The 121,896-nt window shown below is 43.0% G+C and overlaps 3 protein-coding genes, 1 long non-coding RNA gene, 1 other non-coding gene and 2 pseudogenes across 18 annotated transcripts; 4 read left to right on the top strand and 3 right to left on the bottom strand.

The window, feature by feature from the left end:
* The first annotated feature begins 27,865 nt into the window (after positions 1-27,865).
* On the top strand, positions 27,866-27,938 carry Trnar-ccu. The gene has a single exon. It is a non-coding gene; the product is annotated as a tRNA-Arg (tRNA).
* A 489-nt stretch (positions 27,939-28,427) lies between these two features.
* Fmc1 (formation of mitochondrial complex V assembly factor 1 homolog) lies at positions 28,428-33,420 on the top strand. Its single transcript, XM_048340319.1, has 2 exons — positions 28,428-28,658; positions 33,123-33,420. Exons 1-2 carry the CDS (start codon positions 28,521-28,523, stop codon positions 33,324-33,326), a joined length of 342 nt encoding a protein of 113 aa, XP_048196276.1. The 5' UTR covers positions 28,428-28,520; the 3' UTR covers positions 33,327-33,420.
* Positions 33,421-36,211: 2,791 nt separating this feature from the next.
* On the top strand, positions 36,212-36,819 carry LOC125347204 (annotated as a pseudogene).
* Positions 36,820-40,217: 3,398 nt separating this feature from the next.
* Luc7l2 (LUC7 like 2, pre-mRNA splicing factor) lies at positions 40,218-103,631 on the top strand. 14 transcript variants are annotated; one of them, XM_048340304.1, is made up of 12 exons: positions 40,370-40,772; positions 43,722-43,805; positions 59,072-59,142; positions 60,714-60,808; positions 73,879-73,977; positions 79,425-79,535; positions 84,020-84,163; positions 87,543-87,719; positions 90,329-90,420; positions 94,582-94,611; positions 97,841-98,032; positions 102,352-103,631. In XM_048340304.1, the coding sequence occupies exons 2-12, from the start codon at positions 43,768-43,770 to the stop codon at positions 102,527-102,529; spliced, it is 1,227 nt and encodes a 408-aa protein (XP_048196261.1). In that variant the 5' UTR covers positions 40,370-40,772; positions 43,722-43,767; the 3' UTR covers positions 102,530-103,631. The 14 variants fall into 14 exon arrangements, with proteins under 14 accessions (XP_048196263.1, XP_048196271.1, XP_048196261.1 ...); XM_048340315.1 differs by lacking the exon at positions 102,352-103,631 and adding an exon at positions 99,485-102,072; XM_048340307.1 differs by having other exon boundaries at positions 40,707-40,772; positions 43,722-45,729.
* LOC125347205 lies at positions 65,002-65,414 on the bottom strand (annotated as a pseudogene).
* LOC125347206 lies at positions 85,569-85,964 on the bottom strand. The gene is made up of 2 exons (XR_007210129.1): positions 85,869-85,964; positions 85,569-85,637 (listed from the first exon to the last, which is right to left on the bottom strand). It is a non-coding gene; the product is annotated as an uncharacterized LOC125347206 (long non-coding RNA).
* A 6,979-nt stretch (positions 103,632-110,610) lies between the features above and the next one.
* Positions 110,611-121,524, bottom strand: Klrg2 (killer cell lectin like receptor G2). The gene is made up of 5 exons (XM_048340303.1): positions 120,650-121,524; positions 115,263-115,364; positions 114,981-115,126; positions 111,049-111,149; positions 110,611-110,755 (listed from the first exon to the last, which is right to left on the bottom strand). The coding sequence occupies exons 1-5, from the start codon at positions 121,434-121,436 to the stop codon at positions 110,635-110,637; spliced, it is 1,257 nt and encodes a 418-aa protein (XP_048196260.1). The 5' UTR covers positions 121,437-121,524; the 3' UTR covers positions 110,611-110,634.
* Positions 121,525-121,896: the final 372 nt, after the last annotated feature.

Consider the following 121,896-nt stretch of genomic DNA (forward strand, 5'->3'; position numbering starts at 1 on the left):
CAGATAATTACATTTGGTTCTGTCTGATTTTAATGATTGTGTAGATTTCTTCCATTTGCTAAACAACGTAACTTTTAGTGTCTAAGATTCTTCTGGGGTTTTTTTTTTTCTTGTGTGTGTGGTAAACAAATAGATGTGATAGGTAAGAAAGATTGAGTTGATCTAGTCCTCAAAAATAGTTCACGTATATCTATCTACTAAGTGCCCCTTTTAAATCAAAATGTAGTTGAGGAGACTGGTGACTAAGAGGAGAAAGCAGAGGCTCCAGTAGACAAGCTGTATAGCCTGTGTCGAGTAGTAAGTGTTAATTCCTGAATTTCCTATGTCTAGGGGGAGTATCATTTAACCTTCGTGCCTCACATTACCCATGAGACAATTGGGTAAGCTAGTATTCACCTACCTCCCAAGGATATCAGAGACTATTTCAAAAATATTTTGAGTTTTTCAAAAATGTCCTATGTAACTGAAAATAGTATTATCCTCTTCCTGCAGAAGCTACAAAATGTTTTCCTTGCAGTGACTTATAAAGATCACCCGACAGTTTTTGTGTTAAAAAAAAAAGTCAGTGGAATTTTTAATTAGATGCATAAATATTTAAAAATACAATATTTGCAGTGGAATAAGAAGACTCGTTTCAGATTAACAAAGCAAAGGGGAATGACACTGAGTTTGCTGATTGTTAGGGTCTTTAAAGCTTTCGCTGGTGATATTACTTCTGTGATGCTTTTGAAGGTTATAGCGCTAACCAAGTTTGGATGATTGGTTTTTGGATTTGAGAAATGATCCTGAAAGTTTTATCTGTCTCTCTCTTCCCTCTTCTCAATTTAATTTCCTTATGTTACTTGTTCGGTGATGGATCGCTAAGTTTTAACTTTCTAAAAACGAAAGGTCTCATTCTTGTAAGCCGCATGTTATTCTTGTAACTACACTTACCCAGCTTGCCGCTGAAGGGCCAGGCGCTGCTCTGCCCTATGGCCAGCTGAGAACAGGAGCTTCCTTTTTCATGCTTCTTTGGCCCATAGAAGAGGTAGAGCCATCAGCCTCTCGAGTTGAGGGAAAGAAGAATTTACTTCCTCCCTGGGGCAGGTGTAGGCTGGTGAGGTAGAAGGAAACATGATTTCTCTGTCAGGAGGAAATGGCCATTTCATCCTACTCTCCCTCCCTGCATAAATCAACAGCAACTCATGGGATTTTTCTTGTGTCATTTAAAACAATAACAGGGAAAAGGGTGCATTTTTAGTTAGGGCTAGATGTTGGACAGGAAGAGAGAGATGGACAGAGTTAGAGTTTAGATGACATTCAGTCATGAAAGAGAATTCAGGGAGTTAAACAAGGATTTTTTTTTTTTTAACTCACATGAGTTAGAAAGCACCAGGCCCAAATAGTCAAGGCATCTGAGTTAACTCCACAATAGGCTAAGACCCAGTTAGTCTCCACTAATATGATGGCTTGGTTTTTTTAAATCTTTTGATTTTTTTATTTTAGTAGTTTTTTTCAGGTAAGGCCTAAGTAGCCTCTAAATATCAACTATGCAGTAAACATACTCTTTTTATTTTCCACACTTACCTATCCTTAAAATAACAAAATGTCTAGATTTCTACCCAAAGAAATAGGACAGAAGAGTTTTATTAAGTATGTGTCTGCCCCTCTGGAGTAGAGTAACAGAAGCATAGACTGTTTGCTGCATTCATCTAACCTAAAATGTGAACTTGGTGTTCAAAAGCCAGCTAGAGACCCTTTCACTGGTGCAGAACTGTAGTTAGTGTTGTGGACTGTGTGAGTGGTTAGGATAAGATCATCCTAGTGCTGTAGAACTTTGCGGTTTGATGACAATGTCCAGGTATCTAGAACTGAACAAGTGGTCAGACGCTTACTTAAAGTAGCTTTGGATCTTGATGTTGAGTCCTTCATTCTTCTCTCCAGTGAGCTCACACTTAACCCTGTCGTTAACTGGGTGCTCTCCAGGTGCAGTGTAAGTTGTATGTTAGGACATACTGTCTTACTGGCTCACTCCCTTGGGCCTCATCCAATGTTCTATCCATCCCAGTCACTGGTGGAGCCTGCAATGCAGGGGCCTGTCTACACCTCAGCACCTCTGAAGACACTGGCAGTTTAGGGAGAAGGCCTCTGAAGAACTTCAGTTACATATTCCTCCTATACTCTCAGAGTACCATTTGCTTCAGAGTAGCTATTTGTGATCTTTATTTCATTTCCTCATATTGTAATAGTTCAACTTCTCAGTCTTTCCTATGGATTGGATTTCCATTTCATAATGAATTAATTTTATTTACTTTTTTTTTTTTTTTTTGCTAGTTCTGGGACTTGAACTCTGGGCCTGGGTGCTGTCCCTGAGCTTCTTTTTGCTCAAGGCTAGCAATCTACCACTTGAACCACAGCACCACTTCTGGCTTTTTCTGAGTAGTTTATTGGCGATGAATCTCACAGACTTTCCTGTCCGGGCTAACTTTGAACTGCAATCCTCAGATCTCAGCCTCCTGAGTAGCTAGGATTATGGGTGTGAGCTATTGGCACCCAGCTCATAGTGAATTAATACTTAAAGATTGGACACTTCTTCAAATTGTTACGCAGACAGGTGAAGAATGTTTGCTTTCTGAAATCTCAGTAGTGTCATTAAGGTTGTGTAGGTATGGGATTTGGAGTCATCAGTGGTGGTCTTTGGTGACCGGAAGTCTTTCCTCTCTTCCTTGGTATTAAAGAATAGATTTTGTGGGCTGAGGGTTATAGCCCCGTGGTAGAGCACTTGCTTGTGGAAAGCCCAGAGTTCCAGACCTAGTCCTACAATAAATAAGTCAATAAATTAACATCATTTCTAATTTCTATGTGATACAGTAGCAGTATAGTTCATGGCTTTCTCCTGACATTTTTCAAGGTTATCTGGAAGGGTTACAGACCTTGGTTAGGGGCACTTACATGTCATAATAGTCTGCCTTCTTGTTTTCATACTTAAACCAGAACAAATATACTTGGAAAGTCAAGCAGACCATTGAATCCTTAGTGCCAGCTGATGTCCCCTTCTACATTATTTGCTCCATTGTTGCTGTGAGCAATATAATTCTATATTGTCCCAAGAATGGCTTTTGGATATTTGATCATCGACTACTAATGTCAATCTAACTGAAATACATACGGAGTGACTTGCCCAAGATAACTTGGAAACGCTTCTGTTTTTGAAGCCGGCAAGCTCTGCCTGTCCTCAGCACCTTGAGGATTGTGCAGCCGCGGGGCCGGTGGCTTCGCCGTGGCCTCTGTGGGGCGGACTGTGCAGAGGGCTCTCGTCTTGGCCACCTCGTGCTGTCATCCTCAGCCACGAGCCCGCCGGCTGCCTTGGCTTCTCTCCGCTGGTGGCAGGGTGCTGTGCTCTCTGTCCAAAAAGTGCATTTCCCAATTTTGAAAATTACCAAGGATTCCCCCCACTGTTGACTAGCCACATTAAAACGCAAAGGAATTCTTCTCAGTTAACAAAGACATTCCCAGTTGATGTAGCTAGTAGGAAAATTGCTCAGCTTCTGTTTTTTTTTAGTCTTGGCCGTGCCTACATAATGAATTATCTATACTTTTAGACACCTTCTGGTTAGCAGAGGACCTTCCACCAGTAGAAGTGGCTCCTACCTACCTGCTGGGCTACGGCCAGCCTTCACATAAAAGGTTCAAGCTCTTCACTGTCCTTGCATTGACAGTCTTTAAGAAATGACCTTATTTTAGAAGTATCAAAACCCCCAAATTGTCTTTCAAAGAGGGGACACAAATCTGAAGCTGCCCACTGTGTTTCACTTGCCAAGCGCTGTCAAACTTAGTTATGAAGGGGAAAACAGATCACTGGCTGATGGCAATTTTGTACCCTCAATAATGAATGGAAGTCTAATAAGGTAGCCACGTAGTAAGTGTTTTCTCTCTTTAGTTACGAGCAAGGTTTGTGATGATAAAGATGACTATGGAACTGCAGACCTAGTTGCTATAACTGATTGGAAGTCGTGAGTCTGATTCTGAGTCTGAGTAATAAGCACATGTTTCCAGCCCGTACAGAATGAGTTTGGATAAGGGAAAGACTTTTGTTTGGTAGCAAACTAGAAGGAAAAACAACTTGTTTATACAGTAAGTGTCTCCCCTGAGGGGGCGTCCTCCTCCTCCAGCTTCCCCCCACTCCCATAGAGGTCGCTCAGTCTAAAGGAGGGCGCCCCAAGAGCTGATAGCCCCCGGGTGGAAGGTGGGGTTCCTGGCTTGCATCTGCTCGCAGGGAAGTACGTTTCCGCTTACTTGAAGGGATATACTGTATTTCAAATAAGTATGTGACTTAATAGTTGGGGATTTTTTTTTTCCTCCTTTAAAAACTGGACCTGAACACAAGCTTTGAGTCGCTATTTGTAATAATCTCAGGACCTGAAAGATTGTAGCATTTAGTGTGTCTTAAAAATTATGTACTGTACCAGCCATGGATTTTTGTAAATATACCTGTCTCCCTTTTTTGTATTATTTTAGTAAAAAATAAATAAATAAATTTAAATAAAAGGGGGTGGTGATGACACGTGAATGGGTGTGGGCGTGTATGTGCGTGTGTTTGTATAAGGCTCTTTTGAGATGATCTGGTGCTTGTTTAAGTTCTGGCTCCGCTGGGAGCAGGAATATGGACAGACTGCTGCTAGCGAGCCTGCACTGAGGGGACTGTGAAGCTCACCGGGGCCGGCGGGCGGGCCGGCAGCCTGCCTTTGCACTCAGTCCTCGTGCCCTTTCACTTTATCCGTGAGGCATTCCAGGCTTTGTGCATCTCTGGTTTTTACAACACTCCTATTACTCTTTTCTAAGAAAAAAAAGGGGGGGGGGCAGGTACATTTTTTTAACAACAATAACAAAATGCACACATTTCATACAGAAAACTGAGAAATTGTGGATGTATAAGAGCATAAACATTCCTAAATATGGATCTGTAAGTTTAGTAAATCAACCCCTGGATATACTCCTTCAGTGCAGGCATTTTTCTTTTATTGTACTTTGCAACAGCCTTGCTCATATTCCAGGTGTAGCTAGAAAACCCGTTTTAAAGCAAGAGCCTTATTTGATTCGGTGTAAACGTTTCCTGTCTATCCTTTGTGACAGGGCCTTTTACATAAGTGTTTTTTTTTTCTTTTTGTATGTGTTACGTGTTTGTTGTATTGAATAAAGAGAAGTGTACATATTATTCTTGTGTCTGTTGCCTTATTTGGCTGGCTTGGCTTGAACACTGCCCTCTGTCGGCCGTGTTTCCTACCTGTTTTCTGCACTGCACTGTGCACGGACACGGTGGGGGGGGGGAGGGCGCTCACAAAGTGCACAGCCCCCACTTACTGTACTCACAGGCTTTGCAATCAAGTGAAGATAGCCCAGTGTGGCGGCAGATGACAGGCTTTGCAATCAAGTGAAGATAGCCCAGTGTGGCGGCAGATGTCTACATGTAATCTCACTGCTTGGAAGGTGGAGGCAGGAAGATCACAAGGTGTAGGCCAATCTGCACTACATAGTGACACCCTATCTTCAAAGAAAAAAAAAAGTCTTAAGATGTTTACAAAGGTGTGTGGTTCATTGCCACCAGACACTGGGGTTCAGAGCAAGGGAGAAGTGGCACTGGGGTGCTCTGGGAAGGTTTGGTGAGTTGGTCCTCTGCGGAGGTCGGCTTTTGCAGTCAGGAAGAAGAAGGAAGTAGATGGGTCTGCAGTACAGGTACATTTTGGAATGGGGGAAGAAGGCAGATCCCGGGAGTCCTTCAGGCCAACTCCCAAGCTTCTAGCTGTAGCTAACAGGAGGTGTGTGTGTGAGATGCGCTGAGGTCAGAGCTTGAAATGGAGTTGTGAGAATTACCCACAAAACAATCATCTTTTAAAGCCTTGGGTAGTGTTGTTTTGGATTTATTTTTTAAGCTTTGTAAAAGTCTAGGGAAAATATTATTAAAAGAATTTTCAGGGGCTGGGGATATGGCCTAGTGGCAAGAGTGCCTGCCTCGGATACACGAGGCCCTAGGTTCCATTTCCCAGCACCACATATACAGAAAATGGCCAGAAGTGGCGCTGTGGCTCAAGTGGCAGAGTGCTAGCCTTGAGCAAAAAGAAGCCAGGGACAGTGCTCAGGCCCAGAGTCCAAGCCCCAGGACTGGCCAAAAAAAAAAAAAAAAAAGAATTTTCACCAGGCACTCGTGGCTCACGCCTGTAATCCTAGCTATTCAGGAGGCTGAGATTTGAAGATTGCTGTTCAAAGCCAGCCCAGGCAGGAAAGTCCATGAGACTTATCTCCAATTAGAAAACCAGAAGTGGAGCTGTGGCTTAATGTGGTAGAGGGCTAGCCTTGAGCAAAAGAGCTCAGGGACAGCACCCAGGCCCTGAGTTCGAACCTCACAACCAACAGGAAAAAACAACTGTTCAACCTTAGGAATACAGAGAGCATGAAAAGAGAAAGGAGTAAGAAGCAATTTGTCAGAAACAGAACAGAGTGCCATTTGTCCATCTGCAGAAAGGAATGAACACCACACAATCAGAAGAGTGCTTTCTTATTTTTGCTTTAAAGGCATTTCCATTGTCTTCTCATGAAGATGGAATAGCGTGAGAATTTCAGGAAGGCATGAAGGGAGGAGGGTAGGAGGCACAGTACTTGGCGCATGCTTTTAAGGACGGTTTGCATGTGAGGTGAAATATATTAGAAGAACATTATACTAGCTGGTTATTGCCTTGAAGGTGCTTTTTGGCATCCTCTCACCCTCCCCCACCAAAAGAAAAACAACCGGTGAGCTATTGTGTTTGTCTTTATAAATGGGGACTATTAACCTTAAAGGTGCCATTGTTAAGGCTTTTCTTTTTTATACAATGACTTTCTCTATGGCCTTTTATACTTGTGTACAATGTCCTCATATATTTCACCCCATCCCCTCTGGTCCCTCCTCCCACTGGTATACCAAGTATTTCCCCTTCTAGGTCATGACTTCTTGTTTCTAGGACTGGATTCTGCATAGGAGAACAACCATGCAATGTTTGTCCTTTTTTAGTTATTAGGAAGGTGATATACAGAGAGATTACAGTTAAATAAGTCAGGTAAGCAGTACGTTTTCTTGACAATGTCACCCCTTCCCTCACTTTCTCCCAGTTTTTCCCTCTCATCATCCCCACCCACACGTTGGAGTTTTTTGTTTCTTTTGTTTTGTTTTTGCTAGTCCTGGGGCTTGAACTCAGAGCCAGGACAATGTCCCTGAGCTTCTTTTGTTTCATGGCTAGTGCTCTACCACTTGAGCCATAGTGCCATTTCTGGATTTTTCTGTGTATGTGATACTGAGGAATCGAACCCAGGGCTTCATGCATGCTAGCAAGCACTCTACCACTAAGCCACATTCTCAGCCCTTACAGTTCATTTTCAACATAGTATCCAGTGAGTACCACTGCTGCATTTGTTCACCATTTTCCCCTCCATTTCTGTGCCTCCCCTTACACTCCCAAAGAGTGTTTGTCTTTTGGTGGTGGTAGTGGTGGTGGTTGTGGAGTTTGAACTCAGGGCCTGGGTGTTGTCCCTGAGCTTGTTTGCTCAAGGCTAGCCCTCTACCACTTTGAGCCACAGAGCCATAGTGCTCTTCTGGTGGTTAATTGGAGATAAGAGCCTCACAGACTTTCCTGCCTGGACTAGATTTGAACTGAGAGCCTCAGATCTCAGCATCCTGAGTTGCTAGGATTACAAGTATGAGTTTTGTTTTGGTTTTTGACTCAGCCTCCTGAGTAGGATTACAGGCACGAGCCACCACCTTACTATATACCATATTTTTTCCATTTCTTTAGTTGATGGGCACTCGGGCTGGTTCCATAACTTGGCATTTGTGAATGGTGCTGCAGTGATATGGATGTTGAATGCTGACTTTATTCCTTTGGGTATATGTCCAGTGTAGTATAGAAGGATCATTTGCTACTTCTGCTTTTCATTTCTTGAGGAATTTCCATCCTGATTTCCAATGTTGCACTAATGCACATTCCCACCAACAGCGTATACGAGTTCCTTTTACACCACCATCCTCATCACCATTGACGTAAAAAAAAAAATCCCATTACTGAAGCAACACATAGCAATGAATAAACGTGTTAGCTTTACACTAACTTTATTATCAAGCTATACATAAGAAACTAAGAAAAGTCTGTTTCTTAAAAAAAGATGAGGCCTATGGAAGAAAAGGTTTCATGGTGAGAATGCAGTTTTAAGAAACCAAATAGATGAGACCAATTCTGTACGATTGAGTGATTCAAATGAAGGCCAGATTTCCAGAAAGTAGTATTGTTCTGGGGAGCACAGGGACATACAGAAACAGGAAGCAGGTTTTTACTTAGACTGAAAACAGTCCTAAACCAGAACTTTGTCATAGCTCAAGAACTGGAGATGATTGGAAGCCAAACTTAACCACCTGATGACAAAGATATACTGGTTTTACAAAGTTATTTTAAGGGGAAAATGGACTTCTAAAAAAGGTTTGTGTACTAGGATGTTCATCACAGTGCTGCTTGTTTATATTAAAAGGTGGGAACAATCTAATGTGATGGGATTGATTGCATAAATAAATGCTATTAAAAATAATCAAGATGTCCATGTATTAAGTGAAAGAGCATACCTCTGCCCAGCACTCAAGATCCTGAGGCAGTAGGAGGGTTGCAAGTAGCCTGAACTAGTGCCCATTTCAAAAATAAGTAAAAGGGAAAGAGCAGGTGTGTGTGTGTGTGTGGTGTGTGTGTGGTGTGTACACGTACATGTGCACGCACATACACACACATACATAGATGCATAGGTGAGCTGGGCACTGGTGGCTCACACCTGCAATCCTAGCTACTCAGGATACTGAGATCTGAGGATTGCAGTTTTTGTTTGTTGGTTTGTTTTGCCAATCCTGGGGTTCGGACTCAGGGCCTGAGCACTGTCCCTGGCTTCTTTTTGCTCAAGGCTAGCACTCTGCCACTTGAGCCACAGCGCCACTTCTGGCCATTTTCTATACATGTGGTACTGGGGAATTGAACCCAGGGCTTCATGTATACAAGGCAAGCACTCTTGCCACTAGGCCATATCCCCAGCCCTGAGGATTGCAGTTTGAAGCTATCCTGGGCAGGAAAGTCTGTGAGACTTATCTCCAGTGAAACTACTCCAAAAAAAAGCAAGAAGTGATGCAGTGGCCCAAGTGGTAGAGCACTGGCCTTGAGCAAAAAGAACCTTAAGATGCCAGGTCTGTAACACTGTCATTCCCAGAAAACATTTTTTTTTTCTTTGCCAGTCCTGGGGCTTGAATTCCTGGGCACTGTCTCTTAGCTTCTTTTACTAACACTCCACCACTTGAGCCACAGCACCACTTCTGGCTTTTTCTGTGTATGTGGTACTGAGGAATCGAACCCAGGGCTTCAAGCATGTGAGGTAAACACTCTACCACTAAGCCACATTCCCAGCCTCACACTTTTAAAAATTAAAAACAAAAATAATTTGTGACTTGAAGCAAAAAACAAACAAAAACAGAAGAAGCTTAAGAACAGTGCCCAAGCCCTGAGTTCAAGCCTTAGGACCAGCAAAATATAAATAATTAAGATGCGGGGCTGGGGATATAGCCTAGTGGCAAGAGTGCCTGCCTCGGATACACGAGGCCCTAGGTTCGATTCCCCAGCACCACATATACAGAAAACGGCCAGAAGCGGCGCTGTGGCTCAAGTGGCAGAGTGCTAGCCTTGAGCGGGAAGAAGCCAGGGACAGTGCTCAGGCCCTGAGTCCAAGGCCCAGGACTGGCCAAAAAAAAAAAATAAAAAAAAAAAATAATTAAGATGCATAGATGAACATACACCCCCAAATAGAGAGTAGTAATGTGAATGTTTTGTTTTCTATTAAATGCATTTTCAATAAATAACCTAAGTTTTGGCAAGGAGAATTGTTTGTTTTGCTTCGAGAAACAAATACTTAGACTTGGTTATAAAGAGGGAGAAGGGAAGTCAAAAAAGATCACTCCTGTTGCACCAATAGGGAAACAGAAAATTTATTTCTTCCACCCAGACTCTACTTGGTCTCAATATTGTAGTTGGCTTAGAGTAGATTGCTTGAATAAACAAGTCTTTGAAGAGCTTATTCTTGAACTTCGTGGAAAATTAAAAACAAATTCAAAGTACATACATATGTAATGGGCATAAAGCAAATCTCATTTCTCCCCTTAATAGTGTTTTCTTTTCCCAAAGCAGTTGATGCCACAGTCTCTCTAGTTATAGGCAGCCTTTTGGATCTGAGTGCTGAACTTCAACTTCAAATACATACTCAGCATTCTCTCAAGGTCTGCCTTGTTCTTTTTAACAGTTGTTAAGAAGTCCACAGTTGTGGCTTATCTTATTTTTGGTACTTAGATTGCCACGTAAAACCATAGTATCTTTTAAAATATATATGTATATATATACATATATATACATATATATGTAGACTGCATGTACAGCAACTAGACAGTCAAAAGCTCATTTTTGGCATGGACAATAAATGATCTAATATGACCGATTTGAAAGTTAGTGTCTGAAATCTGTGACATTGCTTGTGGTACATACAAACGTTTGAGAGAATCAATCTTTTGTTTAAAAGAATGTTGAAAGATGAAGTAGAAGCAGAAGAGCAGACTGTGGTGCCCTGAGGATTGAGTTCCATTGCAAGTGAGGTCTCGTGCTTTGCAAAGGACAATGGCAGCCTCTTCTTGTGCAGGTATATAACTGATTTGTCATGAGTGTACCTTGGCGTGGCCTGTTTCTTTCCGTCTCTCAGTGTGTTTACCTCCTCAATGTTCCTGTGTGTGTTCCTCTTCATCATTTCCCCACTATCTTTCTAGTTGGGGGCAAGACTAGGATTACAGGCATGAGCCACCAGTGCCCAGTCTGTGAACTATTTCTTAGCTACTTTGCCTCTTTTTTTTTTGTTTTTTTTTTCCTGTGTGCCAGCCCTGGGGCTTGAACTCAGGGCCTGGGCGCTGTCTCTGAGCTTCTTTTTTGTTCAAGGCTAGCAATCTACAACATGAGCCACAGCTCCATTTCTGGATGTTTGGTGGTTAATTGGAGATATGCCTGGGCGGCTTCAAACCGCAGTCCTCAGATCTCTGCCTCCTGAGTTGCTAGGATTACAGGCGTGAACCGCTAGTGCCTAGCCTCTCTTTTGCTTCTTATTCAAGTGCGTTTTCTGGCTGTTCATTAAATACTCTTATTCGTTTTAGATGTGTCAGTTACTGCAGTGTTAATTGTTTTAACCTTGTACTGTCCTTTGTAGACCAGAAATCTTTGCTTTTTGTAGTAGTCACGTTTATCTATTTTTGTCTTATGTTTGGGTTTCTCAAATATTTCCCTGCCCTCTAAGTCCCATATTTCTTGATTTTCTTTATTTCTCCCCCTACCCCCTGCCCCAGTCCTGGGGCTTGAACTCAGGACCTTGGCCCTGTCCCTGGCTTCTTTTTGCTCAAGGCTAGCACTCTACCACTTGAGCCACAGCGCCACTTCCAGCTTTTTCTGTTTATGTGGTGCTGAAGAATCAAACCCAGGGCTTCATGCATGCAAGGCAAGCACTCTACCGCTAAGACACATTCCCAGCCCTTGATTTTCTTCTATTAGCTGTATAGTTTGGTGGTGGTGGTGGTAGTGGTGGTGGTCGTGGTCGTTGTGGGGCTTGAACTCAGGACCTGGGCACTGTCCCTGAGCTTTTGTGCTCAGAGCTCTACCACTTTGAGCCTCAGCTCCCCTTCCAATTTTTGCATGGTTAATTGGAGATAAGAGTCTCATGGACTTTTTTGCCCTGGCTGGCTTCAAACTACAATCCTCAAATCTCAGCCTTCGGAGTATCAAAAAGTACAGATGTGAGCCATTAGTGCCCAGCTACTTTTGGACTTTTTTATTTACAATCTGCCATTCATCTTGGTATTTTTCCTACATAGTAAAGTATACACTTTGCTTAATTTATGAAGGCAGTTTCTCCAACACCATGTAGTAAAAACCTGCTTCTCTCCCATTAGTTTATGGTATGCTTCTTGTATATCTTTGTCTGTTGTCAGTGCAGAGTTGTGAACTCAGAGCTTTGCTCTTACTAGGCCGGCATTCTTCTCACTTGAGCTACACACACACACACACACACACACACACACACACACACACACACACACACAGCCCCACCCATTATGGCAAGATCTTATACATGGAAGGGTCTGTCTCTGAGCTCTGTTCTTTTCTGTTGTCTTTTCCTTCACCAGGATCACACTGTTTGTCATTGCTGTTGGCTTCTATCTAGCGCGCCCTCACCTCTACTAGAGACTCGCTGTCTGCGCGTTTGTGTTCACTCAGCGAATTACAGCTTCTCCTTCGCATATCAATTTTGGAAAACCCATTTCAAGTTCCATCAACAATTCCAGCTGGAATCTTGATTAGTATCGAATATCATTTGTAGAGTTCCGTAAGAATTATAGAAGCCGGGTCCAGAGGCTCACGCCTGTCATCCTAGCTACTCAGGAGGCTGAGCTCTGAGGATCGAGGTTTGAAGCCAGCCAGGGCAGAGACGTCGCTGTGAGACTCTTATCTCCAAGAATCTACTCAGAAAAAGCCAGAAGTGGTGCCGTGGTTCAAGTGGTAAAGCACTAGCCTTGAGTTCAAAGAGGCTCAGGGACAGCACCCAAGCCCTGAGTTCAAGCCCTAGGAGTGGCAAAAAAAAAAAAAAAAAAAAAGAATAAAATCTTTCTCTGTGTGTGCCAGTACTGGGGCTTGAAGTCAGGGCAAAGCTTTTTTTGTTTTTTTTGGCCAGTCCTGGGGCTTGGACTCAGGGCCTGAGCCTTTTTTTTTTTTTTTTTTAATAATTATTTATTGTGGAAAAGCTTTTTTGCTCAAGGCTGGTAGTCTGTCACATGAGCCACAGCTTCACTTCCAGCTTTTTGCTTGTGAACTGGAGCTGAGTCCCACAGACTTGCTTGCCTGGGCAAGTTTCAAACCTCAGTCCTCAGATTCTAGCCTCCTGAGTAGCTAAGATTACAAGCAGAGCCATTGGCAACTGGCTAGCATCTTTATTGAGCTCTTTACTTGTGGTATTTTTCTTTTTTTATTCAGGTTTAATTTTGTCTTTCATTAATGTTTTAAATTTTCCTTTGTGAAAGTTTTATAAATATGTGATTTCCAGATAGTCTGTAGTAATTGCTTTTGTGAAACTATCTTTTTTTTTTTTTTTGCCAGTCCTGGGCCTTGAACTCAGGGCCTGAGCACTGTCCCTGGCTTCTTTTTGCTCAAGGCTAGCACTCTGCCACTTGAGCCACAGCGCCACTTTGGCTTTTTCTGTTTATGTGGTGTTGAGGAATCAAACCCAGGGCTTCATGTTTACGAGGCAAGCACTCTTGCCACTAGGCCATATTCCCAGCCCCTGTGAAACTATCTTAATTTTTATTTTCTAGTTTGTGATTGTTGGTTTTAAAGAATACCAATAGCCAGGTATGGTGGCCTATACCTGTAACTCCAGCCTTCAGAGGCTGAGGCAGGATCAGCTCTAGGACAGCCTGGACTATATATATAGCAGGATTTTGTCTCAAAAAGAAAATATATAGATATAGTATTTGAGAATAAAAGAGATAAAATTTTCAGTCAGGTGCCAGTGTCCCTAGCTACTCAGAAGGCTGAGATCTGAGGATTGTGGTTCAAAGCCAGCCCAGGCAGTAAAGTCCAAGACTCTTATCTCCAATAAACTACTCAGAAAAAGCCTTAGCTCTTGCTGTTATGTTTGGTGGATTGGTGGGCGGGTTGGTGGATGAGTGGGTGTGTGGTTGGTTGGTGCGTTGATGGGTGGGTTGGTTTTTGAGTGGGTGAGTTGTTGAGTAGATGGGTTTGTTAGCTAGGTGACTTGGTTGATTGGTTGTTTGGTTGGTGGGCTGGTTAGTTGGTTGATGTTTTTGACACTGGTCCTTGATTGCTCATTTTTGTAGCTCAGGCTTTTTGCCTCAGCCTCCCTAGTACTGAGATTACAGGTGTGTAATACCACACCTGACTGGCCATTGATTCTTTTTTTTTTTCTTTGCTCAAGGCTAGCACTCTGCCACTTGAGCCACAGCACCACTTGTGGCCGTTTATGTGGTGCGGGGGAGTTGAACCCAGGGCTTCATGTATAGGAGACAAGCACTCTTGCCACTAGGCCATATCTCCAGCCCCTGGCCATTGATTCTTAAAACTTGATTTTTATGTGTAGTACCTTTGTTAAATTTTCCTATTCTAATAATTCCTATGATTATTTTTATTAGCTTTTCAATAAACATATCAACCTCCAAATGACTGGGTTTGGTTTTTTTTTTTGACAGTTTTCTTTCTCCATCAAATTCTTTTACTTTTTGGGTCTGACATTACCTTGTTAGACTCGTCTTTTAATACTGTGTTAAGTAGTAAGGGTTGTGAAAGTGATATTTTGTGTGTGGTGCTAGGGTTTAAAATCGGCCTTGTGATTGTCAGGCAGGTACGCTACCCCTTGAGCTACAACTTCAACCTTTGTTTTTTTTTTTTTTTTGCCAGTCCTGGGCCTTGGACTCAGGGCCTGAGCACTGTCCCTTGCTTCTTTTTGCTCAAGGCTGGCACTCTGCCACTTGAGCCACAGCGCCACTTGTGGTCGTTTTCTATATATGTGGTGCTGGGGAATTGAACCCAGGGCTTCATGTGTACGAGGCAAGTGCTCTTGCCACTAGGCCATATCCCCAGCCCTTCAACCTTTGTTTTAATTTGTTTTGTTTTGTTTTTGTTGCCAGTCCTGGGGCTTAGACTCAGGGCATGAGCACTGTCCCTGGCTTCTTTTTGCTCAAGGCTAGCACTCTGCCACTTTAGCCACAGTGCCACTTCTGGCCGTTTTCTATATATGTGGTGCTGAGGAATCAAACCCAGGGCTTCATGTATACGAGGCGAGCACTCTACCACTAGGCCATATTCCCAGCCCCACCCTCAACCTTTGTTTTAATGGGGTTTTGTGTGTGTGGCAGTACTGGCCTGAACTCAGGGCCTTGGGTTCTTGCTTGGCTTATTCACTCAAGGTGGTGCTGTCACTTAAACCACACCTCCATTTACAGCTTTTTGGTGGACAATTGGGCATCACAGTCTCACCGACTTTTCTGCTCTAGCTGACTTTGAACCTCAATCCTTAGATCTCAGTCTGCTCAGTAGCTATAACTGACAGTCCCTGACTTTGTCTCCAGTGTTTTTGTTAGAAAGACTAACATTCTAATTTGTTTCCTTTTGTCTTTGATGTTGTTAAGTTTTGCTATGATGTATTCATATTCAGGCTTGTCCTTATCTCCTATTTTGGTGTGCGATGAAAAGTTTTGTTTTGTTTTGTTTTTATATTCTGGTTCTGGAGCTTGAAGTCTGGGCCTAAGCACTGTCTCTTAGCTTTTTCACTCAAGGCCACAGCTCCACTACCAGCTTTTTTGGTTAATTGAAGAAATGTCTTACGGACTTTTCTGCCTGGGCTGGATTTGAACCAGGATCCTCAGATTTTCGCTTCCTGAGTAGCAGTAGCTAGGATTATAGGCATGAGCCACCACACCTGACTCTACCATCCTTTCTTTCTTTCTTTTCTTTTTTTGGCCAATAATGAGGCTTGAACTCAGGATCTACGGGCTTTCCCTGAACTCTTTCACTCAAGATTAGTGCTCTGTAACTTTGATCCACAGCACCACTTCTGGTTTTCTCATGGCTGATTGGAGTCTCATGGACTTTCCTTCCTGGGCTGGCTTTGAGCTGTGATCCTCAGATCTCAGCCTGCTGAGTAGCTACAGTTACAGCCACTAGCACCCATCTACTGCCATTCATGTTTTAGGTATAGTGTGTGTGTGTGTGTGTGTGTGTGTGTGTGTGTGTGTGCTGGGTCCTGAGACTTGAACTCAGGGCCTGGGCACTGTCCCTGACCAAGCTTTTTATGCTCAAGGTTAGTGCACTACCACTTTGAGCCACAGTGCCATTTGCAGTGTTTTGGTGGTTCATTGGAGACAAGAGTCTCATGGACTTTTCTGACTGGGCAGGCTTTGAACCACAACCCTCAGATCTCTGCCTCCTGAGTATTTAGGATTACAGGTGTGAGCCACCAATGCCTGTGGGTATATGTTAACTGTACCAAGGAGTTTCACCATGGTATTTCACACTTGCAGATACTTTAATCAGAATACGTTTTTACATTTTGGGGGGGGATCAGTTTTGGGGCTTGAACTCAGGGCCAAGGCTCTGGCCCTGAGCCTCTCTGTGCTCAAGGCTCTCTCTCTACCACTTGAGCCACAGAACCACTTCTGGTTTTTTTGGATGGTTAATTGGAGATAAGAGTCTCATGGAGACTTTGCTGCCGGGGCTGGCTTTGAACTGTGATCCTCAGATCTCAGCCTTGTGAGTAGCTAGGATTACAGGCGTGAGCCACCAGTACCTGGGTGGCTTTTCAGGTTTCAATGATTTTCTTTTTGTCCATTTTCTCGCTTTGCAAAGACTCACGTTAGACAAACATTAATACAGTGTCTCTACTGCCCACATGGCTTCAATATCCTGTCATATTTTTCTACCTCTGTATTATTCCTAGTACCCTCTGAGGCAGCCCTAGGTTCATCCAGATCACAACTCATTTTTTTTGCTACATGACCATTCTTTTTTTTTTTTTTTTTGGCCAGTCCTGGGCCTTGGACTCAGGGCCTGAGCACTGTCCCTGGCTTCCTTTTTGCTCAAGGCTAGCACTCTGCCACTTGAGCCACAGCGCCACTTCTGGCCATTTTCTGTATATGTGGTGCTGGGGAATCGAACCCAGGGCCTCATGTATACGAGGCAAGCTCTCTCGCCACTAGGCCATATCCCCAGCCCCTACATGACCATTCTTGTTCTCCTTTATCTGTTGGGTTTGGGTAGCTATCACTGCCTCATGGCCAGCATGTAGAACTGTCTGTTCTTTGTTTCTATTCTCTTACCCATCTAAGGACCTTTATTTGCTTATTTTAGACTTGTAATCTGTCTTGTTCCATTTTGGTTTGTAGTACAGTTTGTTCAGTTTGTTCTTGTATTGTGATTGTACTCTTAAAATATCTGGTCGTTTTGACCTGCACTTGTTTGCACTTGACCTTGTTTGCATTTTGACCTGCACTTGGCTGTATCGCTTTCTTAGCTGCAGGCATCTCCTAAGAGGTGAGCCCAAGGTCCAGGCTCGCTGCACTTGAGCAAGTGGACTGGAAGCTTCAAAGCGCCAGCCCCGAAGCTCAGACGTCGCGTCAAACTTGGGGTGTGATTCTGGCTTATTCTTTTCTGCTCACTTGAGTACAGTAATGTGTTTGTTTATGGTTGGTGATTTATATTATATATCCTTGCTCCTTGAAACAGTAGCTGTGAGCATCCTTGAGACTTGGATTTGTGTGTGCATGTGTGTCTGCACGCGCACACACACGCGCATACACTAGCACTGGGGTTTGAACTCAGAGCTTCACACTGAACTTGGTTTTTCACTCAAGGGTGGCTCTCTACCATTTGAACCACACCTCTGGCCTTTTGCTGGTTAATTGGAGATAAGAGTCTCAGAAGCTTTTCTTCCCAGGCTGGCTTCAAACCATGATCCTCTGGTCTCAGCCTCTTGAGAAGCTAGGTTTGCAGGTGTGAGCCACTGGAGTCCAGCTGAGGCTTACGTTTAAAGAATATCCAATCTGCTGCTTCCAGTCTCCTAGGGACATGACCAACCCAAGATGTTTCAAACTGGAGCTGGAGCTCATGATGTGGGAACCATGAGAAAGAATCGGAGCCATAAATACAAGTAGTTAAGGCTGGGAGTTAAGAACTCCTGTAGGATGGTCTCTAGTCTGCCACTCACCTGAAGCTGAGATTGAAGAAAAACCTTTGAGGATCAGGGATAGTTGGTGGTTGTTTTTTCTCGTGGTGGTGGTGATGGTGGGTGGTGGTGGTGGTGGTGGTGGGTGGTGGTATGAGTGTGTGTGTGTGTGTGTGTGTGTGTGTGATATTGAGTTTTGAACTCAAGACCACATGCTCGTTTCTTTTCTCCAGCAATGAGGTCACACTGGTGGGTGCGGAGAGGGGGGCAGCACTATGAAAAACTCTACAGTCTGCCCTCCCACCCTGCTAGCCAGGGTTCCCCTTCGTGACTGCCTGAGGCAACATTACAATGCAGACTTGGGGCCCTGCCCCTCGCTCCTCCGTGACCTCTGGTGATCTGGCTCCTTTTCCTTTTGTGTCAGCTCAGTCATGCTTTACAATAGTGCTTTTTGTGTGTTTCGTAAGTTTTCACCAACACTTGAAGGTATTCTGTGTTGACAGAGATGTCTCACTACCCTAATTGTCTAAAACCAGCATCTTCTATGTTTTATTAAAATCGCAAAATAATGATATTAGTATGAGAACATAATAAGTGAATAATGTTCATGTTTCACTGTCTTCATACAGCCCCATCCATAAGGCAAACTCGTGTCACCTGTGGCCCATCTGCGATTCTAATACAAGGACAGGTGTTGGGTCTGTTCCGTGAAGAGAGATTAACCGAGGAAACCTCACTCAAATGGGACTCTTAAAACAGTAGGTACTGCTGAGTTCTAAAGGGAAGTGGAGCCGGCTCCACTGTGCGCCCGAAGGCAATGAGATCATGCAACCTGCTTGTCTGGGCTGAAGCATCCGTCCCCAGCTTCTTCCCGGCTGCACTCGAGATGGAAGAGGAGTTCTTTGGAAACAGTTGTTCCTAGGCTGGAAATTTCCCTTCTTCTCTCCAGGCAGTGGGGGGACGGGTGTCCCTCTTCACCTCACACCAAACAAGGCATCCCTCCAGAGAGTCACTGCATCCTGTGGAGTTGGAAGGACTTGGGTCTGGTATCTGATGCACCCCATAGCAGTCTACAGATGACCTGGGTACAAGCTCCTTGAGAAGACAAGCAAGATGGCGGCCTGCCCTATGGGGTCTGCTCTCCCAGAGTCCCTACAGGCCTGATTGATTCTCAACAAGGGGAGGCCAATTTGGCCATTGTAAGAAAAAAAAAATCCTTGAGGCCCTGGGTTCAATTCCCAGCACTGCAAAAGATAAAAGAAAGGATCCAGCCAAAAGATATGGTCAGAGATGTGACGGAGGGAGAAAGACAACTAGGAACAAAGGACTGAGGCAGAATTGTACTCACAGACGGAGCAGCTGGCCTTGGGGAATGACAGAGGAGAGATACTCTAGTGATGGATAAGGTCTTGAAAAGCCGTGAGGAAGCTGAAGAGAAATGAAGCACTGTGGAATCTGCCGCTCCCATTTGATGCTCACCCAGCACCTCTGTCAATCAAAGGAGGCCTGGCCTCCGCCTCCTTAGCGAGGACACAGCTGACAAGGAGGAGAAGGATGTGAGAGATGACCTTGACGTGACCCTTCTGCCTCAGACCTCCCAGCTGGAGGAAAGGAGAAATTTTTAATATGTGACATTTCAATATGAGACTGGATGAGACTTGAAGAAATTGGGGGCGGGGGGGGGGGTGGGTATTTCTTAAAGTAATGATTTTTTAAAAAAATGATAAAACTCTTAACCTGTATGTTACCAAAAGAGACTGGAAAGCCAGACATTTCATTAAGGCCTAGGAAAGAATGCATCATTTATGCGGATTTGTAGAACTTAAGAAGGTGCTGTTTAGCTTTGTGCTTGTGAAGGCTGTAATGAAGAACCTTGACCCAGGCTGGGAATGTGGCTTAGTGGTAGTAGTGCCTGCCTAGCATACACGAAGCCCTGGGTTTGATTCCTCAGTACCACATAAACGGGGAAAAAAACACAAAAAATCAGAAGTGAGTGCTAGCCTTGAGCAAAAGAAGCTCAGGGACAATGCACGGGCCCAGATTTCAAGCCCCATCACCAAAAATAAATAAATAAATAAATAAATAAATAAAAAATAAAGAGTTGTCAAAGGTAAAATTAATCTCTTAAGCAACAAGCCTTGTTCATTTGCCAGCTCCTTTGATGCCAGGAAGCTCTTGGGAGCGCCTGCTATGTGATTTTGGGGCACCAGCATTCATTCCTCCATCCTTACCAGCTAGGCTCCACAGAACAAGGATGAGACCCATAGAAACTACATTTCCCAAACGCCTTTGCCTTCAAGGTCCTCAATGTGGTTTCTTCCTGTGTCCTCAGGAAAGTGGCATAGGTAGGAGGAAAAGCTGTATAATTGTTTCTCCAGCAGTGCTTAGCGCCTCCACGCGATCCATCCACCCTACCTCAGAGCACAGAGATCAAATATGGGGGATTCCTGCATTTTTCTTTTCCGGGTGCCGGCAATGCTCTGAATGGCTTCATGGCTGCAGACCTCCCTTAATGTTAACCCCGACTCCAGTCTGTGCAGCTCGAAGACAGCACCTTGGGCATCCTTGCTTCCTGGGTCTGAGTTGGTTTCTAGTTTTCTTACTGAACCTTGACTGACGAAGCCTTTAGCTAATACGTGGGGGAAGTGGGGGTGGGGAATGAAAATTCTTAATGGGTCTCTTTAAGTGATTTTTCTTTTAAGCTCAAAGTGAGACACCAACTGCCATTTTAAAAGAAACTTAAGCTACTAAGAGAGAAATTTGAAAATGGATGTTTAGTGATTTTTTTTTGCCCCCATTGATGTGCTAAACAAGGAATTTTCAAAATAATGAAATGTTGACTTACAGTTTTCAATAAAATAAACAATACTGTTTCTTTGCTGAAAGAAATTGGGACTTTTTACTGTTCATAAATAAAAATATTTTCAAAATATTTTACTCAAAAAAATCTTTCATTTCTATTTTAGCATGCTTTGTAATGTACATACTACATTCAGTAGTACATGTACATAATTGAAAAATTATCCCCAGGCCTGTGAGCAGGGACAAGATTCTTATCCCAGTTACACAGTGAACACAGTTTGCAAATTTCTGTTTAGAACGTACATACGGGGTTGGGGGCGTATCTCAGTTGTTAGAGTGCCAGCCAATGAACAAAGCACCAGGTACTAAGTTTGAGTGTCAGGCTTTCAACACAAACAATAGAATGGACATGTATGAGCAGGCAGCCTAACTACTAATGGAAGAGGGGATGTGTGTGTGTCTATTCCCACCTCTATTCCATCTGGGTTTATCCACACCCTTTCCCACCCCTTGCTGCCCCAGATCTCCTGTGTGGATCCAGGTAGTCAGTTACTGCTGTAGTTGTCAGAGTAGAGATGGGACCAAGAGCTGGGAATGTGGATTAGTGGTAGAGTGCTTGCCTTGCATGCATGAAGCCCTGGGTTTGATTCCTCAGCACCACATACACAGAAAAAGCTGGAAGTGGCTCTGCGGCTCAAGTGGAGAGTGCTAGCCTTGAGCACAGAGAGGCTCAGGGACAGTGCCTAGGCCCTGAGCTCAAGCCCCAGGACTTCCATACTGCTAGTAGAACAGTACAAATGTGACCTCACAGTGATCGTTGATGGCTGATGGGGTTGCCACTAAAAAATGGGGCCTTGTCCCCGCCCCCATAGCTATAGATGCCAGATGTCAATCATTTGGCTCTGCTCAAATGTTAACTTACCAGAGGCACGCGCGCGCGCGCGTGTGTGTGTGTGTGTGTGTGTGTGTGTGTTGTTGAGGGATTGACAATTAACTGCCACCTTATTCCCCCAGGTCAAGCAAAGCACCAAGTGCATGCTCACCTGCTGGAGTGCAGACAGGTTGTTCCCGCTTCATCTTAGCTGAAAGTTGCCTCACTCCATTCTGGGCCTGGCCAAGGGCACCTGCCTTTGGCCCCCAAGAGACCATAGCCCATTTTTTATTTTCTCCTTCCTAGTTAAGACCCATATAAGCCTGACCCCCAAATCCACCTTCTGACACAACCTCCATTCCCACAGGAAGGTGGTTGTGCCTGCTGAGGTACCTAGCCTGCAGAGACTGAGTCCTGCATTTTCCTTTCTCTTCCATTTGTCCATATGGTGCTGAAACCCGGGAGAGGAAAAGTGCCAGGTGTAACTGAATCCCTTCTGAAAAGGGGCCACCCACCTCCTGGCCGCCTCTCATTGAGCCTTTTGCTACCCTTCTCTTTCCAAGGCTGCTCAGTTACTTAAGTGGTACTTACCAGCCTTGAGTTCAAATCCCAATACTGCCTCCCAAATCAAATGTCATCAGTAAAGACGTTCCTGAGCACCTAAGGAAGGAATGGGCCTAGTCCCCAGCCCTGGTTTTCCTTTCCCCATTGCATAACTCACCATTTGACCTCTCTTTGTCCTACTTGTTTATCTGCCCGCTGTCTACCCCTCTAGATGGAGGCTCCACGAGACACTTTTACCTAGGCCATTTCCCTAGCATCTGGAAGAGGGCTTGACTTACTAGCATAGTGAAATATGGATACTGGGTCTAATGGTGCCATCTTGGCCTCTTGGTGGATGATGGGAGCTTTTCATGTCCCCACCCTACCCCAGGTGATAGGTACCTGAATTCCTAGAAGCAGATGGGCAGGGACTTGGACCATAGGTTCTCAGACCTGCCGGACCTGTACCATGAACGCATGAGTCTGAACTCTTGAGCTCCCTGTGACCCTGCCCCCGACCATGATCCTATTTAGGTCCCTACTGGCTCAGCTGCCATTTTTGCACCATGCCTCGTGTCTCCTGTCTCTCCACAGGTCACCATGGCAACTCTCCATTATAGTTGATATGGTTTGTTGAGATTGTTTTCTGCTCTTTAATCTCCTATCCCTGTGGCTCAGTTTCCCAACAGTATTAAGTGCAGTCACTGGCTTTCTGTTAATAAAGACTCTCAATTTGACTTCTCAAAATGTGGCTTCTGTGTATCTCAGGACTGAATTCCTGTATAACAAGAGCAAGTGCTCAGTACAATTCACTGAATGGTAAAAGTACTTGCTTTCCCTGAAGCCAAGACCTGGGCATGACCGACGCCAGGGCAGCTCCAAGCATTCATCCAAGATGGAGGTTCTCGAGTGAGGACTGTTTCAACACCAGCAGGAGTGGACAAGGCAGCTCTAGCAGTGTTCAGGAGCAGTCGCTTCTGAGCAGGTGTGCAGTGCCTGCCAGTGTCACTACATCAGCATTGTGCATACAGAGCCAATGGCAGACGATGAGTGAAGTTCTTAGCTGTGGAACTACCAAACCTGGTATCTTCTAGCCTTGTCAGAAAATTCTAAAGTCGGATACCAGTAGCTCACACCTGTAATCTGAGTCAGATCAGAGGACCACAGTGTGAATCCAGCCCAGATAGAAAAGTCTATGAGACTCCATATCCAATTAAACAGAAATGCTGGATTGAAGGCACGGCTCAAGTGGCAGAGCATCAGAAAGGTCTGAAGAGCAAAAGAAAGATCTGAAGGGTATGCAGCCTCTTTTAAATAAAAATCTTTTTTTTTCTTGTATTGAAAGTGTTTTAAATACTTTTAATGGGCTTTAGGGTTAGCTAGCCTGGGTCAAATACTAACTTTGCCTTTGACCAGTTAGTAATATTGGCTATATCATGTTGCTGTTCTGAACTTGTTCCCATACTTCTCCGTGAGTAAAAACAGAGTATTACTGAAGCAGATTTCTTCTGCTGTTTTCAGTGGGCAGAGCCCACTCACATCACAGCCTTTCTGGCTCCAAAGCCCGCAGGGATGGCTAGAGTTGCAGCTCAGTAGCTGGGGATGCCTGCTAGTGTTGAAGCTTCATGGTGTTGGTGTTGCCTTCTCTGGTTCCTGCCTCAGGAATTTGGCAAATTAAGTCTGCAGACAGTGAAGGATAAGTGGGAAAAAATTTAGGAAGAAAAATATCTCAGCTAAAGACTGCTACTTTATCTGTCCCTGTGGGGTAATTTTTTTGTACCCTGGGTTATGTTATTATAATCATGTGTTTGGAAGGTGACATTTTTACTAGTCAGTTCCTGCAATACCCTGATGTGTGTGTGTGTGTGTGTGTGTGGGGGGGGGGGGTCTGTGGCTTGAACTCTGGGCCTGAGTGCTGTCCCTAAGCTTCTTTTGCTCAAGGCTAGCTCTCTTGAGCCAGAGTGGTTGAGAAAAGGGGTCTTGCCTTAAGAGATATTTCTGAATAGCTTGGATCTTGCAAAAGAGGAACCAGGATATCCATAATATCACTTCAACCACAGTGGTCCCATTGCTCATTTGTCTTGAGACAGCAGTTATTGAACTTGGGCATATATATATATATATATATATATATATATATATATATATATATATAGAGAGAGAGAGAGAGAGAGAGAGAGAGAGAGAGAGAGAGAGAGAGAGAGAGAGAGAGAGCGCGCCAGTCCTGGGGCTTGAACTCAGGACTTGAGCACTGTCCCTGGTTTCCTTTTGCTCAAGGTTAGCACCCTGCCACTTGAGCCACAGTGCCACTTTCAGCTTTTTCTGTTTGTGTGATGCTGAGGAATCGAAACCAGGGCTTCATGCATGCCAGGCAAGTGCTCTACCGCTAAGCCATATTCTCAGCCCCTTAAACATTTTTTAAAGTGTTAAATTTATTTTCATTGTTGGAAACAAACCTCCAGAAGCTTTTCATTTTGTTTATTTGTTTTGTTTTTGTTGCCAGTTCTGGGGCGTGGACTCAGGGCCTGAGCACTGTCCCTGGCTTCTTTTTGCTCAAGGCTAGCACTCTACCTCTTGAGCCACAGCACCTCTTCTGGCTTTTTTCTATATATGTGGTGCTGAGGAATCGAACCCAGGGCTTCATGTATACGAGGCGAGCACTTTACCACTAGGCCATATTCCCAGCCCAAGCTTTTCATTTTGGATAAGTAAAATTCTACTTCCATTAAACGATTATCTTTCCTACATTGCTCCCGTATCTGGTAACCACCATTCTATTTCTATATCTATGAAGCTGACTTAGTTAACTCCTATAAATCCAATCCCAGTGTCTGTCCTTTTGTGATTAGTTTATTTCACTTAGCAGGTTTTCAACATTCACATTGTAGCATGGATCTCCTTCCTTTCTAAGGATGAATAATATTCATTTTGGTGATATCAGGCCTTGTTTTCCCAGCTTGCTTGCTATGGTGCACTACCCTTTGAGTCATGCTTTCAGCCCTACTTTTTTGTGGTTCATTTTGGAGATGGGAGTCTCACAGACTTTTCTGCCCAAGCTGAACTCAAATAGGACCCTTCAGATTTTGTGCTCTTGAGTAGCTAGGGTTATAAGCATGAGCCTTATACCACACCTCGATATTTTTCTCCATTCATCTGTTGGTGGATTCTTGGGTTTCTTTCTTCTTCTTGTGAATAGTACTGGCACAAACATACATGTACAAAGCCTGTTTGAGTGACTTCTTTCAACTCCTTTGGCTATATATCTGTATTATCAATGGTAGTTCTATTTTTAAACGTTTATTTATTGCAGGTACCAGGGTCTTGAACTCAGGGTCTCACACTCTCAATGGACTTTTTCTGGTCACTGCTGATATTCTGCCACTTGAACCATACCTTGTGAGTCAGATTTTTCTGCTCTGGTTGCCTCTGAACTCTGATAGTCAGCTCTCAGCCATGGAGTAGCTAGGATTATAGGTATGAGCCACGAGTGCCATGCTAATTTTTAATTTTTTTTTTTTTTTTTTTTTTTTTTGGCCAGTCCTGGGCCTTGGACTCAGGGCCTGAGCACTGTCCCTGGCTTCTTCCCGCTCATGGCTAGCACTCTGCCTCTTGAGCCACAGCGCCGCTTCTGGCCGTTTTCTGTATATGTGGTGCTGGGGAATCGAACCTAGGGCCTCGTGTATCCGAGGCAGGCACTCTTGCCACTAGGCTATATCCCCAGCCCCAATTTTTAATTTTTTTGAAGGATGACCATATTGTTTTTCATAGGCGTTGTGCGCCCCCCTTTAAACACAAACTAGAAGCTTGTAAGGTAAGAGCTTTGCTTGGCATGTAGTATTTTAAAAATCTTAATCACTGGCTAGAATTTAAGAGGAAATATACAGCATTTAAAGAAAAAAGTGGGTTTCCAGGTAGTAGCAACTGCTGGAGCAGAGTCGCTGCTTCGATGGATACAAGTGGGCTAGGTGCTCTGCAGGTTCTGTTATGGGGTTCCAGGGAAGAGATTCCCCTCCATCCAAGTCAGTCAGAGACAGTCTCAAGTAAAAAGATAGATGTATTGGGGAAATAAAAAGCAAACTGATCGGCCAGGGCCAGAGCCCAGCCTTAGGGGCTGGGACCACTCACCCGTCGGTGTGAGAAGAATAGGGGCGGGTCCAGAGCCCATATGCCCCCCACCCAAACCTCTTCAATCACAAAACAGGACAGAGACACAGAGACTTACTTCCGGAAGATTTCTAAGGAACTCCCGCAGCCTGCATATACCCTTAATACTATCAGGAAACAGGCCAGCAAGGGAAGAAAGAACAAAAACACTAACAAACCAATTCAGCTCCAATGGAGAGCTTACTTGGGATGCCATGGGGACTAGAGATGAGCCAGGAGACAGGGCACAGGACACGAACATGGAGACTCATGCCATGGCTTAATGGCGCCTGAGATGGCCTGACCCTAAATAGGGTCAGGTCAGGGGGCTGAGTCATGGGAAATGCCCAGTCCCAAGCACTTGACTGACAGGTTCAGTAACCTATAGGCCATGTGCCCACTCCTGTCTCTTGGGACTCAGGAACACCCATTGCCTGGGGAATGGGACTTGCCTTCCTGTAGGAATCCAGGCACACCTATCAAGAGGAGATGCTAGATAGTGCAACTTGCCATGTGGCTAATGGTGGCGCTGGCCAGATCTGACCTGCATATTACAGTTCACCAGGTTTCCCATAAGCCTGCTTTACTTATCAGGCGCCATTAACGTGTCATTTGTCACTCCTGCTTGGTAGCAGCGAATTAGGCAAGGTACCAGTCAGGACCCTTGAATTCAGCTGCCAAGGCTGTGGTATCAGGCAGTTTTGCAGGTGACCGGTGTCCCAGCAGGATGAAGGGGGCAGACAACTACGGTAGGGTGCAGGGATGCTGCGGTCCAGTGTAACCCAGGGGCCAAGCGGAGATTAAGGCCTAACTTGAACCTGGCCATGTTGTCCACAGAGCCCACAAGCACTGGTCCAGCGCGGGCCACCACCTAGCAAACGGTGTCGGGCAGAAGGAACCGCCTGTGGGTGTGGCGTGCGAAGCGAGGAGCGCCGGGTGACAGGAGCTGGGAGTGACATGAAGGTCACGTGAAGGTCATCGCCAGCGGACGGTCAGCACGTTAGCGACGACGGGGAGCCGCCAGCGGGAAGGGTCACGTCGCTGGGCCTCCGGAGGAGATCTGCCAGAGCCACAGAACTGTCCCACAAGACACCCAACTAAATTGTTTCCGATTTCTCGCGGGGGGCCACCAGTTCCCGGCCGCCCACGCTGACCGCGGACCGCCCAATGGCAGCACGACCCCCACACGCTCAGAGCCGCTTACTGACGCGCGCGGAAAAAGCCTCCGAGCTCCAACCGGAACAGAGACAGACCGCCGCGGACGCCACCTGACGGCCGGCGAGGGCGAGGCTGGGGCCGGAAGGCCGCCGCACCGGAAGCGACGGCTGCTTCCGGCAAAAGCCAAAGGAGCGGTGGCGTTGAGGGCGCGTCCCGAAGGTCTGGGCAAGCTGACCCAGCACGCTGGGCTACACGACGACGACGACGCACGCCGCCATCTCTTGCGCAGGCGCAGGACAAGAGCTTAGCCGAATGCGCAGGCGAGGACGCGCGCGCTCCCGACCTGCGTCCGTCTTGTTCCGATGGTAAAAAAAAAAAAAAAAGCAGCTTTTGGACTTGTAACGCGAACTCTTTCTCTAAACTACAACTCCCAGCATGCCTCGTCCTCCATTGTCAGTCACTGTAGTTTGCCAGGATAGGACCATGACGGCCTCAGGTGACAATGACGTGCCGAGAGAAAGAAACTTCTGAATACACTGTTTGAGCGCCTGCCTCACAGGAGCCCCAGTGGCCTAATGGATAAGGCATTGGCCTCCTAAGCCAGGGATTGTGGGTTCGAGTCCCATCTGGGGTGATGCCAACTTTTTCTCCTCCTAGTAAGGATTCCTGCAAGTCTTCTCAGGTCCTTATACTTTTCTTTAAATGGGAAGAATGGTGCGTGTGGTTTGACGGTGGGGATTCGTATTATAAGACTATGGACACTCCGTTTCCTTCACTGGAGCCGTAGACCTTTCCAAAGGCTGTGGGGATGAATTCTGACCTCCTTCCTAGACGCTGCTGAAAAGTCATCTTGTCCGCCTGTCCCTATCAGGTCCGCACCCCCCGCTGGTCCACTTCGGGCTCAGCGCCCGGTCGCCTGGCCCGCGTCACGCGCAGCCCAGCAGGGCCCTCTCCCTTCCGCTCGCCCCGTGCAGGCTGCGGGAGACCCGCTTCCCCGCCACGCTTGGCTCTCGCTTGGTTTTCCCTCCATCCCCGAGGGCGTCGCTAGGCGTTCGACTCCTTTTCCTCCCGAGAACCGGGCCCGGGACAGCGCGCGGCCGGCGGGCGGTCGGGCTGTACCACGGCCGTGTGCGCCCCGGGGGAGAGGAGGAGAGGGAGGGTGTTTGGTAGAGGCCAAGGGCGCCGTTGGGCTCCGGGCTCGCGAGAGGGCGGCAGCATGGCGGCCTTAGGGTCCCCGGCGCGCACCTTGCGAGGCCTCCTGCGGGAGCTGCGCTACCTGAACGCGGCCACCGGGCGGCCGTACCGCGACACCGCGGCCTACCGGTACCTCGTGAAGACGTTCCGCGCACACCGGGTACGGAGCGGCCCGGGTAGGGAGGCGCGGGCTGGGCCGGGCCGGGCCGGGCCGAGCCGGGGGCGGGGGCGGGGGGGCGCGGGGACCCGAGGCCCGATCTCTCCGACGGAGTCCTGAGGCGCGCGGCCGCGCTCGTCGCGTGGGCCCGCGGGGCGCCGCTTTCCGCCCTCGGCGGGGTGGAGTCGCCGTGTCGGGGCGGGGGTGGGATGGGGACGATGGAAGCGGGCGGTGGGGGGGGGGTCGGCCGAGCGGCGGGGGGGGGGGGGCGGATGGAGACGCTCGGTGACCTCGGCTCCCCTCGGCTCCACCCCCTGGAGCTCTTCCGGGGGACCGGCGAGGGGGCTTGGACTCGGCCCGGGCCGCCCCCGCGGCTCGGAGCTCGGAGCGGGCGCCCGGGTGCCGCCGCCAAGCGCCTCGCGCGCTTCCCCGTCGGGCCGCGGCCCCGTGCCCAGCTCGGAGAGGCAGGTGCCACGCACGGGGTGGGGAGCTGGGCGCTGCGGGCCGAGTGGGAACAGGCTTTTGCACGCGTTGCGCCCCTTGCACCACTAGATCGCTCCTCCAGATCGGTCCTGCGGTGTAATGAGGTGCATGCAGCATTGGCTTTGCTAGGGAAACAGGCTAGGAGGCACCCCTCTTAAGCGAAAGGATGAAACAGGGCTTCCTTTTTCAAATGGGACCGCCGAGGCCCAGGAAGAACTGTTAGCTGTACAAAACAAGGAGTTAAACGAAAACACGAAACACCCCAGGAAATCCTCACACTCGGTTGCCGCTTTCGGAGTGAAGGATCTGGCTTGGAAACAGTACACTGGAGACTCCCCTAGGGCTTCGGCGAAGGAAACCTAACCCTTTGAGCAGTGTGGGAACCGAAAGAGCCCTCATCTTAACTTTTAAATTTCTAAGTCATCCACCTTACGACGAAAATGCACTTAAAATTTAAAAAAAAATTTTTTTTTGGCCAGTCCTGGGGCTTGAACTCAGGGCCTGAGCACTGTCCCTGGCTTCCTTTTTTGCTCAGAGCTAGCAGCACTTTTCCACTTGAGCCACAGCACCACTTCTGGCCTTTTCTGTTTATGTGGTGCTGAGGAATAAAACCCAGGGCTTCATGCATCCAAGGCAAGCACTACCTCTAAGCCACCTTTCCAGCCCCTGCACGTAACTTTTAAAAGGTCACAATGTTAGGGACCATATGGGATGGAGACTTAGGCTAAATACCTAGAATAAGATGTTCTTCAGTCTGAAAGCTTGGGGTTCACCTTAGCAACCATGCATATAATGATGAAACACGTGAGCACTAAGGGTTTGTAGTTAAGGAAGGCCTTCAAGGAGGACCTTGAGCTGGAACTTGGAATTGCTAATAACCCTTAGGGAAAATGACGCTTCTGACCTTCACCCTCAATGACCTGTTCCATTTCAACAACATTCATAAATAAAGGAGAAAGCTCAGTAGCTAGGGAAGAATGGCAAGGATGTATCACAGTTTTGTCCATGACCTTTCAATTTCACTGCCTTGGTTTAGTTGCTAAACTTAAGTAGTTATAAGAGATTAAGAAAGAAAGGGTAGATTTTTTTTGTTGTTGTTGATCTCTTCTGCAGGGGATCTAACCAAGTTGCAGTCACCATGTACAAGTAGTTGGGCTATAATGTATATAAGACAATCATAAAGTACTATTCTGCCAGCTACAGGGAGTTCAATGTTGCTTATGAAGTGAAGCACTTTGCAGGAACACTGAGAAGAAATCCATCATACCATTACCTCATCTTGTAAGGCCTGAAGACGTTGTATAACCATAAGCAGTGGTTCTTAGGTAGATGTTGCAGATGGTTGTATTATTTTCAGTGGATGACCTTGGAGATCTAATAGGAGAAAAGTAATCATTTAGGCCTAAAAGACTTCAATACAGAATACAAACTTATTTCAACTCTCATTGTTTCCAGTTTGAAACCGACTATGTATTTGCTGTAATATTCAATCAAGCAGGCAGCTAGGTCAAGAGGAAACATTAATTGCACTATCATGGCTCACAGTATGCAGTGTATGCCTTTCTCCACTCCTCCTAAATTCTGTGCTTGAAACTCATGCTATATATACACATATTTTGTACTGTTCATTGAAGCTTTAGAAGCATATATAAAATATAATTTTGAGAGATGTATAATTAGTTTCTGTTCAATTAAAAGTGCTTGAAGCTTAAATATGGTGAGGTTCAGGAAGTTGAGGTAGGTAGTAGGCAGGAATTTAAACTTTATTATAAGTGTATTGGGATTCCATTCTAAGATTTTTAAGGAGGTGGCATGATTATTGCCTTTGAATGAGAGGCTTAGCCATAGCTGTGAAATTCCTCTGGAAATGCTAAAAGTTCAAACCCTGTGGATGGAGGGCAGATATTGAGCACTTGCTTAGCAGGCATTACATTCGTCTATATACCATTCCCAATTTAGGAAAAATAAAACTAGTAATGCTACTCTGGAATGTATATAAATATATAGGGAACAGTTTCTTTTGGCTCAATTAAGTGAAAAAAATCTATGCCCATTTTCTCTGTGCTTTCCTTAGGAAGATGGAATTCAGCTAAGAAACTTCCCTGTTTTCTGTAGGGAGAACACAATTTTCTGTGTCTTTTTATCTTTATTTGCTCTATTTTGCTAACCTTTTTCTCTGACTCAGGCTCAGTACTCCTATACTATAATCAAATTTTTCTTTCAACTTCTATATATGTGGTCTTGTCTGAAAGAAATGGATTTTACACACTGTATAACTGATACAGGCTAACAACAAAAAAGCGATGGATATTACCCTTTAAATGGTGTCATCCCATGAATTTTTTATTGTAAAAAAGAGTAATTTGAACTGTGTTCTGGTGACTAACACTTGTAATGCTACTCAGGAGGACTAAGGTTCTCTTCCCAGCAGAAAAAAATGTGATTCTATTTCTAGAATACCAGCAATAAGACGGACAGGAGATGTGGCTGAAGTGACAGAGTGCCACCTGAACAAGCAAGTCAGCAGATACTTGTTCTTGAGTTCAAACCTTGGTGCCAACAAAAACCCCCAAAGGCGGGCTGGGGATATGGCCTAGTGGCAAGAGTGCTTGACTCATATACATGTAGCCCTGGGTTCGATTCCCCAGCACCACATATATAGAAAATGGCCAGAAGTGGCGCTGTGGCTCAAGTGGCAGAGTGCTAGCCTTGAGCAAAAAGAAGCCAGGGACAGTGCTCAGGCCCTGAGTCCAAGGCCCAGGACTGGCAAAGAAAAAAAACAAACAAAACCCAAAGGCCAATTTGGTTAGAGTAGCTGAGTGCAGCTTTCACACATGTTGTATTACAATTCTAGGGTTTAGATTTTAACCCTAGATATCCCAAAGAACGAATTAGGGAGTAGGTATTCAGTGGTGCTCAGGGATTAATTCATACATCCTCCTCTCTGCGTTCATCCTCATAATTTATGCCCTTAGTTCTCACAAGCTCAGAACCCTGGGTTTGTTTGTTGTTTTTGGAGCCTATCCTGAGGATTGAATTCAGATCCTGGTCATTGTCCCTGAGTTTTGTTGCTCAAGACTAGTGCTTTACCCCTTGAGCCACAGCTCCAGCTCCACTTCTGATTTTCTGGAGGTTAACTAGAGATAAGAATCTCACACCCTTTCCTGCCCCAGCTGGCTTTGAACTGAAATGCGCAGATCTCAGCCTTCTGAATAGGATTATAGCCACTGGCACTGGGCTAAAACCCTGACTTTTAAAGGGCCATTGTACTATACTTTATCCTGAAATTAAATATGATGAATAGCAATCAACATTTGAGGTTGTTCAGGACTCTGGAATGGATATGGAGTTTCTATCAATTTAGTCAATAGAATCCAGCCTTTTCAGGTAGACAACAAGAACAACTTTAACCAGCTGCCAGTGACTCACACCTGTTATCCTAGCTATCCAGAAGGCTGAGATCTGAGGATCTTGGTTCAGAGCCAGCCCGGGCAGGACAGTGTGGGACTATCTCCAATTAACTGCCAGAAAACCAGAAGTTGTGCTGTGGTTCAAAGTGGTGCAGTGCTAGCCTTGAGCAAAAAGGCCCTGAGTTCAAATGCCCCACAACGAACTAAAAAGAAAAAAATGAGCAACTTTAATGTAAACATATGCATAATACTTGTATGTAATCTTTATTTTGCTATCTGAGAACAAAGCTATTGTGTTTCAGACAAAAGTTTTTTTTATTTGTAACCAAGCTCAGAGAAATACAGAGAAAACCTTAATTTCTTTGATAGGTAGAGAATCCTGTATTTCCTAGGCAACAACAAAAAAAGCTTTCTGATTAAACCGGAGGTCAAATTTCCTAATAAACAATTATAGTTGCAACTGTAAATGTATGTGACTATTTGCTCTGTGCAGAGTATTTTCTAGAGAAAGTCTGTTAAGTCTTTCTTTGTAACTGGGGTATTAACAGACTACCTGACCTTACTCCCACTCTAGGTCACCAGTGAGAAGTTGTGCAGAGCCCAACACGAGCTTCATTTCCAAGCTGCCACCTATCTCTGTCTCTTGCGCAGCATCCGGGAGCACGTGGCCCTTCATCAGGAATTTCATGGCAAGGGGGAGCGCTCCGTGGAGGAGTCTGCTGGTTTGGTGGGTCTCCAGTTGCCCCATCAGCCTGGAGGGAAGGGCTGGGAGCCTTGAACATGGAGAGATTCCCCGGATGTTAACTTCCTTTGAGAATTTAATCATTTCTACCAATATGTATTTATCATTAAATTGTTTTTAAAAAAATTTAGAAGTTTTCTCTGTAATTTTGTTGACTGGTGGAGGTTTCATCTTTTCGGTGAGTTTACTAGCCTTCTTACACTAGGATTGATGTTCTTAATGTATTTTTAAAAACTAGTTCAGTTTTGTTTTGTTTTTTGCAAGTCCTGGGGCTTGAACTCAGGGCCTGAGCACTGTCCCTGGCTTCTAAGTGGCAAAAAATAAATAAAAGCCCATGTTTCGCTTGCTCTTCTCATTTCCAGGTGATAACATTACTATTTGATGTGCATTTTCCCACATATTTTCTATGCATCTACAAACACCTCATTACATATACATGTCTACATACACATACATACCTAAAAAATGCACAACTATAATGTGTTAAGGTCCTGGCAGGAAACAGGTCGCACACTCAAATAAGGTTATTAAGCATTAAAGAGGTACATAAAGTTGTAGGCTGACTTAAATAAGGTCAAGTTGGTGAAGCACTTATCTCTTAGGCCTGACAAGCCCTGGCCTAGGAGCAAGCTCAATCACAGTCCACCAGGAAGAGAAGAGTTCAGAGAGAGGAGGGGGTGGAGTGAACATATTAACATCTGTCTTCTCATCTCCTGGTCAAATTACTATTCTCCTGCCACTATCTGGGAAAGTAGTTCTACTACACACTTTAGCTAACTGAGTAAAAAGCATGGACTTCAATTTTACTTGCTTCTCTTCACATTCTGTGGGCCAACACTTTCTATTTCTGCAATAGTGTTAATCACTTCCTCTCCCTATCTTCACTGCCTTTGCTCTAAACTCAAGCACTGATAATCTTCTGCCTGAACTACTCTCCTAAAGTGGTCCCTGTACTTTAAATATCTTTAATTCATCCCACTCAAAAAGTATTTTTTCTTTTTGTGAACTGTCAGTTTTTTTATCTGGGCTCCCGGTAGGTGTCAAGTTTTTCCTGGCAGAAGAAATTGGATGTAATCTGTAAGACTAAAACCATGACTTTCATCTTTGTACCCGCTAGAGTACTTTGCACCCATGTAGCATGTATTAAGTGTTTTTTAATGTATGGCTCAAGTTAGCTCCACTTACTAAGAATACAATCTGAACAGAACTATTTTTAAAGCATTTCAAAACACTCTATCTTCTAAGAAATTAACATTAAAATAATAGTAGAAAATGTTAAACATTTATTCAATTAGATTGATCAAAGAAACAATTTGCTTTATTTTTTTAGGTGTAGGGTTGTTACATTATTTAAGGATATTTTACTTTGAATAAGATGGAAGCCAGGTGGTGCATGTCTGTAAGGCCAGAACTGGGGAGGCTGAGGCAGGAGAAGCACTGTTCTAGGCCAGCCCTGGGCTACATGGGAAGACTGTTAAAAAAAAAAAAAAAAAGTGAAGATAGCCAAAGGATAGAATAGGTTGCTATTTTTATTCATTATATTGTTAAGGTGTATATGCAATAAATCATATTCCTAAAGAGTACAGACTTGAAGCAGAATTACTAAAGTAAGACTCTACTATGGGTTTTAAATAGCAACTTAGGTTTTGCAGTGCAACTAGCCATACTTATTAACAGTCTCACCATTAAGAATCAACTGAGGGCTGGGAATATGGCTTAGTGGTAGAGTGCTTGCACATGAAGCCCTGGGTTCAATTCCTCAGTACCACATAAACAGAAAAGGCTGGAAGTGCTGTGGCTCAAGTGGTAGAATGCTCTGCTAACATTGAGCAAAAGTAGTACAGTTCTAGTGGTTAGATGGAGGTTAAGAGGCTCACAGACTTTCCTGCCTGGCCTGGCTTTGAACTGTGATCCTCAGATCTCAGACTTGAGTAGCTAGGACTACAGGCATGAGCCTCTAGTGTCTGGCTTGAATTTTTTTTTTTTTTTTTTTTTGCCAGTCCTGGGCCTTGAACTCAGGGCCTGAGCACTGTCCCTGGCTTCCTTTTGCTCAAGGCTAGCACTCTGCCACTTGAGCTACAGTGCCACTTCTGGATGTTTCCTATATATGTGGTGCTGGGGAATCAAACCCAGGGCTTCATGTATATGAGGCAAGCTCTCTTGCCACTAGGCCATATTCCCAGCCCCTGGCTTGAATTTTTAAATAATTAGTTATTTTTCTAAAATTTGCCATAGTATCTATAATATTAAACTTCATGATACATTTATTATGTGTAGCATATAAGTAGAGACTTAATAAATCACAGCCACTTTGAGACCTGAAAGTCAGAGTGAATTGGAAGTTTAAAAATAGTTAACTAGGCACCAGTGCCTCACACCTGCAATCCTAGCTACTCAGGAGGCTGTGATCTGAGAACTACAGTTGGAAGCTAGCCTGGGTAGACACTTAACATCCAATTAACATCTCAAAAGCTTGAAGTGGCACTGAGGCTCAAATGGTAGAGCACTAGCCATGAGCACAAAGAGGCTCAAAGACAGTGACCAGGCCCCTGAGTTCAAGCCCCACAACCACCACCACCACCAATAAAAAATTACCTGCCAGATTATCAGCCTAGAGGTTTATATTCTGGTGGTCAAGAAACTGATGTCTTAGGGGGCTGGGGATATGGCCTAGTGGCAAGAGTGCCTGCCTCATATACATGAGGCCCTGGGTTCGATTCCCCAGCACCACATATACAGAAAATGGCCAGAAGTGGCGCTGTGGCTCAAGTGGCAGAGTGCTAGCCTTGAGCAAAAAGAAGCCAGGGACAGTGCTCAGGCCCTGAGTCCAAGCCCCAGGACTGGCCAAAAAAAAAAAAAAAGAAACTGATGTCTTAAAACTAGCACGGGCCCGAGCACCGCCCTGCTGGCCTGGGGTCAGGATGGGCAGCAAGATGGCGTCTGCCAGCAGGGTCTTCCAGGGCCATCTTCAGACCAGTTTTCTTATCCTTGGCCTCGTGAGGATTATAGGTGTGAACCACAAGCTCCCAGCATCATGTCTCAGTACCTGTGACTAAAATTTAGTACCGGCAATACTGAATAGAATCTAACACTGGAGATCCACATACATCACTGTTGGGTAGTCAAGCCACATGCTACATTAATATGATTCCCTAACAGAAGAAACCATCCTAAACTCAGTACATCGGAAGCTTTGAGGTCGGCAGGGCTCCCGCCTCGCCTCACTTTTCCTTGATCTCCCAGCATGCTAAGGGAAGTAAATCACCAGACCGCGATACACCACGGTCCACCGGACACTGCAGCAATATTAAAAACATTACCTCAGAAATACAGAAGGAAACATATCTCAGGAAGAAATGGAATTTATCCAGCGTGGAGGGCCAGAATAATCACTGAGGCTGCTGCTTATCATCAAAGAATTATCTTTACAATAAAGGATTTCCAAAATGACAAATACAAATTGTATTTAAACAAGCTTAATAAATATCCTGAGAAAATGAAATATAGAAAATATAGATGGATACTTCTATCTCCTCCTAATTTGTGTAACTTGGTCAGCTTCTCCACAAGCTTACCAACTTGTTCATGTATTTCATACTTATTAAAGTACACATTTAAAAATGTTAAAAAAAACCTAGTATGGTTGTCCTTAATTACTTAGCAGAGGAAGATAAAAATCCTTTGGAAAAGATAGATATTTTATATTTAGGGTTTATATTATGCTGTACATATTTTCTTCAGTAGATGTTCAGTGCAAAAAGATATCCAGATAAATCAAAATGATCTCATATAAGAAAACCAGGAGAAATACTGTACAACAGAAACAAACTTCACATGTTAGAGTTAGCAAACTCAGGATTATTAAAGAATAGTTCACTAGGATAAAAAATTGGCCAACCTTAGTAATTTCAGCCAGTAGTCAAACGAAAAAGCGATATAGTATATTTAAAAAAGAACTTGATAGGAATTCTAGAGCTGAGAAATAATTCAGTTGATGGATTTAACAACAGATTAGCTACAAGTGGAAGGAGATTTATGAACTACCAAACTCGTCAGAAAAACAACAAATATACCAAAAAAGCAACTTTGGAAGACAAGGTATAAAGTGGAAAAAATGAAAATAAAGTGACATATGGTATACAAAGAAAATTATTTCATAGACTTTCAAAAAGATCCTGAAGTTGATGACAGTATCTGAGATCAATCAGTGACCTGCAGTGGAATAAATAAAAATAAACCCATACCCAAACATATTAAAATTGGAGAAAACAAAAATCTGGAAAGCCAGTAGCCAACTGGTTAGTAAATCACCTTCAAGGAGAAACAGACTGAGAATTTCTCAGGAATAGTGGAAAGTAAATGGCAAGATATGTGCTTAATAAAAAGAATTAGCTGGGCAATGGTGGCTCATGCCTGTAATCCTAGCAACTCAGGAGGCTAAGATCTGAAGATCATGGTTCAATGAGAGTCCCAGCAGAAAAGTCCCTAGTGAGACTTTCTTTTGGCCAGTCCTGGAGCTTGAACTCAGGGCCTGAGCACTGTCCCTGTCCCTGGCTTCTTTTTGCTCAAGGCTAGCACTCTACCACTTGAACCACAGCGCCACGTCTGGCTTTTTCTGTTTATGTGGTGCTGAGGAATAGAACCTCAGGCTTCATGAACCCTAGGCAAGCATTACCACTAAGCCACACTCCCAGTCTCTCCTGCCCCCATCTCCAATTAACCACTCTAAAACCAGAAGTGGCACTGATTCAAGTTGTAGAGCCTAGCTTTGAGCACACAGAGGCTCAAGGACAGTGCCCAAGCCCCCAGTTCAAGCCCTACAACTGACAAAACACCAAAAACAAAAAACTAGCCAATCACTGGTGGTTCACACCTGTAATCCTAGGAGGCTAAGATCTGGGGATCACGATTCGAAGCCAGCCCAGGGCAGGAAAGTAGGTGAGACTGTTTATCTTGTACATACTAACCAAAAAAAACAGAATTGGAGCTGTAACTCAAGTTAGTAGAGTACTAGCTGTGAGCAAAATGCAGTTCTGGGTTCAAGCCCCAGGAGGACCAAACAGAAACAAAAACAGAAAAAAATCCACTTCCAGATGGGTGCTGGTGGCTCTCAACTGTAATGGTATTTGGGTGGCTGAGATCTGAAGATGGAAGTTTGAAGCCAGCCCAGGCAAAAAAATACCAGACTCTTATCTCCGATTAAGCAATAAAAAAAAAAGGGGGGGGAGTGGAGGTGTGGCTCACAAGGCCTTGAGTAAAAGCGCTCAGGGACAGTGCCCAGGTCCCGAGTTCAAGCCTCATGATGGACAAAAACAAACAAAAAAACCAGTCCTGGCTATGGATGTAGTCCAGTGATAAGAGTGCTTGCTTAGCATCCAGAAGACACTGGGTGTATTACCAGCACCACCAAAATAAGAAAAAGACAGCAGACTGTTTAAATGACCAGGCTATTTTTAGGAGATACATCTGAAATATAAGCCAGAAAGTTACCTTTCTGTTAACTAGCTGGGAATGTAGCTTAGTGATAGAATGCTTGCTTAGTGTTCATGAAACCCTAGGTTCATTCCTCAGTACCACATAAACAGAAAAAGCCGCATGTGGTGCTGTGGCTCAAGTGGTAGAGTGCTAGCCTTAAGCAAAAGCTCAGGGACAGTGCTCAAGCCCTGAGTCCAAGGCCCAGGACTGGCCAAAAAAAAAAAATAAAAGTTAACTAGCAATGTAGAATGATAAACTCTCTTCACTAAAGCAATCAATGTTTGATATATCCCCAATACTGCTTCTCAGAATACCATAAGTATAGTCCTGCATATCTGAGGGACACAATTTATACATTTTCTATTGTCAGTTTCAAATGATATTCCTAGAATTAGGAGTTGTTTACAATGTTGAGTTCTTAATGATAATTGAAAATATTTTGTCTTTCATGACTACATTTTGATTTTCCCAACATACATTATAAATATCTTCAAACTATGATTTGTGTGTGTGTGTGTGTGTGTCAGTACTAGGGCTTGAACTCTGACCCTGGGTGCTGTCCTTGAGGGTTTTTTTTCTTGCCCAAGCCTAGTGATCTACCAATTGAGCCACAGTTCCACTTCTGGTTTTTTCTTGGTGGTTAACTGGAGAGTCTCATGGATTTCTCTGCCAGGGCCGGCTTCAAATTGTGATCCTCGGATCTCAATCTCTTGAGTAGCTAGGATCACAGGCATGAGCCACTGGTGCCCAGATTCACCTTAGCTTTTTATCGTTTATTAGCTAGGAATTTAAAGTCCTAATGCACGTACAATTATTAGACAAAGAATCCTACCACCATAGAAAATACTTATGTCTCATGCTTTTTTTTTTTTCTTTTTTAAAATATTGGGACTGAACCTTGAACTCAAGTCCTCATACTTTTGCTTGGATTTTTCAGTCGAGCGATGGCCCCCACTGCTGCGTGCGGCCCGGTGTGCAGGGCGGGAGCTGGGAGATTCGCGGTCCATTTTCATCCCGGTCCAACAGGCAACGACGGATGGGAACGGGCTGGGGCCCACCCTGCCCCGGCGGGGTGGGTGGGGTGCCCAGCCCAGGTGTAACTTGCGGACCACGCGCCCCGCTCAGGGCGCTCACGAGGCCGCCGTGGGCCCCGACTCCAGCCGGTCCCACAGCGAGGAGGACTATACCCCCGTAAGCTACCGACACTGTGAACCGCCCGCACCCTCGGGCACGGACGCTACTTACTTGGACTCGGGCATTTTGGGATCTGCTCCTCCCCCTTTCCCCCCTCCCCCCGCCCCCCATCAGCGTAACGCCGCGCAGCTCGAGGTTCCGGGGCTGCGCTGACAGCAGCGGCGTTTAGCGCCTAGGGGCAGATCCCACACTGGTGACGGTTGAAGAACGTATTCTCGCGAGATCTGGGGACGTGGGGGGGGGGCGGACGCCGCGCGCGTGCACGAGCTCGAGAGCCGTTAGGGTGGAACCCTCCCAGGCGGGGCGGGCGGAGCGGAGACAGTTGGACGCCTGTTGGTGGAGGCCCCGCGGGAAGCGACGCAGCGCGGAAGAGCGTGCGCGCTCCCGCCGCGGCGACGGTGGTGGCGAGCAGCGTCAGAGTTGGGAGGGGGGGCTGACGGCTTCTGGAGGGTGGCGGTGTTGGACGCAAGAGCTTGCTTATCCCGTGTCGCTCCTGTCCCGGGAGCCGGACGGAGAGCGAGGGCGCGAGGGTGGCTTTCAGGGGCTGCCGTTTTTCCACGTACACGTCGTCGTGAGGAGCGCAGCCCGGACTCTCCCGCCACCCCTCCGGCTCCCCTTCAGCACGCCTTGAGGCGGCGGCGGCCACCGAGACCGCACCTCACCTTCCCCAACCCTACTCCCCCTCCCCCTCCCCGCCCGGCAGGGCCCGGTCTGCGCCCCACCCCCGCCCGTCTTCCCGCTACGCCGCCGCCATGTCGGCGCAGGCCCAGATGCGCGCTATGCTGGACCAGTTGATGGGCACCTCCCGGGACGGTAAGTCTCTGCCAGAGCCCTGGGGGTGGGGGAGGGGATGGGCCCGGTGGCGGCGACGGAGACGGAAGGGGTCTGACGGCCCTACGGGGCGCGCGCCTGTGGCGAGTGAGGGGCTCGTAGATTGGTAACACGAGGTCCCGGGCTCCCGTCCCGTCCAATCGGAGCTTGGCAGGCGGGTTTGGGGGCGGTGACTACTCGGATTGGCGGGAACTGCTGCCAATGGGGGCGAGGCGGGGCCTGGGGGCTGAAAGAAGAGTTTGTGCTTTTAATGTTGACTTGACCGGAGTGGCTAGGCCCACGTCTCTCTTGCGTAGTCTGGCGGACTGTTTTGTCGCCGATTAGGTACATGCAGATTGCTGAAGCCTCTGCACCGGGATTTAGTTCCTTAACGCGGATCTTTGGGATCCTCCCTTGCGGCAGTGCCCCAGAGAATCCAGAAGAGTGGGGGGAGAGGTGCCCTCCTCCCCCCTTCCCCCGCCATCCTGGGTTTGGAGGAAAGCTTTACCCCACTAACCGGATCCTAGAGATGCTCATTCTTGCCCCACACCATCTACCATTTTGGTGAAAAATCTGACCCAAACCATGGTTTCTTGAAGTGGGTGTGTTTGGCCCCATTTTGTGGAAAGAAAAATGTTAAGGCCTGTTTTTCCGAGAGACCTCCATTTTGTTAGACAGTTTAATAGAGGCTTTGTTCAGCAAATAATGACAAATCGTACGTGTTCCTCAAGCAGAACTATTTTGGAAATGTGATACCCAGCAAACGAGAATTTAGGGAAACGAGGCCTTTTAGTTATTCAGGTCAGAATCTGTATGGAAGGCTGCTACGTACTGTGTTATCTTTTGTTGTGAAGAGAATTTCTAAATGAAATAGGTGGTGTTATTTTTTGGCATTAAGTTCCAATCAAAACTAACACGGAGGAAAAGCTCTAGTCAGGTGCTTACAAACAAAGCCAAATCTTTTATCTGTGTTGCTTGTTCAGGCAAATAATTTCTTAACCATTTAAATACTTTTTCCCCCTCAACTCTGAATTGTATTTTTCTTAGGAGATGACAGTCTTAAATTTAGATGATAACAGTTGGTCTTTGAGTACTTTGCAATAAAGTCTGTGAATAGATAAATCCGTTTCAGTTAAGTCTTTTAAGAAATGCATATTCATAATGACATTTCAGTATTAATGTTTTTTAACAAATACCCTCCTGCTTGGGAACTTTCCATCGAACATAGACACAGATGTAGATGGCAAGCCTATTTGCTGTTGTGTATGGAGGAGGAAAAGACTTGGAAGAAAAGAAGTTCTGTTTATATAGTAAACCCTTGAAAGTTAACATTGATTAAAAATGTCACTGGAAGGGTGGGGATGCAGTACAGTGGTAGAGCAGAGCTCTCTTGCCTAGCACAATCAAAGAAAGCCCCAGGGCTCCATCTCCAGTAAAACACACACACACACACACAGAGCCAATGGAAAATCTTTTACCATTTTTACATTTAGGTAAGGATTATCATTTCATACCTGCAGCTTGCCTTAATATTGTTGCCTTCCAATATGGGAGAGGGTATTGGGAAAGGGCTTCATCCAGGATCTTAACAGGACAATGTTGTAATGAAATTATAGAAGCCATTAAGGTATATTTTATGTGATTCTTTCAATCCTGATGATGCCATTTTTAATATTTTATGCATAGATTGTTGTTACTGTTCTGGGTGGGTAGTTGGAGTAAGGTCTCTGTCCCCTGGTAAATTTCTAACTAGGCAACTCTAGTATTGCACAGCTGAAAACATATCTACATATATATGTATGTGCATATATGTATATATGTCTCTGTAGTCCAGTAGAAAGCTGAATTAGAATTTGTGTTTTTTTGTGTCTCTTTGTTACTGGATTATTTTTTAATTTTGGCCTTCAAAACCTCAGTGATTTATGAATGAACTTTCATGAGTTTAGGGTTTAGTGGAAATGATTAGTTTTTTTCTGCTGTATTGGTTCATAAGAAACATGTCACTTTCAAGGAAATTGAATTAAAATAGAAATTTTTTAGATATTCAGATTATGTATATGAGAGAAGAGTCAGAACATTTATTCTTACTGGAGATTTAATGAACTTACATATTTTATTTCATTTCATAATTCAGAGCCTTTAAATAATTAGGATATTCTTTTTTAGCATACAGCCAATTTCAAGTTATCCAGGGATAGGTGAATATTGGATACATCACTGAATAACCCCATGTAATTTGAAACCATATAATGGGAAGCCTTGTATTGGACACAAGAGCAGCTTACGGGGAAAGATGTTTGGGTGTCTTTGGCACTAAGTTGGAAATGAGGGACTCGAGGTGGGAAAGAGATGGAAAAGCAAGGTAGGTGGGGGGCGTGTTAAAAGAAGCTCTGTTTTTTGCTTTTGTTTTTCTATTTTTTTTTTAAATCCCAGAGACTATAAAGCAACCACACTCTTTTTGGGTAGTAGGGCTCAAGGTGGTAATGATTCTCTCAAGTTTCATTGTTGTATAAGTGGAAGAGTCTAAGGTGGTACAGGAATCCTGGGGTGCTGGGAAAATGTTACCTCCTCTTCAGTAAGATTTCTTCCCTTTCCCTTCTCAACAGAGTTTAATTAAATCCCTTTTAAATTCCTTGGAAAGCTGAATATTATTTAAATGTGCCTTATCTTGAATTACTTAAATTAGCTAATCATGTAGATACCTACACTACATCGGGGTCATTAAGAATAGGAATTATGGTGGCAGGGAAATGGAGAGGTAATTTTAAAATCACTGGGCACTACCAGCAAGGATAGTCCTGGGTGAGTGGTAGGAGTGGGGGGTGGGGGGCTTTGGACAAAATCATGGTGCTGGGAGGTTGGGAAGGGGGATGACCAGGAGGTGGGAGAAGAATGCATAAGGGAGGTGGGAGGGCCAAAGACAAACTTTGCCTTCTTTGCAATTTTGCCTAGGGCCCTGGTGGTGGCAACCGCCTGTGTGCCACTGAAAATCGTGCCGATGCCTGGCATACTGCATAAATGGAAGCAGGGTACCGCGTGAGTTGAAACATTGGTCACACTATATAAAGTTTGTATATGTGAATCAGTGTAACTCATACCCATGTAACTGGGGGTCTGACTGTATTTGGATTTTTCTGATAAGGCATCATGGGCTAAGGAAAAGAGCACTGGGCTGAGACTCAGGAGACCTGGTCTCTAATTATAATCTTGGGTAAGTCATATAACCTTCTTTGCCTCAAGTTTAATCTGTAATTTGTTATATGGGAAATCAAATAATTTGTTATGTTATTCTAAAAAATGTTGGAAAGAAAATATATAAAGATTTTCAGGTGGGAGGAAGCATAAGTAGATACTAATTATTAGTTTCTTATTTTCTCTTAGGTTTAAGATTCATTGCACTTTTGTAAGTACCCTTCTGTTTTAGTTATTAGCATTAATAGGAGAGAGAAAGATAATTTGTTTTCCCTGAACATATTCCATTTGGTAGAGGGAAAGATCCAAGCCACACAGAAAAATAAGAAATGTTTTGAGAATTATGTGATAGTTGAAGGAAACCAGTGCCCTCATAGATTGTGATCATTTTGACTAGGCTGAATTAATTGCTAAACTATCATTTAGCAACATAGTTTAATTACCATAACAAATGGTCCTGATTCCAGAAATGCCTGGGAAAGTGCAGGTTAGAGGAATTAAAACTGAGGTGTGCATGTGTATGTGTTTTGCCTGGACCTTACACATGGCTAGGCAATCCCTATACCAGTGAAGTATTTCTGTAGCCTTAGGATGTGGATTTAGAAAATAAGTAACAAAATTGCTTTTAGGGCTTCATATCTCTTAATTGCTTTAAGTGGAACCAGAAATGACAAGTGTGCCCTTAAAAATCAACCTATAGATTAAAAATATAGCATTAAAGTTGTTAGACAATTTTGGTTTTCTTTAACAATCATCTTTTAAGCTGTATATGATAACTTCTTCAGTCAATAGAGAATATTAATTATAGTAGCCCTGCTGACTACTATGTCAGTTATATTGTGCATGATAGTTTTATGAAATATAAAATTGAAAGAATGCTCATCTTAGGAGATACTTAGGAAAATGCAGTTTAGGTGTTTTCAAAATAAATTTAATGACACCTAATTTTTAATTTGTAGGCCAGTATAACATTTCTGTCTTTGTGAAAAAATGATTGAGTCAATTGAAGTAGTGTTTTCTTCAGTGGATCTTCTTGATTAAACCATCTTAATTGTATTCTGTGTTCCTTGACTCATCATGAACATTGAATACATTTTCTCTCAATTTTCTGTCATTAACATAATAAACCATATTTATTTCTTGGTCAACTGTAAGCCATTTTTATTCCAATTGTATCATTCATATTAAGTGAAGGAGGCGTAACCTTTAATATACAGGCCCTCATTTTTAGTGGAAAGGGTGTATCTTAGTTTAGGTCTGTAAGTTCCTGAAATTAAGAAACTTTAGTATACTTAAGGCTAAACAGTTTCTCTGAGTTTCAGTACTATTTAATTTTGTCATTGTTTTAGTCATAGCTAAAACATTGAGAGTTCTTTGTAAGTAGGGCAGAGTATATGAATTTTTTCCCTATTTTGCATTTTGAACTCTGAATAACACTTCCATCTGCACAGCAGGCCAGAAGACAATAAAAAAACTTTTAAGAATCTTGTGTACCTTGGACACTACAGTTGTTAGCATTCCTGACCTAAGCTGTGTTTCTAAGGCAAAATTTCAGGTTAAAAAAATATTGAATGGGAATGAAATTTATTTTGTGCATCTGTTAAAGGTCTAGGTGGCAAATAAATGCTTTGTACTAGTTGAGGTAGAATGTGAGGACATAGTGGTGGCTCATAACTATAATCTTAGCTACTCAGGAGACTGAGATCTGAAGATTGAGGTTTGAAGCCAGCTTGGAGTGATTTTCATGTTCGAGATGGAGAATTCAAAGGCAAGTATGTGTCTTGGATTAGTGAGTCAGTGTTCTGTAGCAGATGTTTCTTATAAGCATTGCTGTTTGAAATTACTAAAGGTTCAGATAAGCAGTGAAATTGAAAAAGGCAGATAGCTTAAAACTGCAGTGGGCAAGATTAGGATAAATGGAACAGTTACTACTTGAGAGAATGAGCTTCCAGTGGGGTACCTGTAGCTCATGCCTGTAGTCTAAGCTACTTGGAGACTGAGATCTGAGGATTACAGTTTGAAGCCAGCCCTGCCTAACAAGAAAAGTCCATGAGACATTTACCTCCAGTTAACCACATAAGCAAAACTGGAAGTGGAGCTGTGGCTCAAGTAGTAGTAGGATACCAGCCTTGAGCAAAACTGCTCATAGATAGTGCCAAGGCCCTGAGTTCAAGCTCCAGGACTGGCAAAAAAAGAAGAAAGGGGGGAGGAGAGAGAGAGAGAGAATATATATGAGATTCCAAGCTAGATATAGAGGCTAATGCCTGTAGTTCCAGCTACTCAGGCAGGAAATGAGATCTGGAAGAAATGTGGTTGGAGACCAGCCTGGGCAAAAAGTTGAAGCTCTTATATTAATAAACTGGTGCTTGTCATCTCCACCTACTTTGGAGGCTAAATGGGAGGCTGAAGTGGTAGAGCGGCTGCAGTTGTAAGGTCCTGAGTTCAAATCCCAGTAGTGGGGGGAAAAAAAGATTCCAAAGCTGGGTATGGTAGTGCACTCTCAGGATAGAGAGTTCCAGGTCAGCCTGAACTGCACAAAGTGAAATTTTTTTTTTTTAATTTATGACAGGAATCTTATGGCTTCAGCACCTGTCAAAAAATTCTGTTTCTCTTTGGATATTTATGTATTTTGAAGTGAGATTGGCTATGTTGCTTAAGCTGTTCTTGAATTCCTGGCTCAAGTGGTCCTTCCAGGTTAGCTTTCGCGGTAATTAGGACCATAGGCAGTGTGTTACTGTGCTGGCTCTTGTTCTTTTTTTTTAGATTCTCGTGTCCTAGCAGCTGCTGTGGTAGAAACTGGAAGATAAAGCCAAAATAGATGCATCAATTTTGTAAGATTATTGAGGATGTAGAGAAAAGTAGTTTGTAAAACTCTGAATTTGTCTATGGCATCATGTTTCTATTTTAACTGAATAGCTTAGGACTTAAAGTCAAAAGAAGCTGAGCCAGTGGCTCACAGCTGTAATCATACCCACTCAGGAGACAACGATCTGAGGATTACAGTTCAAAGTCAACCTAGGTAGGAAAGTCCATGAGATTCTTAACCTCCAATTAACAACCAAAAAGCTGGAAGTGGAAGTGATAAAGTGCCAGCCTTGAGCAAAAAGCTTGAGACTGCCCAGGCTCTTGAGTTCTAGCCTCAATACTGGCACCAAAAATAAGTATGTCAGAGCAATCAGAAAGCCATTGTCTGTAGTTGTATGTATGTAGTTCAGTCACCTGAATGTCATATTTTGCTATTTCCATTGGCCAGAGAAATCTTTAAAGCTTTTTTCCCCTAAAAACACCTCCCCCCCCCAAAAAAAAAACACCCACTCTATTTCAGTATTGATCCATGTCCTAATTTAGTTGAGCCATGCATAACTGATATTTGACCTATTTCACTCAATGTGAAAATAATTTAACTGGCTGCCTGTGCTGAATCTTTTTTTTTTTTTTGGTCAGTCCTGGACCTTGGACTCAGGGCCTGAGCACTGTCCCTGGCTTCCTTTTTGCTCAAGGCTAGCACTCTGCCACTTGAGCCACAGTGCCACTTCTGGCCGTTTTCTGTATATGTGGTGCTGGGGAATCGAACCCAGGGCCTCATGTATACGAGGCAAGCTCTCTCGCCACTAGGCCATATCCCCAGCCCTGTGCTGAATCTTTTGTCATGTCTGTTGAATGTGTTTTTATTTTCTTGAGACCAGATTTCTGTAGATGTTTTTTCTTTTAGAGTTAAACTTTCAAAACCTTTGCTTTTCATTAGGTCTTTAGAAGAAGAGATTGGATATTTATTGTTTAGTATTTATACTATACCTAGTTCTGTATTTTATTCTGTTCTTCTGTCAGTTTACCCTTTTTCTGTTATTTGAAAGGGTATGTTTTAGATGAAAGGTTAGTTCCTTGATTTTTTGGAGGCATGTAAGCGTTCATTTTATTTTTTATTTTATAATTACACTGTCCCTGAGTTTTTTTGCTCAAGATTAAGTGTTCTCTCATATCACTTGAGCCACAGTTCTACTTCCAGCTTTTTTTTGGGGTCGGGGGGGTCGGTTGTGGGTCTTGAACTCTAGGCTGGGTGCTGTCCCTGAGCTCTGCAGCTCAAGGCTAGTGTAGTTAGTGCTCTACCACTTGAGCCACAGTGCCACTTCCGATTTTCTGGAGGTTAAGCTGGCTTTGAACTGCTATCCTCATATCTCAGCCTCCTGAGTAGCTGGGATTACAGGTGTGAGCCACTAACACCCGGCTCTACTTCTAGCAGTTTTTTAAAAAATATTTTTTATTGTTACTATAAACATGATATACAGAGGGGTTCCAGTTATATAAGTCAGGTAATGAGTGCATTTTTTTTTTGGACAATGTCACCTCTACCCTGGCTCTCTCCCAGTTTTTCCCTCCCATCCCTACCCACAAGTTGTATAGTTCATTTTCAACATAGTGTCCAATGAGTACCCCTGCTGCATTTGTTCATCATTTGCCAGCTTTTTCTTCTTCTTCTTTTCTTTCTTTTTTTTTTGGTGGTTAATTCTACAGAAGAATCTCACAGACTTTCCTGCCCAGACTGGCTTCCAACCATGATCCTAAGATCTCAGTTTCCTGAGTTAGTTCCTTTATTGATTGATTGATTGATTGTCAGTCCTGGGGCTTGGACTCAGGGCCTGAGCACTGTCCTTGGCTTCTTCTTGCTCAAGGCTAGCACTCTACCTCTTGAGCCACAGTGCCACTTCTGACTTTTTCTGTTTATGTGGTGCTGAGGAATCGAACCCAGGGCTTCATGCATGGTAGGTAGGCAAGCACCCTACCGCTAAGCCACATTCCCAGCCCCAGCTCCTTTATTTTTGTAAAAAAGTTTAGTTGGAATACAGGCATGCATGCCCATTTAAATATATGTGTGTGCGTGTGTGTGTGTCTAAAATACTATTTGCAGCCTTGTTTAGATGGAGGAGTCAGTCTTGGAGCTTGAACTCAGGGCCTGCCTGGGCACTTTTCCTAAGCTTTTTTGCTTAGGGCTAAAATGCTCTAGCAGTTGAGTCACAGCTCTAGTTTCTATCTGAAATCTTTAATCACTGTTCTAGGTCATTGTGTTCCCGATAGTAAGTAAGCTCAGCATTACCTGAGGTTTTCTTTGATTTCTAAGTGCTGGTCCTGGGGCATGACTCAAGCAGTCTCTGAGCTCTCTGAGCTGTTTTTTTTTTTTTTTTGTTTTTTTTGTTTTTTTGTTTTTGGCCAGTCCTGGGCCTTGGACTCGGCCTGAGCACTGTCCCTGGCTTCTTTTTGCTCAAGACTAGCAAGCCACAGCGCCACTTCTGGCCGTTTTCTGTATATGTGGTGCTGGGGAAAATGACCCAGGGCCTCATGTATACCAGGCAAGCTCTCTTGCCACTAGGCCATATCCCCAGCCCCTCTGAGCTGTTTTTATTTAAGGTATTTGAATCATAGCTCTACTTGAAGCTTTTTTTTTTTTTTTTTTAGGTTAAATGGAGATAAGAGTCTCACAGATGGTTTTCCTGCTTGGTGAGCTTTGAACTGTGATCCTCAGATCTCATCCTCCTGAGTATTTAGGATTACAGGCATGAGCCACCAACACCCAACTTATCAACTTATTTGGAATTTTATTAGATATTAAAATCTTAGATCTACCTTCTGGATCAAATTTTGGAAATGAAGGCCAGCGATGTGTTTTAAGAAATCCTCTAAACTCCAGTACTACCAAAAAAAAAAAAAAAGCTACATAAGTGATTTGATGCCCATTGGAAGTTTAAGAAACACTGTTCTAGATAAATGTTTTTCTACCCTTTCCCCCCCGTACTGGATTTTGAACTCAGGGTGGGCTGACACTACCACTTGAGCCACACCTCCAGATGTCCATTTTGCTTTTTGCCGTCCTTTTTGGAGATAATGTCTAGGGAGCTTTTTCTGCCTGGGCTGGCTCTGAACTCTCATGCTCCAGGTCCCAGCATCCCTAATAGCTAGGATTACAGGTGTGAGTCTACCAGCACCTACCCGGCTTCACCTTAAATTTGGTTTCTTTTTGGTCAACTAACTTTCTAAAGAATTAAGTTTTTAAAATGTAGATTGTGGGGTTGGGAATATAGCTTAGCGGTAGAGTGCTCGCCTTGCATGCATGAAGCCCTGGGCTCTATTCCTCAGCACCACATAAACAGAAAAGGCCGGAAGTGGTGCTGTGGCTCAAGTGGTAGAGTGCTAGCCTTGAGCAAAAAGGAAGCCAGGGATGGTGCTCAGGCCCTGAGTCCAAGGCCCAGGACTGGGGGGCGGGGGGGGGGGAAGGCAACCTTAAAATGTAGATTGTCACCATAAAATAAATGAAATGAAAACAAAATAATGTCTTATAAAAAATAGACTATTGCCACCTAGTATTCTGTATGTTAAAAGTTAAAAATTGTCAGGTATATTAAATAGATACTGTTGTCAAATGAGAGTGAGAGCTTCTTGCTTGACATCCATGATAAATCTTTATTGAGTAGTATTTAAAATATCTTGTTGATATCATATTGATATCCCAAATATGTGATGTCATATTTTGGAAAGTAGTCTTCTAGGTATTTGTGTGAGAGGAAAGATGCTTGGAACTGAATATGCCCAACCCTTTTAGTGTAGAAATGACTGGTCAGAAGTACAAACCTATGGCAGGCTATTGCTAGAGAGTAAAATTGACTTGTTTAGCTTTATTTTTCACTTTCCCTTAGTCTTTCAGTGCATGAGGGACCAGTTTTGCAGGATATCATCAATTAATTCCACAGTGGCAATGTGAAAAGAGCCCTAGAATACAAATTCTGGAGGGAGTATAATTCTGAACTGTGGACAGGAACATAGCAGAGCATGCTTGCTAGAAGAGAGTTTATTGACTTGAGTTTTAGAAACCATGTGTTAGTATTCCGAGAAATATCTGTGTTTAGTTAATTTGCCTCTTGGTGTTAAGAGGGGAATGTTCACCTTCAGTGCTGTTTGTGCTTACTGGTTGAGATAATATGGGGTATAGCAGTTATTGAGAGTAAAAATAGTCTTACTACTTTTCTTAGTATCCCAAATTGCTGTTATCCTAGTCATTCCTTTCTTTTCTTTCTTTCCTTTTTCCTTCTTTCCTTTAAAAATTACTTGTTCCTGTTACCATTTTGCCCTGTAATTAAATAATCCTTTAAAAAGAGCAGAAAATCTGGGCTGGGAATATGGCCTAGTGGCAAGAGCACTTGCCTCCTACACATGAAGCTCTAGGTTCGATTCCCCAGCACCACACATATGGAAAACAGCCAGAGGGCTGGGGATATGGTCTGCCTCATATACATGAGGCCCTGGGTTCGATTCCCCAGCACCACATATACAGAAAATGGCCAGAAGTGGCGCTGTGGTTCAAATGGCAGAGTGCTAGCCTTGAGCAAAAAGAAGCCAGGGACAGTGCTCAGGCCCTGAGTCCAAGAGCCAGGACTGGCCAAAAAAAAAAAAAAAAAAAAAAGAGCAGAAAATCTAATGGTGAATTGGGATTTATTTTTTATTTTTTGTCCAATCTGGGGCTTGAACTCTGGGCCTGGGCACTGTCCTAGAGCTTCTTTTGCTCAAGGTGATTACCAACTTAGGAGGCTGTTTCCTGCCTGTGCTGGCTTTGTATAGTGATCCTAAGATCTCAGCCTCCTAAGTAGCTAGAATTACAGGCACGAGCCATCGGCGCCTGGCAACAGTTGTTTGTTGTTAAGTGATAGTCTGACACTGGAGGTTAACAGTGAATCAGGTTATAGACAAATCTGATTTTGAATGTTTCATAAAATACAAAGGACAAGCACCTATATGAATGTATAAATAGTACTTTGTGTATTTTTTTCTGTCAGATTTTAAAGAGACGAAATTGTTACAAATAAAAGTTATGTACTTTTTTTTTTTTTTTTCCAGTCCTGGGGCTTGAACTCATGGCCTGAGCACTGTCCCTGGCTTCTTTTTGCTCAAGGTTAGCACTCTCACTTGAGCCACAGTGCCACTTCCGGCTTTTTCTATATATGTGGTGCTGAGGAATCGAACCCAGGGCTTCATGTATACGAGACACACTTTACCACTAGGCCATAGTCCCAGCCCTCAAGTTATGTACTCTTTCACAGTTCAAATCCCTCTACAGGGACAGCTCTTGTGAATTTGTTTTTAGTGTGACACACTATTAGGTTCATGTCTCCTTCATGGTAATCTGTTGTTCATTTTAACTATCATCAGGTTGTCTGTTTCCTGTGACTTTTGATATTCTCATGTCTTTCCTCTTATTTGTTGCTTATTTGTTGATTTTTGACTTGGAAAGGCTTTCCTTGGCTTATTTTTAGCTGCCACCAGCTGAAGAGAGATTGTCTTTTTTTTTTTTAATAGTACTCAGGTATCTTTGGTTATTTTTAGCTATTTCTCTATAGTCAAAGATGGCTTTTAAGCTAGATGTAGTAGTGCACATGTGGGAGGCTGAAGCAAGGAGCTTGAGAGTTCTAGGCCAACTTGGGCAACATAGTGAGACTGTCTCAAAACAAAGCAAGAATGTTTTCATTACTTATAATTTTGTATCTAGAAAATTCTGGATGATGGAAGGCACCAGATAAACCAGATTATGAGTACTACTATATTAGACTTGCAACTCTGCAAGTAAGTATTGAAATAAATGTAGCAGACTGTCAACTTTTTATGTACCATATCTTAAATTCTTTTTTAATAATTTATTAATTAAAATTTTTTTGACAAGTTGTTGTGCAAAAGGGGTACAGTTACATAATAGGGCAGTGTGTACATTTCTTGTGCATATCTTAAATTCTGTATAAACTACTTTTAGGACTTCAGTACTGTTTAACTGTCTAGGCTTTTCTAATGTCTCTCAACTCTAAGAAGTAATTTTGACAGATTTCCTAAAGCAGTACTCTTAGAAATAATATGACTTTGATCCCTGATAGATGCTAAGACCCTTTCTTGTATATTGAGAGATGGTACATTTAGAGGAGGAAGTAAAAAAATAAAGTCTTGCTTTAGTATTTCTATTCTCACATTTCCATCACTACTATTCTGTTAACTCTTATTAGAGATGCCACAAGTTTTCTCTCCTACTACCAAGATTGTGTCCTAGTTTTTCCTCTGTCTTTATTTCTCTTATCTATTTCTCTGTCTGTCTCTCTCTCTCTGTGTCTCTGTCTCTGTCTCTCTCTCTCTGCCAGTACTGAAGCTTGAACTCCTCAGGGTCTGGGCACTGTCTCTGAGCTTCTTATGCTCAAAACTAGAGCTCTACCATTTGAACCACAACTCCATTTTCAGCTTTCTGGTAGTTTGTTGAAAATAAGAGTCCATGGAGGTTGGGAATGTGGCTTAGTGGTAGAGTGCTTGCCTAGTGCATGAAGCCCTGGGTTCGATTACTCAGTACCACATGAACAGAAAAAGCTGCAAGTGCCACCGTGGCTCAAGTGGTAGAGCTCTAACCTTGCACAAAAGAAGCTCAGGGACAGTTTCCAGGTCCTGAGTACAAGCCCTAGGACTGGCCAAAAAAAAAAAAGAGTCCCATGGATATTCTTAAAATCATTACAGGTTGGGCATAATGGCACACACATAATAATCCTAGTGCTTGTGAGGCTCTGAAAGGATAATTATGAGTTCCACGTTGAGCTACATGCATAGCAAAGACAAGGCCAGCGTGGATCACAATGTGATACCCTGTCTCAAAGAAAAAATAAAAAGTTTAATTACAGCAGAGGCGGGGGGGGGGGGGGGGCGGCGGCGCTGGTGGCTCATGCTTGTAATCCTAGCTACTCAGGAGGATCACGGTTCCAAGTCAGCCCGGGCAGGAAAATCCATGAGACTCTTATTTTTAATTAACCACCAGAAAACCGAAGTGGCGCTGTGGCTCAAGTGGTAGAGCCCTAGCCTTGAGCTGAAGAGCTCAGGGCTGGGGCCCAGGCCCAAAGTTCAAGCCTCACTACCAACCAAAAAAAGAAAAAAAAGTTTAATTAGAGAAGATTCATATAGATGAATTCCAAAAGAACAACAAAGGTAGATGGAAGAAGTGTGAGAAGAATGTACAAGTGATCAGATGGCTCCCCAGTAGTCACTTGCTTTACCTTAATTTTCTGTGAATATCCATCTTAAGATGTCTCTGCCCTGTAGTAGATTAGAAACTGACCATTAGTCTATGTGTAGTTCTCATTATTATGTGAATTCGGTAGCTTTTTTTTGTTGTTGTTGTTGGTGGTGGTCCTGGGCTTGGCTTGGGCCCTGTCTCTGAGCTCTTATTTTCTTTTTTGTTGGTTCTCTGGTGGTTAATTGGACCTTCCTGCCCAGCCTGGTTTGAACTTCCATCCTCAGATCTCAACCTCCAGAGTAGCTAGGATTACAGGTGTGAACCAGTTCTCTCTGAGCTCTTTAGCTCAAAGCTAGTGCTCTGCCACTTTGAGCCACAGTGCCACTTCTGGTTTTCTGGTGGTTAATTGGAGATAAGAGTCTCAGACTCCTGAACCACGATCCTCAGATCTCGGCCTCCTGAGTAGCTAGGATTATAGGCATGAGCCATCAGCACCCGGCAACTGGAAGCTTTTAACCGAAGGAATGGTAATATAGAGAACAGGTTTTTGTGCTTGTGAACTCAAGGTCTCTGGAAACAAAGTTTTACAATTCTACCCTTCTCTTTCTAGCTCTATACCTTTCCTTTCTACTGAAGAAGTATAGATAATTTCAAAGTGAAAGGGCTTGTCTGACCCAGTCCAGCTATCTATTTAGAGTAGGGGTTGGTTGTCATCATACTAGAAAATGGGAGGGCATGGTTTCCTTGTCCCCATATATAGATGGGGGGGGGGGGTCTTCTATTGCTTTGTGTGCTATTGCATTCTCTTCCCTCTTTTGTTTTTCTTTAGCTGAGCTCTGAGTTAAATAACTCTGTACAAAAAAAATTCTACTCTTTTATAAATTGCTTGCATTAATGCCTGATAATTTGCAGTAAGATAGGATGCTGCATACCATTAAATGTCAAATATTACAAACTTTTTAAGATTCTTTTGAAATTACAATACTAAACTCAGTTCACTTTTGCTTAGCCTTCACAGTTGATCACATAGCATGGTCATCCACTCACAGCTTAAAAAAATACAGGGAGCATCGGAGAGAATGGGTAAAGTAAAATTTTGATGTTTTTAAAATAGCACCTAAATCTTATGAAAGTTGATTTGGTTTGCCGTTTGTGTGGGAGGGTGGGTAAGCTGAGGGGTAGGGGTTGGGTATTTGGAAAATAGCATGCACAATGTCATATACCACCTAGGATAAGGTTCTATATTACTATTAAAATTGACATATAAATCACTTGAAAAGGCAGTGTTGAGAGTTATAACGGAGCTTTTTTTTTCCCCTCACAAAAGACTGAAAGGGCTTATGAGACTAGTAGTATTGAGTATATCTTAAACAGCTTTCTTTTTAAACTAGCCTGCTCATAGTCTCTGAGTGAAACTTATTGCTTCAGTAATAATGTCAGGCCCTGTACAGTGGAGAAAGACCTTTACAGAAATAGTATGTAATCCAGCTCGTGTTCTGAAATAAAGGGTATAATTTATAGCACCTATGAAGAAATTGAACAAAACAGGATGATGAAAAAGTTGTAACTTTGAAAATGGTTGCTTGATAAGAAGTATTAATCTATCTTTTGGTGCTTCTTCTTCAAATGAAATATCCTTTGCCTGCTAGAGTTCTAAACCAAATATCTAATTCTAAAAATGGCATTATAGTTATATACAGACCCTAATTAATTATTTTAGAGGTTAAATAAAACAGAGCCCTCTATGTTTTTAAGGGTAGGACATTTTGTTGCTGTTGACTTGATCCAATCTCTTACTCCATTACTTCAAAAAATTTAAGACATAAAATTTTACTTGAAATGGTATTCTGGCCCCAACCTTGCTATCCTCATACATGAAGCTATTTGCCAAAGCCAAATATGATTTACTTACTGTTTTCCCCAAACTTCATACCTTTATAAGCATTGTGAAAGATACTCTAGACTGGAATGTTCTTTCTTTTCTTCCTTTGCCCTGAGTCTTATCTGTATTCCAAGTTTTGGCTTCTGCTTATTGTATTGATGCCTTTCCAACCACTCCAGTCTTTGGTAGTCATTCTGGTCTTAACATTCCTGAGTACGGGCTGGGAATGTGGCTTAGTGGTGGAGTGCTTGCCTAGCACACCTGGGTTCAATTCCTCAGTACCACATAACCAGAAAAAGCAGGAAGTGGCTCTGTGGCTCAAGTGGTAGAGTGCTAGCCTTGAGCAAAAAGAAGCTCAGGGACAGTGCCTAGGCCCTGAGTCCAAGCCCCAGGACTGGGAAAAAAAATCCCAAGTACGTATTTGAAACACCTGTTTGGCACCTAGGTCATGGTACCTTGTATCATTTGTATGTCCTATTTGTGTAGCAAACTCATGGGCTCCTTGGGAATAGACTGCTTATCTTAGACTCTTTGTAACTCCATTGCCTAGAGCAGATAGGGTTACTAATAGACTTGATTCTATGATTTGGATCCAATGTCAGTGCAAGAGAGCACTTTTCCCACTTATTTTAAGATGTAAGAGAAAATGTATTGGAGGAATTGACTCATATAGTTTACATTAATTTTGTATTGCTATATGACCAGGAAACCCAAAGACAGTACACAGAATTTGTAAAATAATTCCTTGTGTTATAAAGAGATTTCCCCCCATTTGTAGACTGCCTGCCTGCCTGTCTTCCTTCCTTCCTTCCTTCCTTTCTTTCTTTTTTTTTTTTTTTAATGAGTGCTGTTTTCCCTAGTTTCTTTTGGAAAACACGGTTTGGGCCAGATAATCATGACAAAAACTAAAATTACCAATATATTTATTTCAAAATTCTTCATCAGAGTTTACTTTTATGACATAAGTTCATAATTTTTAAAAGACTACACGAGTATGTAGCCACATTACTGTAGAACAGAACAGTTAAGTGCTTTAAATAGAACTTTAAAGATATCCATAAAAGATCCTTACTTGCTAGTTCCTCTCTGGTTATTTCTGTATCTCAAAAAAACACACCAAACAGATTTCTGTTTGGCTAGTATCTGATAGCTGTATTAGTTGTGTTTGTTACAGTTATCAAAGAGCACCTATTCATTTACAATGATACTTTATTTTTGCCAGTCCCAGGACTTGGACTCAGGGCATGAGCACTGTCCTTGGCTTCTTTTTGCTCAAGGCTAACACTCTGCCTCTTTGAGCCACAGCCCCATTTCTGGCTTTTTCTGTTTATGTGCTGCTGAGGAATCTAACCAGGGCTTTGTGCATGCTATATAAGCACTCTACCACTAAACCACATTCCCAGCCCAATGAGACATTATTTTAAAATACCTTTGGCATAAATAAGCGCTGGATTAAAAAAAAAAAGATCAGGGCTACTGTTTGCTATGGTCATTTGAAATTGTTTATGTTTTACCTGATAGAGTACCTTCAGGGCACCTATATCTCTTTATTATTAGATTTAATGTGATTTCTTAAGAAAAGGCAACCTATTGGAAGAAATGTTTGATTAGTTAAAACTCTATGAATTTTAATTTTATTTTAAGGCCTAACTACTTCATTGAACTGTAAGATTAACAGCACTGAAATGATTCTGCTGTTGCATTACCAAAGCATATTTACATAGTAATAGAAGGAGAGGGGAAGTCCTAGATATGTAAGATTGTTTTCCATCTACTAAAAATTATCATCTTTAAAGTTCTTAAAGTAATTGGGGCACAGATTTAAAATAAGTTACTTTTCTTCACTGCTAGGAAGGAAAAACTCTACTATAATTTGACATTCTGATATGAGCTTATCATAGATCTGTCTGACATGAGCTTGAGACACTCACCATTGATAAAACACACACACACACATACACACACACACTCTCTACAGTTTTTCCCATACTGGGGTTTGAATTCAGGGCCTTTTGTTTTTTCGCTCTACCACTTGAGTCACACCTCTATTTTTTAGCCTTTTTTGCTTGTTAGTTGGAGAATGGAGTCTTTGGGATTTGTCTGCCTAGTCTGACTTTGGGATGGGGATCCTCAGATCTTGGTCTGCTGAATAGCTAGGATTATAGACAAGAGCTTCTGTTACCTACCAGAACATACTCTTTTTGTGTGTGTGTCAGTCCTTGATTGAGGGCCTGCGTACTGTCTCTGTGCCTTTTTGTTCAAGGCCAGTACTCTGTCATTTGAGCCATAGCTCCACTTCTGGTTTTTTAGTAGCTAGCTGAAGATAAGAGTTTCACAGACTTTATTGCCCAGCTGGCTTTGAACTGTGGTCCTCAGAGCTCAGCCCTTCTTAGTAGGATTACATGTGTGACTCACTAGCACATGGCTTAGAACATACTTTTTTTTTGGTTGGTCATGGGGATTGAACTCTGATCTAGGTGCTGCTGTCCCTGAGCTCTTTTTTGCTGAAGCCTAAAGCTTTACTACTTTGAGCCACTGAACCACTTCCAGTTTTTTTTTTTCCACTTTTTTTTTTGTTTGTTTTTGGTGTTGTTCTTTGGTCAGTGCTGGGACTTGGGACTCAGGGCGTGAGCACTGACTGTCCCTGGCTTCTTTTTGCTCAAGGCTAGCACTCTACCACTTAAGCCACAGCGCCCCTTCTGGCTTTTTCTATATAAGTGGTGCTGAGGAATGAAACCCAGGACTTCATGTATGTGAGGCAAGCACTCTACCACTAGGCCTTATTCCCAGCCCCTCACTTCCAGTTTTTTGGTGGTTAATTGGAGACAAGAGTTTATGGACTTTCCTGCCCGGGCTGGCTTTGAATTGTGATCCTGAGAAGCTAGGATTACAGGTGTGAGCCATCAGCACCAGCAGAACTTTTTTTTTTTTTAAACATTACTTGATTCAAGGACCACCCTATAACAATTCCAGTCTTGGAGTTTTTCTTATGGCCAGTCATAATCTTGTATGGGGTTACACTTGTTAAGTCAGTAGTGTCAAAACAATAAAAATGGAAAAAATACATAAAACACCCTGATTTTGTTCACTTTTGTTTTCTATACAAGAATCCTCACAGTCAACATGTACTTCTAGATGCTGTATTGAAATTGCTGGCAGAGTCTATTCTATACAAACTGAACAATCTGGCCCCTTGTTTTATTTGTAAAGGTTCAATGTATCTATGCCTGCCTACTTCAGTCTGCAAGGGAGTGTCAGAAAGGCCCCGCATTCGCCGAGCCGTGAGTTATTGCTAACTTTTCAGATGTGTTAATGAATGTGGAACAAAAGCAGTTGTGTTTAACAGGAAAAAGGATCATCAAAGTAACTTTTTTTTTTAATAGTAGCAGGCTTGAACACTAGATAGATTATCTACTAAAACCAAATAGTCTCTAGAAAACCTATTGTTGAACTGCTGTGAAGCTGTCATTTTATCTATAAATTATTGTTCTTGAAAAACATTATATACCCTGGTTGCCAAAGTGTTTTTTAAATCTTAACTAAGTTAAAACAATTGGAACAACATCTTACCCCAGAGTGTTTAGTTGAATTTAAGTTCTTCAAGGTTAAGGACATTGAAGAGGTAACATTTTAACTTTTGTTATTTAAATGCAGAAATACAGAAATTAAGAGATCGAATTACTATTTAGATGAGTTTTTTGAGCTCAAGTGCTCCGGGGATCTTATAAATTGTAGGATATTTATAATCTCTTGGTTTGCTTCAACAGCTTTTGCCTCAGTAATTCAACAGTAGGTTTTCTTTCATTCATCAAGATACAAATTTAAGGCTAAAGATAAAATACCTACATTTCTTAGGGCTTATCACTCTCTATATAGAGAAGAAACATCCTTAGAAGTTTTTTCTTCTTTCTCCAAAGAGGTTAAGCCAGAAAATCCCAGCATCCATATTTTATAACTACATCAAGTTTTACCTTTCTTTTTCTTAGTTTCCACAAAGTTTCCAGTAAATAGCCAGATTTAATAAGCAGGTTGGATTCTTTTTAGATTGTTGCTTAGGAGCTGTATTATTTTGTATGAAGACAAGATGAATTTAAATGTACCTAGTTTGGCAATATAGTGCAGACCACATAAAACTTGGAGGTATGGAACCTTTTGGAGGCATTAAAGTTAACATTTCTTTTAGGCAATGTGCCTTTGTTTGACTGGTGTGTAAGTCCTTCTTCCAGGTTTGTACGCTCTTAAACGCGCTATTCTACCCTCTCTAACTCCTCCCAGCAGCAAAAGGGAGACACTTCAGCTGGAACAAAATAGTGGAAGAAATGGCGTCTGGGGTTCAGTGGGGATTCGCAGTGTGTATGCAATGTTTGCAAGATTACTTTTATGTTTTTAATGTAAATAATTACAAAATAAATCAGTGCTTACTATCAAGAAGGGGACATTATATATCAGTAGAAACTCTCTTAGTGGGTCTGCTGCAAGTTGCTTAACCTCTGGGTGGGGGGGCCTCAGTTTCCTCATCTGCAATATAATGGAGTTGGACTTGGTAATCTTTAAGGTCCATTCCTGATCTAAAATGCTATGCTTTTTTTTTGAATACTCCTATTTAACAGAATGCATTGCTTTTCTACTTTGACTATTTGAGTTACATAAACAGTACACATATTGGAACTGCATGTTATCTAAAGTAGTTTTTCTATAGGATGTTATATAAAAAAACTAATCCCTCTAGGGCTGATTTATAAATGTATGTGTGTATAGCCACACATAAAAAGCTAGTGATAATAGGACTTTCAGAAAATAAATACTTCCCAGTTGTCTAACCTTGAATGTTATTAACTTTTCTCTATTACAGGAGATACTACTCGTCAACGAATAAAATTCAGTGATGACAGAGTCTGCAAGAGTCACCTTCTCAACTGTTGCCCCCATGATGTCCTTTCTGGAACTGTACGTATTTATTAAATCTATTATTTGATTACAAGCATGCTACAAAAGTGACCTACTTGATTAAGTCTTAATTTTTTTGTCAAAGTATTCAGCAAAGGTGTTTTTGAACATTTATTGGAGATTTGGATTTCTTTTTTTTTAATGTGTGCTGAATGTTATATGTATTTTTTCTTTATAAGTAGTACAAAGGAGTTGTCCTTTAACAAAACAGTTTGTGAATACAATGCATCTTGATCAGTGTCATGCCTTTTAACAATCTTAGCCATCCCTCCCCTACCCAATTCTTCCTGAACTCTTAATTTTGCAGGATGCACAATTCTTTTTTTTTTTTTTTTTTGGCCAGTCCTGGGCCTTGGACTCAGGGCCTAAGCACTGTCCCTGGCTTCTTCCCGCTCAAGGCTAGCACTCTGCCACTTGAGCCACAGCGCCACTCCTGACCGTTTTCTGTATATGTGGTGCTGGGGAATCGAACCTAGGGCCTCGTGTATCCGAGGCAGGCACTCTTGCCACTAGGCTATATCCCCAGCCCCATCGGATGCACAATTCTTGACTGCAGTTCTTGATTGCATTCTCCTCCTCTTCATTTGTCTGCTCCTCTCCCCTTGACCCTATCCCACCTCTTTCAAGTATCCCCTTCCCAGTATTTTTGTTGAACTTTGCCTTTTTAAGGAATTGCACTTTTTGGTTCTCCTATGGAAACTACCATATTTCAGTTAATACACTTCCACACCACCCAACGTATTTACTTATAAGTTTATAAGCTAATTCTTGCTTCCACATTAAGAGGAAAGACATGCATCCCTTGTCTCTCTTGGCCTGATATGCTTCACTTAACACAATTTTTCCAGGTCTTTAGATTTGGATTTCTTATAATATGTTTGTTCCAATTGCTGGTTTAAATCTACAGTAATTAATACTGTAGCACCTATTATACTGTACAACAGAAGTGGTAATTTCATAATTGTTTCTGGGCATCAGAACTGTTTTCTTTTCTTCTTTTTTTTTTTTTTTTTTTTTGGCCAGTCCTGGGCCTTGGACTCAGGGCCTGAGCACTGTCCCTGGCCTCTTTTTGCTCAAGGCTAGAACTCTACCACTTGAGCCACAGCCCTACTTCTGGCCTGTTCTATATATGTGGTGCTGAGGAATCGAACCGAGAGCTTCATGTGTAGGAGGCAAGCACTCTTGCCACTAGGCCATATTCCCAGCCCCAGAATTGTTTTCTTAAAGTACACTGATTTGGAATACAGAAGCAGTTGATACTATACAATGTTTATATTTTGGGTTCAGGAATGTTTGAACAAGTATTTGGAATCAGTGAGCAAAACATCACTGAATGTCTAAATCCCTGTAGCTTACTTTGAGTGTAATGTCACTTACATTTCATCTCTATTCCTTTTTTTGTTTGTGTGTATGCTGTTCCTGGGGCTTGAACTCCAGGCCTGGGTAGTGTCCTTGAACTTTTGTGCTCAAGGCCACTTTGAGCCACAGCTCCACTTCCAAAATTCATCAAGATTTCTGAGTTCTAATATTTAGTGCTCTTAATTTACATTTTATGCAGAGATATTAGTTGATCATATGGTATCATTTAGTTTAGAAGATAAAACATGATGAAACTATTTCAGTGGAATAAAGAAGCCACTTGACTTTTGGATTCGGCTGAAATGATTACAGGTGGCTTCCCTTCAAAGATGCACTTGTTAATGGGAAGGTAGTAGGATTAAACGTTCAGCTGATTGCCAGCTAGTGCTTTTCGAACCAGTGCATTTTCTTAAGTAACAATGTCGATATCTAAATGAATAGCTTCTTGTTTGATAGATAGAGTTAAATTAAGAACATCTTCCAAACAGAAAAATATCAAGTCCCATGCAGTAGGAAACACCTCTTGACATTTTCCTTTCTTTTTTTTTTTTTTTTTTTTTTGCCAGTCCTGGGGCTTGGACTCAGGGCCTGAGCACTGTCCCTGGCTTCTTATTGCTCAAGGCTAGCCCTCTGCTTCTTGAACCACAGCGCCACTTCTGGCCTTTTGTATATATGTGGTGCTGAGGAATTGAACCCAGGGCAAGCACGAGGCAAGCACTCTTGCCACTAGGCCATATTCCCAGCCCTGACATTTTTCTTGTAGTTATTGTAGTTGAAACTGTATTTTGTTAAAAGAGTCTCAGCCAGTTGAAGCGGCACACATCTGTACATCTGTAATGCCAACACGAGGCCAGCCTCGACGTCTTAGTGAAATTGTCTCACAATAAGGGCTGGTATGTGTAGATCAGTGGTAGAGTACTTGCTTAGCATGTATTGGGTTATTCTCAGTAAAATTCTCAATAAAAGAAAAATGCAACCTTCCCTCACACATCTTTTTTTTCTTATAATTTTTAATTGTTATTTTTGTTTTCTTTTGTTAATTACCTGTTTATGTAGTATTGAGGAATCAAACCCAAGGCATCATGCATGCTAGGTAATCACTTTACCACTAAGCTACATTCCCTGTCCCTCACACATGTTTTTGAGACAAGGTCTTTGCTATGTAGCACAAGCTGGTGATTCTCTTGCCCTGGCCTCCCAAATACTGGGATATCATTTGATCCACTATCCATCATATTAAGTAAAGAGAATGAATGGTTGGTTTTGGAGTTGCTTCTTATAAAACTTTCTGATAGATTTAGAAGATTGTGTGTGCTGTGCAAATGTGTGGTCAAGCTCATATGTTCTTGTATGAGCCATGCTGGTTCTGGGACATGAACTCAAGACTCATGCTCAGCTTTTTTTCCTCATAGCTGGCACTCCAGCTTGAACCACACCTTGAATTTTAGTGTGTGTGTGTGTGTGTGTGTGTGTGTGTGTGTGTGTGTGTGTGTGTCCCTAAAGGTTTGGTCACTGTCCCTGAGCTTTTTGCTCAAGGCTAGTACTTTAGCACTTGAACCACAGTTTCAGGACCAGCATTTTGATGGCTAATTGAAGATAAGAGTTTCGTGTGCTTTTCTGTTCAGGCTTGGTTGTGAACCATGATCCTCAGATTATATAGCCCCTGCCTCCCCTCCTTTTTTTTTTTTTTTTAATCTTTTCTTTTTTTGGTACTGTGATTGAACCCAGGAAGTTGCACTTGCTAGGCAAATGCTTCGCCACTCCACTGCATTCCAGCCAGATCTTAGCCTTTTGTGAAGCTAGTTGTGAGCCACTAGCACTGGGCCACTTCCAGCTTTTGCTATTGGAGTCAGAAGGCTTTGTCTGTCTAGGATGACAAATCTTGATCAGTTTCCTGAGTAGTTATGATAGTAGATGTGAGGCACCAGTGCTTGGTAAGATTTTTTTCTATTATTATTCTTGTTTGCAATTTTAACATCATTGAAATAAGCATTTTAACATGTATGATTAAAAAATACTCAATTGGTAGGGTTGTTTTTTCTTTTTTCTCCTTTTTACTGAACCTTGAATTTTGCTCAGTTTGCTTGCTTATTGCTAGTTCAGCTGGTGCTCCTACCACTTGACTGTTTTTGGAATCTCTATAGACTTTTCTGCCCATACTGACTTCAAACCGAAAATCCTCCAGATCTCAGCCTCTGAAGTTGTTAGGATAACATGCATGAGGCATTAACATCAAGTAGTAGCATTTTTTTCTCATCTCAAGAAAATGAGACCAGTAAGTAATGATGTCCTATATTAACAGGCAAAGATCTTGTAAAGGTGTCTGCAGAGGATACTGGGAGAGAAATCTCTCTCTTGTTGCCTTGATAGACAGTGAGATCATTACATATAATATTGTGACCATATTTCAGAACTTAAGCAAAGTTTTGAAGACTAGATAATAGATTTTCATGAAATTTTAAGAGTTGTAGCTACCCTTGGCTATGTAGGAAGATCCCATCTCAAAACCAAACAAAAAAATCATAAAAACGGTTCACAAGAGGAACAACCCCCCCCAAAAAATAAATGCTGCAAAGCACCTATAATATGAGTCTTCATGACCCTTATTACTAAAGAGAACTAACTGTTAATGATAGTTCATCCTACATATAAATAGCTTGTAATTGCAGAACTATGACTTTTTTGTTTCTTTGCTTTTTTGTGTGTGTGTGCCAATACTGGGGCTTGAAGTCAGTGCCTAGGCAGTGTTCTGAGTTTTTCTTTCTTTTTTTTTCCCTTCAAGGCTAATGCTTTACCACTTGAGCACAGCTCTACTTCTGGCTTTTTGGTGGTTTAATTGGGGATAAGAGTCCATGGACTTTGCTGCCCAGGCTGGCTTTGAACCTCAGTCCTCAGATCTCAGCCTCCTGTGTAGCTAGGATTAAAGGAGTGAGCCACTGGCTCCTGGTGTAGTATTCATTTTTGTGAAAATTTCTTGCTTGATACTTTACCTTTCGTTAATGTGGCATTACTAATTATTATTATTATTTTTATCCAAAATGTTTATTGGGACGGGTTCCCACTCATCTTGGTTCACGGTGCTTTTAGTGCTGCTTCCTTCTGAAGGAACATCCTTCGGTAAGCCTTGCTTTCCCTCCTGTAGGCTGGCAGAGGACAGTGGAACAGCTAACACACAAAAGTACTGTTTGTTTTGTGCATGACTAAAGACTGTGGTGATTTTAGAGCATCCTGGGCATTTCACGTCCATGAAGTAGGAACTGGCGCTCTGCATCAGGCGCTTCTCCTTGTGTTTCCTCTTCTTCAGGAGAGGTATGAGGGAGTTCTTTTGCCAGAGGTGTATTCTCAGGAGGAGGTTGTCACCGCCAGAAAGGGATTACTAATTATTAAGATAATAAACAAAGCCAAGCACTAGCAGCTCATGTGTAATTGTAGCTACTCCAGAAGCTGAGATCTAAGGATTGAGTTTTGAAGCCAGTCTGAGTAAAGAAACCCTGTCATTAATTAGCCAACAAAAAGCTGGAACTGGAGGTGTATCTCTAGTAGTAGAGCTCCAGCCTTAACCAAAAAAGTTCAGCTAGAGATAGAGGCCCTCAGTTCAAGTATAGTATTAGCGCGCGCGCACACACACACAGCAAGTTAATTAGAAGATTATAAATGGGAATATATCAGTAATAATAATAGTGCTGCTATTATGGGCATTTATTACCATGCCCAGCACAAATCAAAATAATAACATGAATGAGTTAAGACTTTTTGTAAGAAACAAGAATATTTATTTACTTATTTTTGCAGTTTTGGGGTTTGAATTTAGGGTCTTACTCTTGCTTGGCAGGCATTCATATTAATAGTTGAGTCATACCTTGCTTTACTCTGGCTGTTTTGGAGAAAGTATCTTACTTTTTGCCTGTGATGACCTGGTCCATGATACTCATATTTATGATTGTCACTGTACCTGGAATGACATATGGATCTCACAGATATGTCCATTGAGAATGGAATCTTGTGAGTTTTTCTGCCTGAGCTGACCTGAAAACGCAAGATCCTTTTAGTCTCAGCTTTCCACATAGTTTAGGATGATAGACACATGATACTATTCCCAGCTGTGGGGTCGGGGGTGTCTCTCAAGCTTTTCTATGCAAGCTGGACTTGAACCGCGATCCTCTCATTCTTAGTTTCCCTGGCTAATCCTTTAGCTAGAATTACAGCTCTGAGCCACTAGCTTGAATATTTATTTATTTACTTACTTTTTGTTCTGGTACTGCAGTTTGAACTCAAGGCCTGGTGCTCTTTTTTTGTTTGCCAGTCCCGGGACTTGAACTCAAGGTTTGGGCGCTGTCCCTGAACCTCTGTGCTCTTGTTTTTGTTGCTCTTGTTTTTTTTGTTTGTTTGTTTGTTTTGCCAGTCCTGGGGCTTGGACTCAGGGCCGGAGCCACTGTCCCTGGCTTCTTTTTGCTCAGGGCTAACATTCTACCACTTGAGCCACAGCACCCCTTATGGCCTTTTCTGTTTATGTGGTGCTGAGGAAACGAACCCAGGCAAGTTCTCTACTGCTAAGCCATATTCCTAGCCTTACTCTTGGTTTTTGTTTATTTATGTTGTTTCATTTGTCATTCCTGGGGCTTGAACTCTATGCCTGAGCACTGTCCCTGGCTTCTTTTTGCTCAAGGCTAGCACTCTGCCACTTGAGCCACAGCGCCACTTCTGGCCGTTTTCTGTATATGTGGTGCTGGGGAATTGAACCCAGGGCCTCATGTGTACAAGGCAAGCACTCTTGCCACTAGGCCATATCCCCAGCCCCCTACAGGGTTTTTTTCCCCTATATTACATTATTTGTGATATGTACCTTTCCTGACGAAAGATAATGGTATTGAAGTGCTTCAAAAAACTATATTTGCATGCAGTTCCTAGTGGCCTGGGTAAAAAGATACATGGTAGTAATAATTTATAGAAACAAAGATAGTAACAGAAGCTTTTGCCTGTGGCTCAAGTGGTAGAGCACTAGTCTTCAGCCAGAAAGCTCAGGTACAGTGTCCAGGCCTTGAGTTCAAGCCCCAGGACTGGCACCCCCCCCCCCCAAAAAAAAAAAAGTAGATTGGTTTTCTTAGTGCCTACTTGGTCAGTATTTTTCATTGTTATTTTTTTATTATTTTATTATTTTATGTATTATTATTATTATTATTTTTTTGCCCCCCCACCCCCGGGGCTTGAACTCAGGGCCTGAGCATCATGTATACGAGGCAAGCACTCTACCGCTAAGCCACATTTCCAGCTCTGGTTTTGCTTTTCAAATACTTTGTTTTGTTTTAGGTGGGATACCAATACTGGGGCTTAAACTCAGGGCATGGTGCTGTCCCAGAACTTTTTTTTTTTTGCCAGTCCTGGGCTTTGGACTCAGGGCCTGAGCACTATCCCTGGCTTCTTTTTGCTCAAAGCTAGCACTCTGCCACAGTGCCACTTCTGGGCATTTTCTATATATGTGGTGCTGGGGAATCGAACCCAGGGCTTCGTGTGTATGAGGCAAGTACTCTTGCCACTAGGCCATATTCCCAGCCCGTCTCTGAACATTTTTAAGCTCAATGTTAGTGATTACCACTTGAGCCAGTTCCAGATCTTTCCTCCCTGGTGGACTTCAAACCTCATTTCTCAAATCTCAGCCTCCTGAGTCGCTTGAATCACTGCAGGTGACTTCCTGGCTTTTTTTTTTTTTTTGGCCAGTCCTGGGCCTTGGACTCAGGTTCTGAGCACTGTCCCTGGCTTCCTTTTGCTCAAGGCTAGCACTCTGCCACTTGAGCCACAGCACCACTTCTGGCTGTTTTCTGTATATGTGGTGCTGGGGAATTGAACCCAGGGCCTCATGTATACGAGGCAAGCTCTCTTGCCACTAGGCCATATCCCCAGCCCTTCCTGGCTTTTTGATGGTTAATTTGATAAAAGATTTTTAGAAACTTTTCTGCTCGGGCTTGCTTTCAGTGGTGATCACCAGATCAGTCTCCCAATGGCAGAAGGTACTTTTGGCTTGCTTACTTTTTTTGGTTGGTTGTGGGGCTTGAACTTGGGGCCTGAGTGCTGTCCTTGAGCTCTTTTGCTCAAGGCTAGCACTCTACCGCTTTAAGCCACAGCTCTACTTCTGGTTTTTTGATGGTTAATTAGAGAGAAGAGTCTCATGGAACTTTCCTGCCTAAACTGGCTTTCAATCATGATCCTCAGATCTCAGCCTCTTGAGTAGCTAGGATTACAGGCATTAGCCACCAGCGCTGAGTGGCTGGCTGGCTGGCTTGTTTCCTCCCTCCCTCCCTCCCTCCCTTCCTTTCTTCCTTTCTTATTTACTTACATGCTTGGCACAGTGTCAGAGTAGATACTTAGTTGTTATGGTTTTAACAAAGGAAATAGATATTTGGTACACCTGTCCTGTTAGGTTCCTATGAGATACAGGCACAAAAGACAATGCAGCTGGAAAGAGGGTAGAAGGAAAGGATAATGGGAGAGGAAAGAGTGAAAAGATGGAAGAAGGATGGGGGGAAGAGAGCTAGGGTCTAACCCCAAAGGTTGGACCATCAAGTTTTGGTGGCAAGCTAGAGTCTACAAAGTTTCAAGAGCTCAGGATATTGACAATTCATGTAGTGTGTGTACCCTTTAGAAGAGAGAAATATAAACAAAAAAGACAGGCTTGAAATAGTTAAGTAAAAGTGCCCAAGGACTGGAAATTATCCAAGCTGGAGGCTAAGAGTCTAGTTTTGTCCTGGGATGCTTTTTGGCCACATTGGTTGTTAATAAGACCATAGTTTCAGGGACCAAATTTTTTCTCTCTGCCCTTTCATCAGGTACATAGTGAATAAAAGTGACAAGAATCCAGACAGACTCTTATACACCAGGCATAGGTACATCGTGAATAAAACAGGCAAGAATCCTTGCTGTATGGTAAAATGAGCTCATCATAGATCTGCCTCTCTCCCAGTACAGATTTCCCTTTAATCCTACTCACCAAAAACTACCCCCTACTGCTGTGGCACAATTGTGTTCTTATTTGTTCATTTTGTTCTTGACTTACATAGTTAATATTTTTCTTTTGGTTCGTTGTTTGATACGCAGATATAGTTGGAATATGTGTGTGTTGTAGAGTTCCTGGGGACAGAGAGGGGTTAAATAGGCAAAATTTTATTTTACTTCCAATTTTTTCTTGAATACATTACAAAATTGGTTAGGAGATAATAAGGGGGAAGGGCTGGGAATATGGCCTAGTGGTAGAGTGCTTGCCTCATATACATGAAACCCTGGGTTTGATTCCTCAGCACCACATATATAGAAAAAGCCAGAAGTGGTGCTGTGGCTCAAGTGGTAGAGTGCTAGCCTTGAGCAAGAAGAAGCCAGGGACAATGCTCAGACCTTGAGTCCAAGCCCCAGGACTGGCAAAAAAAAAACCAAAAGTGTGTGTGTGTGTGTGTGTGTGTGTGTGTGTGTGTGTGTGTGTGTGTGCTGGCAAAAAGGCAGCATTGAATGTCTGTTCTATAGGTCATTTTTTTAGATGTTATGGAATAAAATTGCAGTTTTAGATCACACACCCAAACTCCAGGAGTTTATATGTCAAGTCTGGCTACTTGGCTCTGTATACCAAATAAGAGGCATGGTGAATGACACCAAAAGGAGATTAATTATGTGGAAGACAGCACTTCAGCCCATAAAAAACATCTTCAGGCTACAGATACAAAGTACAGCTTTAAATAGACAAATAATAAAGACCAAGGCTGAATGGTATATTGCCACAAGGATTAATGTTAAGAAATTAAGAAATCTCTTGGCTGGTAAAACAAATGACAGCTATTTTCCTACTGGCTTTTTTTCATTCCTGTTTTGTTTTTCAGTGAATTTTAAGATTTTCTTTTTCTTTTACTTTTTTTGTATGTGTGCTACTCCTATAGTTTGAACTCAGGGCCTGGGGGCTTTCCCTGAGCTTCTTGTACTCAAGGATATCACTCTACTACTTGAGCCACATCTCCACTTTCAGCTTTTTGGTGATTAATTGGAGATAAGTGTCTCATGAATTTTCCTGCCTGGGCAGGATCTCAGCCTCCTGACTACCTAGGATGACAGGCATGAATCACTGGTGCCTAGCTGTGTTTTCTTAGTTATTAATAAATGTTGCTTAATGGGAAGCTTTTTTCACTTCTTTTGTAGTTGAAGTTGTGAGACTCGCCTGCAACTCTCAATGCCCTTTTGATTACAGACTTGAGTCATCATATGTGGCTGATTTCATGTTTTTACTAGGTTTTGAACTCAGAGTTTTGCACTTGTTTGGCAGGCTTAAGCCTGCTACTGCTTAAGCCATATCTCTAGCCCTGTTGGCTCTGGTCATTTTTGCATTGTGTCAATTCTGGGGCTTTTTTGTTCATAAAACCTGACTTGAGCCAGACCTCTAGTTTTTTGTCTCTTAAAATTTTTTTTTTCTGATTAACTGGATATATTTGTTCCTTAGATTTGTCTTTTGCTGTTGGCTCTGAACCTAGATCCTCAGAATCTCAGCTTCCTGCATACTTAGGATTACAGATGTGAGCCACTAGTGCCTGGCTTCCCCTCTCCCCCAACCCCTAATACTGTGATGTGAACTGAAGTCTTAGAGTTTACTAGGCAGTGTTCTCCTATTTAAGCTCTGCCTTTAGCCTTCTTCTGCTTTAGTTTTTTTTTTTTTCTTCTTCTTCTTCCAGATAGGGTCTCAAGTTTTTGTCTGGAGCTGTCTTTGGACCATGATCCTTCCCTTTTGAATGGGGTCATAGGTATGCCCCAGCACACTCAATTTACTGATTGATATAGGGGCTGGGAATGTGTCCTAGTGGTAGAGTGCTGGCCTCGTATACATGAAGCCCTGGGTTCCATTCCTCAGCACCACATATATAGAAAAGGCCAGAAGTGGTGCTGTGGCTCAAGTGGTAGAGTGCTAGCCTTGAGCAAAAGGAAGCCAGGAACAATGCTCAGGCCGAGTTCAAACCCCAGGTCTGGTCAAAAAGCAAAACCAAACAAACAAAAACCTTACTGATTGATATAGAGCCTGGACTGACTTGGAAACCTAATCCTCCCAATTCCTGCCTGCCTCCTGAGAAGCTAGGACTTCTTTGTTTTCTTTCTTTCTTTCCAGTGCTGGAGATAGAACTCAGAACTGTAAGCACTTTATGGGGGTGGGGGTGGGGAGTCACATCCCCAGGCTTGCTTTCTTGTTTTTGTTTAAATTAATTGTATGAAAGGTTTTGTTGTAGTATTTCCATACATGTGTATGGTAGCTTCTGGCCAAATGAACCCTTTCCCATTTTACAAAGTTTGTAGTGGGTTTTTATTTTTAAGGTGTGCATCTTGCTCTGTTGCCGTGGCTGGCTTTCAACTTGAGGTCCTCTGTTTACACCATTATTTCCCATGCTGATCCTCTCTTCCTTCCAACCTTTGTGTTACTGGGGTTTGAACTGGGGTTTGGGGCCACTAGCTTGCTAGACAGGTACTCTATCTTGAGCCAAACCACAAGCCCTTTTTATTACTTTAGCTATTTCTTAGGGTCTCGAGTTTTTTGCTCAGTCCGGCCTTGGCCTTGACCTATGATTATCTTCCCGATCTTCACTTACCAAATAGCTGGAATTAGCAGCCATAAACCACAGCCTGCCAGTATCTGTATCCCTAAGTAAGATATCACTGTTTAGTTGTACTTTTATGTATCTTGTCCAACTGAGACGACAGGGATGTTTACTATAATGTCTTGAATTGTACTCCTTTTCACTAGCTTTCCATGGACACATTCTAGAATGAGGACTGTATGCTTCCAAATGGAAAGTCTTGTTTTGAACACCCTTTAATATGTAGTTATCTTTGTCCCCACAAAAAGACTTTTTCCCCACAAAAAGACTTCATGGTAGACCTTGTCACTTGCCCACACACACAGAAATAAGATTTTAGGGATTTTATCTCATGAGGAAAACCTCTAGCTTGGTAAACGTGTAATTATTGGAAAATTACAAGCAGAAGAGTCCCATATCAGCAAACCTTATTTTGTCTGTATGTTTGTTTTGAGGGAGGATCTTGCTATGTATTCTAGAATGGCTTTAAACTTGCAGTCTTTCTTCCTTTCTTCCTCAACTTCAAGTGCTAAGATTTACAGGGGTACATTGCCATGTTCAGCACATGTATATTATTTCATTTCACAAGTATTTGTTCTTTGTGAATTTATACTAGATACAAGGAGTTTTACCTGGTGTCTATATTTAGGTTATCTTTTTTCCAGAACTTCAGACTTCTTTTTTTTTTTTTTTAATTTATGGAGTAGTTGTACAAAGGTTAGATTTCCATAAGTCAGATTATGAGTACAACTCATCTTGACCAATATCACACCTTCCAGTGTTCTTCCCTTTATTCCCTCTCCCATCCCTACCAAGTTATGTAGTTTAATTTTTCCCCTCCAGTCCTGGGGCTTGAACTCAGGACTGAGCACTGTCCTTTAGCTCTTTTTGCTCAAGGCTAGCACTCTACCACTTGAGCCACAGCACCACTTCCTGCTTTTTCTGTTTGTGTGGTACCGAGGAATAGAACCCAGGACTTTAGGCATGCTAGGCAAGCACTCTACCACTAGGCCAAACTCCTCCTGGCCTGTAGTTTAATTTTTGTATAATGTATATTGGTTGTTCAAAGTGTTTTAGTTTAGTTTAAATATACTTTGGGGGGCTGGGAATATGGCCTAGTGGCAAGAGTGCTTGCCTCCTACACATGAAGCTCTCGGTTGGATTCCCCAGCACCACATATATGGAAAACGGCCAGAAGGGGCGCTGACAGCTCAGGTGGCAGAGTGCTAGCCTTGAGCGGGAAGAAGCCAGGGAAGGTGCTCAAGCCCTGAGTCCAAGGCCCAGGACTGGCTAAAATAAATAAATATACTTTGGCCATCTTCCTATGCTATGGAACTAAGTCAAATATAGAAGCTAAAAAGCCTTTTCAGCTTCTGAAAGGCTGTTTTTTGTGCATGTTCTTGAGTCCAAAAGCAATTATTAATTTCCTTTGTTGGTTGACAAGAATGCCAGTTTTGCGACACCAAAGTGTCGTTCCCCTCCCTCCCCTCACCCCCACCCCATCATGGGGCTTGACCTCAGGGCCTAGGCACTGTTCCCTGGGCTCTTTTGCTCAAGGCTAGCGCTTTACCACTTAATGTAAGCTACAGTTCGACTCCACTTCCAGATTTCTGGGGAGGTGGTAGCTCGTGCTTGTAATCCTAGCTACTCAGAAGGCTGAGATCTAAGGATCATGGTTTAAAGTCAACTTAGGCAATAAAGTCCATGAGACTCTTATCTCTCCAATTAACAACCAGAAAACTGGCAGTGGAGCTATTGCTCAAAGTGGTAGAGCACTAGCCTTGAGTGGAAAGCCTCAGGGACTGTGCCCAGGTCCTGAGTAAAGCCTCACAACCACCATCACCAACAACAACAACAAAAAAAAGTGACTTACGGATTTTACAGCCCAGACTGGTTTTGAACTATGATCCTCAGATCAGAAGCTATGATCTCAGCCACCTGAGTAGGATTACAGCAAAGCCCAGTGAACACCATGTTTTACAATTGTTTATAAATTTTTTTATTGTGAAAATCAGTAAGTGCAGAAGTATGTTTTATGAACATGTGTATTCTTAAGAGAACTGTGATTGTCAATGAAGTTTTGAAATAATGCTTTCAATATTCTTGTTTTTTCCTTCACAGAGAATGGATCTTGGAGAATGTCTGAAAGTCCATGACCTGGCTTTAAGAGCAGATTATGAAATCGCATCCAAAGAACAGGATTTTTTCTTTGAACTTGATGTAGGTGATTTTGTTTCCTGAGCTACATTCTTTTGCAGTAAAGCATGTTTAATACTGATTTTTTTTTAATCTTTATAAGAAACACACTTAAAAAATCCTCCTGGCGATGTGTGCATTTTTGACAGTACTTTTAAAATATAAGAGTATTTTAAGAAAATGTAAATGTTAAGAATTCTTAAATTGTTGCAGAACCATTTGGTGTAAACCAACTGAATAACTCATGGGGGGAAAGGAAAAGGGGGAGGAGGGGGGAGGAGAGAATGAGGGAGGAGGTAACAAATAGTACAAGAAATGTACCCATGGCCTAATGTATGAAACTGTAAAAAAATAAAAAAATGGTAAAAATGGTGAAACAAAAAAAAGAATTCTTAAATTGTTTTGAAAAAGTAAGTTTAGAATTTCCAATTAAGTAAAACTAATGTATTATTAGGTCTTTTTTTTTTTTTTTTTTTTTTTTTTTGTCAGTCCTGGAGCTTGAACTCAGGGCCTGGGCACTGTCCCTGAGCTTCTTTTGCTCAAGGCTAGCATTCTACCACTTGAGCCATAGCACCATTTCTTGCTTTTTCTGTATATGTGGTAAGAGGAATCGAACCCAGGGCTTCATGCATGCTAGGTGAGTACTTTACCAGTAAGTCATATTCCTAGTCCAGGCGTGTGCGCGCACATGTTTTAAGTAATCTACTTGATTTTTATTTATTTATTTATTTATTCATTCATTCATTCATTTATTTATTGCCAGTTCTGGGGCTTGGACTCAGGGCCTGAGCACTGTCCCTGGCTTCTTTTTGCTCAAGGCTAGCACTCTGCCACTTGAGCCACAGCGCCACTTCTGGCCATTTTCTATATATGTGGTGCTGGGGAATCAAACCCAGGGCTTATGGGAGGCAAGCAATCTTGCCACTAGGCCGTATTCCCAGCCCCTGTACTTGATTTTTAGATTCATACTCACTTTACTTTCTATAGATCCTTACATACGGGAGAGATTGAAGCCTATTTTTTTTTTTTTTTTTTTTTTTTGGCCAGTCCTGGGCCTTGGACTCAGGGCCTGAGCACCGTTCCTGGCTTCTCCCCGCTCAAGGCTAGCACTCTACCTCTTGAGCCACATCACCACTTCTGGCCATTTTCTGTATATGTGGTGCTGGGGAATCGAACCGAGAGCTTCATGTGTAAGAGGCGAACACTCTTGCCACAAGGCCATATTTCCAGCCCCTGAAGCCTATTTTTAATGTAAACTTAGTAAATGTAGTATAGACAGTATCAAAAGGTCTTGTTGTTGTTCCTGAGGCTTGAACTTGGAGCTCCCTGAGCTCTTTTTGCCCATGACTTTTACTCTACCTCTTGGAGCTACACTGCCACTTCTTGTTCTCTGGTGGTTAGAGGTAAAGTTCTCAGGGACTTTTCCTACCCAGGCGAGCTTTGAACTGTAATCCTTAGATCTCAGCCTAGTGAGTAGCTAGGATTACAGGCAAGAGCCACTAGCGCCCACCTTCCTGTGGTTGTACCTATACTATCTCTGTAATCTTATCTGAGTATATTGGAAACCGTGTATACTGGTATTAGAAGTAGGAAATTGAAAGGGAATACCAAAATTGAGAGACACAGGGTAAAAAAAGACAAACAACTACGAAAGCAATACTTACAAAACTGTTTGGTGTAAGTGAACTGAACACTTAAGGGGGGGAAAGGGAAAGTGGGAGGACGGAGGGGGGGTATGAGGGACAAGGTAACAAACAGTACAAGAAATGTATCCAATGCCTAACGTATGAAACTGTAACCTCTCTGTACATCAGTTTGATAATAAAAATTTGGAAAAAAAAAAAAGATTTCTTTAGCTGACTTTGATAGGTAAAGGCAAAATGTAAATGTAGGGTTTTGTTTGTATGTGTGTGTGGCCAGTCCTGGCTAGTGCTCTACCACTTGTGCAATGAGCTCCATTTCTGAAATCTTGGTAGTTAGTTGGAGATGCCTCTCAGACTTTCTTGCCCAGGCTGGCTTTGAACTATGATGCTCAGCTCTCAGCCTTCTAAGTAGTTACGAATGTAGGTGTGAGCTACAGGTGCTCCACTTAAGTGTAGTTTTATACTGTAGTTCTCTTACGAGTTTCAGTGTATATTTTTCTGTTCTTTTGCTTGATTTTGGCCTAGCAGAGTATTTTTATATTTATGTTACATTAATTTGACATTTCCTATTTTGAGATGAGAGTTCTCTCATTTATTTCCTTTTTTTTGTTTTTTGTTTGCTTTATTTTATACATTTAAATAAATCATTTGACTTATTTTGCTATAAGGAATTGAGGTAGTGTTCTAGCTTCCTCGCAGCCCATAAATACTAGCTACTTTATTCACTTAACACTATTTTTGAGCTGACTACTTGATTGACTAATTTTCTTCATATATAAAAGTTTAATAGATTTTGCCTATGATTTAAAGTAAAAGTTAGACATCAGAATAAATTAGCTATTTCTGATCATCATAAATAAAACCTTTTAAGTGATCATTACTTCTCAAAGAAGTAGCCACTTGGTTACATTTACTTTGAAGGAATTTTGAGTTATGGCTCCCATATTTGGAATTCAGCATGTGCTGAATATATTTGTATTTTTTGTTTAACGTTTGTTTTAAAAGTTTTTTGTTTAGGGCTGGGAATATGGTATAGTGGTAGAGTGCTTGACTTGTATACATGAACTCCTGGGCTCGATTCCTTAGCACCACATATATAGAAAAAGCCAGAAGTGGCGCTGTGTCTCAAGTGGTAGAGTGCTAGCCTTGAGCAAAAAGAAGCCAGAGGGGCTGGGAATATGGCCTAGTAGTAGAGTGTTTGCCTCACATACATGAAGCCCTGAGTTTGATTCCTCAGCATCACATATATAGAAAAAGCCAGAAGTGGCGCTGTGGCTCAAATTGTAGAGTGCTGGCCTTGGGCAAAAAAAAAAAAAAAAAAAAAAAGAAACCAGGGACAATGCTCAGGCCCTGAGGTCAAGCCCTACAACTGACAATAAATAAATAAATAAAAGAACCCAGAGACCGTGTTCAGGCCCTGAGTTCAAGCCCCAAGACTGCCCCGCCCCCCCAAAGTTTTTGTTTAAATGAACTATTATTATAGACTTAGTAGGTATGCCTGGCAGTGGTCTTTTTTTTTTAAGTCAGCTGGATTTTTCTAGTATATACAGTGCTAAAATTTCTGCAGCGGTTGTTTCCCTGACTCTAATATTCTTATGTGGAAGTTTAAAAAAATACAGACAATTGGCAATTATCTCTTCAGAAATAGTAATTGTTCACGTTTCATATGGTATTCTATTTCTCTTTGCTTTCTTGTTTTACAGAATTGAGATCTTATCACATATATTCATCACTCTTATTTATAATGAAATACCAAACATTTTCCTGTATGTTCAAGCATTGTTAAAAACCTAAATGACTGATCAAATTTTTATTATGTAGAGTACGTTTTTATAGTCTTCATAACTTTTCACTATTCTAACCCTGAATAACTTCTAAATACTAATTTCTTTGCGGCGGGTGCGGGGGGGACACAGGGGTGTCAGACTAGAAATTAAAATCAAGGCCTTACACTCATTCTCAACTTTTTCTTTCATGGTTGGTGCTCTACCACTTGAGCCAGTTGAGCCAGGACTCCCACTTCCACCTTTTTGCTGGTTAATTGTAGAGATGACGTTCTGGTTCGTCTGCCCGAGCTGGCAGTTCAGCCTCCTGAGTAACTAGAATTATAGATATGAGCCACTGGCACCCACCTGATAGTTACTGTTGCTTTTATTATTGTATCAGTGCTGTACTCAGGCATGGGCACCATCCTTTAGTGTTTTGCTGTGAGCTAGTACTTTACCATTTGAACCATAGCTCCATAAACTTTCCTGGCTTCAAACTGTTATCCTCAGATTTCTATCTAAGATTACAAGTGTGAGCCACTGGTGCTCAACCCTGAACATTATTGCTTTTAAGACACATTTCCTAGGTGGGCAACCAGTAGCTCATGCCTATAATCCCTGGCTACTCAGGAGGCTGAGATCTGAGGATTGCTATTCAAAGCGCACGAAAGTAAAAATCTGAGAGACTCATAAAATACTTAGAAAAATCTGGAAGTGGTGCTGTGGCTCAAGTGGGACTTTGATACCCTTGAATGGGACAGAGCCCAGGCCCAGAGTTCCAGCCATAGTACTGGCCCCTCAAAAAAGACACCTTTCCCCCCCCTCCCCCTCAATGTACCAGTACTGGGGCTTGTCCCTGAACTCTTTGATCAAAACTAGAACTCTGCCAAATGAGTTACAGCTCCACTTCTGGCTTTTTGGTGATTAATGGAGGTAGGTGTCCCATGGACTTTTCTACCTGGGCTGGCTTTGAAGTGTGAACTCTACATTTCAGCCTCCTGAGCAGCAAAGATTACAGGCATGAGTCACTGTCTCCTGGCTTCTCAAGATGCATTTCTGGAAGAAATATTACTGAGTCTGAGACAGTTTAGTCTTTAGTTTTGCTTGTACCTTCCTATGTACCCTAACTCACAGTCCCTTTTCTCAGCCTCCTGAATAGTAGGATTAGAAATGTGTGCCACCTGACCTTGCTAAATGTATGTGTGTGTGGCTTGAACTCAAGGCCTAGGCGCTCTCCTTGAGCCTCTTTGTGCTCAAGGCTAGCACTGTACTGCTTGAGCTATACTGCTACTTCTGGTTTTTGAGTGGTTAATTGGAGATAGTGTCTCAGGAGGATTTTTCTGCCTGGGGTGGCTTCAGACCTGGATCCTCAGATCTAAGCCTCCTGAGGCAGCTAGGATTACAGACATGAGCCACCAGTGCTATATATTATATAATATATTATGTTTTTATATATTATGTCTTATATATATTATATTTTTATAAAGGCTGTATTGCTTTGTGCCCTGTTAAGCAGAGTATATGAAAGGAACTGTTTTCTTACATCCTTAACCTTCCTTGGAATTGTTTATGTTTAGTTCTTTTAAATTTGGTAGTAGATATGTAATCTTGCATATTTATGACTGAACCCCCTGTACTATTTTATTTTACTTCTGTAGTTGCATTTTGAAAAAGTACAGTATTTTTTTGTTTGTAGTATTAAGAATTGAATTCAGGGTTTCCTACATGTGAAGCAAGTATGCAACCACTGGGTTATATCTCAGGTCCCAAAGTATTGTTTGTTTGTTTTTTGGCCAGTCCTGGGGCTTGGACTCAGGGCCTGAGACTGTCTCTGGCTTCTTTTTGCTCAAGGCTAGCACTCTGCCACTTGAGCTACAGCGCCACTTCGGGCCATTTTCTGTGTATGTGATGCTGGGGAATTGAACCCAGGGCCTCATGTATACGAGGCAAGCACTCTTGCCACTAGGCCATATCCCCAGCCCTGTTTTTGTTTTTTGAAGTATGGTTGTTTTTTAATAAAGTTGACTTTCTAGCAGTAATTTTTTTTAAATTAAATCTCTAGGCCATGGATCATCTGCAGTCATTCATTTCAGATTGTGATCGAAGAACAGAAGTGGCTAAGAAGAGATTAGCAGAAACACAAGAAGAAATTAGTGCTGAAGTGGCAGCGAAAGTAAGAATTTTACTAATTTCTTTAGTGTAAAGTGTAGCTTTCACCCACTACCTTTGTGACAATTTTTATTTTGAATCATTAGATGTGTAGGAGGTTGCAAAGTATGGTCCTATGTATGTTGTAGGAAATTCTCTATTCTTTTTCTTTTACTGACCCCAATGACATTTTACCCAGCTGTAGTACAGTATCAAAAATTAACATCAATCGAATACTTATATTTTATTCAGAGTTCAGTTATGCATGCAATTATTTGTGTATAGTATGTGCAGTTTATAAATTTGTATATACCTGCCAACCACAATTGATACTTTATTAGTATTACCATGACTCCTCCCTGTGTTATATTCTCTATAGCAACATGCCTAGCTTTTTCATCACTAGCCTTATGACAACCATTATTCTTCATCTCTATAATTATGATATATTATAAATAAAAGTTAAATCTATACTCTGTATCTTAGATTGGCCCTTTCTTTCTTTCTTTCTTTCTTTCTTTCTTTCTTTCTTTCTTTCTTCTTCTTTCCTTCTTTCTTTCTTTTTTTTTTTTTTGCCAGTCCTGGGGCTTGAACTCAGTTGGGTCTTGAGCACTGTCCCTGAGCTGCTTTTTGCTTAAGCGTAGCACTCTACCACTTGAGCCACAGTGTTACTTCTGGCTTTTTCTGTGTATGTGGTACTGAGGAATCGAACCCAGAGCTTCATGCATGCCAGACAAGCACTAAGCCACATGCCCAGCCCCTCAGATTAGCTTTTTAACTGTCTCTATAACTTCTTGAAGTTGTACACATTTCATATAGTATTACATAGTATAGATACTATAGGTTAACCTTCAAAGTTGGCACTTTCAAGGCATTTGTGTTGTGTCAGCTTTCTGGCTAGTACTAACAAAGATGCAGTAACCATTTATGTACAAATTTTTGAATGGATATATATTTTTATTTCTCTGGGATAAATGTCTAAGATTGGAACTGCTAGATCATCACATAAATTCCAGTTTTGGTTTTCAAAGCAGTTGACAAATTTTTCTAGAGTGACTCTCATTTTACATATAATGAGTAATATGTGAGTGATTCATTTCTTCACATCTGCCAGCATTTAATGGTATCATTATATTCGTTTTATCTTTGTAAGGCATGTACTGTGATCTTATTGTGGTTTCAAATTTTGAGTTGTTTTTTTTTGTCCTGGGGCTTGTACTCAGGGCCCGAGCACTGTCCTTGGCTTCTTTTTGCTCAAAGCTAGCATTCTACCACTGGAGCCATAGCGCTACTTCTGGTGTGTGTCTCTCTCTCTCTCTCTCTCTCTCTCTCTCTCTCCCTCCCTTCCTCTCCCTCTCCCCCTCTCCCCCCCTCTATCTTTTGTCAGTCCTGGGGCTTGAACTCAGGGCCTGAACACTGTCCCGAGGTTCTTTTGCTCAAGGCTAGCGCTCTACCACTTGAGCCACAGTGCCACACTGGCTTTTTTTCTGTATATGTGGTGCTGAGGAATCAAACCCAGGGGTTCATGTATCCAAAGCAAGCACTCTACCTGCCACTACATCATATTCCCAGCCCCAAGTATTTTGTTTGTTTGTTTGTTTGTTTGTTTTTGACCAGCTATTTTCCAGAAATGTTTGGTGATCTTTATCACATACAGAATGTAGAGAAAAAAGCAAAATGATTCCCAATGATCCTTCATCACCACTAGGTTTTAGATCTGTTAGTTTTGTCTCATTATTGCTTTGTTCTCTACTTTTTTTCTTTTTCTTTCTTTCTTTTTTTTTTTTGCCAGTCCTGGGCTTGGACTCAGGGCCTGAGCACTGTCCCTGGCTTCTTTTTGCTCAAGGCTAGCACTCTGTCACGTGAGCCACAGCTCCACTTCTGGCCGTTTTCTATATATGTGGTGCTGGGGAATCGAACTCAGGGCTTCATGTATGTGAGGCAAGCACTCTTGCCACTAGGCCATATTCCCAGCCCTCTACTTTTTTTCTTTTCTTTTAAAACATGTTTACACTGTATTCCAATCAGCCTCACCCGACTGTCACACTAGCTGCTCTCCTTTTCTCTCAAAAAAAAAAAAAATCCACCACAGGCTTATTTGTTCTGTTTTCAAATCATAAATAATCTATTTTGATGATATTTGGACTCTTTCTTGATAATCCCTACCAGTCTGTTCTCTTTCCTTATTCCCTCCACCTACCAATCAAACAACTTTCATTGAGTTTTTCTGCTACAGCTTTATTTTATTACAGAAGCAAATTCTAAGTGTCATAATATTTGCTTGTAAAATATAACTACAGTATCACATTAATAGTTGACAATACATTTCTTTCAGAAAAATCTGTTGACAGTAATTTTATTTAACTTATATTTTTACTATCTTTAGTTATACAAAGGGGTTATCATTCACAGATCAGTTTATATGTATGGTGCTTATTGACAATAATTTTTAATGCTAATATCCAAATATGTTTATTTTCCCTATATAGAGTCAATTTGTTATAATTAATATCCAAACAAGACAATCTATATTGCATTTGGTTGATTTGATGACTTATTCCTTTATAAAATGGTATGTACTATTCAATATCATCTAGTGCATTTTATAAAAGTACACAGAGACAGTTTTCACAGTAGCATTCACATAACAGCTTTAAAATATGACATTAAGATAAGTATTTAAAAAGGAATAATGAAGAGAATGAGTTAGGATAAATGTGGTTGAAATAGTTTATATATTTGAAATAGAACAGTGAAACGTTTTTGAAATTATTTGCAAAAAACCGGTAGGGTGAAGGAGACTGATAGAAGGGGTGAGATTGACTACATATGTGTAACTGTCACAATGAAACCCCCTCCTATACAACTACTGTAGACCAGTGAAAAAAGGTACGTTTATATAAGGAGAAACAGATTCCCTTTTTAAAAATGGGATATTTTTTAGCTAACCCTTTCTGTGGAAATGGAGACTCTTTTAAGACTGGCACCCTGAAGTAGGGGATCTACTATCTTATGATTAAGAGACCCACAGTGTTGTACAGCATTCTAATGGTTTTCTGTTGGTTTAGAAGAACTGTATAACAAACTACCTGAATAGTTATTTAATCTGTGATGATGATGAAAGTGAACTTGGTTGAGCAGTTATTGCTGTGCCAGCTGTATATGTCACTTCTAGTGTACTTAACTGTAGGTGTCTTAGGCATTCTCTGAAGGCTGGCTTTACCTTGTTCTCTTAGGAGGGTTGCAGAGCTACAGAAGCGTCACACTCCATCACAGTGCTTTTCAGGTCTTTTTCAGGGTCATACTTGGTGCCATTCCATTAGCTGATACAGGGAAGGGTGAGGATCTTAGGGCATTTCATATACGGTTGCAGATATTTTCAGGAAAATACTACTTTGACTTTTTTTAAAAGAGAGATATGATAGAATTGGGACTTTGCTTGTAGAAAAGGAATATATTATATTAAAGGTAAGATTTTTGGCACTCGGCCAGGAGTGGGTGTCAGTATTAAATGAAAATCTTTACTAATGTAATTGGTCTCACAGCAGACCCTCTCCTTAACTTTTGTTTTGTTTTTGTTTTGTTTTTTGGCCAGTCCTGGGGCTTGGACTCCGGGCCTGAGCACTGCCCCTGGCTTCTTTTTGCTCAAGGCTAGCACTCTGCCACTTGAACCACAGCACCACTTCTGGCCTTTTCTATATACAGTGCTGAGGAATAGAACCCAGGGCTTCACTTGTACAAGGCAAGCACTCTTGGCACTAGGTTATATTCCCAACTCCTCCTTAACTTTTGTAAAAAAAAAAAATTACTGTGGTTGGGTGCTAGTGGCTCATGCCTGTCATGCTAGCTACTCAGGAGGTTGAGATCTGAGGATCATAGTTCAAAGCTAGCCCAGGTAGGAAAGTCCACGAGACTCTTAATCTCTAGTTAACCATCCAAAAAGCCAGAAGTGGAACTGTGGCTCAAGTGATAAGAGTAGCCTTGATCAAAGGAGCTTAAGGACAGTGTCCAGGTCCTGAGTTCAACCCACAGGACCGGTGTGCATGTGAACGCACATGCATGCGCGCACACACACATACACATACATATATACACACACACACATACACATACATGCACACACACACACATACACACACACAGCAATAAAGTAAGTAGATCCGTAAGACTAAATATAAATTTCATTAGGAGGTGGAGGAATACCAAGAAGTGGGTTAGAAAGGCATCCAAACGGCCAATTCATGGAAGAAGTTAATTATTTTACACTTGAAATATGTCACCTAAGTAGACACTGGAAATAAAAAATAACATTTAGATTGGTAGTATTCTTGATCTCGTTGATATGACCACAGGGCTCCAAATACCTTATTTTTCATTTAGAGTATGCTCAGGAAATAATATTTACACTGGTACTGGCCTACGTAACAAATCTTGTCTGAGACTTTCTGAAATATTTTGAAGTTTAATATTCATTCTATTTATTCATGGTCTTTTCTGTTTTCTTTTTAGGCAGAACGTGTTCATGAGTTAAATGAAGAAATTGGTAAATTGTTAGCCAAGGTAGAACAACTAGGAGCTGAAGGGAATGTGGAAGAATCTCAGAAAGTAATGGATGAGGTAGAGAAAGCACGGGCAAAGAAAAGAGAAGCAGAGGTATGTTCTTAAAACCACACTACAACCTTCATGTCTGTACATCTTGTAGAACCATATATTTATTTGACTGAAAAGTTAGAAAAGGAAATTTAAACTGGCTAAAAGTATTTAATTGGCCTTTGTTGTACTGTTGGGTTTGTTAGTAGTTTTGGGGAATTTGGAGTCATTAGCATATTGAAATTTATAACTTCAGAAAGAAACAGCAGTTAACAATATTACTTGTAGTAATTCTAATAAAAAAAAATTTTAGTCACTGGGTTCCCGTGGGTCATGCCTGTAATACTAGCTCGCTACTCAGTAGGAGACTAGTATTGGAGGATCACAGTTCAAAACCAACCCGGTCAGAAAAGTCCCTATGAAACTGTTATCTCCAATTAGCCACCAGAAAACCAGAAGTGGTCTTCTGGCTCAAAGTGGAAGAGCAGTAGCCTTACTGAAAAAGCACAAGGCAGCAGCACCCAGGCTCTGAGTTCAAGCTCCATGACTCACAAAAGTTTTAGTCTAAAAGTAATTAGAAGAAAGGTAAACTCGTACATAAAGGACAAATATACAGAACAAATAGTAAGGTGGTGAATTTAATGCCTATGTATCATTTTACTAAATGTAAATGATGTAAACTTTGCAATTAAGTGGCAGACATTGTTATAGTGGATTTTTGTTGTAAAGCACAGTGCTTTACCAATTGAGCCACTCCTCCAGCCTGATTTAGCTAGATACTGTCAACAAGAAACCTACTTTTAAAGCTACAGGCCTAAATAGGATGATAAGGTGTGTGCTGGTGGCTCATACCTGTAATCCTAGGTACTCAGGAAACTGAAACCTGGAATCTCGGTTCAAAACCAGACCACGCCGAAAAGTCTGTAAGACTCTTAACCACCAAAAAGCTGAAGTAGAGCTGTGGCTCAAGTAGTAGAGCACTAGTCTTGAGCAAAAAAGCCCCAGGACTGGCATAAAAAATAAAAACCAGGGTATTGCTTAATTCAGATATCATTAGTTGTCCCACTAATACTCTATCAAAAAGTTAATCAGGGCTGGGAATGTGGCTTAGTGGTAGAGTGCTTGCCCAGCATGCATGAAGCCCTGGGTTCAATTCCTCAGTACCATATAAACAAAATGCTTGAAGTGGCTCCAGTGGTAGAGCTCTAGCCTTGAGCAAAAAGAAGTCAGGGACAGTGTTCAGGCCCTGAGTCCAAGCCCCAGGACTGGCAAAAAAACCAAAAACAACCCTATGGTTAGAGTTTTGATAGTAATACATATTCCTATCAGGAGAGATATCTTAGTGGTTTGTTCCAGTGTTGATGATGTGCCTATTTTTATACTAAGTTACAGTGTCTATTGTTTTGTAACTAGTAAACCAGTATCTTAGTATTGATACTTTTGAGGCTATAAATAATGTTTCTCATACCCTTTACTGTTTGGAAACCAAGTTAGGAAAACACTATCACACTGAGCATTACCTTCAGCCCTCTCCTCACTTTTTCGTTTGTTTGTTTGTTTGTTTTGGCCAGTCCTGGGGCTTGGACTCAGGGCCTGAGCACTGTCCCTGGCTTCTTCTTGCTCAAGGCTAGCACTCTGCCACTTGAGCCACAGCACCACTTCTGGCCATTTTCTGTATATGTGGTGCTGGGGAATCGAACCCAGGCCCTCATGTATACGTGGCAAGCACTCTTGCCACTAGGCCATATCCCCAGCCCCCTCTCCTCACTTTTTCATCCATAGTTTTTAGTAGCCATTGGTGATTTTTGCTTGACTTTATTGACACTCCTCCTCCTCCCCCCTTCTTTTTGTGCCAGTCCTGGGGCCTGAGTGCAGTCCTTGAGCTTGAGTCTCACAGACTTTCCTGGCTGCTCTCTTTGAACCTCGATCCTCAGATTTCAGCCTTGTGAATAGCTCAGGATTTTACAAGTGTGAGCCATTAGCATCATCTAGCTTATTGGCTCCTTTTTTTTTTTTTCTCCCCCCAGTCCTGGGGTTTGGACTCAAGGCCTGAGCACTGTCCCTGGCTTCTTTTTGCTCAAGGCTACTAGCACTCTACCTCTTGAGCCACAGCGCCACTTCTGGCCATTTTCTATATATGTGGTGCTGGGGAATCGAACCCAGGGCTTCATGTATATGAGGCAAACACTCGCCACTAGGCCATATTCCCTTGACTCACTTTTTAAAGAACAGTCTTACCTATTCTATCAAGGAATTTTCAGTAGTAGTTTCTTAGCCAAAGCATGGAAAATTAATATTTTTAGTTGTGCATGTGGTATCTGAGGCAAACCAGAATTCTGCTAGTAAGGTAAAAGAGTAGGAAAACCTACCAATGTTTATTTTCCCATGCACTACTTTTAGAGAAAACATGTTGAATATAAGACATCTGAATCTCAGTGAGGATACCTTTTAGCTCTTACCTTAACATGGCTGCTCTTCTTAGTGAAGACTCATCATTTTTATGCTGTTTCAGTTTCTAAGGAAGGAGACAAGTTATTTATGATAGAAGAAAATGGAAGGAAACTATTAACTGTGTAGAAGACATGTATTCCTTCTCTGTGTGCATGGGTAGCTGGTTTCTGCTTCCTCAGTCCTCCACTAAAGTGCAGTATAGAAGCAGCTATGTTAGACTTTTATTTATTTTTGTGCCAGACCTGTGGTTGAACTCAGAGCCTGGGCTCTGTCTCTAAGCTTTTGTATTCAAGAATTGAACAACAACAACAACAAAAAAGAATTGAACCACAGCACTACTTCTGGCTTTTGGGTGGCTAATTGGAGGTAAGAGTATCATGATTTTCCTACCAGGGCTGGCTTCAAACCATGATCCTCAGATCTCAGCCTCCTGAGTAGCTAGGATTATAGGTGTGAGCCTCCAGCACTTGGCCCTGTTACATTAGGTTTTAGCAAAAACTATTGAAAACGAGCATTGAGAATAACCCTTTAGAAAATTGCATTCTGTATCATGTAACTATTAGTATCTGGGATGTCCCTGGCTTTTAAGAAAAAAAGCCAAGTGCTTGCTGTTCTTTGAGAAAATCTGTAGAAACACATTCTGCAATATATGCACAGCAAGTCGTCTTTACAGTCTTCAGTGTTGGTTTCCTCTGAATTTACATAATCCTGCTTTTGTTTTTCATAAGTTTTTTTATTTTAGGAAATTGTTAGCATTGACCATAAAGTATAAATAAAAGAAACAAATGTTTAAAGAAGAAAAATATATTTGCAACTGTTACCTTTGACCATAGTTAGACCAGTCTAAGATAGAATATGGAGATAAAGGGAACCTAAAGTTTTCATGACAAAATAACCATGCTTCTAGTATATTTATATAAAACAAAATATTTAGTATAAGCATGACTTTTAATGAAGTTTGCATAATTATCATTTTTCTTGTTTTGCTTAGGAAGTTTATCGGAATTCTATGCCAGCTTCTAGCTTCCAACAGCAGAAACTTCGAGTCTGTGAAGTCTGCTCTGCCTATTTAGGGCTTCATGATAATGACAGACGACTGGCTGATCATTTTGGGGGTAAACTGCACCTGGGATTTATTGAAATAAGAGAGAAGCTTGAAGAACTAAAGGTACATTGGTAAATTAATATTCCTCACCTTATTTTATTGAGCACTTTTTATAAGTATTGTCTTTTTTAATAGTGTTTTGACTATTACATTTAGTTCAACTCTGACTGAGTCATGTATGAGTTGGTTGAATGGAAGGTGCCCAAGAAGCAGCCTTTTTCAATACTGTTCCATTCTGAGATGGAACATTTTGGGTTGGGTACAGTACTAATAGGAGTCATTTCCAATTTATTTCTAAACTAGTCCTTTGTGGTGGGGATGAGGGAGGGGGATGTATACCCGTAATGACCTCAGGGCCTTGTGCTGTTGCTTGGCCCTTTCTCCCAAGGCTGACTCTCTTAACACTTGAGCTACACCTCTGCTTCCACCTTTTTGCTGGTTCATTGGTGATAAAAGTCTCATGGACTTTTCGGCTTGGGCCATCTTCTAACTTTGATCTTCAGATCTCAGCCTACTGAGTACCTAGGATTACAGCATGAGCCACCAGCACCTAACTTTACTAAATCATGTAAAGTATTCATTGCTATCTTCCTTTTCAGTAAAATCACTAAAAATATTAATACCATTTACAGAGAGATTGAATCTAATATTTATTTGAAATATTTTTCAATTCTTCACTAAGTAGCAAGCTTGTCCAACCTCTCGTTTTATGCTCTTGCTTCATTCCAGAGAGGACTTAGAATGGTACTTAGAAAACAACAATTACTAATAAGCATATAGGCTTCTGTAAAAAAGGTAATACAGTTCTATTATCTTCCCAGTTGTATTGACAGAATAAAAAGCACGTGTGCAGGCGTGCACACACACAAAGTAAAAATGAGGCAAGAATCAGGAGACGTTATCAAGTTGCTATAATTGTAGCACTGATTGAAAACTGGCTAAAGGTTTACAATCTTACAGTGCTGCCCACCAGATACTATATAGAAAATGACCTGGATATCTTATGGGTGGGGACAGGAAGAAAAGATTGGGAGAAAATGATAGAAGGGGAGACATGATTCAAAAAGAATTGGACTGATTGTACCTGGTTCATGTAACTGTAAGCCTTCTCTATATTGATTGTACAAAAACAATAAATGATTATTTAAAAAAAAGATTTACAGTCTTGATAGTCAATTTCTGTGTAATTTGTTACAGGAATCAAAACCAAGATCCATATTTTATCATTTAAAATAATCTAGTGACATTTAAAACAACCTGGAGCTGGATGCTAGTGGCTCATGCCTGTAATCCCAGCTACTCAGGATGCTGAGATCTGAGGATCATAGTTCCAAGACAGCCCAGGCAAAAAAAAAGTCTGTGAGACTTATCGCCAATTAACCAACAGAAAATTGGAAGTAGTGCTATGGCTGAAAAGTGGTAGAGAGCTAGCCTTGAGCAAAAGAGCTCAGGGGCAGTGCCCAGGTCCTAAGTTCTAGCCCCATGACCGACCCCCCAGAACCATTCAGATGTGTTGGTACATACCTGTAGTCCCAGTCCTCAGGAGATTGATAAAGAGGAGTGTGAGGTCAAGGCCATCCATGCTTGCAAAAGAAAGCTGAAGTTCAAGAAAACAAACATGGGGATGGGAATATGGCCTAGTGGCAAGAGTGCTTGCCTCGTATACATGAAGTCCTGGGTTCAATTCCTCAGCACCACATATATACAAAAAGGCCAGAAGTGGCACTGTGGCTCAAGTGGCAGAGTGCTAGCCTTGAGCAAAAAGAAGCCAGGGACAGTGCTCAGGCCCTGAGTCCAAGCCCCAGGACTGGCAAAAACAAAACAAAACAAAGAGAAAACAAACATGTAAAAAAATAATTAAAGTAGAATCACAGGATACAAATATATCTATTTGTGAGCCATTATCAGCTTTTTTTTTTTTTTGGCCAATCCTGGGCCTTGGACTCAGGGCCTGAGCACTGTCCCTGGCTTCCTTTTTGCTCAAGGCTAGCACTCTGCCACTTGAGCCACAGCACCACTTCTGGCCGTTTTCTGTATATTTGGTGCTGGGGAATCGAACCCAGGGCCTCATGTATACGAGGCAAGCTCTCTCGCCACTAGGCCATATCCCCAGCCCCCATTATCAGTTTTTTGAATAGCATGATGTCAAGTAAGTTTCTAAAAATTGTCAAAATAACTTTGATTATATCATACGAAGCTGTTAAACTCAGAAATGATACCTACTTGAGAGTCAAGTGTAAAATTACAGACCTAGCAGTAGAACCCTTTAGCAGTTTCCTCATATCTTTAAAAGCAGCAGTCTCAGGATAATGAGAAATGACATTTTTATATCAGAAACCATATTTATGGTAACTTGTGATTTGTAAGGGTTTGACACATTTTTAAAAATAGTATTTGGTTGAAGAAAGTTTCATAGAAGTGATTTTTGAAATGCCATTCAGAAGTGATCAAGAAAAGTAATGATGGGGTGATGAGGAAGAAGATTCTGGAAAGCACATTTGTAAGCCTAATAATTATACCTGGTCAAAGCTTCAGATTGAACTGTTTACTCATCAGATTAAATGTAGCACATTGGAAACAAAATACTATAGTAAAGGTTAGGTTAAGATCATTAAAAATGGGCTCAATAAATATGTACCTCATATATTAATGTTTTGTTTTTATTTTTAAAGAGAGTTGTAGCTGAGAAGCAGGAAAAAAGAAACCAGGAACGCCTGAAGAGAAGAGAAGAAAGGGAGAGAGAAGAACGAGAGAAGCTGAGGAGGTAGGGAGTCCTATTAGTTCAAATATTTGAAGTTAAATCTCTCTGGTTCTAAAAGGAAATATGAGGTGCTTATATCTGTTCTGGGACATGGAAAATTTCTGTTCACTTTTTAAAAATATCACCAAGGAAAACAATTTTTCCATAGATGTACAGATTGTATACCCTTTGTCCAAAATGCTTGGGATAAGAACGTCATTCAGATTTTGGAGCTTTTTAGATTTGTGAATATTTTCATGAGCCAACAGTTAAAAATCCCTAATTTAAAACTTCAAAATCTGAAATGCTCCAAAATCTTAAACATGATACAAGTATCATGTCTGTTCAGATGGTTTTGGATATCTGATTTCAGATTGATTAGATTAGAGATGCTCAACCCATATTAGTTCTTAGCCACATAACTGAAGGTACTTCTTTCAAAATGTGTAGCAAAGAAAGCTTCATATCCCTTTTCTTCCTTTCCCTTTGCTTCTTCCCTTTTTCCTTCTCCCCTCTTTCTCATTTCTTCCTTCTTTCATTTTCCTTCCTCTTCACTTTCTCCCCTACTACTTCCTTTTTCTCTTCTCTTTTTGGCCAGGAAGTGTACATGTGACCTTGTACATTCTAGGCAAGTCTTTTCTTTTTCTTTTTCTTTTTTTGGCCTGTCCTGGGCTTGGACTCAGGGCCTGAGCACTGTCCCTGGCTTCTTTTTGCTCAAAGCTAGCACTCTGCCACTTAAGCAACAGTGCCACTTCTGGCCGTTTTCTGTATATGTGGTGCTGGGGAATCGAACCCAGGGCCTCATGTATACGAGGCAGGCACTTTTTGCCACTAGGCCATATTCCCAGCCCCATCTAGGCAAGTGTTTTCTACCATTAATTTACATCTTTAGCTTTTCAGTTTCCCTCCCCTCCTCCCTTCCTTGTCCTGGGGCTTGATCTCAGGGCCTGAGCACTGTCTCTGGTTTCCTTTTTGCTCAAGGCTAGCATTCTACCACTTGAACCACAGCACCACTTCTGACTTACTCTGTTTATGTGGTGCTGAGGAATCAATTTCCAGAGCATCATGCATGCTAAGCAGGCACTCTACTGCTAAGCCACACTCCCAGCTCCAAGCCTTTCAGTTTTTCAGATAGAGTTTTGGTAGTTATAGCTGGATTCGTACTTTGCTGTGTAGCCCAAGTTGGCCTTCAACCCTGAATCTCCAAATCTTCTGCCTCTGCTTCCTGAATGCCATGACTGTAGATGTATACCATTGCACACTACTTGAATATCTTCAGTTCTTGGAAAATTTATAACAAAATACCTGGGTAACTCTTCTATTTTTCATACTGAACTAGATAGGAACCTCCTTGGCATAGAACTGTATTCTCAGTGTATTTCATACTTGGTGATAACAATGGTTGAATTTTATGTTTGTTGATTTCATTGATTGTTTTATATTAAACTTTAGTTATTTTTATTTTCTCAATTCTGTGAGCTATGAGTCAAAAATTATAATAGCTAAATGTATAGATTTTTGGTTATTAACATTTATGAATTGCTATCTTGTGGCTCTTGGTATTCATGTGATTACGTGACTCAATTATATACATGAATATATATGATTATGTCAGTCACAAATATATGCCAGTCATATTTAAACATTACTGTATAGCTGGGTGCCTCTGGCTCATGTAAACCCAGCTCTCAGGAGGCTGAGATCTAAGGGTCATGGTTTGAAGCCAGTGGGGCAGGAATGAGCCTCTTACCTCCAATTTACTACCCAAAAAGTTGGAAGTGGAGCTGTGGATCAAGTGGTACAGCTAGCCTTGGCCTTAAAAACTCAGAGGACAGTACCCATGCCCTAAGTTCAAACCCAGGACCAACATTTAAAAAAAAAAACCCAGATTGGGGATATGGCCTTAGTGGCAAGAGAGCTTGCCTCGTATACATGAAGCCCTGGGTTCAGTTCCCCAGCACCACATATATAGAAAACAGCCAGAAGTGGCGCTGTGGCTCAAGTGTCAGAGTGCTAGCCTTGAGCAAAAGAAGCCAGAGACAGTGCTCAGGTCCTGAGTCCAAGCCCCAGGACTGGTGTAAATTAAAAAAAACAAACACAAAAAACCCCACAAAAACAAACTAGCTAAAACAGTTTTTCTAAGCTATTTATAACTAAAACTGCATATTGTCAGTGTAGCAACAGCCTTTGTAAGTCATGTTCTTCTTTTACAACTTTTTATGATGGGCAGCACTGCCTGTTCTAATTTATAGTATTTCCTCAATTGTATTACATAGCTCTGAAATTTAAATACCTTTGCTCAGATATGCCTAAGTTAACTAAAACCCTTTATAGTATGTGAATAGGTCATCCTGATTTCTTATAGCTTTGAGCATATTATACTCAAAATATACAAATGTATTTCTTTCTTTTTATTACATGACTGGAAATCTCTGTACTGTGAGGACAAAATGGGACAAAGCTATCTATATGTGTTGTAATGTTTATGACAATATAAATATCATTTTGCACAAAACTAGGTTTCTCAATTTAAGATTTGACTGAGATAAGTCATATGAGCACAAAATTTTTTTTATTGCAGGACTATACCTTCATTTTTATAGATGATGATAAAGCATATCACATTTTACTCCAAAGTATATCACGTTTATTCCTTTCATTTTCTACTTGGCAAGTTTTGTTATAAAATGTTACTTTTCCAGATGGAAAACCTAAATAATGCCATTCACCAGTAGATCAATATATTGATTAGGCCAGAGCCCTCATGATTTAATCATCCCTCAATTATTAGATTTACCAATGGTGTAAATCCTCAGTACATGAATCTTTGAGGGAGAGCATTTTGTATCTAAACCACAAAATTATCCTTAATAGCTTCCTACTCTCCCTGGTGAAATTTATGTCACAACTTCTCTTTTGTCAAAGACAACTAAGGTGAGAGAGAATATATGACTTAACCGGGTTGTACAAGGTAGTGCCAGAATTAAAACACACTTGGCTGAATCTACAAAAGTCATGCTTTTATTTTATCCATACTGTATATTATTCACACAAACACAAAACACTGTTTAGTGTTGTACTAACCATAATATTTCCATTAACTGTGCACTGTGTGTATGCTGGGAATGTGAAGAGTACACTATATATGAATATCTCATTTTAATGGAGGCTGGGAATATGGCCTAGTGGTAAAATGCTCACCTCATATACATGAAGGCCTGGGTTCAATTCCTCAGCACCACATGTATAGAAAAAGCCAGAAGTGGTGCTGTGGCTCAAGTAGTAGAGTGCTAGCCTTGAGCAAAAAGAAGCCAGGGACAGTGCTCAGGCCCTGAGTTCAAGCCCCAGGACTGGCAAAAATCTAAACAAACAAGAATATTTCATTTTAAGAGCTAGATGTGTGGCTCAATTTTATTTCTTACTGGTTTATCAAGCCAGAAATCTACCCTGAGTTTGAACCCCAGTACCTTAAAAATGATTTTTTTTAAAGGAAAGAAAAAGATCATGATAGCTGGACACTAGTGGCAAAAACTTGTAATCCTAGCTGAGATCAGAAGATAATAGTTTGAAGCTAGCCTGGGCAGAAAAGTCCACAAAACTCAATCTCCAGTAAAGCCCAAAATAAAAGCTAAACTAGGGACATGACTCAATGATAGAGTGCCAGCCATATGAAAGAAAGCCACACGAGATAAGAGAGGTCCCAAGTTCAAGCCCCAGTACTAACACCACACACACACACACACACACACACACACACACACACACACTCTCTCTCTCTCTCTCTCTCTCTCTCTCTCTCATACAAAGAAACAGATGTTACAAGATGGAGTTGAGTGTTTTAGCATGAGGTCCCAGAATACATGTAGTCTTGTTCCCAGAAAGGAAAAATAAGATGAGAGCTGTAGATAACTTTTTCTAGATAGAAAGTGGGGTTTGGAGAAATAAGGAGTTATGGTATATAATACATTTTAGTCTACCAAATACATATTCCTAAGAGCCAGAGCCAGGTATATGGCTCAAAAACCCCACATAACAAGGGAGAGAAATTTAGAGTTCATAGCACATTCTAAAAAAACAAATTGAGGGCATAAGTACATAATTTATATATTATGTATATAAAAAGTATAATTTAACAGCACATTGTACTGTGAATTTTATTTCTAAAAGTAGGTATTCTCTTTTTAGGTCCCGATCACATAGCAAGAATCCCAAAAGGTAGGTATCACAAAGGATAGGTATACGTAGTGATGCTGTATTTTCAAAGGTGTTTTTTTTTTTTTAAGGAGAATCGATAACTTGTTACTGTGTCTTTGGTAATTCAAAGAGAGAAACTACTCAGAAGACACTTTTATCAAAGTAATATTAGAGACTGCTTTGAAATTTTTGAGGAACCTGAAAATACTCCTAACTATTTCTTTAAAATCTAAGTATGTAACAGGATTTACTTTTGAGCTTTAAACTTAAGAAACTATTCTAGCTGGGTGCTGGTGGCTCATGCCTGTAATCCTAACTACTCAGGAGGTTGAGATGTGAAGATTGCAATTCAAAGCCAGCCATGGCAGGAAAGTCTGTGAGACTCTTATCTCCAATAAACTACTTAGAAAAAGCCAGAAGTGGGGCTGTGGCTTATGTGGTAGAGTCTAGATCTGGGACAGAAACTGAGACCGGCCAGGCCCCGAGTTCAAGTCCCAGGACCAGCAGCACAAAAGAAAGAGAGAGAGAGAGAATGTCTATTAAGTAATATTTCCCTCTTTCATAATATTCATATTCAGAGCATCATCCTAATTTGAATGATAAAATACTTTTATCTGTATTTAAGAGCTATTTACCCAGTCTCAGCCAAACAGGTCTTGTCTGTCCCTTTAACATGGTCAGCTTTTGTCCACTTCATGGCCTATGTTTTCTTTGCCCTTGTGTCTTTCAATTCAGTTTAAATACCATCCTTCCGGAAAGGTGGCTGAGAGTTTTGGCTCAAATGGTAGCTTAGCTAGCAAGGCCCTAAACCACTACAGAGAGGAAGAAACTGGGTTCCTTTAGCTCATGCTTGAAATTCTTGCTACTCAGGAGGCTGAGATCTAAGGATTGAAGTTTAAAGCCAACCTGTGCAAGAAAAAATATTCCTGAGACCCCTGTCTCCAATTAACCACCAAAAAGCCAGAAGTAAGGCAGTGACTCAAGTGGAAGAGTTCTAGCCTTGAGCAAAAAAGCCCAGTCCATGAGTTCAAACCCTAGTACTGACATCAGAGAGAAAGATATTGTTTTTTGCATATTATATATGACATATTAACATATCTCTGCCCCATCTTTTTGTATGTGTTTGAAAACTGGTGCTAGGACTTGAACTCAGGGCACTCTGCCTCTTGAGCCACACCTCCATCCTGGCTTTTTTGCTGGTTAACGAAAAATGGTGTCTGATGGACTGTTCTTTCTCAGCTGGCTTCAAACTGACTTTCCAGGTTTCACCCTCCTAAGTAGCTAGGCTGATAGGTGTGAGTTATATGCACCCAGCCCTTATCTTAGGTTTACCAAGACTTTGATGTCTGTAGACCACTTACCTAGAATGTATATTAAAAGAGCTAAAGGAGTTATTGCTCAGTCTTTCTAGTACCTAGAAAAGTTCAGATTTTCCATGAATAATTGTTTAGATTTTTTTTAACTTGAAAACAATTTCCATTGGAAAAAAATACCCCTAATGAGTGTGTAAAATATTATTTGATGATTGTAATGAGTCTTAAAGTCCTTTCCTTCTGCTCCTTTTATTTTTTTTCTGAATAATTATTTACTTATTGTCAAAGTGATGTACAGAAGAGTTAGAGTTTCATATGTAAGGCATTGGGTACCTTTCTTGTACAACTGTTACCTCCTCCTTCATTTCCCACCCCCTGCTCCTTTTAGAAATAGTTGTGGAAATATTTCGTTCAACTGTCATTGTGCTCCACATGTGCTTTATCTTTGATTGAAATGTTGATATAAGTTAAACAGTAAACTTTATAGCAAAATAATCATTTAAAAATAAACTGCATCCTGTGTTTGAAATGATTATATTGTGTGATATTGTGTGAAAACATTTTAAAATGACTTTAAATTCTTAACTGCTTTAGTGAGGTATAGTTGGTTTGTTTTTGCCAGTCCTGGGCCATGAACTCAGGGCCTGAGCACTGTCCCTGGCTTCTTTTTGCTCAAGGCTAGTACTCTGCCACTTGAGCCACAGTGCCACTTCTGGCCCTTTCTATATATGTGGTGCTGAGGAATCGAACCCAGGGCTTCATGTATTTGAGGCAAGCACTCTTGCCACTAGGCCATATTCCCAGCCCCAGTGAGGTGTAGTTTGTACGCATACCATAAAACTTGGTTTTAGCAAGTCCATGATTTTCTTTTTCCAGTGTCAGCCCGGGGGCTTGAACTCAGAGCCTGGGTGCTGACCTTGTGCTTTTTTGCTCAAGGCTAGTACTCTACAACTTTGAACCAAGTGACGTTTCTGTTTTTCTGGTGGTTAATTGGAGATAAGAGAGAGATTCACAGACTTTGCTGCCTGGGCGATGCTCAGATCTCAGCCTTCTGAGTAGCTAGGAGTATAGGCGTGAGCCATCTGCACCAGCTCTTGAGTTCATTTCTAAAACAAAATGCTATCTATCCCTTGCTATCCCTCACTTCTGTCCTGTTTTCGTCTCTACTCTCACCCTACACATTTACCTACTGCACACGCTAGTTTGTGAGGTTACAGAAGTTTTTTCTCTTCCTTTATGTCTTTGTGCTCGTTAGCAATAACTGCCTTCCCCCAATTTAGGTAAAGTCCTCTAAAATGAATTGGGGGGCAGTACTGTAGCTCTCAAGATGGCCACACATGCACTTTACCACCTGAGCCTGCCTCTAGTCGTCCTTTTTAGCTTCGGTTATTTTTGCTTGGGGTCAGCTTTATACTATGATCCTCCTCTAAGCCTCCTCCTATTTAGCTGAGGTTACTGGTACCACTTTGCCCATCCCCACAAGTAATTTTTGCATGTTTTTACCTCCCAGATTATATGCTACATGAATAAAGAACTATTTTACTATGGTTTGAACTGCACTGTGAATTGATAAATTTTTTTTAACCATATAGCACTGGTACATATTGCCCCTTTAATTTTTCTTATATTCCTGTAAAAACAAAATTTTCTTTCATTGTGCTTAAGATTGAATTTCATTCTAGGCAAGCACTTTACCACTGAGCTACACCCCCTGGCCACTGCTAAGAATTTGTAAAACACTGATTGACCCTAGAGAATGAAGTGTTATGGTTTGCATTTTCAAATACTAGTATATAATAACATCAGCAACATATTTTAATGATAGGCTTAGGTGATTTTGAATAGCATTGGTGTTAAGATTACTAAAGAACAGTTTCTCTTTAAAGAAAAATGTTGTGCTGACAAAGCTAAAAATGAAATAAAATCTTGTTTTGTAGATCCAGGTCCAGAGAACATCGCAGGCACCGGTCTCGCTCCATGTCACGAGAACGCAAGAGGAGGACTCGATCCAAGTCTCGGGAGAAACGTCATCGCCACAGGTCCCGCTCTAGCAGCCGCAGCCGCAGCCGCAGCCACCAGAGAAGCCGACATAGTTCTAGAGATAGAAGCAGAGAGCGATCCAAGAGGAGGTACTGACGTGCCTGTCAGAGGACAAGGAGCTACCTTTACGTTTTAGCCATGTGTTTACTTGTTACCTATGTTTAGAGTTTAGATTATTGGTTTGAAACTTGCACCTGGTAATATGTACACATTTCTGTGTGGGTGTATAAATTTTTTCCCTCATATGGGTAGTTCATAAAGAATTACATATGAGCCAGAGTAAAAAATTGGAAGTGATGTGCAGAGGTTATTGCTTTTCGCTACTTAGTATGTCCTGGAAAACAGTATTTTACAGGCAAATGATTTTAGGCACTAATGCTCTTGAGGTTTTTCAGTACATGTTAACAAATTAAGAGTGTCAGAGACTCCTTTCATTAAATGAGTTGTTTAGCTATGATTGTTTTCCAATTTATTTGAAGTGGTACACTTTTTAAGAGCAGACACATTCTAGTATATTCTTGTTTAATCTGCACAATAGGTAATGAATTATTATGTACACCTATGGCCTGTTGGGCAGATTCAGTTTTAAGGCATTTGTTGATATAACTCAAAAGGTGCAATGAGGGCAGACATTGGGAAAGGTATAATAATTAAGGACCTGATATCTAGGAAGAGCAGAGAAGGCATTAGAATGTGGTAGACAGTTTAGCTACCAAACTTCTCAGGTCACATAGTAGCCCTTAAACCAGGATATTTCTATGGAAGATAAACTATACTTAAAATTGCTTTTTCTCTGGGCATCTCATCTATTCTTAAGTACATATAGGATAAACATTTTTTGAGTGCCTAGTGCTTATTATTAGTCTTACATTTCTAACCCATATCATAAAACCTGATAAAAATTTATTACAATTTTTAACTCTCAGCTACCCCTGAAATCATAGGCTGAGTTGCTTAACAGGCTCTCAGCCAGTATTTTATTTCTTATATTTCTAAGTAGCCCTTAAAGTAACCAGTAAGAACTTTATACCTTTTTTTTGGGGGGGGGTATAAATATATATGGTCTCACTATATAGCCCAGGCTGGTCTCAAGTTTGCAGTACTCATTCCTCTTCCTCAATGCTGGGATTATAGGTGTGTGTCCCCCTCCCCTTTCTTGTTTTAAGAATCATATTTGTACTACACTTGGCTTAGTTAAAAAAAAATAATGTAGTAAAGGAACTTTATTCAAGTTTCTTTAAGAGGTTTATTGTATGAGTTAAAAACTCTATTAACCATAGATTATAAAGTGCTAAACTGGGTTTCATAGAGTGATTTATGTTTAGATGAATAAATACCAGAATATTAAAAAATAGCCTCAAGTATTCCATCTGATTTTTAATGTAATGTAAGTAGGTAGGAAAGATATTTGCAGGCCACTTTTCTCATACTCTTGACCTGAATTTTAGAAGCCACCCTCTGTAATGTCCAGAAATAGGATTTAAAAAAAAAAATCATTGAATCTTAACCTGTACACCAATTTTTGGGAATCACTCATCTAGATGATGGAAGAGCCATTTGATTCTTGTGTTGACATGTCTAGCTGCCACTGTTTCTGATGTTTTTGACCTCTTACATGTCTTTATTGATGGTGGAGATGGGAGGGATGGGCATGGAGTCTTGGCCTCTGAGATTGTGTCATTGTTATTCCTGTGAAATTGTTTAGGGAGTTTCCCACCACACCACATTAACACTCCCACCCGAGATTCTCAGCATGTTCACAAAGAGGAATATTTTTGTAAAACAATTAAAATTTTCTTGTTTTTCTCGAGAGCCCTTCTCATCTTTCAATTCAGATGTACTCTTAAATGATCATTGGTTTTACCAAATATTAGCAAATAATTGATATTAGATCCTACTTGTTATTCCCTATATAATATCGTTATTGCTGCATGTGTGAATCAAGTTTTTTAAGGTAAAAGTTCCCATTAAAATCCTTTTATGTTTTGCTGTCTTCTAGCCCCTGCCATGAAGTACTAGTCTGATACAAGTAGATTTCCTTCGTGACCTTTCTTTGGTAGCAGTCAATAGGGTCTTATTCAGATTTCTGCTTAAGTCTCTTTCTAAAATGTGTGTAGAGACAGATTGCGTGGGTCCATTGGCCTTGACCAAATAAATAACTTAATTATCCCACCTGGTTTTCCCTATCTCCTCACTAGATCTTTTTACAGGAAAAACAGGAAACTGCCGTATGTGTGGGACATTGCAGTCTCTCCAAAAACACTTTATAAGTTGGTCCTCATCTGTCGATTATTGTTATGACTTCTGGGATTTGTCAGAATCTAATGTCCCTTATTCTTAGTTACCCTACTATCTTATTTCATATTCCCTTCAAAGGCTATGAAAGAAGCTTAGTATAGACTTGCATCCATTAGACTTATACTGTGTAATTTTCTTCCTTAATGGATCATTTAAATTGTCTACTAAAATCTTAAGTAGAAAGCTCAAAATTGGTATCGATCAGTAGGTGCATTGGTTGGCTCATGCATGTAACCCCAGCTACTCAGAAGGTAGAGATTGGGAGGATTGTAGTTCAAGGCTAGTGCTGCAGAAAATTAGCAAAATGTCACCTTAACAAATAAGATGTTTCACATCTGTACTCGCAGCTGTGTAGGAGGATCATCATCCAAGACTAGCCCTGGAAAGACCTTTAGAATCTATATAAAAATAACCAAAACAAAATAATGTAGCCATGGCTCAGGTGGGTAAAGTGCTGCCTGCTAAGCCCAAGGCTCGGCGTTTAAACCCCAGGAACCCTTTTCCCACAAAGAAATTAGTATTAATCTTTCAAGTTTTTAAAATCTTACCCGCTATGTTAGTTTTTTGTGACCGTGCCAAAATAATGCTTTAGAAAACAGTTCTTGGAAGCATTTATTTTGACTCATGGTTTCAGAGATTCAGTTCATGGTAAATGAACTGGTACTTCTGGGATTGTACATAATGAGCTAGAACACTGGTGGAAATGAGTGATGGAGATAGGGCAACCAGGAAACTGGTGGGGAGAGTTCAAGGAAGGGGCCAGGGACAAAGTAATACCCTTCCAAGACCTACTTCTAGGCTCCATCTCCTGGTAGCCTATTTTTATTGATAAGGTTAGCACCGTCATTTATTGATGAGGTTAGTTAGCATAGTCACTTCTCAATACCACTGGCTGGGGGACCAGGCCTTCAATATATGAACCTTTGGTGCCATTTTATATCCAAACCATAACACCTCTTTACTAGATTTCAAAAATTAAATATATAGTGTTTTTCCCCCTGGCTTAGGGCTACCTGAAAGTATTGTTTGTTCAGAGTTGAGATTGTTCCTTAGCAGTGCAGCCATACATAGCATATGTAAGAGCCTAAACGCCAGCACTCTCCCCATCCCCCCCTCCAAAAAAAAAAAAAGATCCTTCAGGTCTTGGCAGTGCTTCAGATCCTAATTCTGAACATGGGCTAAGTTGAAATAATTATGTAAGAATTCTGTATCACCTGTAAAGAACCAAATGGTAGTATTTGTTGCTGATCATTTTAGATGTTGGAATTATAGAAGATCTACTGTAATCCCAAAATGTCCTGTTGTTTTCCTTCTGGATGAATATGACCTTGTTCAGTATACCTATTTCAGTGAAGATAGATATTGGCATGGAGGAGGTAGTATTAAGAAACTTTTTACTTATCACACTTTATTAAGTATAGCCATCTTCTGTCTTCCATGCTTATTTTGATAAGTTAACTCAGGAGGGGTAAAGCAGCTTTCTATATTAACATGGTTGTTTAAAGCCATATTGTTGTTTAAGTCAGGTGTTGGCAAACTGTTCCCTATAGGCCAAATGTTGGCTGTAGTTTGTTTTGGTAAAGCCAGCAAGCTATGGATGGTGTTGATACAAAGAGAGGGAAGACTAATAATACTCTGACAGTCTATGGGCCTGCAACACCTCAGATACTGTCATTTCAGCAGAAAAGACTTAGTTACCCTGTACCAATTCATTGATTTCCATCCAGGTTGGAATCTTAGGTTCTCAAATATTGTTTTAAATACCTGATACCTTTCACTTTTAAAAGCCATTATCTCTACATTATTTTATATTGTGTTTTTATGAACTTCTTGAGCTCTATGATTGTCTCTGAAATATTTACAGTATCTTCTGAGTCATTATTTTAGCTTATGTTTTTTGACCCGTAGCTGTTTGTTGCCACACGTCTTGTTTTACTACCCTTATCAACTATGGTAGTGCTCTTTCTGTCAGAAAACCGACTTTTTCTTGGATGTATTTTAATATTATATATATTTTTTCCAGCTATCCATACCTTAGTATTTATCCTATTCTTTTATTTGGATTTTGGGTTTCCCAACATATTTTGCTCCTCAAATTAATATTTTTCAGATCCTCAAAAGAAAGATTCAGAGACCAAGACTTAGCATCACGTGACAGAGACAGGAGTTCAAGAGACAGATCGCCACGTGAGCGAGATGGAAAAGCTAAGAAGCGGTCCTATGAGAGTGCTAATGGCAGAGCAGAAGACAGGCGGAGCTCGGAAGAGCGGGAAGCAGGGGAGATCTAATTAGTGTGTACATAGCTTCAATCCTTAAGCTTCCTGTGGAGTTACATATACTATTGTTTAGTTTACAGCTGTTCAGGGTGACAGTGAGCAAGCAGTTCTAGACACTGATCCAGCCAGGCTAGATGTACAATATCTTAACTTGATCTGAACTGAAAATGTTTTCCTGATGAAGCCTAAAACTACATCCATAGTTTCTGGTGAACCTGTAATACAGTTCTGAAATACAGTTTTATATGATAAGATGCTGATCTCTATTCTTTCAAGTAGGAGTGATAGTGAATGAATTGTGTTATTTGCCTTGGGATCTTTTGACCATTTGTAAAATGCTGTCTTCCTTTCTACTCCAAACAGCAACAGCTTTGAGAATTTTCTTTTTACTTCTTCTCTACCTTTTGTATCCCCCTAATACTTGCACCTTCCAACTGTGAAAGAAAGGGAGGGATAGGGAAGCAATATAATTTCTGTTCTAAGGTTCTATTCCCATCATTAATTCATAGTTGATTATGATTCAAGCACTATACTGGAATGCGTGCTGCCGAAACTTAAAATACGGGGATTTTGTTTGTTTGATGGTGCCTATTTAGAGTTGGATGTTGAACAGCTGTTGGTATTACATACTTTTGCTTTTTTACTGAAATCTTCAAATCAGACTTGTCTTGATTTTTCTGTTCCATTCAATTTACTATGTTTAGGATGTTCTGATGGGGGTGGGGGCAGGGACTCTTTCGTAATAAGCACTTGTTTCATTTTGTGTGTGTGGAGTATAAAAGCTACACGCGTATTGTAAAAATAATAAAATCAAAGAAACAATCACCACCACCATCATTAAACTGTAACTTGACTAGTAAATTGTCACTAGAACTATGTGTTGTATTTCCTGTCTGTTACATTGTTAACAGTGCCTTAATGTACAAGGCACCCAAAGAAGCAAAGATGTATTTGCAGATTCAGATGAACTGTGTGCTTCATCTGGGCCCCTCGCTGACTCCACTACTTCAGGGCTGTCTGTAATACTGGAGAGAAAGGCTGCACCTGCAGAAACCACTGAGGGTTTCCTTTTGTACTTCTTATTCAACAAACCTAATAAACAGTATGTAACCAACCTAGTGAAACCAGCAGTTTCTGCATAAAAGGCCTGTGTGCCCACTGGTGACTCACATAGTGACAGGTATCGCTTGTAGCTAGAAAACTTGAACAAAAGTACATTAAGTAGTGCAATCAGTAAGTAAAATCAACCAAAATCACCTTCCAGGAGCTATTTCTTAGCAAAGTATGGTGGCTCGTGTGTGTAACTACAATACCCAGAAGTCTGAGGCAGGAGAATTTTGAGTTTTAGGCCTACCTGGGCTACATAGTGAGATCCTGCCTCAGACAAGGGGGAAAAGAGAACTTTCTTTGGTCTAGAACTTTGACAAATTGGATATGACAGAGGACTATGGCTCTTTGAATAGGAAGCTACTGCTATTCTGAGTTTCTTGTACATCAAAAAGTGACGCTCAAAGCTGAATGTGGTGATGCATGTAAATCCCAGCACATAGGGGCTAAGACAGGTAGATCATGAGTTCAAGGCCAACCTGGACTATATCAAAACACTATCTTGGGTATCTCTCAGGTGTCCAGTTTACCTGGTAAAGCCACATGAATAAAGTCTTTTTTTTTTTCCCTGCCATATTTGGTTCTACACGTATGTGGTTATCCAGTTGAATCTGCGAGCTATCTGCATAAATGATCTCATTTTCCTTTTTAATTTTGGTTGTTGAGAAATTGTTTTGTAAGTCTACTCTGTTCCTTGTAGTCTATCTACACTGTTAGAAATTCCAACACATCCTTTGGGTTTAATAACCTGAAGTACAGAAGCTGTATTTTAGCTAATCATTCTTGTGAAGTCCAGCCACTCTGAAATAGAGAGATCCTAGAATCTTTTTTTTTTTTTTTTGCCAGTCCTGGGCCTTGGACTCGGCCTGAGCACTGTCCCTGGCTTCTTTTTGCTCAAGGCTAGCACTCTGCCACTTGAGCCACAGCGCCACTTCTGGCCGTTTTCTATATATGTGGTGCTAGGGAATTGAACCCAGGGCTTCATGTATAGGAGGCAGGCACTCTTGCCACTAGGCCATATTCCCAGCACCTAGAATCTTAAATCTCACAATATTTGGTACTTTTCTGGTAGTTGGTATTATTTGGTTTAGTCATATATGCAAAAACATTTGACCCCATAGTGTAAACATGCTGAGCTCCTTGGCATACACATCAGTAAGAAGCCACACAAAAAGCTGTTAGGCTTTCTTACTCCTTCCTTATTACGCCTAAGCCAAGGTTACCTTTATGTTCCTCACGTTTCTTTTTTTGCTTCCAGGTGCTATTTTTAATTCATTTCCCATTCAGATCATCACTTTTTAAGATGCTCTGTTCTGGCAGGGATGTATATGGGTGTTTTAGGCAAGGTATCTCTCAGTATGGTCTTCAGCATTCTATATCAGAAGCACAAATAGCCAGTGATCACATCTAAAAATGTTAAAAATTAGTTGTTCTGAAGGTGAGTTAGAGCAACAGTGAGGAGGTAACTACTCATCCACTAGGATGGCCCAAAGTCAAAAACACTGGCAGCACCAAGTATTGGTAAGGAACATGGAGAGACTGAAATTCTGCTTCCTGATAGATTGAAAAATGGTACATTTTGTACAGTTTTCAAGATCCTAAAGGACAAAAGGAAAACTTGCCTGGCTCAGGGAGAACCAAGTAACTTTCTTCTTGCTTTTCTTATTTATTTGTCAGTTATGGGGCTTGAACTCAGGGCATGGGTGCTTTCCTTGAGCTCTTTTGCTCAAGGCTAGTGCTCTACCACTTTGAACTGTACCACCACTTCCAGTTTTTGGTTAATTGGAGATAGAGTCTCCTGGGGACTTCTTTGCCCAGGCTAGCTTTGAACTGTGATCCTCAGCTCTCAGCCTCCTGAGTAGCAAGGGTTACAGGCATGAGCCACCAGCACCCAGAAAATAGGAAACATTTTAGGATGTTAGAAACCTTCCATGTGTTCATGGGCAGTGTTTACTAGAAAAAGTTTGGCAGTTCCCTGTAAATTAAGCATATTCCCAGAATTACTCAGCAATCCCACTCATGGGTATCCAAGAGGCATGAAAACCTGTGTCCACTCAAAGAATGTAGCAGCCCCACGCTGCAAATGACCAAAACATTCATCTACCAGGGAGTATAACCATTGTGATTATCCCAAGAAAAGAATTACTAATACATGGCAGCAACATGAACTTAAAGCATACTGAATGACACACAAGCTCCAGAAATCACTTTGGTAAACCACATAGCCACTGCGGTCGGCACGGGGGAAGCCTGCATTTTTAATCCACTTTGAGATATAACTTGCACAAAAAAGTGCACATTTTAGCAACACCTGACTGTGTATCAAGACAAAAGTTCCATGTCCCTCATAGTCAGTTCTTGGGCTTCCCTGAGCCAGGCAAATTTACTTTGCCCTTACAGGTTAGCTTTGCCTGTTTTGGAGTTAGTGTGAAGAAAATTAGTCAGTTGTAATATCTTGTGTCCTTTGGCTCAGTATGTTTTAAGTAGATACTGACTGGTCACAACAGACATGGATTCCAAACAATAGCAATTGGCAGTGCTTAGTGAGAAGGGCCAGGGAAAGTTAAATTCCGTGTCAACCAACTTCTTCCAACTTATGTTTTCTAGAAAGAGAAAGATGGGCTTTGAAGGAGAGGTGGAACTTTATGATTTATCCCAAAGAGAAAACTCAGGCTGCCTTTTTATGACTACTCTTTTTATCTGAACATGATTATCTTGGAAAATGTAAAAAAAAAAAGTGCCAGTCTTGGAGCATGAACTCAGGACCTGGGCACTTTCCCAGCTTCTTTAGCTTAAGGCTAGCACTCTACCACTTGAGCCAGTGTCACTTCTGACTTTTATGTGGTACTTCTGTTTATGTGGTACTGAGGAATCGAACCCAGGGCTACATGAATGGTAGCTAGGCAAGCACGCTATCACTAAGCCACATTCCTAACCCTGATTTCCTTTAATATGAAGATTAGCCTTATGATATATATGCCATATATATATATATATATATCCTAAGGTTGCAGTGGCAGTAGCTTAAGTCTTAATGTGTACAGTCGAGTACATAATCTTCAAAGTCTAACACAACCTCCATACCCATCAGGGCAGAAACCATTGTCCAAGTGATGTGCCTTTGCACAAGCCAGAGAGCTATTGTGACTTCTCTTTTAGTTTTAGGCAACCTCTTTGCTGTCTTTCCCATTCCCTATTTGCATATTTCTAAGCAGTGTAGCCCATACTGCTATTTGTTTGCCCACACTGGACAGTGTGGCTTCCTAGCAGGGTGAATCAGAAATTCTGCTATTCCTAAGATTCTCAGCTGGCCATCTGAGAAGAGTGCTGAGCATCGCACATTCAGCCTCTACAGGTGATTTCAAGAGGTACTAGGTGGGAAGCCCAAAACAATCACCAAAATAAAAGTTTTAAAAACCTAGCCAGAATACTCCATGTTTGCTGAGAAGGGCTATTGAAGTTTGTTCAAAACCCACTATGGTCTCAAGCTCATGGGGTTTTGGTTGGAGAAAGAAGCAAGCCAAGAGAAACTCTAAAGTGTTTGTTTACAGTGTGTTTAGTATGCTTGTCACTCTTCACACTGCCCTGACCAGACTTGTGATATGCTCACGATCTTCCTGCCCTTTGCTCTTTTACAGAAGCTGTACATGATCAGTTTGACTTGATCTGTCAATCCCATTTCAAGTAGTGGTCCCACATGTAATTGTGGGCACTAGCTTCTCCTTTGTCCTTGGCTCTCTCCCTCCCCACAGCAATCAGACACAAGAATGGGGCTCGTGCCTGCCTCCTGCATGGAGCCTTCTAGACTACTGTCCTCCATCTAGGTTTTGCCTATGAAAATGTTGACTTGCAGGTTGAGCACTAGTGGTCATGCCTATAATCTTGGCTACACTAGAGGCTGAGGATTGAAGTTAAAGCCAGCCTGGGTAGAAAACCTAAAACACTCTTACCAACAACCAGTAAGAAGCTGGGGATGGAGGTATGGCTCAAGTGGTAGTGTGTCAGCCTTGAGCAGAAAAGCTAAATGAAGGGGCATAACCCTGATAGAAAACCCTGATAAGTCCCGATACTGGGATCCACGTGCATGACATGGACTTGGAACAGCCTGCTTCTGTTCTCTGTGTAAAAGCAGAATGTCTATTTTTCTGGTGCAAACAATACCAGGTACTCATTTGCTGATCAGCACTTTCTGCTCTACACAGGAAGCCACCATTCACCACAAGCATGTTTTGGAACATAGTTCTATGAGGGGTACCAGGGAGATAACCACTGTGTCCAACCCGGGACAGTTGTAGACACCCCCACCTCTAACCCCTTCTTTCTTGAACCAGTTCTGCCTCCTCTAAAATACCGTGAGATTACTTGTATGAACTTATATATCTGGCGGAGATTCTGTGTTGTATGTCAGCACTTTGCTTTCTTTTATTAACATATTTGCACAGCAGGCTTTCATTGTGATCACCCATAAATGCACATAATGTACTGTAACAAATGCACCACTTTATCATTATCCCTCATCCACCCTTCTCTCTTAAAACAATTCCAGCAGGCTTCGTTTTCATACATGTGAATTAAATTCAGCGCTATTCACTCCCCCTTTCACCTCCTTTCTTCTTTGCTGCTCCTGCTCCTGCTAGCTGCTAGTTCTTGGCCTTTTTTTTCCCCTTCCACTCCTGAGCACTGTCCCTATCCCGGAGGGTTTTGTTGTTGTGTTTTTTTTATTTTGCCAGGTCTGGGTGCTCTCCCTGAGCTTTTGCTCAAGGCTAGCACTCTACCACTTAAGCCATAATGCCACTCTGGCTTTTTCTGAGTAGTGTAATGGAGCTAAGAGTCTCACGGCCTTTCCTGCCTGGACTGGCTTTGAACCATGATCCTCAAATCTCAGCCTTCTGAGTAGCCAGGATTACAGGAGTGAGCCACTGGCGCCTGGCTGCTCTTTGCTTTTTATGTCTGACTAGAAGCCACTGGAAAGGCTATGCCACAGTTCAGTACTCAGTGCTTGCATCTATTTACTTTGTGAACATTTTCTTTGGTGACATGCCCATTCATGTCTCTTGCAGGATCTGTTGCATTCTTAACCATTATTATGCCCTGTGCATTCTGTCTGTCTTGAGTCGGTGGATTAGGCATAGGAATGTGAGCATGGAAAATTCCTACCGCTGGCTTAGTCTTCCATCACTTCCTGTCCTTGTCAGGAAACTCCCGTCCTCCACTGCAATCATGTTTTAGCACAGTGTGGAAATTTCCTCTAATCACAATGAAATCTCGCTCCTGGACACTGTCCATTGGGCTAGAGGTGAGCACCTAGCTCACTTAAGACAATCGGTGTCCCTCCTGTGACTAGAAGGTTCCAGTTTGGATTGGCTATTGTCTTGAGGACATGCAATTTCAAGCTCATGGGGGCCATGTTGCCACCACATTCCTAAGTAGCAGTTAAAGTTCCTCTCCAGATCTACTCACAAGAAAGGAAAACAAGATGTAGAAGCCTAAAACTTCAGTACAAACGTGACAGGTGCTGGTGGCTCATGTCCATAAGCTACGCAGGAAGCTAGGATATCAGGGTTGAGGTTCAAAGCCAGCCTTGTCAGGAAAGTCCATGAGACTCATCTCCATTTAACCAGCATAAAGCCAAGAGTAGATAATCCTAATGACTCAGGAGGCTGAGATCTGAGGATTGAGGTTCGAGGCCAGCCCAGACAGGAAGATCTTTTGAGACTCTTATCCCCTCTAAACTACCAAAAAAAAAAAAAAAAAAAAGCCAGAAGTGGAGCTGTGGTTCAAGTAGTAGAGCACTAGTGTTGAACAAGGAGATCAGGGACAGATCTAGGCCCTGAGTTCAAGCCCCAGGACTGGCAGACACACATGCACATGCACACGCACAAAGACAGGGCCATGGGCTGTTTGAGACAAACTTCCCCAAAGTGCAGTCGTAGCAAACATGAGTTCAAATTCCACAACTGTCCCCAAATAGCAGTTTATCGGTGCACAGTGCTGCAGGCTGCGGTAACTTAAGAGCATGACACCAATATTTGTCACTCGGGGAGGAAAACCTTGCAGCCTTGTAGCGGTAGCCCTCAGTGTGGGGGGGGGGGAGTGTACTGCAGGGCTCCTGTTTCACATACACCCACCAGACCTCACCGAACACTGAACACACCTGCGAAGGGCCCCACTTCCCATAGCTTCAGCCATGGTTGGGGCTTATGTTTTCAACATGAACTTTTTTGGGGGGGAGGGGAGTGGGGGTGGAGGAAGTGACTGAACTTGAACTCGGCCTAGGCACTATCCCTAAGCTTTTTCCACTCAAGGCTGGTGCTCTACCACTTGAGCAACACCTCCACTTCTGGCTTTTTGTAAGTTAACTGGAGAAAAAGATCCTACAGACTTTCCTGCTTGGGCTGGCTTCCAGGCCTCAGGGGCAGGTCAGGGAAGAGACATGAAGTCACACAGTTGGCAGGGAACGGACATATACATTGCCAGCTCGCAGGGCAGGAGAGGACACTCCTCCTTCCTTGCTCGGGGGCGGGGCCCCCACGTCTTTCCCAGGCACTCTCCATCCATGCTGCTGGTAGCTCCCTCCCCGCCGTCCAGAAACAGGACTGAGAGCCGCAATGTCACCCCCGCCAAAACTCCTGGCCACCCAACCAAATGCAAGACTTGTTTCCTTGGGGGAGGACTCACTTGGGCGCCATCTCTGGCTTGCTGACCTGCCCCTTCCCTTGGGACTGGAAGGCTGGGTGGGGTGTAACACAGCAGGTTAAGGAGAGAAGAAAAAAAAAAGACCATTTTAATGAAGGGAGAAGGGGGGGGGGAATGAGACCTAGAAGTGCTCAATAAAATCCTCACGTCGGAGTAGATTGGTGTCAGCAGCGAGAAAGTAAGATTGGCGCCAAGATTTGAAGACATCACTCTTCCCCTGCCTCCCGCCATCATGCCCCCAAATCCAGCTCCCCAGCAGGGCTACCGAACTCTTACTTGAGCTTCCATCACGCTGAGCACAGGCAGAAGCCAAATCACTGCTTCCCCCGGACACACACCCAGGGCCTGGGGGAGCTGCAGTTGAGCGCCACGAGCCTGCCTTCCTCCAGTCCCCCGCAGCTGAGATCCGGCTCCTCCAGGTCTTCCTTTGGGAGCCTGCACAGGGGTGAGGGGTGCTCAGGATGCGGGGTCAGCCCCGGTGTCCAGAGAACCAGAGCGGCCACGCGGGCACGCCCTGTCACCAGCTACGTGGCACTGGGCAGTCAGTTGGTGAGCCCTGTGTGACGGTCCTGCTTGTTGAGGACCCAAAGCAGAAATGGGGTGGCAGGGTGTAAGCCAAAGCCATGCCTCTGGACACTTCTGTGGGCTGTTTTCCCACGGGGTGGGGGTGGGGGGCAAAGGAGGATCTAGAACAACTGAGGGGGGAGGGAGCCACAATTACTCACAGCTGGGACAGCAAGGGGACCCCATCGATCCAGTGCCAGCCGTGGGGGCCTCGATGAGCCCCCACCCAGGAGCGTTGGGTAAATGGGTGTCTGCTCAGCAAGTCCTGAAAGAGAAAAGCAGGCCGGCATTCTTTCTTGGGCACTCATGTGACTCACCTGCCCATTGGTTTGCCTACAAGGCCGGCTGGCCACTCAGCTCAAGGCCCCGCCCACCTAAGATGCACAGTTCTGAAGCGGAAGCTGGCTGGTCGCCAGTCCCCAGGACTGGGGACCAGGAATGTGAGCGATCCCATCTCGGCCTCAGTGGAATGTCACTACTCACCACAAAGCAACGTGCAGGGGGTATGGAGTGGGCATAGGAGAAGGAGCTCGAAGAAGAGAAGGCCTGGGCCAGGCAGGGAGTACTTCCAACTGACAGAAAGTAGCCACAGAAAACGAGGGGCTCTTGCTGGGGGCTAAGCTGCAGAATTCCAGGGGGAGGGGGCGCGGATTAAAACTGGAGCGTAGCTGGGCGCTGGTGGCTCACACCTATACTCCTAGGTACTCTGGAGGCTGAGATCTGCAGATCACACAATTCAAAGCCAGCCCAACCAAGGAAGTCTGTAAGACTCTTACCTCTAATCAGTAAAAAAACCAATGGTAGGGCTGGGAATATGGCCTAGTGGCAAGAGTACTTGCCTCGTATACATGAAGCCCTGGGTTCGATTCCCCAGCACCACATATATAGAAAATGGCCAGAAGTGGCACTGTGGCTCAAGTGGCAGAGTGCTAGCCTTGAGCAAAAAGAAGGCAGGGACAGTGCTCAGGCCCTGAGTTCAAGTCCCAGGACTGGCAAAAAAAAAAAAAAAAAGCCAATGGTGAAGCCGTGGCTCCAGTGGTAGAGTGTCAGCCTTGAATGAAAAGGCTAAGGAACAGCACGCACGCACCAGTGGCTCACTCCTGTAATCCCAGCTTCTCAGGATGCTGAGATGTGAGGATTGTGGTTTGAAGCCAGAGCAGTAAAGCTCATGAAACATCTCCAATTAATCATCAGAAAGCTGGAAGAGGAGCTGTGGCTCAAGTGGTAGAGCACTAGTATTGAGCAAAAAGGCTCAAGGACAGCTCCCAGTTGCTGAATTCAAGCCCCAGGACTGACACAACAACAACAACTAATAATAATAGTACGAAAGCCAGGTAAGGGCTCATGCCTGTCATTCTAACTACTCTAGCTATTCGGTAGACTGAGATAGGAACCATCATGGCCAGGTCCCAGGCAGAAAGGACTGAAAAGCAACTGTCTGGAAGAAGCGGAGCATTGTGGCCCGTGTGTTATTCCAGACACAGAAAACTTCAAACAGGAGAATTGTGGTCCAGATGTGTGCCCGGTCAGGAGAAGTGAGACCTTGTATCACAAACAAGCAGTGGACAAGACAGGGCTCCAGTGGCTGGAGCTGAACTCTCATTTGCCTTTTCCGCTCAAGGCTGGTCCTCCTCCACTCAAAACGTTGACACATTGCAGGTCCCAGTGGGTAGCAGCTATCCCTGCAGTCCATACCAGTTCTCTTTCTGGAACAGTTTGATGCTAGATCACAAGAACACCAACACCTTTCTTATTTGCTCGCACGAGTGACTCCACTTTGAGAATCAACCCAGGAATATCAGTGTGAGAAGAACTTGCCACAGACAACACCGTGCTATTTATAGAGGGAAATAGAAACTACTGACATGCCTTGCAATCAGGAAGTAACTAGGCAAATTATGGGATAGCAACATGATGGGAAATTACAGTGTTATTAAATTTGACAAGTACATGGAAAACAAACAGGAAATCAAACCAAGTTAAAAAAAAAGGTAGATCCCATAGTCTGTGCCACCTACAAGCCAAGTGTGTACGTTTATATACCATGGGCCAGAAGTCCACTGGTGTAAATGAATTTGCACATCCGTGGTTCTACTTGACTACCAAATTGCTTAAGTGAGTTAGGCACCAACAAATGCCACTTTATCTGAGGCTTAGGGTCACCCGGGAGGATCCTGCCTGTCCTAGCGCCAGGCCATCTGACCCTCCTATGACAGGAGTTGACAGCCCAACTTGCCCAGCTCCACCCACTCTGCACCATTCTTTCTTTTCCTTTTCTCACTAGGAGCAAGATTATGGTGCAGTCAAGGCATTATCCAGTGTTGTAATCAAACTGCAGAAACTTTGGAGCAATCAGTGGCTCAAAGACCACCTCTTGCGAGGGCTTGAGACATCCTGGGGTCTCCAGGAACTTGGGGATTCTCCAACTTTGCCACCAATGTGGAGAGAGGGACTGTAACCCAGAACAGAATAGACTTGAAATCCCATGTTTGTCTCTTAAAAAAATCTATTGGCTAGATGCTGGTGTCTCACACCTGTAATCTTAGCTACACAGGAAGCTGCGATCTGGGAATCAGTTCAAAGCCAGTCAGGGCAGGAAAGTCCATGAAACTCGTAACTTCAATTAATCACCAAAAGCTGGAAATAGAGGTAGAGCGCCAGCCTGAGTGAAGGAGCTCAGGGGCAATGCCCAGGCCTGAGTTCAAACCTCAGTACTAGTGAGTGCACACACACACACACACACACACACACACTCCACCATTAAAACCTTTGTGTATGTCTGTGTGTGTTGTGCTGGGGACTGAACCCCAGGCTGCATGTAAAGTCAACACAGGCTCCCATACTTCCGGCCGCCATTTTGGGCATGGCTAAGCATGCAGTCAGTTCAGTGCACAAAGGAAGTTCCCACTGGTACAGCCACCCCTGCCATCTCTCAGCCTGAAATGCTACATCCTCCAAACACTAACTCTCCGTTCTCTCCCCAGCAACATGATACAAAACATTTAAAGTACTGGGGCTTGAACTCAGGGCCTCGAGCTTGTTAGGTGGTGCTCTCCCACCCGAGTCATGCCTCCAGACCTGTCTTTTGGTGGTTATTTTTAGGTGTGTGTGTGCGTGCGTGGGCGTGTGTTGGTCCTGGGGCTTGAATTCAAATGGTGGGCACTATCCCTAAGCTTTTGTGATCAAGACTATTGCTTTATCACCTGAGCCACAGCCACCAGTCAGTCCCGCTTTTTTTCCTGTCCGGGCTGGCTTTGAACTGCTATCCTTAGATCTCAGCCTCTTAAATAGCAAGAATTATAGTGTGAGCCACCAGCACCTGCCTTTTGCTGTCCGCCACCCCCCCCCCCCAATCCTGGGGCTTGGGACTCAGGGCCTGAGCACTATCCCTGGCTTCTTTTTGCTCAAGGCTAGCACTCTGCCACTTGAGCCACAGCACCACTTCTGGCAATCTGTTTATGTAGTGCTGAGGAATCAAACCCAGGTCTTCATGCATGCTAGGCGAGCACTCTACCACTAAGCCACATTGCCAGCCCTTTGCTGGTTATTTTTGAGATAGGGTCAAGAGAACTTTTCTGCCCAGCCTGGCTTAGAATCTTGGTCCTTTCTCTCTCAGCCTCCTAAGCAGATAGGATCATAGGTGTGAGTCACTGGCACCTGGTTGAAAATGTTTTCAACATTTCCTTAAAAAAAAGTTTTTGTGTGTGTGCTAGTACTTGAGCTTGAACTCAGGACCTCATACTCTTGCTTAGCTTTTTCACTCAAGGCTGGTGCTCTATCACTTGAACCACACGTCCGCTTTTCAGCTTTTCAGGTTAAGTGGAGTTAAGACTGCTGGATTGCCAGGTGCCCTTTATTTTAGTTATTTTTGTGGTAGTATTGGGGTTTCCAAATCAGGGCCTTACAGCACTCTATCACACCCCAGCCCTGTTCTGCTTTTCCTTTCTCCTCAGATAGGGTCCTGTGGTTGTTTTTTGTTCTATGTGTGTCACTTTAGTCCTTTGGGCCTGGGTGACTGCTCTAGTGTGGAGGGATGAGATCTAGAGATTTCTTCCAGCGCTAGGCCTCAGGGACCCCAAGTGCCGCCCCTTCTCACCTGGGTGTGACTGAACAGGGGCAGGGTGGCATTGTGGGCCACGCAGAAGGCCTGGCTGGCCGCCCAGTCCTGCGCTTCGGCGGAGAGGTAGAAACAGCGCTCCTCAGACCACATCCAGCCTGGAGGGCACGGCTGGCACACGGCTTCTGCGAGGACAGAACCCCTGGTGAGTCGTGAGGTAAAGAAAGCAAACCTGGCGGTGACCTGAGGGCGAGGGTAGTCAAGCCTCCGGGGGAAGGATGAGAGGAGAGGATGGAGGTGGAGGCTGCTACCCCACCATACCTGCTCTAGAGGCCAAAACCACGATGGTGACCGTGCAGACAGCCAGAAACACAGCCAGGACCACCAGCGCCCAGCGCAAGGACTTTATGTACATGGGCAGCCCTGGAGGCGGGAGGCAAACAGACAGGTGTTAGAAAAAACCTCCCCAGCCCGGCCCAGCCCCGCCCACTCACCACACCCACGTGACAGCAAACCACCCAGCCCAGCTAGCACTTCATGTCAGGAGAAACATGCTAGAAGACATTCTGCATCTCCAGGCACTATGCAAGAACTCATAAGAGAGAGAGACAGAATGAGTGATTCTTGTTATGGAGTAACTTCTGTACCAAGCGGGTTAGGCTGGAGTTCAGTCTTCGCTTTATACCTGCCACTCTCTATGGGAGTACACACCCGGAATCCCGGCTACTTGCAGGCAGAGGTAGGAGGATGAGATTCAAGGTCAGCTTAGACAAAAGGATGAGAAATTGCCTTAAAACGAACTAAAAGCAAAAAGATTGGGCACAGGTCCATGGACAGATCATGGTTCTGGCTCCCTGAAGGCCCCGGGTTCAATCCCTCCTACCACCGATCACCCCAGCATCTCACTTCTCTGCAGGGCTTAGAGTGGCATGAAGGAAGCATGCGGACTCTGGAGAAACGCCCTGCTGCAGGCCACGGGGACTCCAGGGCTGCAGCCGCTCACCGGAGCAGCTCAGCAAAGGCTCAAAGAATGCAACGTTCTATTTTATTCTGATTCTCTGAGACGTCCCTGTTTTGCATGGCTTTGAACTGCAATCCTCAAGTATCAGCCTCTTGAGTAGCTAGGATTACAGGGGAGAGCTACCTGCACCTGGCTCCTTTTAATATTTACTAGTTTTCATTTCTATTGATATGAAATGTCCAGAACAGACAAAACAATTGTTGGACCTGGGACTGGAGGGCTTTCAGGGTGATGAAAAGAATTGTAAACTGAATGTGGAGGTGATAGTTGTCCTATGCTGAATAGCTGATAACCCACTAAATTATATGCTTCAAAATGGTGAATTTCATGGCATATGAACTTTCCTCAAAAACACAGGGATCTGAAATGCTGCAAATAAAAGATGTGCTGGTGGCTCATGCCTGTAATCCTAGCTACTCAGGAGACTGAGATCTGAGGATCACAGTTCAAAGACAGCCCAGACAGAAAAGTCTGTGACTCAACTCCAATTAACTATTCAGAAAAGACAGAAGTGGCCCAGTGGTTCAAGTGGTAGAGCACTAGCCTTGATCAAAAGAGGCTTAGGGGGCTGGGGATATAGCCTAGCGGCAAGAGTGCCTGCCTCAGATACACGAGGCCCTAGGTTCGATTCCGCAGCACCACATATACAGAAAACGGCCAGAAGCGGCGCTGTGGCTCAAGTGGCAGAGTGCTAGCCTTGAGCAAAAAGAAGCCAGGGACAGTGCTCAGGCCCTGAGTCCAAGGCCCAGGACTGGCAAAAAAAAAAAAAAAAAAAGGCTTAGGGACAGAGCCCAGGCCCTGAGTTCAAGCCCCAGGACTGCCCCCCCCCCCCAAAAAAAAAAGGCTGGGAATATAGCCTAGTGGTAAAGTGCTTGTCTTGCATACATGAAGCCATGGGTTCAATTCCTCAGCACCATATAAAAAGAAGCCAGGGACAGTGCTCAGGCCCTGAGTTCACGCCCCAGAACTGCTGAAAGAAAAAGAAAAAAAGGAAGGAAGGAAGGAAAAAGATGTAGATAAATTGAGTCATAAAATAGTAAAAAAAAAAAAAAAAAAGACATTGTCCAAAAGAGAAATATTCGCATCACTAGAATTGTGGTTACCCCTCTGCACAACACCTTAATAATAACAATAAAATCATGTTAAAAAGAATAAAAGAAGAAGCATAAAGATGAAGACAAGGGAAATATAATCTGACCAATTGCCTTGGTAATTACTGTGGCTGAATCCAGCATTTAGCTGTGACCTTTCAGAAAACAAAAAGGTAAAGAAACCTAGAAGGGGACAGAACCTCCCTCACCCCAACCCCATTAATTAAAAGGTCCCGCCTTATTCTAAGCCCCAGAGCCTGGTGGCCCCTGCAGAGCCTTGGAGAAAGTCCCCACCCACCCCTTCTACAAAACAATCCTTAATTATTACACAAGTAACAGAAATACATGCTCCTGGGCACACAAAGCCCACTGGACATACACTTGAAGCTAAATCCACTCTAACTAGCTGGATAGGGTTGCTCATGCATTTAATTCTAGCCCTTGGGATCCTGAGGCAGAAGGATCACCAGTTGGGGCGAGCCTGGACTATCTCAAAACAACACTCCCTGTTAGCTTATTCCCTCCCAACCAATCCTGGACCACCTTAGCTGTTTTCTTTCTTTCCTTCCTTCCTTCCTTTCTTCCTTCCTTCCTTCCTTCTTTCCTCCCTCTCTCCCTCCCTCCCACATTTTTTTGGTTGGTTATGAGGCTTGAACTCAGGGCCTGGGCCCTGTCTCTGGGCTCTTGCTGGACTGAGGACTCATGAAGGTCTTGTCCCTGTGGCCTCTTCCACATCTGGAACGGCACAGGACACCCTCAGGGGTCAGACCCCCGTCTCCTTCCCCAGAAAGGGGATTTCTGATTGTGCTATAGTCAAGGATGACCTTCATGTGCCAAGTGTTGGAGATTCCCAGCGAGTCTGCGCTGTCAGCTCCCATGTCCCGAAGGAGGACAAGAAAAAGTGGAGCTGTGGCTCAAGTGGTAAAGAGTTAGCTTTGAGTGACAGAGGACAGAGCCCGTCCCAAGTTCAAGCCTCAGTCCTGATGCCTGTGTGCACTCAGAATTCAGCTCCTAGGAAGCCCAAAGACCAATGAGAGCACCAGGCAGGGATCGGAGAAAGTGACTCTGAGCCCCCATCTGCAGGACAGACAGGCCCTCTTCCCCCAGCAGTAGGCTTTGCAAGCAGATCTCTCTCTCTAGCTGTCCACAGTTGTGTGTCCTGGGAGAAGGCAGTGCTCACCCCCCCACCCCCCCGACAGCTGGACAGCTCCTCCGGCCCCTTGCCATCCCTGGGAGGAAAGAGCCGAAGCAGCGACTGTCTCCACGTTCTCCACAGCGGCCTGCACACTTGAGGGATTGCAGTGTGGGTGTGTGCCTTAGAGTGCCTGTCTGGTCAAGAAAACTAGCTGGAAGTAAAAGGGTTATCCACTCAGTGTGCAGAGCCCAGGCTAACCACACATCCCCCAGAATGCCAAACCACTGGCTCTGTCCTCCCTCAAGCCCTCGTCTCCCGCTGAACTAAAGCTCAAGGGTCGGCTCCTGTCCGTCTCATGCCCCAGCCTTCCTTCACAAAGCTATCAGAGCCAAGATCTTTTTCCTTTTCCTTTGTAGAACCCAAATACTACTCTATGACAGAATTACAGCTTTTGTTTTTGTTCTTGAGATTCAGCGCAGACTTAGCCTGGACGAACCTCAAACTTACAATCTTCGTGGCTTTGCCTCCCAAGTAGCTGGATAGAGCTTATTTTCTTTTGGGGGGAATTGAATTCAGGGCTTGAGCCATGCCCTCGACTCAGGTCCCCCCAACCTATTGTTATCCAGGCCCTTCCTGCATTGATTATTTTTGAGGCAGGGTCTCCCTTGGTGCTCAGACTGTGATGGTCCTATTTATGCTTTTCTGTGTCACTGGGAACTGCAGACAGTGCCACTGAGTCCCACCAAGGTGCTTATCCCACAGCTGGGATGACAGGTGCAGACTAGGATGCTTAGCCATGATCATCTCACAAACCTTTTTGCCTGGCATGGCCTCAAAGTGTGATTCTCCAAACCCTGCCTCCCAAGCAGCTAAGATTGAAGGCTTAAGCCCCCTCACCCAGTGCAAGTTCTCTTTCTTTTCTTTGCCTTTCTGTTATTTTAGCCTATAGTGAGGCTTGAATTTGGGGCTTTGTGCACTCACCTGATGTTTTGCACTCATAGCAGGCGCTTTACTGCTTGGGCTACACCTCTACTACAGGCTTTTTTTTTTTTTTTTTTTGCCAGTCCTGGGGCTTGGACTCAGAGCCTGAGCACCGTCCCTGGCTTCTTTGTGCTCAAGGCTAGCACTCTACCACTTGAGCCACAGCGCCACCTCTGGCCTTTTCTATATATGTGGTGCTGAGGAATTGAACCCAGGGCTTCATGTATATAAGGCAAGCACTATTGCCACTAGGCCATATTCCCAGCCCCTACTTCAGGCTTTTTGCTGGTTAAAATAGGAGATGTTAAAGTCCCCAGGACTTGCCAGCTGTCTTTGAACTGTGATCCTCAGATCTTAGCCTCCTGTGTAGCTGAGTATAAGATGTGAAATGGCATGCAAGTTCACTTTCTATATCAAAATTCCAACCAGATCACCTCCCCACAAGCTCCTGCCTTCCTTATCAGCCTATTCTTTTGATCCCAGATATCAGATTTGAATACAGAGAGAAACATAAGCTAAGGAATACTAAGGGATGCAGACAGTGACCAATATAAGCTAGAAAAGGCAAGGGAAAGGAGAGTTTGCCCCAGAGCCCCAGGCAATAGACACAGCCCCCCTAATCCTGCATCAGACTTCTGACCTTCCAAACTGTCAGACGCCACGTCTGTGTCATTAAAGCCACCAAGGATGTGGACGTTTGTGACAACGGCAATAGAAAACTCATATTCCATATCTCCACAGATGAGCTCACACCTACTGGCAAATGTTGAGTCCCTGAACCCTTCTCATATGGTAGAACCCCAGAGGAATGAATCCCCTCTTGAGATTTCTGGGTCTGACTAGCTGCCAATCCTTCCTCTCATGCCCTGGGGCTGGAGAGTTTAACCTGCTAGGCAGAGAGAGATCCAGCATCTTGGAGCCTCTGTTCTTCCCACACCAGAAAGCCTCCAGCAAGCTTTCCCTGCCGCCCTCACCAGCCACTCGAGGCTAATTCCACGATCGTTTATACCCTCGGGGGCTCTTTGTCTCAACTTTCTACACCTCCACAACCACACAGCCACACTTCCTGGCACTAAGTAACTCCATCAATGTGTTGGGCGCCAAATGCTCTTCCACAAGGTGGAGAGGAGGAGTGTGGATGTAGGAGAGGTCTACCCAGGGCAGGGCCCCAGCCGGGCCAGGGCCTCCTCCACCACGTGACCGTGAATCATTTCCCCTCAGGCGAAGTTCCTTTCCCTCCTCCAAGATGCTGTGCGCCTTCAGAAGGCGCGCCAGGAGGGTTTTTATTCTCTGACCCAGAGTTGAATTGCACTTGGGTGGGCCCTGATGTGATTAATTCTCAGGCAGAAAGGTCAGGCGGGGTTAGGGCACCGGGTGGTCTTCCGGATGCCCCGATCCTCCGCGCTGCCCAGCGCAGGGAGTGGGGGGATCTGGTGGGGGGGGGCTCAGCGCGCCAGCCACCGCGCAGGGGAGCACTGACCTATGAGCTTGATGGCCCGCGGCAGCTCCTGGCCGTCCATCCCGGCGCTCCGCAGCCAGGCGTCCTCCTTTTCCAGCCCCGGCTCCCCGCAGCCGCACGTGGGAGAGCTCCGGGAGCCCTCGCGCTCCTCGGCGAGGCTGGCCTGGCCCTCGGCGTGGCGATCGCGCTCCGTCAGGGAGGCAGCCAGCGGCGAGCCTCGGCCCCGCGTGGCGCCCGGGGACGCGGCCCGCTGCAGAAGGGGGTGCGCCGGGGAGGCGTGGCGGGAGAAGGCGGGCGACTCCGGCACCGGCACGGTGAGGAAGCGCGTGGAGGGCGCGGGCGCGGGGCTGCCTCCCGGCGCACCCACCGGCTTCACGCGCACGTCCACCTGCAGCTCCACCGGCGCCCAGGTGCCCGATGCCTGCTCGCCCGGGGCGGCCCGGGGCAGCAGCTCGGCCCCGGGCCCCTCGCCATCCCGGGGCTGCTCGGCCGACATGGGGCTGGGCGACGGCGGCTCCCGGCTGGTGGACCCCAGACGGCGGAAGGCGCCGTAGCCCAGGCTGAGCGGCTGCGCCCGCAGGGACCCGGAGCGAGGCGACGGCAACTTGTCCTCGGCGAGGTCCTGGCCCGCGCCCTCCGGCTCCTTCCCGGGCCCGGCCGGGCTCCGGCTGCTCCCGGAGCTGTCAGCCCGCCGCTCCTCCGCGGGGATCGCCGGCTCCTCCGTCCTCTGGACTTGGCTTCCCATCGGTTCTTTCGGGAAATTGGCCTCGGCCTGGACTCCCGGCGAGGCCTCCGGGACCGAATCCATCCCGCGCGCGGAGAGATGCCAAACGCGTGCACCTGGGCCCAGGTAAGGCTCGGCTTTGCCCTCGCGAGTCCCGATTGGTTCCGTCGCCTGTCTGCATGACAAAGCCACGCCCCCCTCCCGAGGGCCCTGCTGTGATTGGCTATGGCTGTAGTTCCCGGGCCCCCGCGGTTCTAGGCGGCCGGCCCAGCCCTCTAGGGGCGCTGGGGTGGTCTGGAGGGCCCGGCGGGGCGGGGTTTACAGGCTGGGCGGGGGCTCCAGACGAAAGCAGGGCTGCCAGTCTTAGCCCAGCTTCTGAGGCTGAGCCCCGTCCCGGCTTCACGGGCCCCGCTTTTCTCTCTGGCCCCACCCATTTCCCCTCTGGCACGGTGCCCCCCGAGTTCGTTGCTTCTGAATGTCAATAGTTGGGAGAGATTGGCCAAGCCTGTCTGGGTTTGGGGTCCTCGGACAAAGCAGTGAAAGC

Source organism: Perognathus longimembris, chromosome 2 (genome assembly GCF_023159225.1).
Source record: "Perognathus longimembris pacificus isolate PPM17 chromosome 2, ASM2315922v1, whole genome shotgun sequence".
NCBI classification, from domain to species: Eukaryota; Metazoa; Chordata; class Mammalia; order Rodentia; family Heteromyidae; genus Perognathus; species Perognathus longimembris.

What these genes read in the sequence shown, in the direction of transcription:
- Fmc1 (XM_048340319.1), top strand. Translation starts at nt 28,521, where the DNA reads ATGGCGGCCTTAGGGTCCCCGGCGCGCACCTTGCGAGGCCTCCTGCGG. An exon ending in AGACGTTCCGCGCACACCGG is followed by an intron (nt 28,659 to 33,122) that starts GTACGGAGCGGC and finishes CTCCCACTCTAG; the next exon opens with GTCACCAGTGAGAAGTTGTG.
- Luc7l2 (XM_048340304.1), top strand. Translation starts at nt 43,768, where the DNA reads ATGCCTGGCATACTGCATAAATGGAAGCAGGGTACCGC. An exon ending in CAAAGAAAAGAGAAGCAGAG is followed by an intron (nt 84,164 to 87,542) that starts GTATGTTCTTAA and finishes TGTTTTGCTTAG; the next exon opens with GAAGTTTATCGGAATTCTAT. An exon ending in CATAGCAAGAATCCCAAAAG is followed by an intron (nt 94,612 to 97,840) that starts GTAGGTATCACA and finishes CTTGTTTTGTAG; the next exon opens with ATCCAGGTCCAGAGAACATC.
- Klrg2 (XM_048340303.1), bottom strand. Translation starts at nt 121,436, where the DNA reads ATGGATTCGGTCCCGGAGGCCTCGCCGGGAGTCCAGGCCGAGGCCAAT. An exon ending in GGTTTTGGCCTCTAGAGCAG is followed by an intron (nt 115,127 to 115,262) that starts GTATGGTGGGGT and finishes CTGTCCTCGCAG; the next exon opens with AAGCCGTGTGCCAGCCGTGC. An exon ending in GGGGTCCCCTTGCTGTCCCA is followed by an intron (nt 110,756 to 111,048) that starts GCTGTGAGTAAT and finishes ACCCCTGTGCAG; the next exon opens with GCTCCCAAAGGAAGACCTGG.